Below are 142619 nucleotides of genomic sequence, written 5' to 3'. Positions count from 1 at the left end.
TATTATTATTTATATTATAAATATTACAATTAATATTATAAATATTAGTTTTGCATAAGATATTGCAGTCATCCAGCCTCTAACTTTCCAGATATATTTAACACTATTAAATATTAGCATTTTTTTATATTTTTTATGCTAAAAAAAAAATTAGTCGCTGCGTAGCCAGGCGACCCCCATTAGGACTTTGTAAAAAAAGCAGTGGAGCAAAGAAGGAAAGGAAGAAGAAAGAAAAGAAAATTGGAAACCAGAAAAGACATTGAAATATTGCAATTCCCTCTCTTTCTATCTATTTAATAGCAATAACAATCCTCTCTTCCGCGTTCTAAAGCGGTAGCAACGTCAGCAGCGCTTCATTTTATCTCATGAAATCAAATCATTCAGTTAGGTACTTGGTTTGTAAACGAAGCAAGGCCTCCGTCAGTCAGATCTCCTCTCCTCCCCCTCTCCCTAACTAATATCCTCGTAAGCCGGCGGTTTCATTTCTATCATCGCAATATTCATCGATTAATACTACCACTTTTACATTTATTTATTTATAGCAAGAGGAGTTAATTCATGCCTTTTTTTATTTTTTCATTTTTCTCCTCTCTCTTACTGACAGTAATGATTCAGTTAGGGTTTGCAATTTTCGAAGCTCTCTTCCTCCTCCAATCTTACGAAGATTATTAACTCATTGTTTCTCCTGAGGTTTGTTTGTATCTACTTCTTACGCTCGTTATTTTTAGAAGAATTAATGCTTTCTTATTCTCTGTTTTCGTCATACAACAGGTATATATATACAACCTTACACTTTCCTAACAGAATAAGGAAAGACTAATTACTTTCTAAACTAGGAAACCAAATATTGTAGGAATCCCGCAAATTGTAGGAATCCTAATACAAGTTAACATTCCCCCTCGAGTTGGTGCATAGATGTCGCACATGCCCAACTTGTCAAGAAACCTGGAGAACTTGTTACTAGAAACCGCCTTAGTGAGGATATCTGCTACTTGGTCATCCGTTCCTATGGGAGGAACCTCAATTACTTTGTTATCTAGCTTTTCTTTAATAAAGAACCGATCAACCTCTACATGTTTGGTCTTATCATGTTGCACTGGGTTATGAGCAATATCACGAGCAGCTTTATTGTCACAAAATAACTTCATCGGTTGGCTATGGTTGACCCCCACATCTTGTAATAGAAACTTAAGCCACAAGATTTCACAGATACCGAGTGCCATGCCTTTAAATTCAGCTTCTGCGCTTGATCTTGACACAACATTTTCTTCTTACTTCTCCACGTTACTAGATTTCCTCCAACAAAGGTAAAATACCCGGATGTCGAACGCCTATCATCCGTGGATCCGGCCCAATCAGCATTCGTATAGCACTCAATTTTGAAATGCCTGTTTTTTCAAAATAGAACTCCTTTACCAGGGCTTCCTTTCAAGTAACTCAATATTCTCATGACTGCACTCATTTGTTGTTCTCCTGGATTGTGCATATATTGACTAATTACGCTCAAGGCATGAGACAGATCCGGTCTAGTGTGACTCAAGTACATCAATCTTCCTACTAACCGTTGATACCTCCCTTTATCAATCGATCCTTGGGTCCGATCAATACCCAACTTCATTCCTTCAGCCAACGGAGTGGATACCAGCTTGCACGTTGTCATACCGGTTTCTTTTAATAGGTCAAGAACATACTTTCTTTGCTATAGAAATATCCCGGACTTGCACCTCGACACTTCAATTCCAAGAAAATATTTTAAAGAACCAAGATCTTTCATTTCAAATTCTGTGGACAAATAGTTTTTCAAGACTGCTTGCTCAGCAGGATCGTTACCAGTAACTACCATATCATCCACATATACAATGAGAGTTGTAACCTTTCCATCCCGGTGTTTCAGGAATAACGTGTGATCCCAATTACTTTGTCTATACCTGAATGCTCTCATTGATTTGGTAAACCTACCAAACCAGGCTCGTGGAGACTGCTTCAACCCATATAATGATTTCTTAAGTCTACATACCTTGGGTTTCCGTATGTCCGGATCACTCCATCCGGGTGGAAGGTCTATGTAAATCTCCTCAGTTAAATCTCCATGGAGGAATGCATTTTTTTACATCAAATTGTTGCAAAGGCCAATCTAGATTTGCTGCTAAGGACAGTAGAACACGAACTGTGTTGATTTTTGCCACTGGTGCAAATGTATCAGTGTAGTTGATGCCATATTTCTGTGTATATCCCTTTGCCACCAATCTTGCCTTAAAGCGATCTATTGTTCCATCTGCTTTGTATTTCACTATATAGACCCATTTGCATCCCACAGATTTCTTCCCAGCTGGTAAGTCAGTTATTTCCCAGGTAGCATTCTTCTTCAACGATCTCAATTCTTCATTCATTGCATCTTTCCAACAGGAATCTGCTAAGGCCTCCTGCACACTGTTAGGAATAGATACAGTAGATAATTGATATACAAATGACTTATTTGATTCTGACAGGTGACCGGTAGACACATAATTGTTTAATGGGTATCTCACTCTTGAATCAGAATTTGGCTCACTCATGGAATACTTGTGTTTACACTTAAGATCTGCCTCGTAAATAGGTTTGGGAATACCTCGATTAATACGCTCTGGAAGGTGACGGGGTGGAATTGCATCCGGTGTGGGAGACGATTGGTTATGAGAATTAACAAAGGATGAGTTCATACTTGGATCATGTATACCATCAGAAGAAAAATCTTGTGACAATTGCTGCAGTTGTTGCTCGGTTCTATTATAAGTAGTAGGCTGCAGCTCATTATCAAGCCCCAACCTCGTGGGACCAGTGGGCTGTTCTTCCTCCTGCAATGTTTGTTGCTCCTTAAAATCATTGTTTTTAGTAGCCTGATCACCATAACATAGGGATTGCTGCTCTTATCCAGGTGATGTGTACTCTGGGCGTGATGACTGCACTGGTTGCTCTTCGTGTAGCTCGTTTCTAGCCATAGAAGAGTAATCAAATGTCAAAACTTCAGTATTATCTCAGGTCAGAACTTCACTGCTTCGATACTCCTCCTGAAGTGAGGACGTGGAAGGTCCAAAAAACATTTCATTCTCATGAAAATTCATATCCTGTGTAATAAACATTCTTTTACTCGAAGGATGATAACAACGATACCCTTTCTGGGTAGTAGCATAGCCCAAAAAAACACAACGAATGGCGCGAGGTTCCAGTTTATTATGCCGTTGAGGAGGATGCAGGTGAACAAAAGCTACACACCCCACGACCCGAGGGGGAAGATTAGGAGTCGGTGGACTGCTAATCTGAGATGTGAGAGCCTGAAATGGTGTATGGAAGTTGATAGTATGAGAAGGAAGACGATTAATAAGATAAGCTGCGGATGTAAGCGCCTCTCCCCAATACTGTAGAGGCAGATGTGCTGCAATGAGTGAAGCACGAACCATTTCTAACAGGTGTCTATTTTTTCGTTCAGCAACCCTATTCTGTTGAGGAGTATACGGACACGTGGTCTGATGAACAATCCCATGCAGTTCCAGGAAGGAACGAAGTTCTAAATTAACATATTCACCCCTATTGTCACTTCTAAGAACTTGGATCTTGCTGTTGTATTGCACCGTAATCATTTTATGAAACCTCTGAAAGGCTGAACTGACTTCGCTTTTTGATTTCAACAAAGCAACCCAAGTCATTCTGGTACAATCATCAATAAAAGTAACAAACCAGTGAGCACCACCAAGAGTAGCTATTTTCGACGGTCCCTATATATCAGAATGCACAATCATAAAAGGAATGGTACTTTTATTGAAACTTGGAGGAAAAGAGGTTCGATGGCTCTTATCCATTTCACAAACATCACACTTAAATTGGGAAACATCACTCCTGACAAACAAACTAGGAAATAACTTATGTAGATAGCTGAAGGAAGCATGCCCAAGACGTCTGTGCCACATCCAGATATCCGACACTTTATTAGTATTCCTTTGAGACCCATAACTGGAAAGCGCTTGAGTCAGCAAGCTAGAACTTCTGGTGGTCAGTTCCAAGTAATAAAGTTTTCCTCTTCTAATACCATAACCAATCGTCTTCCGCGTCCGGATATCCTTAAAAACACAAAAATAGGGCCAAAAAATAACCAAACAATGTAAGGTAAGGGTTATTTGAGCAACAGACAACAAATTATAGTTTAAAGAAGGAACCACAAGAACAGTGTCAAGTTCCATGGTATCAGTAAGGGAAACAGTGCCTTCCCTAATAACAGGGATGAAATTACCATTAGCAACATTGACCTCGGTTTGGGCTTATATTTTTAGTGATGGAACCTGTCTAGAATCGCAAGTCATATGTTCAGTAACTCCGGAATCAATTATCCATGTATTATTCATAACAGAAGTAGAAGTACTTAGTGCCTTACCATCTCTACCTGTTGCAGCAACCATGGCAGATGCCTTGTCTGCTATCTGGTCTGAATTCGTCCTGGTTTCTGCAATCGAGGCTCGTGACTTGTTGCACCGAGGATCACGGGTTTTATCCCAATTCTCAGGATATCCAATCAGCTCAAAACAACGACTCTTGGAGTGTCCTGGCAGGCCACAGTGTGGGCATTTTCCTTGGGAACGATCCCAGCTTGGCTGGCTAGGCCGAGTTTGCCCATTTTCCACATCTACAGGCACCTTTTGAATTATACTAAACCTATGTATCAGAGATACATTGTCCGCATCATCTTTATGGTCCCGGTTTGTGCTTCTCTTCTTTCTCACTTGCTACTATTATATTTATAATAGTTCAATTAAGAAACATGAAGGCAAAAAGGGTAAGTTGCTTGTATTGTGTGTGTGTGAGTGAGAGAGAGAGAGATTTTATTAAATAACCAAGATAGTAAATAATGAAAAAACATGTGCATATAATCTAACGGACTTTGTGTTCTATTTTTTTTAAAGAATGGAAAAAGAGTGAGTAGAAAAAGGTTTTATTAATAATTAAGATGTTGTATAACGAAACATGCATAATTTGTGTGTTAAAGGAAAAAAAGTGAAGAGGTTATTTGTTATGGAATTTCTAATTGTCGTTAATACAAAGACCGCATTAGTTACTAAAGTTACTGGAAGAGTGAGGTTTATTATTGTATGAATAACCCGCTAACTGGACAGGTAATAGAAATAGGTTGGTTATTGGTCTACGTATTCAGACTTTCTTGTAGTGGAGTGAACAATAAATGAAGAAAAAAATGCTCCTTTTCACAGGGACTTGCTAAGAGCAACAATCTGTTTTCTTCTACCACCCTTTCCAGGTTATTTTAGAGTTGTTTGGCTGGCTTTCATTAAATAAAAATCCTTCACCCTCAGCAGCTAGTTAAACATATTCAAATACATATTTGTGAACGGATGGTCTCAAAATTCAAAGAAAGCATACTTTGTGCTTGTTAGTTGATTCACAAATTGTGTGGAACAATCTGTTTGTCTTGTTCCTTTAACTGCTTTAGAAAGGTGTAACTGAGAAATTTTCTATTGGTTAAACATTCACAGGTTTATGCATTGCTGTCTTTCTTGTCCCTGATTTTTCCAGAGAGTTCTATCTATTTCAATTCCATATGTGAAGTGTAAGCGTACATGTATTTCATTTCATTAAAAAAATTGCAGTAGCTCTATCTATTTATATACAATGTATAAAGATCTGTATTTATATCCAAATGTCACAACATATTTTCTATCAAAATAGCAAGCATCTGCAAACATTCCCATTTGATCTTGGAATTATTGATTACTTGTCATCGTCAATTGTTTGTTTATCTTTTTCTTTTTTGCTTCAAAATACATATGCATAGTTGAAGTACTCCTTCGGACATACAGATTATATCAGTAAGACATATAGTGTACATCATTGCAATTGTAGATCGAATCAGCAGGGCATTTAAGGTCTATAAACACTAAGATTTTCTGGGAAAGAATGGTTGGTTACAAATATTGCCTGGTGATGGTGGTTGTTATAGTAGTGTTATTATCATGTTGGATGGCTTAGTTCCACTAGGAATCAACCCAAGGGTTCTTCTGTGGCCCACAAGTGGTCTGTCCTGGGTTAGATCCACATATCTAGCTGTTGTGTCATTTGACAAGCTCTTGAGGTGCCACTTTGGGTCAGGAAGTCTTTTATATGTTCTGCAGCAGCATAGATTGCCTATCTTCCCCTTTCTAACATTGTCTAACCAAATTGTGACGGTAACCAGCTCAATGTTTTTCTACTTTCATTGTGTTATCGATCCTTTCACTTGACACCACTATTATTCCTTGTCGTTCTACCATATGCACCTGGGAATGAATAAGCGACCTTCTCCAGCATCCCACTATAACCCAAAAAATTTACTTGGACAAGTGGCTCACATACTAATAATAGTTACATGGGTTAAGCTTTATCTGTGTATATACTGTATGAACCATATATGCTAATGATTGGTTTACTGTTTCAGTTATGAAGCTTGGGTCATTTATAACTTTATATCCTTATGTCTGGCTTGGGTTGGTGGCCCCGGAGCAGTTGTGCTAAGTTTAAGTGGTCGGGCTATGAAGCCATCATGGTGTCTGATGACTTGTTGCTTTCCTCTCATACCGCTGAATGGGTGAGTTTCTCTTCTTCTATGGCTTTTGGCATGCTCAAATCTCATTTTCTCTTTTTGGTTAGAAAATATGGATTGGATAGTCTACAGTCCTATTTTCTGTGAAGGCTTTTATCATTAATTTATGTCTGAGTTTGAGTTTGGATTCAATGCAGCCGTTTTATTCGAAAGGTGCAAGCAGGGTTGTTTGCAATTTGTGATTCTGAAGCCCTTCTTAGTTGCTGTTACATATACTTTATGCAAAAGGGAAATACATGGATGAAAATTTCAGTCCTAAACAATCATATTTGTATCTCACCATTATATACATAATCTCCTATACTCTGGCGTTGTATGCTTTGGCATTGTTTTATGTGGCATGCAAAGATCTACTTCAGCCTTTCAATCCAGTTCCAAAGTTTATCATCATCAAATCTGTTGTTTTCTTGACATACTGGCAGGTAAAATTTTATCCACAGTTTGTTATCATTGCAAAGCTTTACAGACTGATTGTAAAGTTTTGTTTGCACACAATGTGCTAATAGTTTCATGCTATGTGATGTCCATGAAGAGCAAAGACAACACATGATTCTCTTGTGTGTTGAGGAACATTTTCAAGGGTATGCATATTGGATTTAAAAATGGCTTGACCTGTACGCAACCTCTTGCCTGGCTTCTTATCTGTTAAACTTGCTACAAGTTTTAGTTTGATATAACATATTTTGTACCCTATATGTCCAAGGGCACATGTAATCAGCCTTTTTTGACTGCTAAAAGTTGTGCTGCTAGTTTTAGACAATTATATTTTTTAGAACTTTTGGTGGCTTTTACCTTTCCTATTCACTGTTTGTGCACAAGTTGCAGAGTTTTAGCATTTCTTTGATGCAAAAATAAAGTTATGCGTAGTCACTGTAGAACAATTCTGGTGCAACATAATAAAGAACAAAACCAAAACAAGATAATAGAGTATATTAATGAAAACTTTAATTGAAGTCCTCAAGAAATCAAGTAGTTTAAATAGCAATATAACTTTAGTACTTTGGCAACTCTCAAACCTTATTTCTCGAAAGCTCTCAATTGAAATCCCCCCACCCTAAAACACAGTTAACCATAAAGAAGACATTTAAATACTCAATAAGTATCTCAATTAAAAAAAATATCTAGAACAGGATTGTCTAGACTCAATAGGACTAATTTACTAGATAGGATCTTTTCTGCTAGGAAAGAAAATAAATTTCTTAGAAAATTTTCATTTTATTGTTATTCTGACTTTCTTCCTGCATCAAATTCCTAAGTATAACATGCATTCCTTTTTCTAAGAGAGGTATAATGTTGTTTGAGCTGTGTACTTTCTCTTAGAACTGGAAGGGGATATACTTGTACATGATAGTTGTGTCTTCTGTTTGTTGTTTTTCTTCTTTGCAGTGTTTAGGTTTAGTGTGTTAAATTTATCAACTGAGAATAAAAAAAAAGGAATAAAAAAATATGAGCTTGGGGATCTTCTAGTCATGTTTCTTTTCTTTCTTCTTTAGGGAGTTCTGGTTTTTCTGGCTGCAAAGTCTGGATTCATTAAGGATGCAGAAAAAGCTGCTCAGTTTCAAGATTTTATTATATGCGTTGAGATGCTTATAGCTGTTGTTGGTCATCTTTATACATTTCCATACAAAGAGTATGTTGGTGCAAATATTGCTGGTTCATGTGATCTGACACGTAGTCTTGCACATGCCTTGAAGTTGAATGACTTATACCATGACACTGTTCACTAGGTATGCCTACAAGTTTTTGTTTCTTCCCATGGGTTCTTTCAAAAACTGCCTATGGCAATTCTAATGATTATTAAGTTATTTGCAGTTTGCACCAACTTATCATGATTATGTGCTATACAACCATACTGAGGGTGATGATGGAACAAAAAAGTATCGCTCGCGCACCTTTGTGCCAACTGGCCAGGAGATGGATGATGTGAGAAAAAACAAACTCATGTTTGGAAACAAGATGGATGAGCTATCCAGTCACTCTTCCTCTGCCACAAGCACCCCCAAAAATGATTCCTCAGTGCCCCATCCTGCACATTCTGATGTAATGAAATCTTCCCACCTTTTAGGTGCTTCTGATTCTTTATCCTCGCCATATGATATGTCGCTTATTGACAAGGACTTCTCCAACTACCCTGCAAAAGTTGTTGCTGCAAATGAAACTAGGATTAGGTGACAAGAATGGGGGAACTGCAACAAATGGGTAAGAAAAGTTTCCTTCAAAAAGGGAGTTGAGGAATATGAGGTCATCTTTTTGCTCCAGGAAAGCTAATCTCAAGAGTGTTTTGTAGTCCTCGATCCTCTACTTTCGTTTGGTTTAAGCATTCCAGTTGTTGAAGTCAGGACCCTTTGATTGCGATTTAATTGCCCCATCTAGGGTTATCTGCCTTTGTTACCCATTATTCTTTGTCGATACATAACTTTTAGATGTCATACTTAAGACATTATAGGTTCATCGTGAAAATGGTTGGATTGTTTTTTACCCTTAGAATATCAGTGATTGTCCACCCTGCTTCCACTTGCGTTCTAGAAAAGAAAGTTTTAGATATTACATTTGCAATATGAAATTGGGTTGTGAACTTGTTTCTGCTGTTCCATAAGTGCTAACCCAAGGCCATTATTTGAGTTGTGGATTTAACTCATCATGGCTACTTACACTTTGGTTTGCCATTGTTGTCATAACCATTTTTATTGTGTCATACTATAGAGGATAGGGTACTTATAGCTTTTCTTGGTGGTTATGTGATTGGAAGTTTGATGCTGGATCTGCATATATATAGCATAGTTTATGCCCATAAGTTTGATATTGTGACAAATAAAAAAGGTTTCCACAATTCTACTTTGACAGGAAATCTTTCTTAATTGCGTGGGATGCTCTGTTATTGTAGTCATATCTTTCGTGAATGTTTTAATTTTGTCTTTTAAATTAGATAAATTGATGATTCTAATTGTTGCCCTTGATGATTGTACCAGGTAGAACAAATTAATCACCCACCCACGAATAATCTTTTTGATTTTTATGTTTTGAATCTATTACAGAATAAGGTAAAGCATTTTTGACTTTTGTGCTCGTTAAAGCTGAATTAGTTATTTGGCATGGTAGAAATTTCTTTAATTAGATTTTTTTTCACAATTGGATGATTTATTTTACTTAGTTTGTTGGAATAAGACTCCTGTAAGTACTGCTATTTTAGATTTGTGTGTATGGCTGGATTTGATACAAGTCTTGGTGTGAAAGGCAACTCACTCATGGTAAGCCCAGAAGTACATGTTTCTTGATTGTAGGTATCTAATAATGTTGACGACTAATTTTTTTTCATACTGAATGTTTAGACTTGAAAGGCAGGTTTTGTGTGCTAATGTTAGTAGTCATTTTCTATACCTTATTTGATAATTTGATCAATAATTCAGAGTCAAAGCTAAGCATTCTGACAAGAGCGTTTTTTTCCCTTTGTCACAGTTATTTTCTCGCAGACATGAACTGAACTGAATGCTTCTACTTGACACATGTTATGATTATTTGAGGATCATTATCGGGACCTGATGATCTTGAAAGAAAGTTGTCTAGGAAACACTAAACACTACTTACAATATTGTTTGAATTTCAATGGGGATGGATGGATGGATTGCATTGATCCAAAAAATGGTAGAGAAAAGAGAATGTACTTGGCTAATAGAACTTGGTTAGGGAAACAATTACTAGTGAGATGGTGATGGTCGATGACGATTAGGTCGGACAAGATTAATCCAAACCAATCTATCCCCGGAAATTGTTTTCATACCCAACCAGCCATCTGCATTCATCACACATCATGACCCTATATGTATCCATGGGATAGGGGAGAGAAGAAAAGGGAGAGAACAACACAGCACAAAAGGCACGTGACCACCCATCCAGCCCAGCTCAACGTGTTAAGACTATAAAATAAGTAAGGAAAAGTCTGGCTTAGGTAAAAACAGCTCCTACTGCTTGCTGCGGCGGCGCCCCCTGCTCGTTTAATACTAAAGAACAAGAAATGTTTATTTATTTATTTATTTATTTATTTATATTCCCTTGGAACGTAAACCAAATACTCCCTTCTCCCCTACTTAATTTAATTTAATTAAATTAAGTTGCTAGCACTGGCTTATTCCTTCTTTTAAAAACCCTCGCCTGTTTTATTTTATTCTAGATCATAGATAATATCTTCTTTCTTTCTTTCTTCCTTTCCTTTCTTTTCATGCACACATATATAACCTGCAGGTAGCAGGATATTCATATCATATCATATCATGACTCTAGTAATGAATCGCAACTACAGTTACAGTACTATTCAGCATATGGGGCCAACTCCATTGTTGAGGAGCGGCAGCAGCGGTGCTTGGAATGAGTTATTAGAAGGACATAGTAACGCTACTACTTCAAAGCATTACAGTAGCAGCTCGATGATGATGATGGAGAAGAGACAGTTATTTCTTAGAAGCTACCAATTCTGTAGGAAAAGAACCGTAACAGAAAGGATCAAGGGTTCATTTATTAGAGTGAAGAGAGTGATGTGACTCAAACTAAGATCTGTTCGGAAACTTAGAAGGTTGGTTTGGTCTAGACTCCGTAATGCATTCTGCTATCGCCGCAGAATTAGATTTCTCCCCCTTAAATTATAAACCATAATCATCACAATTCTCTCACTTGTACTTTGTGGTAGGAAGGCTATAATATTAGTTTATAATTTAATTATTTTCTTTTGTTCCAGTAAATTTTTTGTCCTATTTTTTTGTGTTTTTAAAATAATTTTTTATTTAAAAATATATTAAAATAAAAAAATTGAATTTTTTTTATTTTTAATATTACACCAAACTTATTAGAAAATATTTTAAAAAATATTAATTTAATATTTTTTCAATTTAAAAATACTTAAAAAAGAAGAAGAAAAAGCTCTTTCATTCCCAAAATATGTATGCCTATGGGAATGTTGAAGGGCCCAAACCTCGAAACCCGAACCCCCAACCCTCGAACCCCGAAAACCCGAAACCCAAACCCCCTAATCCCGAACCCAAAACCCTAAAACCCGAAACCTGAAATCCCAAACCCTAAAACTTAAACCCAAAACCTAAAACCCTAAACTTGAAAACCACAAAACCTAAAAATCCCAAACCCCAAACCCGAAACAAACTTAAACCCAAACTCTAAACCCGAAAACCCGAACCCGTGAAACCGAAACCTGTAACCCGAACCCCCAACCCCCAAACTCCTAACCGCAACCCTCAACTCCCAACCCCTAAACGCTAAAGCCTAAAGAATTCTGGCATGGAAGTCTTGAATCTTGATCATTGTTAATGCCTTGCTTTACAAAAGCACATGTTTACATTAGTCTTTGTGTGTCTATTTGGAAGAGATCACCTATTGGTCTCCTTTAACCTCGTAGCGTGGAATGTGATGGAGACATTAGAACAATGTCATAGATAACGTGTATGTATATATAAGGATGAAATTATCACTTTTTGATCTCGAGAGATTTAGAATGTCCAAGCGCGTGTACTTGTATTTTTAATTTGTATTTATTAATTAGGATTGTTTTTATTATTTTATTGAACAATTTTATTTAATAGGTCATGATTTGGCTTTTACTATTTATATATAATTTTTCACGTTATAGATAGTTTTAATGAATTAATAAAAGTTGCAGGGTTGTTGACTCCTCCCCCGTCTCCTCTTCTTTGGCTCCTCCTTCTTCCAAACTTTTCTTTTATTTACTTCTTTTTCTCACATCTCTCTTGTCCACTTTAATATTTTTGGTCACGTTATATTTTTTGCAATCCAATTTTGTTTTTAGTCTTTTTAATTTTTTCTTGTTGTATTGAATAAAAAAAATTAGAATTAGCTTTTATTTTTATAATGTTTTTACTTGCAAAATTTTTTGTGATCTCAAAGCTAGTGTAGATACTAGATACATTTACATAGTAGTAGTTGTATCCAATCTTGAATTTACAACTTATTCAAACCCGATGGAACTTACATGTTACACCATTATAGCTACAAGCAAAGTTACCCCAACAATAATACCAAAGTAGCGACAAAGTTGAGACCCCCACTTTTAACTATCATGCCCTTGGCATTTTTAATAGGTGAAATTGTGATATGAATCACTTTTTTAATTGATCTAACTTGTCTAAAAATAAAAAATTATTTGCTAAAATAAAACTCATTGGTACTACCTACTAGGAAAGTATTGAAGATTATCTCCTCACTAATTGAAATGAAATGAAACAAAAACTACAAAAACAAATACCTATTTCAATCTCATAGAATGAAAAATACATATTTGTTAGCAAATATGCAGTATATTTTAACTAGTATAAGATAAAATGTGCCATTAGCAAGCATGAGAGCATGGTTGTACGTAAGTTTTGTAAGTTTTGTAAAGGTTAGTTTTATAAAGGTTTGAATGATAATCTTAGAAAAGAATTGTTCGATCAAAGCAGAAAATAAAATATCAAATCCACCACACATGAGTGAACCAATTTCAAATTGAATCCCCTCCTTTTCATGGGAATGTTATCAGGCCTACAATTGCAAACAAAATAGAAAACAATTCCCAGCATCCCCAACGGCAGCAGTCTCCAACTTCTTCACAATGCCAAAAATCCACAAGTCTTCACAATGCCAAAAATCCACAAGACAACTAAAAATCTTTCTTGTTAGGGCATTCTGATGCTCTGTGCCCTGACCGCCCACAATTAAAACAAGAGCCTCCAAAGCTTCTATTATGCACAATAAAAATGTCATGTCAATTTCAACGTATCTATATATAATAGATGACTGAAACTTGTATGATCAAATATGTCCAAACCCTCAATCACACAAAACAGCAAAAGATAACAAACACAACAGTGGCAAAAAAGGAAACAAACAGCAAAAGATAACAAACACAACAGTGGAAAAAAAGGAAACAAAAAAAACAGGAGAAAAACAAAAAAGAAATCCACCAGTTGCCAACATCATGCATGTACCCAAATCTCATCCTATTGGGGTCACCAAAGATCTGATCGAGTGCATGATTACTGGATTCAACCAACGCAAGCAAGTCTTGGCCAAGAGATGAGCCCACTAAAGCTGTCATTGCTATTGATATTGTGGCTTATGCTTTAAGGTTAATCATACTAGCAATATTGACTGGAAAAATGAACCCAAGTTTGCTATGACAAAAGAATATACCTATCCCGAGATAGTGGCCTGCTTGATCTTCTACCACCTATCAGCCAATCATCTCCACTGCTTCTCGACATCTGGGACCAACTATTCTCATTACTGTTACTTCGACCACCACGCCTGTACGTTCCACCATCATCAGAATCTCTACCACTTCCCCGACCACGGGAAGATCTAAAGCCACCTCTCTGGCCCCTAGGACCCCCTCTAGCAGGACGATCCCTACTAGAAAACCTTCCATAAAAATCACCTGGAGGACCATCATCTTGCAATGCAGGCAACTGCAAACAAAGTTAATAAAAAGATTTTACTACTCTGCCAGAGACATAATCTACGGATTTTAGGCTGTATACTATCAGTGCAGCTAATTCAAGCAGCCTAAGTGGTCATGTAGAAACAATGATAATGAGTGGCCAAAATCTAAAAAGAACCTTGGTGATCTTTGCAATAGTGTTTCCAGGTGGTATTTGCTTATTCAACAATTCTTTTGCAATCTCCTCTGGAAGATCAAAAACTGCTCCCTGAACCTGATATAAACTTATTATATTTAACTTGTTTTAAAGAATGAAATGCATCAAGAAGAAAAGAATCCACTGAACATGTTCAAAACATTTTGCAGAAACACACCCTTTCATCTGCAATAACATGTATTTTTCCAACTTCATCAGCTGCTGCAGGATAAACATCAGAAAGAAATCCAGTAACAGATCTAGCAGATAGAAACCCTCTAGAATATGTTGGATCCCGAGTCAACTGTAACGTTGCCCATCCCTGCAGATACAGAGGTCCAGTTCAAGTTAACAGCAAGATGCTAAAATAGCTATAAAGGTTGTAGTCCACCTATAATAGTAAAGGAAACAAATATACAGCAATTATCTAAAGAAAAAATTAAAAATAGCAAATAGATAAGTTGTCAAGCACAGAAAACGAATAAACAAAATACCAGACCACATCCTACTCATAATACCTGATGGGTTGCATATTTACTACATTTCTGGAGTAGAAAAAGGATATCATCTACATGTTAATCAGAAAAGGAAATGCTTCTAGAAGTTTGCTACAGAAAATAACAGACTCAGGAATGTGCCAAGGCTGCATGTACAATTAAGTAAACATGGTTTCTGAGAAATCAGGGAATTTAGTTGACAGCAATACTAGCATCCATGGAACATGATCACAGGTGTTATGGCAAGTTGTCTTCAGCATGATTGAGTGAAAATGTGAGAGAAAAGCAAGCAGTCCTACCAACCACTTGCATTGCAAATAATGCACTTTTTGCGAGCGATTTCTTAATATTATTTAAACAGAAGCAGTAAGTTACTAAATTACTGTCCAGCTAGAGACTAGCCTGATTAAAAAAGGAAACAAGCAATCATTGCACATTAGATCACATCAAATCTGCAAATTTCATGAGGAGCAATGCCTAAAAGAAAAATCAAGCACTTCGTTAAAATTTGAAATCTGATTGCTAGTTATTTACTTGTTCATGGCTAATGAGAGACCGAGATGAAGGAGGCTGAGAAAATCCACTCAAATGTGCTAGTGCAGCAGCAAGAGCATTTGTTCCTTGTTCTTCAATCAATTTCTGGGCAGTTGGGGTGAAAAACTCTACAGACTCAGGATGAACTCCACTTAGAGTGGCAACGACTTGCTCAGCTGATGACTCCAAAACCTCTTCAATTGCTGGTGGACTAACAAACTCAAACTTGCACCCTGCATCACGCTCAAGGGATCTGACAGTCCTCCTTTGACTGCTAGTGAACATCAAAATGGCTGTACCTTCCTTCCCTGCACGTCCAGTACGACCAGAGCGATGCACAAAAGTTTCTGCATCATTGGGAAGTTCATAGTGGATAATCTGGAGAAAAGGGCCAGCACAAGTTTCTTAGCTATTGAAAAAACAACCTGGGTGCTTGGGATAAAAAAAAAAGGAATGGAAAAAATTCAATTGAAAGATCTTGTGTGAAAAGTCATCTAGGCATTGAATATCATATATCTACATTCATGCTTTTCATAATGATTGAAGCACTTTTCTCACATCATTATAATAACAACTTAACCTGTCTCACTCAGAGTTACTGGGATAAATTCCATACTCTGAGTTCCAAAACACACAAAATCTAATCTTCAATATTAACTGTGGTAAGAGAGCCTATATCAGCTTGTTTTTTAGAGAAAAAAAGCCCCCCCCCCCTCCCAATTCTTGCAGCTTTTAGAACACACAAAACTGACTAACATAAAAATAAATCAGAAAGTTACGAAAAGAACAGAGCTGTCTTATGTAATCATTACAAAAAGAGTGATATAAATTTCTTATGTAATCATAACAATAGCAATTCCGTGACTTTACCAAATCAACGTTTGGGATATCAAGCCCACGAGATGCAACGTCAGTGGCAACAAGCACAGTGAACTTTCCCTGTCGAAAACCATTCAAAGTTCTCTCCCTCTGATGCTGAGATATATCTCCATGCAATGCCTCCGAAGCTATAGTGTTTGTTAGCGCCATAGAGACTTCATCAGCATCTCGTTTGGTCTGAGTAAAGATAATAGTCTTCCCACCCTTTGCATAGACCTAAATATAATGGAAATGTTCTCTGCTTTAGTAACAACAGTTACCTCTGGTTCTGAAATCACTTCAATCAATAATGAGTCCCATTATCATGACAGTAATTGATAATGTATGAAACAAATAATGCATTCAACAGTAAAAAATTACTAACAACGTAAATGTTTTATTATAAAAGACAAAAGTTTGTCACTGCAAGTACCGATTTTCACTCAGATAGATGTAAGTGACACATATAAAAGTGTATAACAAAATCTTTGTAGGGTTTTCTAAATGAAAAGTATTCAAGTGTGTGCCTACAGAATTCTAGCATGGTCTTTGTTGCTTATCATGGAAGTGCTTCCCCAAGTTCAGTTTTCCAAAGTTTGCTTGCACAGATTCTGTGACAATCCTCTAAAATATAGCAAACTAACAGTGTTTATTTAAGAAGTCCTGGAATCTTTAAATACAGTGTATACATATTCTTTGGGGCAAAAAAGTTAAGATCCTACAATGCCTTTTTTTTTTTTCAATTAAGATATGATGGGATGTTGACACCTCATACTACAAGGACAAAATTGATATATTTTTAGTTTTATTTTCTTGAAAGTAAGCTAATGCAGCATTTTATTTTATTTTATTTTTTGTTCTGAATGAGCAATGCTTGCACAAACCATCTGGAACACGAACAAAGCTCTCTTCAGAACTTATGCAGGCTCAGGCACCTGTAGAAACTCCAATAATAAAGACATATACAGATTTTGAATGACAGGACTGCCAACTCATACCGTTACAAGATCACTAAGAATGGTACGCTTCGAAGCTGCTGTGGCTGATAGCGCATAAAGTTTGATTCCTTCTGCCAGCTTTTCCTCTTGATCACCAACCTGTGAAAGAGGAAAGGATAACAAACATATTTTTAGGTTTAAATCCATCACAAAGGTAAATAAGACAAATTTATTAATCTTCTTGTTTACTGTCAAGGTGCACGCAGTAACTTATTCATTTTGTTTATTTTTTTCTTTTCTTTTCCACACCCAACTCCAAAAAATACTGTGCTAGTAAAGTTCTCTAATTATCCAGTACCAGCAGAAACTTGCATAACAAGAATCAAAGAACACACAGACATGATAAAAGAAAGGGGATTATACCAAGTCAATTTGCAAAGGATTATCCAAATATTTCCTTGCCAATTTTTTAACCCAGGTAGGCATAGTTGCAGAGAAAAGCATGCTCTGTCGCTTTGATGGTAGATTTTCTAAAATAACTTCCACATCCTCCTCAAATCCAAATGAAAGCATTTGATCAGCCTCGTCAAGGACCAAATATTCAACCTCTCCCAATTTGAGGCTGTTACCTTTCAATAGGTCAATGATTCGACCAGGAGTTCCAACCACAACGTCAACTCCACGAGAAAGAGCACTTTGTTGTGTGACATACGAAACCCCTCCATAGACACAAACACTGCTCAAATAAGGTGCAGACTCTTTAATTTCTTTCTCTACTTGCTTTGCTAGCTCCCGAGTAGGTGCTAGGACCAAAACTTTAGGAAGCCTACCAGTTCGCCTGTTAAGAAGCAAAAGAAAAACATTAATGAAGCACATGAATCCACATTAACAAAGGGTAGAAGACATGTGAGGCAGGTATAGTGAGCACCCACCTTTGCGAACCTCTTAGCTCAGCATCTTCAGTAAGGCGTTTGATGATCGGAATGCCAAAGGCTAATGTCTTGCCAGTCCCAGTCTTTGCACGAGCAATGAGATCTCGACCTTCCAGAGCCGGAATTAAAACAGCTCTCTAAATCATTGAAAATCAAAAGGATAACTTAAGTGGTTAGAAAAGGGATAATAACATTGTACAAGAAAGTAAACTAACTAAATATCCCAAACAAGTGATGTCCTAGGAAAATTAGGGACGAGACATTGATGATATCTCAAATAACAGCATGTATTATTAATGCAGTAAAAAGCAAAGAAAAAGAGTAAACTAAGAAATGTGGAGCGCAATGTAATGGAACGTGACAAAAATAATGATAGTGATAATAAAAACCAGAGGATAGAAATAGCAGTAACAAACAAGAACAAGATAAAAGGAAAAGAGGGAAGTACAGACTTGAATGGGAAAAAGGTGAGTGATTCCTCGATTCTGGAGGGTTTGGACAAGGCGGTGAGGCAAACCCAATTTAGAAACGTCAAGTTCGTCCTCACTAGTATTGCTACTTGGCTCAGTTTCAGAAGAAGCGTAATCGACATCAGCACCGCCGGCATCGACATCAGCTTCGAAATCAGAAAACCCATCTAGCCCCTTGAAGGCCTCTTCGCTGAGGATGGAATTTGGGGAAGCGATAGCACTAGGAGGAGAGAAGCTGCTGCTGCTATTATTAATAATAAGGCTGTGTTTAAAGCTAAGTTGCGTTTTGGCTATTAAAGAATTGAAATGAGGAGGCCTTTCAGACAAAAAAGGAGCAGACGACGAAGAAGGATATGGTATAGCTGGTGACGAATGTGTCGTCGTCGTTGCTCTTCTGCAACTATTAGTAGTAGTAGAAGGGAAAAGAGAAGAAACCCCAATTACAGTACAAGTAGAAGCCATTTTTTTTTTATTCTTCTTCTTCTTAATTTCACCCTCTGCTAAAGGGAAGGGAAGGGAGAGTTGGAAGTATAGAGAGAATGTGATGTTTAAGGGGTGTAGCCGGCGAGCGACTTTGTAGTGTAAGTGCAAAGTAAGAGTGGGAAGGGGAAGAAGGAAGATAAGGGCGCGCCTTCTCAAAAACTTGTGGCCTTGGAAACCTCCACCTCTTCCTTTGCTCTTTAACCTTTACTTGTCGATAAATAATATAGAACGATAGATATCTGTATTTAACCATGCTTGCTGCCCTGAACAAAGGCCAAAATACAATGAGCATTCTGATCTGATGATTCATATGAGATATTTTATCTCCTGGACTTCATTTTGTGGGCTCGCTCACTGGCCCATTAACCCACCTCTCTTTCTTTTCTTTTCTTTTTTTTACTTTAGAAAAAAAAACAAAAAAAAGAAATGTCCCCGTAGTTTTTTTTCTTTCGAAAAACAAATATGTTTGATAACTCCAAATGTAATTTTATTGTTGAATCATGCTATATTCTCATCCTATTTACTAGTAAATCTCAATGCCAGTATATTATCATAATTTGGTTTATTTTGATACTACGAATAAAATCACTTGACGAACCTATCTTCAGAGGGTGATATTAGCAAAATTAATAGCATTAAGAGATTATTATTTCTTATGACCTCCATCTTGTCCAGTTCATTGGCCAGTTGGCATTAATGCTTTATTATTTTTTTAATTTAATTTTCTAATTAAAAAAAAAAGTAGCCATACTTACATCAGGTAAGGTATATTAAAAGATTATTATTATTTTGATTTCTTTATATTTAAAATTAGAAAATATTTTTTATTTAGAAATATATTAAAATAATAATTTTTTATTTTTTTAAAATTATTTTTAATATAACATATTAAAATGATTTAAAAATCAAAATTTTAAAAACATACCCGTAATTTCCTGCAGTTAAATTAATTATTAAACCTTTTTTTGTTCAAGGGAGAAAAAAAAAAGCTGGCAAAGAAAAATAATGAAATAAAGGAAGAGAGAAAGAAATTGGAGAACAGATATACTGAAATTGCAATCCCCTCCCTCCGTCTGTCTAACAGCGATATCAATCCTCTCCTCCGCCATAATTGCGTGCTAGTTGTTTGAGTAAACGGAGGAGCAACGCCTCCTTATCTTTCCCTTTTACTTCCTTAACACTCCGACTCCGTCAGTCAGATCTCGTCACCTCTCCCTAATTAATATTCTGTAAGTTGGTGGTTTCATTTCTATCATCTCCATATTCATCAATTAACACTACCACTTTTACATTTATTTATTTGTAGCTACAGGATGTTTTTTTTATTTGTCAATCTTTCTCCTCTTTCTGACAGTAATGATTCGGTTTAGGGTTCGCGATTTCCAAAGCTCCTGCCCCTCCAATTGTATGAAGAAAATGATTACAATACATTATTATTAATTAACTCACTCATCAAGGTTCCTTCCTATTTACTTCTTATGCTCATTATTCATCTGCTTTCTCCAATTTTATTTTTTATTTTCAGTCGTTAACTATTTGTTCATTTATTTGGATGATTGTAGGCACAATTTTTTCCTTCTGGTTGATTAGTTATTTTCCTTGCTTGCTCACGATGGCTGAATTACTGCCAATTTACTTTAGCATTATTGCTTTCTTTTGCGCCTTGGGAGCGATGGCTTTGGCTATTTTCCACATCTACAGGCATCTTCTGAATTACACTGAACCTACTTATCAGAGATACATTGTCCGCATCATCTTTATGGTCCCGGTTTGTGCTTCTCTTCTTTGTCACTTGCTGCTATTTTATCTATACTAGTTCAATCAAGAAACATGAAGGAAAATGAAGAAGAAAAGAGAGAGATTTTACCAAATCACCAAGATAGTAAATAAGGAAAAAATGTGCGCTTATAATCTAGCAGAACCTTCTTTTTTTTTTTAATAAACATCGGAAAAAAAAAGTGAGTAGAAAGATGTTTTATTTAATAATCATGATGAGAGTTTTTTGTCTAGTTTTCATTAAGAAAAAAAAATCTTCAACTTTAACAGTCAGTTAAGCATGTTCAAACAAGTATTTGTGAACAAATGGTCTAAAATGCGCAGAAGCTATACTTTGTGCATGATTGCATGTTAATCTATTCACAAAGCATGCGGAACAATCTGTTTGTCCTGTTGCTTTTGCTGTTTCTGGAAGGTGTAACTGAGAAAGATCTTTTGGTCAAATGCTCACAGGTTTATGCATTGATGTCCTTCTTGTCCCTAATTTTTCCAGAGAGTTCAATCTATTTCAATTCCATTCGTGAAGTGTAAGTGTATTTCGTTGTTTTATAAAATTGCAGTAGCCTCTATCTATTTATATACTGTGTATCTAAATTTGTATTGATATCCAAATGTCACAATATTTCCTAACAAAGTGGATTACAATAGCAAGCATCTATGTATCATTCCTACATGAGCTTGGAGTTATTGATTACCAACAATCATTAATTGTTAGCTTAAATTTTCCTTCCTTTTCCTTTCCTTGTATCTCGCTTCAAAATACAAATGGACAGTTGAATTACTCTTGTGGGCATACAGATTGTATCATCCAGACATTTAGTGTTGATAAATGCAATTGTACATCGAATCAGTAGGGCATTTAAGCTCAAAACACAAAGATTTCCTATGAAAGAATGGTTGATTGCAAACATTGTCTGGTGATGGTATTGTTTTGAAATGGTCATGGTGATTATGTGATGGCACAGTGGTTGTGATGGTAGTGTTACTATTAATCTGGATGGCTTTGTGTCACCAGGTATCAATCCAAGGGTTCTTCTGAGGCCCGCTAGTGGTCTGATCTGGGTTAGATCCACATATTTAGCTGGTGTGTCATTTGATAAGCTCTTGAGATGTCACTCTGGGACATGGGGTCTTCCCTGTGTTCTGCAGTAGCATAGATTGACCACCTTCCCCTTTCTACCATTGTCGAACCAAGGGGTGACAGTAACTGGCTCAATGTTTTTCACCTTCCTTTGTGTTATCATTCCGTAAATTTGACACTATTACTGTTAAATGTTATTCTACTTCATGCACCTTGGAATGAATAAGCCAACCTTATCCTGCATCCTACAATATCCAAAAAAAATTTATGCAGACAACTAGGATCTTGTAATAATAATATTCCCGTTGCAGGGGCTAAGAAGCTTTCTTTGTGTAGTATATACTGCATGAACCATTTATGCTAATGATTTATCAACTGTTTCAGTTATGAAGCTTGGGTCATTTATAACTTTCTGTCCTTATGCCTGGCTTGGGTTGGCGGCCCTGGAGCAGTTGTGCTAAGTTTAAGTGGGCGGGCTATGAAGCCATCATGGTGTCTGATGACTTGTTGCTTTCCTCCCGTTCCATTGGATGGGTGAGTTCCTCTTTTTTTATGGCTTTGGGGCATGCACAAATCTCATTTACCTGTTTTGTTCAGAAAATATGTACTCCATAACCTGCAGTTGTATATTCACTGAAGTTCGTTATCATTAATTTCTGTCTGAGTTTTGAGTTTTGATTCAATGCAGGCGTTTTATCCGGAGGTGCAAGCAGGGCTGTTTGCAGTTTGTGATTCTGAAGCCTTTTTTAGTTGCTGTTACACTCATACTTTATGCAAAAGGAAAATACAAGGATGGGAATTTCAGTCCTAACCAATCGTATCTGTATCTCACCATTATATACACAATCTCGTATACAATGGCATTGTATGCTTTGGCATTGTTTTATGTGGCATGCAAAGATCTGCTTCAGCCTTTCAACCCAGTTCCGAAGTTTATCATCATCAAATCTGTTGTTTTCTTGACTTACTGGCAGGTAAAACTTTATCCGCAGTTTGTTCTCATTATGAAGCTTTACAGACTGATTGTTCAAAGTTTTGTTTGCATGCAATGTGCTCGTAGTTGAAGTCTTTGTGCTATCCCTGAAGAGCAGAGAAAGCACATGATTCTCGAGTGACTTTTCAAGTTTATGCCTATTGGATTCAAAATGACTTGATCTGTATGCAAGCCTTTGCATGATTTCCTATCTGGTAACGTTGCTGCAAGTTTTAGTCTGATAAGTCATATTTTGTGCCCCACATGTATGAGGACACATGTAACAAGCCTTTTCAGCTGCCTAAGTTGTGCTGCTATTGCTTCTTAGAACTCTTGGTGCCTTTTAGCTTTCCCTATTCACCGTCTGTGCACAAGTTGCAGAGAGTTAAGAACGATTAAAACATTAACTGAAATTCATCAAGAAATCAAGTAGAGTAAATAGCAATTTCAGGTAGTACCTTGACTGACTCCCGAACCTTAATTCTCAAGAGCTCTCCAATGATACCCCTTGCCCCCTTACAATCACAGTTAATCCTCGGGGTTCTCTGGAGTCTGTAGAACTAGTCTACTTGATAGGAAATTCCAAAGGATCTTTTATGCTAAGAACGAAAATAAATCTCCTAGGAAAAATTCATATTCTTCTTATTCTGACATTCTTCCTGCATCAATTCGTAACATCTAACTACAGCATGCTTTACCTTCAGTATTTTATTTACAAATCGCAGGATATGAAAAAAGAAAAAAAAAAAGAGACATTTACCAATGTAAGAGAAGCGTAATGTTGTTTAGAACTTATTACTTTCTCTTAGAATTGTGAGATATATACTTGCAGACTATTATTATCTTCTCTTTGTTGTTTTTCTTCTTCGCAATATTGGTGTAGTGATTCCAGTCTGCAATTGGAGCTTCAGTTTGTAAAAATTCTTGATATGGCACCAACAATGTTGCTTTTTGATAGGATCCCTTCATTATTAGGTCCTAGCATCCATCTGCTAAAAGGAATCATCTGCCTCTGTGCCTCATTATTAGTTATTAGATTTGGGAGTAATTACCTTTTGAAACTCTCATTCTCCTAATACACTGGCCAACTGCCTCCCCTTCTGAGCCTAAAAAGCGGGGGGAAATTCAATTGTTCTTACTTCTTCAATGTAGAATGCATCTACTTTATTCTTTGAGTGTCCTAGTCTCATGTTAAATTTATCTGTGGACAATTAAAAGATGGGAGCAAAAGAAGTGTGAGCTTGGTGATGATCTAGTTATGTTTCTATTTTTCTTCTTTAGGGAGTTCTGGTTTTTCTTGCTGCAAAGTCTGGATTTATAAAGGATGCAGAGGAAGCTGCTCAGTTTCAAGATTTTATTATATGTGTGGAGATGCTTATAGCTGCTGTTGGTCATCTTTATGCATTTCCATACAAAGAGTATGCTGGTGCGAATATTGCTGGGTCTTGTGATCTGACACGCAGTCTTGCACATGCCCTGAAGTTGAATGACTTATACCATGACACTGTTCACCAGGTATGCCTGACAAATTTTTGTTTCCTCCCATGGGTCCTTTCAAAACCATGCCTATTTATATGCCAATGATTATTAAAATATTTGCAGTTTGCACCTACATATCATGATTATGTGCTCTACAACCATACTGAGGGTGATGAGGGAACAAGAAAGTATCGCTCGCGAACCTTTGTGCCAACTGGCCACGAGATGGATGCTGTGAGGAAAAACAAACTCGTATTTGGAAACAAGATAGACGAGATTCAGCTATCCAGTCAGTCTTCCTCCGCCACAAGCACACCCAAAAATGATACCTCAGTGCTCAATTCTGCACATTCTGATGCAATGAAATCTTCCCTTCTTGTGGATTCTTCTAATTCTGTATCTGCACCATATGACATGTCACTTATTGACATGGACTTCTCCAATTACCCTGCAAAAGTTGCTGCTGCAAATGAAACTAGTAGGTGACAAGAATGGAGGGACTGAAACAAAAGGGTAAGATAAGTACCCTTAAAGCAAAGAGTTGAGGAATATGAGGTTGTCTTTCTGCTTCAGGAAAGAAATGTGTGCTATCATTGGTGTCAATTTCCTTGAGAGTGTTTCATAGCCCTCAGTCCTCTATTTTCATTTGGTTTAAGCATTTCACTGCTTCAGGCTTCTCTATTGTTGCCTGTTTGTCCATGGTTATCTACCTTTGTTGCCTATTCTGCTTTGTAGATACAGAACTTTTAGACGTCATACTTGAGACATTAGAGGTCACCATAAAATTGGCTGAATTGTTTGTTTACCCTTCAAATATCAATGATTGTCCACCCTGCTTCCACTTGTGTTCAAGATATGGAAATTTTAGATTTCACGTTTGCAATTTCCCATTTGCAACGTGAAATTGCGTTTTGATTCTTGTGAACTTGTTTTTGCTGTTGCATGTGTGCTAAACCAGGGCCATTATGTGAGTTGTGGATTTAACTCATCATTGCTATTTTACATTTCGGTTTGCCATCCTCGTCATAACTATTTGCATCATGGCATACTAAGAAAGGGTACTTTTAGCTTTTCTTGCTGTTGTCAACTAATTGGAAAAGGTTGTAGGATTTGAAGTTTGATGCTGGAATCTACATATTTTGGTTACCATGGCAGGGTTTTGTGTCACATAAATTTGACCTTGTCACAAGAAACAGGTTTCCACAATTCTACTTTGACAGGAAGTCTTTCCTAATTGCGTGGGATGTCATTATAATCTTAGTAATAATATAGTTATTTCTTTCATGGATGTTTAAATTGTGTTATTCAAAGGAAGTAAATTGATGATTCTAATTGTTGCACTTGATGATGTTACTGGGTGAAGCAAAACCACCTCACCCCCTAATGATCTTTTAGCAGGTGCAAGGTTTTTTTTTCTGTAAAAAATAATATTTAGATGGTTTTATTTTAATTAGATAACAATCGGATCAAATTTTTTAAAAAAAATGTTATTGATAACCTAGAAAAATATTTAAAAAAAAAACAGATAAAGTTGTTAAGTTCACAACCAACAGATAAAAAAATTTGGCTGTCACTAGCTATAAATTATGTCATCACATACCACACATGTCATCCAAAAAAAACAAGACACCAAGGTGCTTTCAATGTTTGGCTGTCAAGAAGTGTGGCGCATGCTAGAGCGTGTGTTGCTCATATCAGTTATTTTTTGTTTTTGATATAATTATTTAAATATCAAATTACATTTTAGATGACTGCATAATAAAAAAAATTATTGTAAAAATACAAAAAAAAAATACTTACACTAGTTTTAAAATTTTTGCTTTTAATAATATTTTATTTGTTTTCATCCTGATAATAACTCGTATACCTTATGAAAATATCTAAATATTCTCAGTAACTCATGACAAAACTATCATTACACTATTGTTTTCACTCTATATCAACAGTGTTTTTCCACAGTTCCAATTAGGTATTATTAATGTTTTGACTCTACCATAGAATAGGAGAAAGCACATTTGACTTTTGAGTCCGTTGAATTCTCTGTGCTGAATTATTTATTTGCCATGGTTAAAAGTTGAAAGTCTCTGATTATATTGTTTTCGCAAGTTAGATGATTTATTTTACGAATTTATTTACTTATTTTGTTGGAATCTCTCTCTCTTTTCAAGTATTATTTTAGATTTGCTACACAAGTAGTCTTGGTGTGAAAGGCACTTCATCCATGCATGGTAAACTCAGAAGTACATATGCTTAAGGTCTTGATTGTAGGTATCAAATGTTGACAACAGGTGATTTCCAGAGAATCAAGATAAGACAATTTCCTACTGAATGTTTAGACTTGCAAGGCAGGTTTTGTGCGCTAATGTTTGTAGCCATTTGTTACAACTGTCCTGATTATTTGATCTGTAATATTTCAGAGTCAAAGTTTAGAAAGCTAAGCATTCTGACTAAAGCTTTCTTTTTTTTTCCCTTTTCACGGAAATTGCCTTGCATGCATGAACTGAACGCTTCTACTTGACACATCTTGTGATTATTTGAGGCTCATTATCATGGCATGATGATCTTGGCACTGGACTTGAAAGAAAGCCATGTGCTACCAAGGGCTGAGAAAAGAGAACGCAACTGGCTAATGGAAAGAAGTACTACTAGTAATTAATACTAATTAACAGAAACACACTGTGTGTATTATAATTAATAGAATTTGTTTAGCGTGGGAAAACACTGTACAGCAGGCATGATTCATTGTAAGATTATAATATTGGAATTATATTTTTTTCCCCTCAAGAACTACGTGAACTGGTCAGCAGGAATAGATGGACCCAAACCGATCCACAAAAAACTTTTCAAACCTAACCAGCCATCTAAATTCATCATGCATCATCAACCCAACCTTTTAATTTGGGAGAGAAAAGAAAAAGGAAAGAACAACACAAAAGGTACGTGACCGCCCATCTTTATCCTTCCATTTCCTGCCCAACGTACGTGTCAAGAGTATAATAGAAGGAAGGAAAAGTCCGGCCTGGGTCCAGCTCCTTCCTCCTGCGGCGGCGCACTGCTCGCACAATACTCCACAACAGGGAGAAGCAACATCAACTTAGTTATTATATTCCCTTATAACGCAAGCCAAACAGACCCCTTGGCCTCTTCCCCTTCCGCCTCCTCCCTCCCTCCCTTCTTATGTTGTACGTATTGGCTTATTTATCTCTGCTTTAAAATCTCTCTCACCTGTTTCATTTTAGATCAGATCATAGATAGCCAGCTACCTTTTTCTTCCTTTCTTTCTTTCCTTTGTTTTTTTTTTTTTGAAAAGTTCTTTCTTTCTATCCATCAATTTCCATTTCATGCACACATAACCAGGTAGCTAGCTAGCTAGCAGGAGTGATCATCATGGCTCTGGTAATGAACCGCAACTACAGCTACAACACTAGCCATCATCTGGGGCCAACTCCGCTGTCGAGGAGCAGCAGTAGCGGTACTTGGAATGAGTTATTAGGAGGATATAGCAATAGTTCAGAGCATTACAGCAGCAGCAGCTCAGTGGTGATGATGGAGAAGAGACAGTTATTTCTTAGAAGCTACCAGTTCTGCAGGAAACGAACCCTAACAGAAAGGATCAAGGGTTCTTTGATAAGAGCGAAGAAAGTGATGTGGCTGAGACTAAGATCTGCTCGTAAAATTAGAAGGTTGGTTTGGTCCAGACTCCGTTATGCATTCTACTGTCGCCGCAGAAGAAGATTTCTTCGCCTCATCAACCATAATCATCACAACTCATCCACCTGCACTTTCTGGTAGGAGGACTATAAATATATATTGGGCTGTTTCTTTCTTTCTTTCTTTCTTTCTTTTCTTTTTCTAGTATTTATTCTTCAGGGGAAAAAACTGTTTCTTCCTAGTTTCTCTAGTCTGTGGGAATTAGTTTTCATGCCTGGTTCTAGCTAGCCTGGGAATATTGAAGGGCTAAAATCCTTCTTTACAATATTGATGTTCAATTAAGTTGATTTTTGGTAATATATATATATATATGATCATGGTGCTGTTGTTAATTAATTTCGCTTTTCTGCGCCTGCTAGATGCTAAAACTAAAAGCAGTCCTTTTTCCTGTGTAAGATAAGATTGATGTATTAAGTTCCGCAACTTGAAATATAATCGATCGAGGAACACTTTACTGTATATATTTGCGTGTGTGTGGAAAATGGTGTTCATCTTGTTACCGAAACCTCTGCTGCGCGCATAGAGAATTATGCCTGGATTCTTTCATGTCTTAATTATAGAGTAATATTGTAATGAATTCGTCTTCTTCTCTTGAGATCGAAGACTACTGAACATAGAGATGTATATTATGTAATGAAGGTGTGTAATCCTAGATTAACTAGGCTGACTTTTAGATGCATCACACAATTCCATATAAATATTTAATTACTAATATTTTAGCTTTGGGAAAGCAGCATCTAATTAATATTATCGCAAGCAAGTTTGAATTCTAACAGAAGGAGAAGCATCTATTCTATTGCAGTGGCTTTGCCTTTTTTTTTAAAAAAAAAAAAAAGGTCAAATATTCCACACAAAGTGGAAAGAAAGCCAACGTGTGGAAAGCCATTGATTCCTTGCTTTTACTTTTATCATTCACACAAGCTAGCCAGCCATGGAGCGAGCTAGCTGTTCAACTTTGGAAACAAATTAAAACCATGATTTAGTAATTGCACTTTAATACTATCACGCTGCAGTTTGCATTAGTTTTATATATATATATATATATATATATATATATATATATATATATATATATATATATAAAAAAAAATTGGGTCTCCATTTGCCCTTTTATATATCTATCTGGACCGTATTATGTGACATAGGACTCAACGACTTGTCCCAGTTGCTAGCCGTTGCAGTCTTAAATATTAAATTAATCTAGATACCCTTCTCTTGTTCTTTCACATATCACGGGAATTCCCATCGTGTTAGTTCCGATCCTCTTTGGCTGCTGCTACCACTTGACTACTTTTTGTAACAATGGCTGCAAACGACAACACTACCAGATAAGCTTCTTTCTTCAAGCTTACAACTTATAAATTCATGCATGAAATTCTTCAAAAAATTTTGAATTCATTCTCTTTTTGAAATACATTCAATTCAACATTTATAATTAATCTGTGTCAAAGGTTTTGACTTCTCCCAACCGGAATTTTCTGTTTTTTTTTCCCCTCTATCTACTGATTTATTATCAAACAGTTTAATGGGTAGCCTGACAGGATAATTCATACTTAAGCATGGTTTGTTAGTTTTAATATTATTTTTTTAATATTTTTTTATAGTTTTGATGTGATGATTTTAAAAATAAAAAAAATTAATTTTAATATATTTTCAAGCAAGCTATAATTTTAAAAACATATTTAAATAGATTTGAATTGTTACTTTTTTATATATATAAATGCACAAAACAATCACTACCATAAATTTATATTTTCTAGACGAAATATTCTGTCGATAATTAGACTCGGCATGATTTTTATTGACGGGCTTATAGACGGTTATTGTTCTTTGAAAAAACTTTCCTCAATGATTCATGTTCTCGTCGGTAAATATGACATTTCATCAAACAAAGAAGATCGTTTTTAATTCTATCGATGATTTTTTTTAATATAATTGATAGTTTAATTCTGCCGGTAATTAAACAATGACAATGATATTTTTAATAATTATTTTCCAACCCTTTGAAAAATATCAATAGACTTGATTCATCAATAAAACTGTTAGTAATTTTAGTAAAATATTTTTAAAAAATAATATTTAATATTCATTTTCTCTCAAAATTATTTTTTATTGTATCCTTGTACCCATAACTAATTTATTATCAACCCACAAAATTAACACTATATTTGAAGAAATTTTGTATTGCTCCAAAAGTATATGGTAACAGTCACATATATGTGTATATATATATATATATATATATATATATATATATATATATATATAAAAGATAACACGAAAGAGTAAAAGGAATTAATGATAGTTACTTCGAAATATATTATTATCTCATAAAATAATTTCTCCCTTGCTTGCATTTATATAAATAACCATGACAACAATATTCTAGCTGGTTGATCAACCCTCAAATTCATTATTTATGGAAGGTCCACATCATTATTTATAGTCGGGTAGCTCGACGGTCAGTTCTTGAATCAAAATTAAGAAGAAGAAGAAGAAGAAGAAGAAGAAGAATTCATTAAGAGGTAGCAAGCACGCAAGGTATCTTCGACAGTAGATCCCAACATATGATCGTTAATATACGTTTAAATAAATGCATTGCTTGCATTACACACCGATCTACCTCTTGCACTTAATTATTATTTGACCTTAAAAGGAAAACATATATAATCAAATGGCTGCAAGCTGCTTGCATGTCAGAATTTTATGAATTAATGTGTTTGAGATCTCGAATTTGTGCACATGTGGCCTCACGTACTGTTTAATACTAATTAACTATCAAATCAAGCAAAGTAGTATGCTTAATTTGCTCCTAATAGTCAAGCAAATTTAGTTTATCACTGACTGAACAGAATGGAAGACACATGCATAAGGTATCTTATATATCTTAATTATTAATTTGTTAGTATTTCTTTATTGTTAAATAAATCTAAAACCCCATGTAAAAAAAGAGCGTGTGACGTTGTTGGGCTACCGTTTCATGTGGTGTGATGGGCTCCGTATTGAAAGGGAACCTCCTCCAATATTGGACTATGACTTTACAAATATGGATGGGCTACCAAGCCTTACTAAGGTGGGCTGTAACTCTGAAGAATGCATTAGTTGGGCTATTTTATTCTTATGCAACATTAATTAAACGGGCCTCATCTATACAATCTCTCAGGGCCTACAAGTCCAAACTCGATACAGTATGAGATTATTGTATAAATAAGCAATTCCACTGTGGATGTCTAACAAACAATAATTCTTTGTACAATGGCATAACAAATGTAATAATATTTGTTAGGAAATTGGTAAGGTTTATTATGTTAATCATATAACATGAAATTCTTCAATATTTAATATGTTTGTTTTTGCTTTTTTAATTTACGATTTCATATTTTTGTGTGATTTTTCTTTTAAGGTATTTTTATATGTATTGAAATAACTCACACACACTAATTACTTACTATGATAAATCCATTTCTCTTAATATTTTTGGTAAACTTATGTGGATATATAATATGTGAACTATTTTTCTTTTTCCTTTTAATTTTACCATTAACACAATATAAATCTTATCAAGAATGATGAAAATGCCATAAAAATGAGCACCCAAAAACATAAAATAATAAATTTAAATTTTTTAATATATATATATATATATATATATATTAAAAAAAAAGATGTGTGTTAAACATATAAAAATACCTTAAAAGAAAAATCACACGAAAAGATGAAATCATAAACTAAAAACGTAAAAAAAACAAAAACAAACGTATTATATAATTATTGAAGAGTTTCATGCTATATGATTAACATAATAAACCTTACCAATTTCTTAACAAATATTATTAGATTTGTTTTAGAAGATGTTATGCCATTGTACAAAGAATTATTGTTTGTTAGATTTTCAGTAAGTGTATTATTTTCTAAAATAACAGGGAAAAAAAAAACCAACCCACATAACAACCGTCCATTAGCTATTTAATTTTTTAAAAACTAGTTGGAGCAAATGAATGTCCAAAAGGAAAAGGATAAAAAAAAAAAAGGAAGCAACAGCACGCCGCTGTTTTGTTCGACAAGGTACAAATTAGACCGACAGTTGATATTGTTGACTTGATTGATGGTGGAATGTGGACTCTGATCTCTGTCAAAGTGAAGAACAAACAACCTTGTAGATTTGCTTTAAATTCCTTTGCTTTTAATAAAATGATTGGATTTGATTTGTATCCTGGCAAGTAACATGGGCTTGCATCAATCATTGCACATGCATGCCTGCTAGTGCCTGCCTCAGATCTCATCAACCACTGACTAGTTAATCAAAGAAAGTTGCAGTGTGTGTGTGTTTCTAACAGTCACTCAACTAGTTTATGTCCCTCTTGTTGTCCGTTTCTTAAGATGAGGAGCTAGTGCTAGCCATGTGTCTTGAAGAATCAAAAAGCTAGGCAAGCAGTCTTTACCTTTCTGCATTTGCATTCTAGTGCTATGTATCTGAAGCAACATTATAATTAAATTGATCAGATTCCGCATGTATCTAACTACTCTTAGATACATTCAATGCACACTTCCCTCCAATTCGCCCTCTAAATGCTCTGCCTCCTTACACACACATGCAAGTATTAATTTGTTGCTTGAACAAGGCACCAGCTCCTGTTATTCCAGTCCTTTAACCTGGAGTTCTTGTTAATGCTGCAGATGGGTTTCCAAGCTAATGCTGTAATCCCCTCGAGGTTCCGCTACGAGAAGCTTATTAATGGCGGTGATCAATATCATGAAAAACTAATGGCAAGGCCTAGACGATGGCGTTTTTGGGTGAAGAAAATGAATGGAGGGGTAAAGGGTCTTCGATTATCCCGCTCCAGGAAGCTCACTTTCAAGGCATTGTCTGTGATCCTAATGCCAAGCCCAAACAGCAGGATTGCAAAAGTGTATGCCCATGTTATTGATAGAATCAAGATGATGGATGATCTGACTCTGTATCCCAACATTATCTTTTCCACTCATTGGGGACTTCCAGTTATATCCCATCCCCATCCATCTGCTAAAACCACTACAAGGCTGAGTTCTCTTCATACAAACTTAACTTGCATTTAGGAGATTGCATATTTATGTTTCGGCAGATAAATTTAGTATAAAGAAATAAACTTGCTTTAAATACACAATGATTCTTTGTCTCTTCTTGTTCTCTTCCTTAGCACTACTGAATGAAGTACTCTAATAAGTATGGAAATGTTTTGATATGCCAAGGCATATATCTGGTTAATTTCTATTAATCCACCATGTTACTAATTGATTGTAGACTTCAAACATCTTAATTAAGCACTGCAGCACATATAGCCTATGCCATAATTAACTCTTCTCACCTCTTTGATTGCCCAAATCAAGTCGTCTTGACGATGAAGCGAATTAAAAAACCAACAGACCATGGAACGTCAAGGTTGACTACTTTCACAACCTAACCCTTTTCGGGTACATACGCACTCGCACTGCTTCTTTGATTGCAGAAAACTTCCCTGCACTAAAGCCTTTGATGATTCCATCGTGTGTTTTGTCAGCCAATGCATTGCCGACTATTTTGGATGGCCCAAATAAGCTTGAATACACACAAGACATTGTTTTCGTGTTGATGAGGAAGAGGTGTATAGGACACGGGTAATCCCTGATGCACGGCAGCACGGGTGAGGGCAAAGGCATGGAAAATTGTCCTCCTTGTTTCAAGTACAGACTGCCTGGTGAATTAGCAAATCTCCCTTCCATTCCACAATTCATACAATCCGAAATAGGAGCTCGGTATCTCCAGCATATTTTGGAACTTTGAGCCAAAGCTTCCCCCAAGAAACTTCCATTGCATTGATATGATGATCAGCTACATTTATTTTGGCCCACTTCGCTAGCTCTTCCTTTCCTCCCTAGTCCCTACCTTACCTAGCATGAAAGCCGCTCCGATGTTCCACGCATAAGCATCTTGATCCGTGGAAGATATTTTGAAGCTAAGTACATACTTCTTCCCTTTATACAAGGGGTTCTTTATAGAAGTGTCTTTTTTCAAGCCCAAATACTTGTCTTAGCTTCCATCCTGAAATTGATGTTACGAGTTCATGCATCAAATGCAATTCATGTGGGCAAAAACTTGTTTATTTTTCTGCTAAAACAAAAGCATCAAATTACAAGCCGCGTGACAGATTTTATAAAACGTGCAACATATGTTTAGTAGAGAATAATTTGGTCACAACCTTCTATGGTCGTTTCCAACATAAGTGATCATATTCCAAGATCTAACATGTTTGGGAATGCTGTTATTTAATATTTAGATAGTGGTTAATCACACATAAGTCAATATCCTTTTCTCTAAAGCTCAATAAATAAATAGTTGGCGGTAAAACACCCAATACCTGCAAAACAATCACTTTAGTGGAGTTTAAAGATCCTCATATAATATCAAAGACTTTTTAGTAGAGAATTGCAATAAATAAGATAAAAAACTTTAAATTCCGAGAATATGAGTGTTTGTTCTTATTTTTGTATGATAAATGCTCTGAGAATTAAAGTATACATACTTAAAGGAGAGTAATTATGAATGTCTTTACCTAAGTGGTTTAGAGAGTATTTATAATGTAAACCCCCAAGTAAACGTAAGATCAAAGATAATAAGATTTCAACGAGGAAAGGAAAAAAATCTGAAATAAAAAAAGATGGGAAAATAAGGGGGGAGCTAGTATAAGGTCTAAATCAAAGAGGATCAAAGAAGAAGTTAATGGGCTAAGTTCAGAGGTTCAGGTTAAAAAGAGACAAATTTGTCACACTAGACCTTTGGCTACTATTCAGTCTATATCTTGAGCTCAAAGCGAGTTTCATTTTGGTTATACTTGGGATAAAAATTAGATATATGTACCTTTTCAATGATATATGGTAAGCTTGCTAATTCATTCAGAAGAGAGAGAACAACGTATTCGAAGTTGGGTTTAGAATTAGATTCGGGTTGTAATTCTACTTCCGTTCAATTTTACACAATCAAGCAAAACTCTCAATCCAACCATTGGATTAGGATGAACTTTTATAAGTAACATCCTAACATGTGGATCTAGCTTGGGTCACAATTTCAAATCAATCAGAGTTTAGAAATGTCTTACAAAGACATCGACAATCAAGTGAAATACCTGAAAAATGACCCATGGACTCATTAAGGGTATTATTATTATTTTGGCTAAATTTATTATTCTTCCACCTATATAAACAGTAGTGCAGACGAAAGGAAGGGGGAAGGCCAACTATCATCATCTTCTTGTTCTCTTGTTGATATATTTTCATAGAAATTGATGTTTTTATGATGAGAATGAGAGATTAAAACCCTAAACACCCAATATTAAACCTAAGAAATCATCTAAAGAGGGGAGGAGTGAAGAATTGGAAGAAAATAAAGATTGGAGGTGCAAAATTTGGTTTTGGAGGAGTGTAATTGACATCAACATAACATGAAAAAGTTGTTGAAGCCACTTAATTTACTTTGATTTTATTTTAGTAAGTTTTAATATTGAATTTTCAAAGATTATAAATTAGGGTTCTCGAAGGATTTTGGGGGAATTAAGAAATTGTATTTAAATGATATAATTGAAGTGTAATAGGGTAAAAAAGGTGGCTTGAATTATGAATGATTGAAGAAAAAAAAATGGGTGTTCATGCTTATAGGGGTTTCAGCCAAATTACATATATTTAATTTATATGAAAGTGTTGAAAATAATTTAATAGGAATGCATTTTTGTATTTAAAATTGATTAAGTTGAACACGCTAGTATGTAAATGAAATGGTTATGTGTAATGTCTATATGTGATTGTGTGAAAATAAATGATAATAATGTAGATGTTCATGAATTCAAAAGATTATGAAAAGAAAAAAATATTTTTTTTAGGTTGGTAGAGCCTGCCATAAGAGAAAAGAAGTGAAAACTTGTGAGATTATATAATTATTGTCTAATGGCAATGGATTAGTAAGTATTAAGTGATGATGATGAATTGAGATAATGAAATCTTATGTTAGTTGCAATAGGATTCTTGATATATTGTGATTTTGACATGAATGTGGGTAATGATAAGCTTTATGTTTAAAGCTATAAAAGTAATCTTTGATGATATTTCAATGTATGAAGACACTTGGTTTACATGTCAAACTTGTTTTAAACACGTTGGAATTATAGTAGTTTGGATCATTCAACTTCTAACTGAATTTAGAACTTGATAATGATGGAATTTGAAATACGTTTCTTCATGGTTGTAGATATAAATATTAAATTTCAAGTGAAACTAGTCTGATTAATTTTGAGTTATATAACTTTATATATAAACTACAAACCGAGGAAAGATCTTGACTAAACTAAATTTGAACAGATTTCAAGTGTTATTATGATGATTGATTCTGGGATTGAAAACAGAAGAATTAGGTGTTTCTTTCTTATAAAAGTTGTATATTAGTGTCTTAACTTTACATCAAGACAAATCACGTTTAAAATCGAGTTCTATAGTTTCAGTTATGATTAAAATACTGAACAGTATTTTGGTTTGGTTAAACCAAACCAACCAAGATTTGTCATTTATAATCATTTGCTTGAAATTGTTCTAAAAAGATAGAATAAAATGAGTATAGAAATGAGCCTAGAAAATAAAAGAAGAATTGCTTAAGATATTCAATTTAATTGTTTATAATTATTTATTTGGAAGGCTAATTACCATGTGAACAAACATGATAAATAGATTTTTTTAAACAAATGAATAAAATTAACTCATGAATGTATATCCATGTAATCCGGCCAAATAAAAAATTGTTGTAAATTATACAAAATGATGATATGTGTGTCATAATGTGATGTATAAAAAAAATCATGATAAAATAAGAGAATCATATATAGAAATTGTGTTTTTGGAATATTTGTGGCCTTGGATATAAATGTGAGTTATTAAATCTAATGGCTCTGTTAGATAAAAGGCATGTTGAGATTATATATAAAACATATTGTGATGAATGTAAAATTATATGTATGAGTGATGAGGTAGTTATTGGAATGGATATGTATAGAGGATTAAGGAATTATGTACAAATGCATAATGTAATTTGGTTGTGAATTTGTGTTTGGGGTGTGTTGTATGGAATGATGATATAGAAAAAATCCAAATTAGAATGTGTGAGTAATAGTAATTGTTATGTGGAGTTTGTAAAAGAAGGGTACGAGGTGAGATACGACTTCTTAAGAACTTAGATGGTAAGAGTTAAAGTGGGAGATTGATCTTCCCTTCCCTTTTAGTTATTTATACATTATTATAATGGTAATGAAATTGTACCATGTATTATTATTGTTATTGTTAATTGAAGGCTTGTACCTTCGAGGTAAAAATTTATATGTAATTTGTAATTAATCGCATATACAAGAATTTATAGTATGTTATGATATGTGATTTACCGCAACAACGAGAAAAACTTGTATGTATTAATTTTGATCGTAACGATGGAATTTGTGTGAGAATTGTTATTGATCGCAATAACATAAATTTTTATCGGGAAAATATAGATGATGAGAACCCTAAAATAATTGACATGTAAGATAGTCGGCCAGTGAATGGATACTGTTGTGGGGTAGGTGTTTGATACCTTGATACTTTTAGTTAACAAACTTATTAAGTCAATTAAATGTATTTTTAAAAAAATATGGTATGTTTCTATTTCAATATTATTATGTATGGAACTAGTTTTCTAGTAAAGAGGTTAGAGTCTGGTAATGGACAGTGAAACTAGTTACTCAACAATGAGGCTAGTGCTCGGTAATGGCTATTAACATTAGTTGTTTAATTGCCAAGATGTTAATCCTAACTTATAAGATAAAGTATATGCATGAATAAATTTTATTTCTCAAATGGTTGTACTACGTTCTAATATAACAAAATGATTTAATTATCAGATTCCTCTCACATCAGAGTCTACAAACTGATTTATATAGTAATACATTTTGATGTAGATATAATTTTGTAAATTATATATGTTAAACTAATTGTATGCCATTCTTGAGCCGTGTTGATATAAAACAATGTTTAGAATGATTAGATCATGATTGTGGTATTGGATTATGATGTAAATGAAGATGTCAATAATTTGGTACAATCCAAGAATAATTAAGTTGAAAAGTATTATACCTCAAATGAGTATAAGGAATAATTAGGTTAAAAGAAACAATTGAGAAAATTAATTGGGTGTAAGGTACATGGGAATAAAAGGGATATGTATACAAACCATTAATGGATTGGAAGTATTAATGAGTTGAAAAATGATATAGTTATGCTCTAATAAGTATAATAGATCTTGGCTTAGAATTTTATTTGATAAGTAAAACACAACATAATGGACATAGAGATGAATTAACATTATTATTTGGATGAAATAAATAATATGATTGGAAATGAAATTAATTTATAATATTTGTTGAGTATGTAATGAATGTTCGGGAAGCTAAATGGCTTGTAACAATATTATATAAGTTATAGGAGTTTAAGAAAACAAATTGTGAAATAAATTAAATGTATTGTGAATGAAACAACGATACGACTTATATGTGCTTGGGAAGTGAAATGAGACATGAAATGAGTTAGATGTGTAAGGAACACATAATGGAAGTATTAGTATATTCAATTAAATTACAAGATCTAAAGATTAAATCACACCGGATGACTTAAATTAGTTTGTGCGTGTAAAAAGTAATATGATGATGATGATGATGATGAAAAGAGAAGTCATCAGTAACAAATAAGAAAGTTCAATATCAGAAGTTGATATAGATTTGATATGCTAAATAAAAGATATATGAAATTGATTTTATTTGGTAGTATTAAATTGTTAATAATCACCATGATGCATGAATTCATTAAGATTTACATGATTTGATTTGTGTTCCAAGTAAAAATTTGTGAAGATTGCTTCTCGTTACTAAAGAGTCACCAAGCTACTTCACCTTCCATGTTAAAAGATTTTTTTTTTTTAATTTTCAAAAGAATATTTTAAGATAAATTCATGTTTATGTAAATTGAGAAATTTGGTAGTTTCATTGATTTGTGAATGATAAATCATATATTATAGTATTTAATAAAAAGTTGTAAATCAAGTGTAGCAATTGTTCTAAAAAAAATTACCTGAATTTTTACGTACTCGATCATTGAAATAAGTATAAACACATGAGAAAGTACATGGTGTTACATATCCTTGAACATTGATGTTTTGATGGAGTGGAGAGGTTAGAGAGTCATTTTCTCTTGATTATAATAATGAGAGATGCATATTTCTTATACAACATTAATAAGAGATAAATATTTTAGATATCATTAATAAGACGAAAATATAAACAAATATTTCTTATATGAACATTTCTTGTTAAAAGTCTTAAGAATAAATAAATGGAGCCTCATAACCATAACATGAGCTTAGACCACCAAACTAATTGGGCTTAGCTCACAATTACGCCTAGAGGTAGTGGGTTTATTAGCTTGCCAGATCCATATCCACTTGAACTCAACATGTGGCTGACCAAAGGATATTGGATATGGCAGCTCACTGGACCCATACCCATTTGAACTTAGCATATGACTGACTCAATGATATTTGATTTAGCAACGTGTCGGATCCACATTAACTTAGACTCAATACATGGATGATTCAAGGATGTTGAGTTAAGCAACTTACTAATGACTAGACCCATGTTCGTTTATTCTCAGTTGGTAGCTAAACCAAGAATGTTGGATCAAATACCTAGCCAATCTTATATTTGTTTAAGCTCAACATGTGATTAAACCCAAATATACTTGGTCCGGAAACCAGCAGACATGTGTTATTCAGGCTTAACAGAGGGATATTGAATATAAACACGAATTTCACCTATCTGTGAATGGATTACCACCTTGTTATTGGAAATTTTGTAGACAGGAACTTATGCTCTTTAACAAAGCGTTAAAAAAAAATTGATTTCGTTAGTAAAGTTGCAAAACAAGGTTGGAGAATTTCAGAATCACTTCTTAATTCCGGAAGTTGACCTTGGGGACAAGGAAGTTATTGAAGGGGAGGGAAAGATGAGAATCAGGCTGTGAAGGCAGCGGCAGAATTTGCAGCAGCAGAGTCAGGGGAACAATCCTTGCGGGAAAGGGGATTCTAAGCTGCAGTAGGTCGGCTACAAGAGACCTAATTCCGCCAGGTTGAGTCGCTGCCTTCAACACTGTTTCTGCCGCTTCTTTCTCTTCCTTTTTCTGGACCTTCTTTCTCCTTTCCCTTGTAGAGCACTTCCTCTCTCTTCCTCTCCAGTTTCCGCAAGGATATAGCCTTCTTGGCCGACCTATAGCAGCTATTTCCCGCAAAGGACTGTTCTTCCAACCTCCTGACTTTGCTGCTGTTTCCTTGCTTCTGCCTTCTGCCGCAGCTTTTCCAGCCTGGTTCTCATGAGAATCATCCAGCTCTTTCTTTCCAACGCATCTACATATTTTGATTCAAGGTAATGTGATTTTCATCATGTCATGTGGCAATTTTTATTTGTTCTTAATTAATTTTGATGGTTGACTATACCATCTTTCCATCATATAATTTATACAGTTACGAATTAATATTTCTTTGGATTTGAGGATTGTGACAATTCACTATATGTCAGGATAAGCAGTTTGGTATTTTTTTTTCCCTCATTTCCACTAACGCAAACACAAATCTTATCAATATTTTTTTAAAATTTAAAATAAAATCAGGATGTAAAGTCTTGCTGCAATCAAACCACATTATGCTGTGATGAAATGGATCGACAAATGCTCCATCAAGGAAAAGCAAGTGAACTTAGTTAATGAGCAATTGAATAAACTTGGAGGTGGTGGTGGCAAGAGTTGTTAAACTGAAAGTATAATTGAACCACCACTGTAAAGGAAGGAACATATACACCTTTACAACCAAAACTGCAGCTCCAATCCCCTCAATTTATAGCTTGGAAGTAGCAGAGGTGGCCCATGGTCACATACTTGTGAATGCAGAAAAGTATCCGGCCCCACACAAATATAAATACAATTGAGATGAAGCATTCATATTTGGATACATTCATAGATGTTCAAGGAGATCAGAAGAGTCATAATTTTTAAAGCAAGAAAATGAGGAGAGCATATCGCAAAATGTGGCGGGTGGTGCCGGACTGCACAAGCAAGAGAATCTTGCGAACGGAATCGATGAGAGACATAGAAGAAATACTCAAGAGTAAGCTGGCAACCATCAAGGAAGATGAGTCAGAAAGGGATGAGGTGGAGAAGAGTGCTGTAACACCAGCAATATTGACCAGGAGTAAGAAGAGATCAGAAATAAGAAAGAAGGGGCGGTGTTTTGTGGCTCACTTGAGCTTTAAAAACCGTATGCTATTCATGACTGCTGGGTTGCAGGTTTGCCTCCATAGATAGCTTGCTTAAATATTAATGGAATTTTAAGCCATGCAAGCACGTATATCAGTATATGCATGTTGGATTCAGAATAAGTGAGCAAGCAATCAGGCAGATTGATTTCTTTTGTTTGGTCAAATTAGACAGAGTAATTGGTGTGATTTATTTGACATCTTTTCTATATATATCGCTTTGTGTTTTACGTTTGATTTTTACGGGATGATTATTGTGGGTGGGCGTGTGTTTAAAGAATTAGATGTAAATTGTAATAAAAATTGAAATATTTTACAGCTCACTGACATTAATGTTTCCAAATTTCAAATTTAAGTTTTATAATTAAAAAAAAAACATCTTCTTTTCCAGCGAAGCTATGATTGCACATTATTGGCTTTCATTGCTTCATTATTCATACGTGCCATGGCTCTCTTGGGCTATTCTCTGGTCACGGCCTCTTTTCACTCAGATGAAGAAGCAGATGACTATGAAGGAAGATTTATAGCCATGAGGATGATCAGTTTTGGGCCCTAGGGTCCCGGGGGGAGAAGCCACGCTTTGCTCTTGATGGTCATATCGAAAATGGGCCTAATAACTTATCTTGGAAGGCTTTGTCCCCTGTCTTCTTCTCCCAGATAAGATTCCATTATTTGAAAGTTGAAACAGAAAGCCGGCTAGTATCATAAATATTTTCAGGGTGGGTTTGGTATTGTTGTTGTTGTGGTTGTAACTTGAAAAAAATTATTTTATAAAAGTTAATTTTAGTTAAGGTTGGTTTGAAAAAATATATGTTTGGTAAAACTGTGGTTGAAATTGAGATTAAAAAAAAGTAGTTTAATGTGTTTGGTTAATAATACTTTTGAAATTGAGGTTATAAAATAATTTTAAAAATTTTATATTAATATTGATGATTTTTAATTTAAATATTATAGATTTAACTATTGTTATTATATCATGAAATAAATAATATTTTTTATAAAATATTTTTTATTGTTTCATTAAACTATTTACAATTCCATCACGTAAAAAATACATACGACAAGGGCTACAGTTTTTTTTTGTTTCTTAAGCACGCAACAATATCAGGTAAAATATAATCAGTAATAAAATTGGAATTGCGATCAAATTTTATAAATGTTTCGTCATCAAGCGATCTCTATATAATTTATACAGTGTCATTGAATAATGTTAAATACTAATTTTTTTTTAATAAAACACAATTAAAAAATAAAAAATAATTTTTATTTTTTATTTTACTGAGTCAGGCCTGGTTCAATGTATTTTTAAGTTTTGAACCGGAACCGATCCGATAGAAATCAGTACGACCAGAACACTGTAGCCATACACTATTTGTGCTAATTAATTAGCATGAAGGGCGCGGAAAACAGTATTTGTTTGTTTTTTTTTTTTCTCCTGTGTCTTGAACACTGAAATGCCATGAGTTCTATAAATAGTAAATTGTTTTTTTTTTAACTAAATAGGTTGTATCTGTGTTTTTAACCTTCCTAGTAGCATAAAGTAGCCATTATACCTATTTCGATGTATTTTATCATAACTTGTTCCTAACAAGATAAAAAGCACAGCCCTCACCAATCTACGGGATATTATTTGTAAAATGGCGCGTCGAGCCTAAGCTCAAAATGGCCTACTCCAGGTGAAAGCCGTAAGCTCACCATGCTACCATAATTATTACAATCCGTCATGGGTAAAATTTTAATATCTCAAATCACATAAAAATAATAATGTACATGGATTTAAATTATATATATTGTAAATAATAAAATTTAATAAAAAATATTATCTTATATTAAAAAATTTATATTCTCCAATAAAAAAATTTATACCACATTCGTTGTTGGCTGCCAGGGAAAGTTTGTTGGCTGCCATAGGTGGTTTTGAGCTGAGCTGAAAATCGTGTGGCGTGAGCTGAAGGTAGAAGATGAAAGAAAATTGCTGTTTTATTTTATTCAAAGTAAAATGGTCAAAGTTTTTATGGTCCAGGATTAACCTGTTGCCTCCTTTCCATTCCCTCTTTTGAACCATACGGTAATTCTTTTAAAACGGTCAAGGTTTCATGGTCCAGGAAAATATAAATGGATCGTTAGAATAGCATTTTTTCATTAGAGTGCACACCTTAAAAAAAAAACTATATTTTTACTATTTAAAAATTAATATATTAACCGTTTAGCTCTTTCATTAGTATTTGTTATTGGAGATGCTCTAAATGTGCTTCCAATTGTATATTAAAAAAATATATTTTTTTAATTTTTATATAGTAAAATTTGATGTGAATTAGTAATTAATAACAAAAAAACTAAAAAGCTTGCGTGTATAAAATTATACTGAACAATAGAAAATCTTCAATTGCCCCTCATGCATGAGTCAATATGTATACTTTCTAAACATTTTTATATTTTATAGTAATTTGTTTTTAACTCTTAAACTTAAATCATTATTTTATATCAGCCTAAAATTTTTATTGCAGCTCTAAAAAAATATACGAGGCTTGGTGTTTGTAGATTAATATTTTTGTTTGATAAAAAAAAATATGCATCTAGGTATTTGTAGTTTAATTTTTTTGGTTTTTTTTTATTAGAAAAAAAAGGTTTATGCTAGGTCACCTGGCAATCCAGCCAGGTCTTTCAAAATCAACCACCTGTCGGACCAGTCTAGTAACTATGCATGGTAGTGTTAGGCAAAGAAAGCACTCTATTTTATGACATCTGGACGCGGGAGGAAGCACTTTCCTTTTCTCTGTTTTTTTTTTTTGTTTTTTTCAATTGTAACAAATAAAAAAAAAATAAAATTAAGAGGACGAGTTGTCGTTGTTGTTTCTGAAGTGGTAAGAGAGTGAGGGTGAGTCGGTGAAAACGAAGTAAAAGGGCGGAAGATGTCATGTCAGGGGGCAATATCCTTTCGTTTCAAGTGATGGATAAGCCACAACTCAGCCGAACGATATTACCTCCACCTGCCTCCCACTCCCAACCACACATTCTCTCTCCTCTCCTCTCCTCTCCTGTGTCTCCCTGGCTCTCTCTCTCATTGTCATTTACATACACGCAACTGGAATAATCAACCAGTGTTGTCTTTCATTCCTCTCTCTCTCTCTCTCTCATTCTTAATCCTTCTATTTCTCCTCTTGCAATAACAATACAAGGTATAGTAGTATTCAAGACAAATAATATTGGAGTTACAACGTGGTCCGGTCCTCATCCTTTCTACTTTTTAAATTTATACACACTACCTAAGTCTATGTTTGTGTCAGATACTAGGCTGAATATTTCTAAAAAAGATGACGATATTCAAGATCAAGCAGAAAATAGACCGCACCTCACTTCCACCAGCAACCACTGCATCAAGAAGAAGAAGAAGAATAAGTTTATGGTGACCAATAAGAAGAAGAAGAAGAAGAAGAAAGATGTTTCTTTCAGAGAAAGTTACAGTACTAGTGATCATCGATCATCCGGTGGTGATGGTGGTGGTGGTGGAAACATTGATTTCAACAAGCCAACCAAAGTGCTCTTCTTTCCATTTAATAACCCCAACAAATTTTTCTATAAAAAAAGCTCCCCTTTTTCTCCATCTTCTTCTTCTTCAAGTACTGCCGCTGTTTCTGGCAATGCTTGTTTTCCAGGTAAGATTAGTAGACCTATTTTCTTTTGTTTTAAGCAGCCCCCTACTTTGGAATCTTCTTCAACATCAGCCACCCTCCAGTCTCAAACAAGCGACCCCAATAATCCTAACTTCACTTTCGACCGGTTGAAATCTTTGATTGAAAACAATGATTTCTTTTCCAAACAATGCAACCCCCACTCTTTATAACATACTTCTACTTTCTGATTCCACCTACCTCATCATTTTATGTTCATCCATCTTGTCACCCAACACCACCACCACTACTGTTACTACTACTGTTTTCATCTTCTTTACCCGCTAGCTTCTAAAAGACTGCAGATTGATCATATGGGTCCACCTCTTTTGTGACACTCTTTTAAAAGCTTTGCTCTTTGATTTCATTCACTGGCAATTCTGCTGTGCCTTAAGAATATATATTAATCTCCTTTCTTATTCTTGAGTTTTCCCTCAAAGGTCCAGAGTATACTCTGCTTGCCATCAACTTGAACAAATTACTATTGCTGAACTCGGTCTTGTCTGCTTCTTGCTGCTATGCTAACTGTTTACCTCTTGGATGGAGAATTGGAGTTGGAAGCAGCTCTATGATATAATATTAAGGTACTTTCTAGATTACTCACTCACACACACACACACATATACATACAGAGAGAGAGAGAGAGAGAGAGAGAGAGAGAGAGAGACAAAACTATATATTGGGAATCTTACACAATTCAATATCAATTGTTTCTCAGGATGCAAATTTCAGGCACAATTATTGGTGAAGGCTAGGGAGCTTCAGAAGGATATTGATATTTAGAGGGCGTGGCTTAGAGCATTCTGGTCCTCTGCAATACTGGAAGAGCTTTCCAACATCTTTGTTTTTTTTTTTTTTCAATCTCTTTATATACAGTGACTGAGTCAAGTAATTTGAGTATTACTTCTTGATTTTTACAGCACAGTTCCATGATCACTCCTGATCAATGCCTTTGAATTGTTAGGTTGAATGAGTGTTAAGGTCTTTGTACGAGCGATGGAATTTTTGACATGTTGAAATCATTGATTGAGAAGAATGATTTTTATTCCAAAGGATACATTATTTTCTAATGTATAGACATGATGTTTTTCTTATTTCTTTAAACACAACCGCTAAGTCAAGTAGTTTGAGGGTTATTCTTGTTTCTGTGCTGACAGCGCAGTACCCCGATAAGTCCATCTTTGCCATGTGCTTTTGGGTGCATCAGTGTTGAAGGTTTTTAGTATGATTGATGAACTTGAACATGAGTACGACTTTGCTATGTGCTTTTAGGTATGACTCTTAGGTTCATCTACTGTTTATTTGGATGTAGATTTCATGTACGATTATATGCATAGACTAGGTAAATTCAGAAGGATTCAAGCACATGGTAGATATGGAAAGAGTAATTGTGCTTCTCTTGGATTGTAGATTCTTGGTTTCTGTAATTAGATGCAATGCCGAAATTGCTTTTGTATATATCCTGATTGGTTACAGTAACGTGTTCAACTGGCAGCTCTTTTATCCAAGGTAACGAGTTTCTTTCTCGATGACGTTCAGCATGAAAGTTGCTGGCTAGCTACCTATACTTGAGCTTAAATACAAGCGGAAACGAGTAGCGAGGGCCGTGTCCTTAATTAAATGATCACATCCTCTTTAAGAATCAACATAAAGACGGAAAAATTTACAGGTAAGGTAATCAATAGATGTGGTCTTATATGCATCGATAGATTGTGGAATGTAGCTAATTCCTTTTAATATTCTGGATTTTGGCATATTTTATGCAATAATGTTTATATTAATGAGCTATTTAGATAAGTCAGCAATATTTTTCTTAAGATGGATTAATTGTTTCCAATGCCTGAGGCTTTCGCGATTCTCTGCTTGTATTCTTGGTCTTCTCAGGGGAGCTACCATCAATAATCTAGTGAGGGGGGAATTCAGTAGGATTTAAGCATATGGAAGAAACGGCAAGAGTAATTGTGCTTCATCTGAATTGTAAATTTTTGTTTCAAATGGATTTTGGTGCATACTTATTGTGTGGTAAATTATGTTCCCCTCGATGTCTTCTGAATCTAGTAAAGCTTGTTTAGTAGTTTGAATGATACTTGATGATGTTCCAAAAATTCAATATATTTAGTTTTTTTAGTGTTTGAATAGTGAGTAATCATACGTTCACTTTAATATTCTCTTCTCCAAAGTTTATGAAGTTGATGGTTAAAAATAAAAGACCTGACATTTGCAAAATAATCTCTTTTTCATGGGGTTTAGAGACCCTCTAATGATAAAGTTAATGGCTTTTGATAAGAGATTGTAATAAAAGAGAGAATAAACTTTTGATTCTAAGAACAAGAGTATTTGTTCTTAGTTGTGTATGATAAATGCTTTGAAAATAAAAGCATGAATATATTAGAGAATAAAAAAGGTGTGAATCTTTTACGTGGGTAGTTCAAATGGTATATATAGTTTTTGAACCTTATCATGTTGTTTGAATGAAGCGTCATTTTTTTCTTATAACATTAATGAGAGATAAATATCTCTTGCATAATATATTAATGAGGGATAGACATCCCTTACGCAATATTTATATTGATAAAAATATGATAGGCTATTTGAAGACTTTTATGCATTTAAGGATATAAGAAAATAACCATTCTTAACTTCTTATATTTTATGTTAAAATACATGAGAATAACCAAATAAATTCTCGTGACCCAACATGAGAACTAAAAAGATTATCAACTTCATTTGTAAAACCCTAGATAAATCCATAAGGATTATGAAGTAAATAGTATGTTAAGCAAGTAAATTAAGTATTTACACTAAGAGGAAGATAATAGATTTTGGGAATTTGAAATAAAATGCTTATGTGTTAAGTTAAAAATGTAAATATAAAAATGATTGAAAAATAAAAAAAGTACAAAAACACAAATAAAAACTAAATGAAAGTAACATATCAGAAAAAAAAAATGTTGTTGTATAAAGTTTAATGATTTTTAATATTGTCCAGGTAATATCTAGTATAAATAGGTATTGAGATCCAAGGAATATTACCTAGAAAACATAAGAGGTATAAAGAAAAAAATGTAGTGAGAATTCACAAATTATATATATAACCATTAAAAAAGAAGAAATGGAAAGAAAAATCTTCATTTTTCTTAGCTTGATTAGAGATAAAACTTGAGGGAAACCAAGGATTAAGAGAAAACTTATGAGATTTTTTTAATTTAAACATTTAGACACTAGAATTAAAAGAGGCTGGTAAGAGATTCAAGGAAGTAAAGAAAGAAGAAGAAAGTTTGAGGAATTTTTATTTGGTTAGCATTTGGAGTTTTTATTATTGTTTGATGAAAGTTTAAATCAATTTTGAAACAAATTTTGTGTTATGGTGAATTGGGGTTCTTCATTTGAAAATTTAGGTTCATGTTAGATTAGTTGTTAAAAGTGTTAATACATGTGAAAAAGATTATTATGAATGTAAAAGTTGACATTCTAAAAAAAGAAACATAGAGAATAAATTAAAGAAGTTGTCGGCTAAGTATAGAAACAAAAGGAGGGGGGAATTCTTATTTTGTTGTATATGTGTAAAAATTGTAAGAAGTTAAAGTAAAGTGTTATATATTTATATGTGTTGGTTGAAAAGAATTAGATTATATTATCAACTTTGCTTGGCAAGATAGAATTTTGTGAGTTATAGTGTTGGAATGAATTGTTAGTGATGAGGAATAAAATCTTCTGAGTTATAGTGTTGGAATGAATTGGTAGCGATGAGGAATAAATTACTGCACTTCGTTTACATGATATATGTAATGAATGATTTTAAACTTAAAATTATGATAGAAAAGTATTAGAAAGGAAAACAAAAAAAGAAAGGTTATGGTCGATTATGAAAGCTATCAAGAACAAAAAATGGTTAAGTTTTTTGAGAAACGACTAGATCGATTTGAGAACCGGTCGGACCGCTTCTCAAAATAGTTAGATCTTTTTGGCCATTGTCTAGTTTAGACTTGATTTTATGTTGTGGTCTTTTCTTAGTTTTCTTTAGTTTTTTTGGATTTGTTTAAGGGAGATGAAAATTGTTTGATTGAATTTAACATAATATATATGATGAGAAATTAAAATTAATACAATGTATTTGCTAGTAAATGTGAGATTGTAGATACCATACAACAGTAAAGGACATCTAGCAGAGCACAAGCTCCATGTTGGTGTTAGACACCTTAAAACAATTAATTAATTATTTTAATTTAAGTATGTAATTGAAATTCCATTTGATTTATATCTTGAGATATCAAATAATGTGTTGAGCTAAATGCTCTACTTTAAGCATTAGTGCCTGATTTAGGTAAGTGCCATGGTTTAGAGATTAACATCTAATTTAGTCATGTTGAGCTAGATGCCCTGGTTAAGGGACTAATGCCCGGTTTGGGCATGTTGAGCTAAGTGCTCTAGTTAAGGCACTAACACCCTATTTAGGGCAATGAGATTAGTTACTTTGGATTATGGTTTATTCCCGATGTTATAACTCATTTCTAGGTTATACCCCAAATTTACTTTTTTTTTCAAAAATAAAAAAAATAAAATAAAGGCTACCAACATGAAAAAAACAGGCCGAGGAGGATTTCAAACATATAGGAAAATCAAGCTGCAATTTTGGATGAACTTCAAAGCCTAATTATACCCCATTATACCCAAGACTAAAAAAACAATGTAGATTCAAGATCAAATTAAATGATTATTTGATAAATCCGTATAAAAAATAAGTCTAAGAACAAGATTAAATTTTTCATAGGCCAATTTGATTTAATCATGAGCCAAAATAAAGTTTAATTATGTTTTAAGAATTGATTTGGGTTCAATTAAAGGATTTAATTAGATGCAATAACTTAATTATACTTTAAAAATGGTCAAATTAATTTTATTAGGGGCTTAAGTGGTGAAACATTAAGTTTGGAAGCCCAATTTAAGCTTAATTGAGAATATTGGAATTTTAAGAGACCAAATTTAATTTTTGTCAAGTCAATTAATTGAAATCAGGGGCAAAATCGCAAGCAAGTTAAAGTTTTGGGGTCAATTAGGGGTTAAATTGAATAAATTCGCAGCCAATGATGTATTTACAAAAGGCGATGAACTATGAGGACCGAATTGATTGAAATAAAGGGTGAAATTGAAGGAAATTAAAAGTTTAATGGTCAATCGAGGGTCAAATTGCATAAATCCAAGATCAATGACCAAACTGAAAAATACGTTGCAATTAGAGGCTGATTTTAAAATTTAGCAAAGGCAAAATTGCATTAAATCAGAAGTTTGAAAAAAATTGAAAGTTTAATGGTCAATCGAAGGTTAAATTGCATAAATTCAAGATTAAGGACCAAACTGAAAAATGCATTGTAATTAGAGGCTAATTTTGAAATTCAATATAGGCAAAATTGCATTAAATCAGAAGTTTGGAGTCAACCAGGAGTAAATTGAAGGAAATCAAAAGTCAAAGAACCAAATTGAACTTTGACCAAAATCCCTAATGTAAGGTTAAAACAACGCCATAATTTTTTATATAAAAAACTAGATGACATGTCGTCTGGTTACTGCTCATTGTCTTCTTTTTCCCCCTAAAAAAATTGTCCATGTGACTACTTTTCAAGGGCATTTAATGTTTCATATCTCCATTAAATGTGACAACACTTGAACCAAAATGATTACCTAACATTTCTCTACAACCTAATATGGTCCGTTCAAGCTGATTAACAACACAAAGGTCACGATGCTGACCTAAAAATTTCAACTCAAAAGTCTTTAACTATCGAATTTGATAGTTCATGATGCCTATTTAAAACCAAATATTGAGATCCTTTTCAGCCGAATCAAGGGTTAGAATTTTTTCCTAATGAAGACAAGATTGTCATTTTCCATCCCCTATAAATAAGAGTGAATTTCATGGCCTAAACATCAAAAAAATCGGGTCTAAAGTTGGCCGAGATAAGCCCTCTTCAGTTTTTGCCTTCCCAAGATAGTTCTCTCTCTTCTTTCTTCTTTCCTCATTGTTCCAACCACCACCAGTTTGTCTGCCACCATCTCCACCACGCGTCGCCAACGCAACCACCACCCACCCACCCACCCCCGTATCCGAGATAGCCATCGTGAACTACTCTCTCTCTCCTCTACAAGTTTCTTCTCCCTCCTTCCATAGCTGACGTCGACCGCCATTTTTTCCGCTAACACCTCTTGAGCCCCCGGTCAAATCTCCTTATCACAGTGACGACCACCATGCTAGGTTGCTTTTCTATCCCTCTCCTTCTTCTTCTCCTTCCCCTGTCTTCATCACCTTTAATTCATTCTACATACAGGTGCAAAATAATTAACTCATGTGTTGAACCAGACCAGTTCTAGCCTAGCCCAGATGGTTGGGTTGGGTCAAACCCGACCAAAAAAAAGAAGAAGTCATACATGTTGGGTCGTTAGTTTGCCCAACCTAATTGGGTCCAGCCCAGTTTATTGGGCTGGACCCAACCCATATAACAATAATAATAATAATAACAATAATAATAATATATTAAAAAATAAAAAATAAAAAAATCCTTTTAAAAAATCATGATTTTCTCACATGTTTTCCTATCAATTTTACATAATATGAGATTATATATTTACACTATAAGATACAAATCGGATATTAAATACCTAGTTTTTTTCGAAATATTTCTAAAAAATTTCAAAAAAAAATCTCAAAATTTTTAAATTAATTTTCCTTTTCAAAAAACAAAAAAAGTATTCATGCATATGGTCAAATTCTAAAAAGTTTTCCAAGCATATTTTTATAAAAAAACAAAAAATTGCATCTTTCTCATGTTTTTTTTTTAAAAAAGAAAAAAACAAATATTGTAACCAGTTTATGATTATCCTTTAGGATTTGACTAAAATGTCAAAAACTTTTTATCAATCATTTTTTTAGGGTTTAGATGTTGACTTTAATATCCGTGGGATGTAAAACTGCACAATAGAGTACACCTTTAGGTATTAAAGATATAAGATATAAAATAAATGCAATGCTAAAATTTAGACTTTATAATGGTAAGGGTTAAACCCGATGAGATAGAGACTCTCTCACAAAAGAAAATATGCTATACACTTTAGAAAAAGACCAACAAATAGAAACCTAACCTAGAAAAACAATTAAACAAAAATGCAACTTACCTTAAATAAGATGCATTGGAGGTAATGTGTCTTTCCATTGCATAACAAGTCTCTTACTCAGACTCTCGCAGACCATAAAGTTCCTAATAATCATAATACTAGTTAACAATTCCGGAATCTTAATCATAATTTTATAATTAAATCCATTTTTTTTTCCTTCCCAACAATACCCCTCGGGACGCATAAAAGCTCGCCAACACCCGACATCGCCCCGCAACACCCAACTTTAGGCTAAAAGAAAAGTTTATCACGATAATAAGTCAGATGTCCGAGGGAGAACTAATATCATTAGTAACTTAGAACTGTGAACTTAATCAGAGGTTGACTTAGTTAAGTTGAATTAAAAAAAATTCACTTAATGCATTTTATACATCATGATATTTTTTAGCATGCTTAGTTTTGTGAGGAATAAATTTTCAAGATCTCGCAACACTACGTTGGCCCTTAGTTCATTAAGAATTTTATTTTTGTATAAAACTTGTAATGTAATTAGTTATTAGGTCGTTTTGAAATGTAAATATATTTAATTTATATTTTTCCATATGTTTACTTTAAATTTTTAAATATAATATGCCATGTATTGATTTGCCATTAAAATGTAAGGCTTTAAGTATATTCAAATGCATAAATTTTGGGTATATGTTTTAATTATATTGTGATTATTTTTATGTGTTTAATTTTTAAAGAGACAGGTATGATTCATCTATGATTTTTTTTTAATTTTATATAGATTAGATTTGGTTTTATTCTTAATTTTTTTTTAATAAAATTTTTCATATGTACAACCTTACATTGTTTTTTTAATTATTATTCAATAAATTTTATGTGTTTTTTTATTTTTATTATAAATTTTATGTGTTTTTCTATTACAAATTTATTTTGATAAAAGAATTTATTAAACTTAATTAATCAGGTAAATTACCCATATTGTGATACTAGATATTTTAATCTTTATTTTTCTCTTGGTTTTCTCATTTTTTTTTTATTGTTGATGAATTATTTTTTTCATTACTTTACACAATGGTTATTAATTTGTTTAATTAGATAAGTGTATAAGTTTTTCGATTTGTTTTTTTTAGTGTAAAAAACATGTTGAATAATTATGTATATATATATATATATTTTAATCATGTTTGATGTTTAAGATTTGATGCTTATTTTTATATTTGTTTTTCCTTGAGTCTTTTATGAAAGTTTCATTTTTTTTTTAGTTTCATTCTTTAATCCAAGTTTATAGTGTGTTTTTTTTTGTTTTTGTTTTTTTTATTTTTTTATTAATGTTTTCGTTCTTTTCAATTTAACTCTCAAATTTAAAATTTATTGTTGCCTTCTGATTTTTTTAATTGAAATTTTAACACTTATTATTTTTATTGTATTTTTAATTTTTAATTTTTTATGTTTTTTTTTATTTTAACCCTCATGATTTTTTCATGCATAGCATTGTCAGTTTTATAACACAGGTCACAATTTAAAAAGTTAATAGTAATTTTATTTTGTTTTTTTATTCATTTGTTTTTTATTTTTCTTTCTATATAATTATCTTATTCTTATTTAATTTTTAATTTATTAACAAATAAGATCATTGAGAAGTTTTAAAAATATTATAAAGATATATTTCTATAATATTAGAAAGCGTTCATATTTTGTATTGAATTGTTTTATTTATATATTATTGATATCATTATTTTTTAATGATATTATTAAATTAACCAACTTTATTAAACTTATTAAAGTCAATTACCTGAATATTTTTATTTAAAAAAAATATAATTACTTCTTTTTATATTTTTATACCCAAAAAAATGGCCACCTAATATATATATATATATATATATATATATATATATATATATATATTAAGGAAAGGGAGATGTTGGGTTGGGCTGGAAGAGCCCAAAACGAGAAGTGGTGAAGAAAGGCTGGGCCCAAAAGTCAATAAACAGCAATAAGGTTCATTCTTATACGCGTTAGCGTTTGGACCCTTTACTGGCTGCTCCCTCTGCTCTGCTGCATCTTTTTTCCTCCTCTCTCTTTCCTCCTCCTCATTTCCATTGCTCTCTCTCTCTCTGCCTGTCGCTCGCTGCAGTTTGTATATTTGATTTGAAATTAGGGTTTATTATTGAAGATGGAGATAAAAGACTTTTGTTTTGGAGCCGATAGCACTCCTCCATTGTCTGTCATCGCAGCCGCCAAGGTTGCGTCTCTCACTCTTCCTCCTCCCTCCACTGTTACAAATGCTTCTGCTTCTGCTTCTCTTCCTACTTTCCTCTTCTCTAATGGGTACCCTTCTCTTTTTTCCATCTTTTCTTAATTTTTTCCTTTGATATATATATATATATATGTATAGGGCTTAGCTCTGTTTCTGTTCACCTGACATTCTCAACTTCTCATGTATGTATGCATGTATGGTAGGCTGAAATTGCAAGGAACCTATGTGCTTCTCCGATACATTGGCCGCGTTGCCAATCTATATGGTCAGGACCCATTTGAATCTAGCCAGGTTTTTCATTCTCTTCCCCACTCTTGCTTTTTCTTATCTAGTTTTGCTTCTTAAAGTTTTCACAACGAAGTTTGCCTTTCTATTTTTCAGATTGATCAGTGGCTCGAATACACCCCTGTCTTGTCTGTAGGCTCTGAATTCGAGAATGCCTGCAACTATATTGACAATTATCTGCAAACTCGTACTTTTCTCGTGGGCTACTGTTTGTCTATTGCAGACATTGCGATCTGGTCCGGTCTTGCAGGTAAAGCTTCCGATTCCTTTCTATTATTTAATTTACTGCATTTATTCACTAGTGGGTGTCAAATTTCAACGAAAAGAAAATCCCTTAATTGTTGGCCTTATTATTATTGTTTTATTGTTTAGGGTTTAACAATCTCGTTGTTGAGCTGAATTTTTTACCTGGTCTGTTTTATTACTGCATTTATGCTTAGAGTCCCAGAATATTAAAATAAAGGGCTTGGCTGCTATTTTTCTTGATTGCATGACTTACCATCAACTACAGCATTTCATTTAGCAAAATAGACTGGTAGTATTATGTGCATTGAGAGATTGTTCCTATCTTTTCATTTTGTTTTTAAAGCATCATTTTTTTTTCTTAAATCCTTCTCGATATGCATATGACATGTCATGCTTTGCAGGAACTGGGCTGAGATGGGAGAGTTGTAGGAAGTCTAAGAAGTTCCCAAACATGGTACGCTGGTTCAATTCAATATTTGATGAGTATAGCGAAGCTTTGAATGAAGTCACGTCAACATATGTTGGCAAAAAGGGCTCAGTAAAGCCTGCAGCAGCTAAACCAAAAGGGCAACAGGTTGTCAGTGGGGATAACCCAGAAAAGGGAAAAGCAAGCAGCAAACCTTCATCTGAAGTAGATCTTCCAGAAGCTGAAATTGGAAAGGTGTGTCTGCGATTTGCTCCTGAACCTAGTGGCTATCTTCACATTGGGCACTCAAAAGCAGCTCTACTCAACCAGTATTTTGCTCAAAGGTACCAAGGTCGAATGATAGTTCGCTTCGATGATACAAATCCATCAAAGGAAAGCAATGAATTTGTTGACAATCTTTTAAAAGATATCGAGACATTGGGTATCAAATATGAAACAATCACACATACATCTGATTACTTTCCCCAGCTGATGGAAATGGCTGAAAATTTGATCCGCCAGGGTAAAGCTTATGTTGACGATACACCACGCGAGCAAATGCAGAAAGAAAGAATGGATGGCATTGAATCAAAATGTAGGAGCAACAGTGTAGTGGAGAATCTGAAACTGTGGAAGGAAATGATTGCAGGATCAGATAGAGGATTACAGTGCTGTGTCCGTGGAAAGTTAGACATGCAAGACCCAAACAAGTCTCTTCGAGATCCAGTCTACTATCGTTGCAATCCTGTTCCTCACCATCGGATTGGGTCCAAATACAAGATATACCCTACATATGATTTTGCATGTCCATTTGTTGATTCTGTAGAAGGTATAACTCATGCACTCCGATCGAGTGAGTATCATGATCGAAATGCTCAATATGATAGGATTCAAGCAGACATGGGACTGCGAAAGGTTCACCTTTATGAATTTAGCCGGTTGAATATGGTCTACACAATTCTCAGCAAGCGTCATCTTCGTTGGTTTGTTGAAAATGGAAAGGTGGATGGATGGGATGATGCTCGATTTCCAACTGTACAGGGAATTGTTCGCAGAGGTTTGAAAGTAGAGGCATTGGTGCAATTCATCCTTGAACAGGTAAGCTAACATGCATCCATGTCTTTACATCTTTCTATTCTGATGTTAATTGGATAGTCCATATGAGATGCTGTATACAGATTTGATGAAAAACTTGCATTCTACTCGAAGAATAGACAGTGAAAACATGCTCGAGGACCTTGAAGAACTTTGTGTTGTTCCCGTAACATGTGAATTCTTTCGTTCTTTTCCCAATTATACCAAAGAACTTAATTTCATTCATGTGACATTTGTTTGAATTCTTTGGTTAAAAGGCAGCTTAGGATGGCAAGTTCAGGCTCGTCACTTTTGTGCATCACAATATTCCTTATTTACTTCTACATATGCAAGCATATGTCCATTGATTTATACTCTTAGGTTATTTTGTGCATTCACCCTTTATCTTCTTAAAGTTTTAATTCTAATTCTAATTCTATTTCGTTTCAGGGGGCATCCAAAAATCTTAATCTCATGGAATGGGACAAACTCTGGACAATTAATAAGAAGATTATCGATCCTGTGTGTCCCAGGCATACTGCTGTCATTGAAGAACATAGGGTGCCATTAACCTTGACTGATGGTCCCAAGCAACCATTTGTTCGAATCATTCCAAGGCACAAGAAACATGAGGGTGCTGGAGAGAAGGCCACAACATACACAAATAGGATATGGATAGACCATGCAGATGCAGAGTTGATCTCTGTAAATGAAGAAATAACCTTAATGGATTGGGGAAATGCCATAGTGAAGGAAATTGAGAAGGACCAGATTGGAAACGTCACATGCTTGAGTGGGGTCTTGCATCTCGAAGGATCTGTCAAGACCACAAAGTTGAAGCTCACCTGGCTACCAGATACAAGTGAATTAGTTAGCCTCACTCTTGTAGACTTTGACTATCTAATCACAAAGAAAAAGGTAATTCTTCATTTATGGACTTTGGAAGTTTTTGTTTTGTTCCTTTTTAAAAGAATACAATTGTGTGTCTGTTTAAAACTTGTCTACTTTGAGAACCTTAGTTGTTGAGGCTGGGTGGTTTTTTATTCTCTGCTTTCTATTGATTTCTGAGTGAGTTTGTTCTTTTTTTATCCTCCTAACTTTTTTGTTACTTTTTTGGCCACTGAAATACTGTACTTCTAATGGCTAATTATATTTTTCCCTATAGATGGGGTGATCATTTCATAAGCCTTGAGTTATTTTTTCTCATGTCACTGTAGTTTTGACTGAATGACTTCTCGATGTGTACTTGGGATCAAATTCTTTTTCAAACCAGCTTGGAGAATGTTGACCATTTACTTTTCAAATTTATTTTACAGTTTTTTGTAAAAACTTTTTGGCATTATTGTTTATTTGAGCTGTTTTTTTCTCTAATTGTCTGAATGTAGAGTTTCAGTGGTTGATTTATTCCAGTACCTATAATGCATTTAAAATGTCAAGTTTTGAAAGTGGCCTTGTAGTGTTTTCACCTTTGTGGGCGTGTGTGAAAAGAGAGTAGAATGAATACATAAGAAACTTTGAAATGGGTAACTCCATTTGATGCATCTATTTAATTGAACATTTTGTTTATGGTTGAATGTACAAGTAGCACACAAAATGAATATAATGGGGGATGGACCCTTGTAATGGACTCTTTCACATTGAAATCAGTTTATATTCAATCTAAATTAGACATTATAGTTGCGTGGGGGGCTTTTGGTGGTGATGAAGCTGGGTAGGAATAGATGGTAAAAGAATCTAGTTAGACATTATAGTTGTGTGGCATGATGTTTTGCATAATACATTATACTTGTCATAGATTTTGAGAGCAGAATTGTAACCATACTGAGTGGCTGCTATGTAAAATTTTAATTGCTGGTTGGCGCTTGTATTTGTTGATGCAGCTGGAGGAGGGAGAAAGTTTCCAAGATGTGCTTAACCCATTTACCAAGAAGGAGACTGCAGCTCTTGGGGATTCAAACATGCGAAATTTGAAGCGTGGAGAGATATTGCAGTTGGAGAGGAAGGGCTACTTTAGATGTGATGTTCCTTTTGTCAGACCTTCGAAGCCCATAGTTCTGTTTGCAATTCCAGATGGCCGACAAGCAACCTCATTGAAGTAGACCTTCATATTTGATTACTCTGGTGTTTTGGAGTTGAACATTTTTCCTAAAACTATGTAAGATGAGATTTGGAGTCTTTGACTCTCTTCCTTTTACATACAAACATGAATTTGTTCTGTGGTTTTTGATGTGATACTTCACTAATTTACCTTGCTATAGATGTTGTACGAATTGAATGGTGCCTTTTCAACCAGTTAATGTGGTTTTGGTAAATTTCCAAGTTTCAGATATAGATGTTCTTGTTGAATCCAGTAGCAGTATAGATCCCGATGGGATTTGGCTTTTTTAACTAGGTGAATGTCGCTATGATAAACTACATTTTCCTGTGGTTCCTTGTATTGAATTTAGCTTCCTTGGTCATTTTAACTGTTCCTCGTATACAGATGCGATTAGGTCTCTAATGAGCACCAACTTTCCAGACTTGAAAGTTTTAGTTCTTGATTCCTTGCCCTGGGGATCGAGTAAAACCAGCGACAAGATGGATTGTGCCCTCTTTCCTTGCGTGAAATTGGAACTTCATGATAGCATTGATCAAGTGACAAGCATTTGTATAGTGGATTCAAATTAAGTCACAATTATTATTGCCTTGATTGTCTGTCCTGTTATTCCAAAATTACCCACTTTGGCGTGATGATGGCTATCACATGTGCAACTTCTTTTCTTTAATAAGATGAGTACACCTACCACAATCACCTCTTGTTGTCATTTTCAGGTAAGATAAACAAGACAAGAAACTTACTAGTGCATTGAAAGATGATGAGATGAGACAGGAAGGTTTTTCTTATGGATTAAGCCATTGCATTAACTCGGGGAGTTCTGTTAATCCATGATTAATTGTACTTTTAGAAGCAGCACGCAAGAGTGCCATGAACATGGAAGGAGAGGATGGTCCAATTTTTTTTTTTCCCGACTAGAACTTGAACTCTGCGTTGCTAAATAATAATATAAAAAGAATTAGGTGAAATTCATGATTTGTTAATAAATGGACCATACTCAATTGTTGTTTCTGATTGTCATCAACATTTTTTATTAGTTACGCATTATCATGATCTGCACTTACTAGTATGGTAACGAGTGATTATTTTATATTGGGTAAATGTAAAGCGAATGGTGGGATTTAATTAAAAATAGTAAGCCATTAACCACCCCAATTACTTGATTGTGTTTTGACTTTCTCGAGCAAGGGCAGGTTCCTTTTCCCTTCCCTGCTTATGGCATGTCCTCAGCGCACATCCACATGTAGATGGCTAATGCGATGACAAAATACATTTATTAGAAGGGTAATGTGAGGAGGAGGTGAAGATGGAGAGAACTTGTTTTTCAAACATATAATCGTGTGTTCTTACGGCATCTATCCAGTCTAGAACACTAATAAAAAGACAAGTCTTCAAACTTGATGGAACTATTCTCGAAATGTAAGCACTGGACAAACAAAATCAAGTGATTGAATTATTGTCAAGTGAATTGGTGGGTTAGCTGGCTAAGGCATTGAGGTGGAAAGTCTTCCTCCGTAAACTGACTTCATAAAACATGCTGCTTGTCTAATCTAATACATTTCATACATCTATCTGAGAAATACATATAGTCTCTGTCAAGCATGGTTTTATTATATATATATATATATATATATATATATATATATATATAATTGGCTAAAACAACAAATTGATGCTTTGATATTTTATTCAGTGGAAGAACGGTCTGTAGAAGATTACATGTCGATTAATCATTTAATCTCCTAGATGATCCATCAAACACAAATTTCTCCCTTTAAAAAACTGTTACAGGAAGAATAACAATCAAAAAACACCAGCTAGGCACAGCTGTAAGATTTATTAATTTATAATCAAAACCTAGCGTACGTACTTGTGTTTTTATACAGTCAACCAATCATCTACTTCTTAGGTGCAAACCTGGACTTGATCTTTCGGACCTCCTTGGTACCAACCTGGAAAGCCTTGGTCAAGACATGGTCAGGCACGGGTGGTTGGGCTGCAAACAATGTGGCTGCAATTGACTGAGTTCCTGGCAACTGGCTATTGAATGCAGCAATCACTGCAGCTGAGACTTGACCGTTGTTCTTCTGGAAATGAACCAAGCCTTTGGGGAAAACAAATGTCTCGCCCACCTTGATGGTCTTTGATATCAAAACGTTAGCAGTGGTAATGAACCCCACGTCCAGTTGGCCTTCAAGGACAAAGACCATCTCAGTGGCACGTGGATGTGTGTGGGGTGGATTTAAGCCACCAGGGGCGTAGTCAATGCGGGACATGGATAACCCCAAGGTGTTGAGTCCTGGGATCTTTTGAACATTGGCAGCAGTGACCAAGGAGCCGAATGTATTGTTGGTGAGACCTGGTTTAGCCAAACCGGCAAAGAAGAAGTCCTCTGCCGATATGTTTTCCCTGCAGGTGAATCCATTCACCTTCACACCTGTTTAATTATATAAGCATCTCATGTCACAAATTATCAAACTAGTAACATTAGCACATAAGCAAGAAAATGAATTGAAAATAAAACAGAATCAAAGACAAAAAGGTGAGATCCAAGAGAGATGAAGAAATTGTGGTGGGAAGGAACAGAGGAAAAGGCTGGACAAGTCAACTCTCCTACCCTATACCAATCATGTATATAATTAACTAAGATCAAAAGGAAATTAAAAACAATAGTGGAAGAAGAAATACCAGAAGAAAGATCAGCAACGCAAACATCTTGAAGCAGGTCAGGATCAGCAGAAACGGTGGCCACTAGTACCAAACCAAGAGTCATATAAAGAAGGGAGAGGTAGGCCACCTTATTAGCTGCCATGGCTGCTGCTGCAGATGCTAAGCGCTAGCTTTCTAGGTTCCTAGGTTCTGGCGAAAACTATCAAAGGAAAACAACTAGTTTTTTTTTTTGGGTTGAAAAAACAACTAGTTAATATAAGAGAAAAGCAGGGAGGGTGTCTGAATTAGGGAAAAGATGGATGAATAGGACTACAGGAGAGAAAGGTGGACAAACGTACTTAGAGTGGCTGCTGCATGATTGGTAGGTAAAGTTGCCTTAAATATTCTATTCGGTAAAGATGTGGTATGATATATTTTTATATTGAATATAATTACAAAAATTATTTATTATTTATTTTAAATTGTAATAAAAAATTGATTTTGAGAGAAAAAAAAACCTATAATTTATAGTATTTTTTAAACATAATTAATTACAACCGCAAAAACTAGCTAAACATACACCGAAACAAGGCAATAAATTTTGTAGCTGTATTAAAACTAGTTGATAATTAATGGGCTATCGTCATCTCTCCCGCCCCTACAGTTTGCCTACTTCCGGGTCAATTTTCAATGTTCATGTATGGAACTGGTCTCTTATATTATCCTAATATAATTTAATGATAGTTACATCGAATAATAACTCAGAACCCAAGTCAGGATCAAATTTGTCTAGTTTGAGTTGTTGTCCTCAGCAGTGTTCTTGCATTACACCAATGATAAATTTATTTTTAACGAGTTCTAGTTCTTAAGGGCCTCTCTTCGGCCCCTTTTCCTTCAATCTTGGACCATTTCCCCTTTTATTCGTACTCATAAGCCCCCCTTCAACCCTCCTCCCTTTTATATTTGGGCCATCAACCCTTTTTCTGTACTTTTAGGCTTCCCTTCGACCTACATTCCTTTAATCTTAGGGCCACTTTTCCCTTTATCCGTTCCTATAGGCCTAACGTAGGTCCATTTACCTTCCTCGTTTTCTTATGGCCCTATCTTAGGCTCTGGCCCTTAATATTAGGGCCATTTTGATGTAATGTCGGCCTCTTGTTGGCCCAATTACCTTCAATCTTACGGGCCTATTTTCTGGCCCATGTTCCTTTAATCTTTGGGCAACTCTTCGCCCCATTTACCTTTAGTAGAACGGGTCTCTTTTAGCCCGATTTCTGTCAATCTTATGGGTCTCTTTTCGACCTAATTTACTTTAATATGGAGGGCCTCCATTCAGCCCAATTAGCTTATCTTACGGATCTAATTGCGGCCTAAACCTTTAATCTTTCTGGCCTACCTTCGGCTCAATTTCCTTTAATAGTATGTGTTTCTTTTTTGCCTAATCACTAACGGGCCTATCTTCAGCCCAGCTATCTTTAATTTTACTGGCCTGTTTTATACCAATTTCCTTTAATCTTCCACGCTTTTTTTCCGCTCAACTCATTTAGTTTTCAGGCCTCGCTTCGGCCTTATTACCGTTTTTCTGTACTTATGGGCCTCCCCTGGGCTCACTTTACTTTAATCTTCGATCAATTTTACCTTAAATCATCTAATAATTTAAGCTATTAGGTTAAATTAATTATTTAATAAGGTATTAAAACCTTGATGACCAAGCGGTCACGAGTTTGAATCTCAGCATCCCTATTTATTTGATAAAAATTAAACACAAGGTAATGTGAGTCTATGCAAGTTTCAAGTCCAAAAAACTTTACTTAAGAGGGTGTGTTAAAGATTTATATAAATGATATCTTGTAACCTCAACCTAAATCATTCTTTAGACCTTTCCTAACTAAAGGCCATTGCCCAGGATAAAAAGAAAAGGTTAGAAATGCTAAAGTAAAAAATTATCATTAAAGACTACTTTAATTATCTATAATGTATAATCAGTTCAATTTATTATAGGATTTTGAGCAAACTACAACTTCATTAAAAGACAACTGTACGTGAAGGACATTCGACAGCTAGAGCTAAAATGATATGAAGAATGGAGTAGAAAATGATGGGGTAATCAACATAGCACCCAGATTTTTGTGTTTCTAGGCCAGAGAACAATTTACATAGCAATTGTCTATACCAAAGGTAGAAATTAATGCAGAAATGTTTTACATCGTTGTTAGATTATAGTGAGGATACCAATGCGAAAATCTAACTCTTCTTAATCTTTCGCTCAAACTGTACATAACTAGTCTGTTCACTAACTTGTGCATAGAAGAAGACATATATAGGAACTAATTGGTTCGATAACTTGTACGTGGAAGAAGACAATTAATACAAGGATAGGCAACTCATGGAACTCTGTCAACAACTTGGAGATGGTATCTCTGATACTCCCAAGTGAGCCTTTGTTCCCTTCGTCGACCAACCAAGATTCGTTCCTGAGCAAGCTTTCAAGACCATCAAACGGTAATTGTCTCAATCTCAAGAGATTAATTAGCATTCCAAGAGGATGTGGTTTGATGCTTGTGGAAAGAATTAATTACAATGCTGCCATGTTGAATCAGGAGATAAATTTGGAAAGTGTCACTTTCTTGATCAGCTAGCAGCTGGTAATTATAATATTTTTTGATGGAGGGGTGATAAATGACCTTGCAGAAAATGCAACTCGCTTTCTAGTTCCCTACACTCAGAAGAAACAACAAAGGTATAGAATGAGAGAATCATAAGGCGGGTAATCTTATGCCATAAAACGTTATAAACTAGGCCTGTCATGTGCTCTATTTATAAGGTGCCTGCACTTTCTAATTGTCTCAAGCTGCATTCTTGATCAAGTCTTCACTTCGCCATGGTGAGTCTCAGGCCAAAGCCAATCATGAATCAATACACTCATTGAGTCTTTAACATGCCTAAATTAAGTGGGTGAATGCAGGGAGATGTGGAGGGTAGCAAGGAAGATCACGTGCCCCTCGGCCTTGCAGGGAAGAAAGGGAGAGGTGGATTCAGGGCTACCATGTTTGTGTATGGTATGCAAGAAAATTAATCGTATTAGCATCATTAGCCATTCAGGAAATTAAGAATTTTAATGTCTATGCCTGTGTTGACTTCTCATGTCTCTTGTTTTACTACAGGCTTGGTGGCATTGGACAGCATGGGTTTCGTAGCAAACATGGTTAGCTTGGTTCTTTACTTCATGGGAGTGATGCACTTTGACATACCAACCTCAGCCAACACTCTAACAAATTTAATGGGCTCAACATTCTTGCTCACCGTTCTTGGTGGCTTCATCTCGGATGCCTACTTGAACAGACTTCATACTGTTCTACTTTTCGGCTTTCTTGAGATTATGGTATGAATTTAATTAGTTTTCCATCAGTTTCTTTGATGCAAATCTATAACTTAGCTTTCATCTCCTCCACGATGAATACTGCTTACTTGAACAGGCTTTGGTGTTGATAACAATTCAAGCTCATGCAAAAAACATGCACCCTCCAGCATGTGGCAAGGCAAGTTGTGTGGAGGGTGGTATAGAATACATGTTGTACTTCTCGCTGGGTTTGCTAGCATTGGGTTCTGGTGGAGTTAGAGGAGCTCTACCAGCTCTTGGTGCTGACCAATTCAATGAGAAGGACCCAGAAGAAGCCAGGGCACTTGCAAGTTACTTCAATTGGATGACACTTAGCACGGTGGTCGGAGCTGTTGTTGGAGTCACGGGCATTGTTAATCTTAGCATGTTTCATGGTTGGTGGAAGGGGTTTCTGGTATCAACTGTGGGGACCTTCATTGGTTTTGTTATTCTCGCCGCCGGGAAGCCTTTCTACCACCTCCGACAACCAGGAGACAGTCCCCTTATCAGGATTGCACAGGTATTCCCTAATATTCATTCTATTGCTCTCTCCATGTATTTAATTATAGGGTCTGTATGCACAACCGCCTAACATTCGTTCATTGATTAATCTTCCTATTTAGGTTTTTGCTTTGGCCATTAGAAACCGACGATTGCCATTGCCGCCAAAGGTTGAGGAATTGTATGAGATCAGTGACAAAGAAACCATCGCTTATGAGGAAAAACTTGAGCACACTGAACAATTCAGGTAGCATAAGTCATGACTACCAGTCTACCTACCATAGATGTAGTGAAGCAACATGTTCCTTAATTAGTTATGCAGCCTGCAGACAGGACAGGTAGCGTTTGTTTTCTGATGAAGTTTCAATTTATTGAACAGATTCCTAGATAAGGCTGCAATTCTTCCTGAAGGCATGCAACCAGCACCATGGAAAGTTTGCTCTGTGACACAAGTCGAAGAAGTGAAGATCCTAACAAGAATGTTACCTATATTAGGCAGCACCATCATAATGAACACATGTTTAGCACAGCTCCAAACCTTCTCAGTACAACAAGGAAACGATATGTATCGCAAAATTGGCAAACATGATTTTCCTGCCCCATCAGTTCCAGTAATTCCACTCGTATTTATGGTCATACTCATACCTGCCTATGAGTTCTTCTTCGTTCCTTTTGCTCGGAAGTTCACTGGCCATCCGGCAGGCATCACGCAACTTCAGCGTGTGGGAGTTGGTCTAGTTCTCTCTGCCGTTTCAATGGCCGTAGCTGGTATAGTTGAAGTAAAAAGAAGGGACCAGGCACTTAAAGGTCATCTCATAAGTCTTTTCTGGCTTTCCTTCCAATATGGAATATTCGGAATAGCAGACATGTTCACCCTCGTAGGACTATTGGATTTTTTCTACAAGGAGGCACCTTCAAGCATGAAATCACTGTCTACTTCATTCACTTGGCTTTCGTTGTCTTTCGGCTACTTCTTGAGTACTGTTTTTGTGAATCTGATAAATGCCGTCACCAAAAGAATTACACCAAGCAGACAAGGATGGTTACATGGGCAATTGTTGGACTACAACAATTTGAATCTGTTCTACTGGTTCTTAGCCATCCTCAGCTGTCTCAACTTTTTACTCTATCTCTACTCGGCCTCATGGTACAAATATAAACCGGATGACACAGAGTCTAATAACAAGCCAAAAGCGAAGGATTCGGATGAGGGATTGCTTCTTGCCAAGGAAAGTAGTGGGGCTAAGACAGATGAAGAGGAAAGTGAGCAGAATGCAGCAAAGAGGAATGAAGAAGAAAGCGCACAGGAGACGGATGATGCTGAAGCAAAAGCTCCCTCTTCTGAGCAATCCAATGGAACAAAATAAAACAAAAAAGAAATTAACAATTTTAATGAAGCCCCGGCCTCCCCCCAAAACATCAAAAAGTAGAAGAAGAATTGAAGATGCTCATTGCAGCAACTGAATGGAGCTATTGGCAGAAATTGTCCTAGTTTTGGGGTGATCAGTTTGATGTTCCTTTTAACATTTTCACTTGTTCTTTGTTTGATGATGAGAAAAATAATGAAGAACGGGCCTTCTTGCATGTTGGAGAAATTAATAAATTGAGTTCAGTAGGTCAAGTACAGAAGTTGGAAGTTTATAAGATTGTTGCTCTTGTGTATTTATAACGCCCCGATTTTGTTCCTCTCCAAATATAGCTAGGGCTTGAGAAATTGAGGTGCATGCTTCCGAAGAAATCAAGAACAGCGAGTCAAGTCCATGGGCCAATTAAGCTCAAGTGAAGGCCTAGTGATCCTTCAAGTCCATGGGCCAATTAAGCTCACGTGAAGGCCCAGTGATCCTTGTATTGCCCAGCCCAACCTGACCCGGACCTTTGTGTTATTGACGAGCAAGAAGGTAGACACCATTCGCATGGCGTCTGCTTCTTGTTTGCATCATTACAAGTAACTTAACCATGCACAAACCAAAGTACTAGTGATCAAACACTCAGGAAATTTAAACTTAGTTTAAGTATAAATTTATTTGAATATATCTATATGCATAAGCTACCAGGAGGAGTTTGGTTAATATTTAAGAATAGAAAAAACAGGTGCTCGATTGAAGAAATATGTTTTTTTAATAAATTTAGCATGAACTATGAGAGATATACTACTCTTTATAGAAAACGAATATATATTTAAAATATGGATCTAATTAAGATCGATTATCATCCCGTGGCAACTTGCGAGAAATCTGGCATAATAAAAAGCAATCATGGCAAAAAGGGCACCGACAGATGAAGTGAAGATGGGTGGCCCACCATCAAAGAAGAGAGGGACAAGGAGAGAGCATGCTCAAAGCACATGGAACCAACCTTCCAGGTTGATGCTGGACCAGATGGTGCAGCAGCATGCAAAATATCCCCTTGCTGGAGCACATGATCTCCCGTATATCTTAAGTGCATCTCTTAGGTTAAATGGATATATAGCTCTTAAATTAAGATTAATTAGTGTTTGACTTGAATATACTTATATACACACACGCTTGGTTAATGGGTCCCTCCTCCATTCACATCACCTGCTTCTTCTTCTTTACTTTGCCGGTACATCGAGGCGGCGGTCCGTCCATGTGCTTCACCGTTAACTATTTATTTTCTTCGATTTTAACTCGTCTGATAGGCATTGATCTTTCATTTTTAATTTTAGATTTCATCCCCTAAATTATATTTTAGCTGTGTAGGTTTTTTTTCTTAGAATGGTTGATTAAGGAGCTGTACTTTATTGTAGATGATGCAATTAAAAAGTTAACAACTTCTATCCTTTGATGGATGTGGAGTCATTTTGCGGTGTTTATGGATTAACTAATTGTATTTTTTTTATATTTATTATTTATTAAGTCATTAATTTGATTAGGACCACATTAGGAAGCTGAAAAATGCGTACAAGAGGAGGTTGCGGAAGAAGCAAGCAGCAGAATCCAGCCGCAAGGGCACGACAGAAGCAAAAATCCTCGTGAAAGGATTTGCAGCCACAGTACGTTGTTGTTGTTGTTTTTTTTATTCTGCGGTAGTTTTTAATTATTAAAATGTTCTTTACCGAAAAGATATCAATTTAAAATAAAAGAAAAATTATTTTTATATACTTTGAATTAAAAATATAGTTTAAAAACATTTTATACCACATTATTAAATATATGGATTTCCAGTAGGAAGTTGGCCAAAGTAGACACAAGAATCCTCGTGGTAAGTGGTAACAGGTGAGGAAAAAAAGGAACTAAAGGGGAAAGGAAAGGAAAGTTAAAAAATAAAAAGAGAAATGTGCGGCGGAAACAATGAAGAGCGGCAAAACTAGCTTTGAGAAGTTTTGAGAGGGAGCTCGGTATTGTGTACAAATAATTGTTTATTTAAAATTAATAAAAAAATATTAAAAAATAATTTAGATTGTTTTAATGTATGGGTGTAAAAGATAAATTTAAAAAAATAATAAAAAATAATTTAAAAAAACAATCATCACTAATATCAAACAGATTCTTTTATTGAATTTTGAGTTTTATAGCACAGCTGCTTTATATTACATTATTATAATTATTAGTTATTTTCAGCCATTAAAACTCGTGATAGCTCAATTGGCAATATTCACATGGTATATTTTTAAACCGACATATAAACATGCAATCTCCAGTTAACCAAATCTCCTCTGCACACTCGTGTCGCGGGTCACGTAGTGAAGCTTTACTAAAATCCTGTAAACAACCAAGATGTATTTAAGGGTATAAGAAATAAAATATCAAAAACTTTCATGAACCACCAAGATTGAATTTTGAGTCCTGCTTTGATACAGTGTTTTTCAGCAATTATAACTTTTGTCAGGCTTGCTACAAATAGCAGGGATGTATTGAAATTCCAACAGGTAAAAAATTGAAATATCAAACATCCTCTATAGTTAGATGCTTACCTTGCGAGGAGGGCAAGTCAGGAAAGAAAGGGTCAGGCCGGCTAGCTAGGGTTTTGTTCATCATCCTGTTTCCATACGTGAGCTAACTCATGTTTTTAAAAGTTTAATTATTTTTATTAAATATTATTTTTTAATTATTTTGACGCGCTGATTTTAAAAAAAATTAAAAAACTTTTTTTTAATACATTTTTAAATAAAAATTATTTTAAATCACGATGATAACTATATTTTCAATTGGTTAATTAATCTTTAATGGAAAGCAGCCAGCAGGCGGAAGAGTGGCTGGAACTCACAGCCTAGCTGATTACCGGCGAATTGCATGGGCCCGGACCGTAATACCAGGACAAGCCTGTTCATGTAGAAAGGGAGTCAAGAAAGACAGGCCACCTTCCACACCCCACCCACCCTGGTCCCCAGCTAGCTCTTGGCTAAATAAACCATCGCTAGCTGGTCACCATCCATCATTTTTATCAGAACGAAACGACCCACCATATAAAGCCTTTCTATTCCTATTTTGTAACCATCTCCATGGCCGCCTCTTCTTCTTCTTCTTCTTTAACTGTATTCTTTTTTAATGGATGCAAGCCTATATATATTTCATAAATCAGGAAAACTACAACCGTTTAGTTTTTATTTATCTACAGCTGGCAATGCTGTGGTTGAGATTATGATTGAAATGAAAAAGACATAAATTTTTATTTTTATTTTTTCATTTCAGCCACGGCTTGACTCGAATATCATCACGTAGATGAATGTATGACTGGTTCGATTGGTGAAGTGCAGGGTGGATTTGGATATAGATATTATATATTTTCAAGTGATATCTCTATTAATTATTAATTAAAGTATTAGCTATCTAAGGCATTGCCTGACAAAAAACCTAATCATGAAAACTCTTTCCTGAAAATAATATTTGCATCTGTGATTTAATTGACTCAATTACGCTCCATCACGAGATAAAAATTTGAATGATACCTTCTGGATTTATAGGATTCACGTGTAAAATACAATTATTCAAGCCATGCGAATTAGTATTTCTCTTTGAATATTGAAAGAGTCGTTGGGAGAGAAATTGATTAGAGGGGGACGGGATGTCCCTCGATGAAGAGGACTAAACACATAGCTTGCCAGGGTCCGATCCCTCTAAGATGCCATGCCATTAATCAGGGTGCGTTGTGATTTAAAGTACCATTAAAGAATATAAAGAAATATTTATTTAATTTTTTCAAATTAAATATATTTTTAAAATACACAGTTTTAGAAGGTAAAACAAACGGTGCGATTAACAGCAAATATTAATGTTAATTTATCAATCCCCACGCATATATATACGTGGAAATAGTAATTATTAGATATATTGCTCGCTTGTTGATACAGACCGGACATTTAAAAAACAAAATGTAAAAGAAGTCATAGGTTAATAAAATTCAGACCTCTAAGTCATTAATTAAATTGATAATTTAAATATCTATTAAAAAACAAAAACAAAACCACATCCAAGTCTATTCAAATTATCAAATAATCCAATACTAATCTAACTAAAGGAAAACTAGGGGAAAAAAAGTCAAACTTCAAAAAAAAAATATCAACTTCAAAAAATAGGGAAAAAAACCCAAGATAAACTAGGCAAACCTCAAGCAAAATCTTAAAAATCTTGCAACCTATAAAACCCTGGATTCAAGTCCCATCAAAAAGTTTATTATAAGCTAGTTAAAAAATATAAATTAAAAAAAATAACAAAAAAATCTTAAGCAAACGCGACAGCCAACTCGGGTCAATAAATCAAACATGTGACATTCGACATGAAATTGGGATGCCCCTATAAATAGGAAAGCAAAAAAACACTGACAAAAAATATTTTTTTTAAAAAAAGGAGTCAACTCGAGATAATCCTTCAGATTTGTTACCCAAACCATGAGACTATGATGAACTTGTTAAAAACAAACCTGAAAAAACAAAGAAACATGATTATTAATCAAACAAACATTAAGGGATGAAATTTAGAGAAAAAACTCAATGAAAAAAACAACGCAAAACAAAAAAAATAGCAATTAAAAGAATTATGACTAAATTCGACACAAAAATTAAATGAAATTAAATATTTAGAGAAAAATCAAACGAAATTAAATGTTCATGGATGGACTTGTACAAAAATAAATCCATTAAGAAAATAATTAAAAAAATAGCAATTAGAAGAATTAGGATCAAATTTGACATAAAAATTAAATTAAAATAAATGCTTAGGGGTCAAATTGAAAAAAAAACAAGAAAGAAAATGATTTAAAACATAACAAATAGAAATTAAAAAAATAAGAACTTGATTTGAAAATAAATTTAAAAAATCAAATGATCATGAATGAAATTAAAAATAAAATCCAATTAGAAACAATCAATGTAAATAAAACAATTGCATATAAGAGAAGAGGGACTGAAACAAAAAAATAAATAAATTGAAAGGATGATGTGATTTTTTGTATGGTGAGCATGCAATTCAAGGAATAAAGAGAAGGAAAAGTATGCATAACCTAGTAATTCAATGTTAAAAAAGTCAAATATCAGGGGTAATGTAGTAATTCAATCATTATATAAAAATTAAAAGTATAAAAACATCATTGGGGATAGGTATTAAATTATTTTATTAAAGGATTATATTAGTATTTTCACCATGCATTTAAAATTTTAATTACCAAAAATAACCCCGAACAATTCTTAAAAAATATTTATGACACATTAAAAAAACTATTTTACTCCTAAAACAAAGATAAAAAAATCATGACACTATTATAATATTATATAGCTTGGGTTATAGTCAGGGGACGGAGCCTGAAAATAAAATTGAAAAAAGTTAAATTAAAAAAATTATTTTAAAAAAATCAAGACTTCAGCTGTTTTATTTAAACTGAAATTATATACATTATTAAAGGAGGTGTTGAAACAAATATTTTCTTGCAGGGGCCGGGCCTCTACCAGCCCCGGACCGTCTCCGCCACTGTTCATAGTAAAACCTAGAAGAACTAGTTTTCTGAATAATATCTGTTGAATGCTATATAGTTCCGCGTAATCAAGACAGCAGTACTCCACTAGATTGGTTAATTAACTTTTAATAATTTTGTTCGGGATAGATCTAAATCTCAACACTTTATGCTTCCTCATTTCAATCGATGGATGGAGAGAGAGAGAGAGAGAGAGAGAGAGAGAGAGAGTAACCTTTCACGGATCTTACATGATGGATGGGGCAGCATGATTTTTTTTAAACAACAAGTGTTAGATCTCTTCAAGTGCACCAACCCCCATTTTTTTGTTGGAATTAGCTAAGAGGATTTAACAGTGATGAATATTAAAAAAAAATAAAAATTCAGAAGATAATAAAGACATATTTATTGAATTAGCTAAGAGGATTTAACAGTGATGAATATTAAAAAAAAAAACATCTTCATCTCGTCCTTTGTTTGAATTTTGTAGTTTGGAATCAATACCCTGTAAGGTTTCTGTTTAGTGTTATTTTTATATTATGTTTGTGGTATAATTAATTTTTATATTTAGATTATTTTAATGTGTTAATGTTAAAAATAAATTTTAAAAAATAAAAAATATTATTTTCATATATTATTTTTTAAAAAATAAAAAATAAATCCCATCACAATCTCCAGCATTCTCATAGTACTGTTTGTAACTTAATTGCATGAGGCACCCCATTGTTAAACGGTATCTCTATAGGATTAATCAAATAATTCAAGAAGAAGCATAAAAATTAGAAAGAAGAGAGAAAGAGAAGGATACACACGAGTCGAAGCCACGAGATCACGAGTTATTCACAATAATATTATTTTATTATAAGAAAAAAGAGAAGAATACAGCTGTATGTATGCATCTCAATATCTCTCATGCACTGGTCACATCAACCGAGAAGAGAAGAGAAGAGAAGAGCAGACAACACGGTCGACAACACAGAAAAACAAAAATAAATAAAGAAAAATAAAACCAACTCAAAATTCCCACAATTCCCACTCTGAAATTTGAACCGTATGCATTGACTGCATAGCATTTTTACAATGTCAGTGCCAGTCTCGCAAATTTCATAGTTATTAAGATTTATATAATTATTAATTTTAAAATTTATAAAATTAATTAAAATATGCATAATCTAACCTGAAATATTAATAGTAAAAAAAAAAGTTATGTTAAACCATACCCCCCCCCCCCTCATTCCGTCCAAATCCTTCTTATTAAACCCCATCCGACTTATCTCAAATTTAAACTTGATTAGATTTTACAAAAAAATAAAAAAATAATAATTAAACTATATAACCTGATAAAAAACATGAGTTGAATTACAACTAGTTAACTTGAATAAAATTAAATTCAAAACTATTACTTTTTTTTGGTCAAGATTGCGTGGTTTTGATTTTTTTTATTAATCTGTAAACACAGATAATAAATAAACATTAAAATCTGTTGCTAGATTCCTAAAGTGCTTGCTTTGCTTGCAGTTGCAGTCATGAACCTTAAAGAAGCCCCGGCAAACAAACAAACAAAACAACCAAAGTATTAAGAGATTCTGTTGATTAAGAGTGTGTTTTTTGAGATTTTTTTTAATTTTTTCCCGACTAATAGATTTTTATACATATACACATATATATATTTGAATTATTTTAATATATTGATAAAAAAATAATTTTTATATTTTTAAATATTTTTTTTTTAAATCAGCTACTACTATTATAAATCCTACCTAAACTTTAAAAAGAATAAGCTAATATCTCTTCTCAGTAATTTAAATAAATAAAAATGCTCTTAATGAAATTGACAGATTATCCATTTTAAGCACTCCTTACTATCTAGTATAAGACTAGCACCTCATTATCCTATAGCAAGCTATCCCTTCCCAAAGTTTTCACCACCACCTTTCCTCTTTCCTCCTTCCTTCCTTCTGTTTTTTGGGTTTTCAGGATTTGTTCAGGTGAAAAGAGCCCAGAAAAACAGGAAGAAAAATGAAGTTTTTCAGCTTCTGGACTGCGGCTGTTGCTGTTTGTCTTTTTGGGGTATGGGTGGTGGATGGGTTCTTGGAGATGAATGAAGAAGAGATATTTTACACTGAAGCTAATGCTTCTTATTACATTGAATCTAAAGCTTATAATCCCAATAATGCTTTGTTGGTTGGCCTTACTCTTATCAAATCAGCTGCTGCTAAAGGAGCAGGTAATTTTTTACTCGTAAAGATCCCTTCTTTTCCTTTTGAGAATGCCATTAAGATTCCTTTCTTCTTCTTCTCCTTCTTCTTATCATTTCCTTCAAAACCAAGAGAAAGTGTTAAATGCTGCTCTTTATTTTCCCACGTCTTATTACTGATATTGCTTTGACTGAACTCTCTGTAGATTGTCAGATTCCATTTTATTGATTTCTTGCTTTTGGTTCCTGTGTTCTTCAATTATTTGGATTTGTTTCTTTCTTCCTTGCACACACACACATAACAGAGAGGCATCTATTATGTTTTCTTTGTTATTCTCAGTTTCTGTGGGCAGAAGGAGACGTTTTTTTTCCATCCTCTGTTGTTTTATTCCATTTTTTAACTTATTTTCACAACAATAGCAAGGAAATAATCAGTTTATTTTTTCAAACTTTTAATTGATTCATTTAATTTTTTTATCAGCTTACTTGTCTGCCTCAATTACTGTATATCTGTTTGTTTTTTCAAACTTTTAATTGATTCAATTAATTTTGTATCAGTTTATTTGACTCAATTAATGTGTCTCAATTTTATTTTATTTTTCATTTTTGTTTGGTCTTTTTTGTTGATATTCCCTCAATCTTGCATTCAAATTTATTCAAGAAAAGTTGCTGTCAGTTTTTAATAGCTGTGACTCTTTTTTTGTTGGTATTGTTGTTGTTTCAATGTATCTTGCAATGATGTTTTGTCTCATATCCTGTCCTAATTAGCATTTGTCAATCTTGCAGTCTGTTTGGATGGAACATTGCCTGGATACCATTGGCATCGTGGGTATGGTTCAGGAGCAAATAGTTGGCTTATTCAATTGGAGGTTTGTGATTTTTATTTTTTTTGAAATTATGTAACTTCGTAGTCTCTAGCTTTTGCCTGATTTTTCTTGCATAAGCTAAAAGTCATAATTTGTGGTCTATATTGTCAACTGTCTGGTTACTTGTTTTGGCTCTGAGCTAATTCTCATCATATGTGTCAATGGATAATTATGTCTCTTGTTACTGGACGTTGGACATTTTGAAAAACTATGGATTTACAGGATGACAGCGAGGTTAATGGATATTGCTTGGAAAAGTAGAATAAAATAGTTACCTACATGAAAGAGCATAAATGATTTTTGCTGCATTTGGTACTTGGATTAAGCATATCTATCTGAAGCTCTTGATATAGGACTGTGGGACACAAATATATAGAATTTTACGAGGTTTAGTTTTACAACGATTGGCTTAAATTTTCTGTGCGCGCGCGCTGCCTTAGGCTACTTGGTCAGCTGGTTATGCAAGTTTCACTGCCCAGTTGACATTGTTCTGGATTGAGATCTTGACTTTGTTGAACATCTTGTATAGGGAGGAGGATGGTGTAATTCTGTTAGAGCTTGTGTTTACCGAAAAACAACTCGGCGAGGCTCATCTAACTATATGGAAAAGCAGTTGGCATTCACTGGAATACTGAGCAATAAAGCTGTAGAAAATCCTGGTTTAGTCTTAAATCCTAAATACTTTCAAATACCTCTCTTTATTTGTCTCCTTTGGCCTTGGATATCTTGAATACTATTGACAAGGGGTTTTGCAGATTTTTTCAACTGGAACAGAGTAAAACTTCGATACTGTGATGGTGCCTCTTTTACAGGGGACAGTGAACACAAGGTTGGAATCTTGCCATTCACTATTGTAATTTGGATCCTAATTATTATTTGAATTTAACACCTTTTCCATCTTTATGATTTGATTGAAAACTTTTGAACTAGCATCATGAAATTTATGACTAGTTATATGCGAGCTCACATGTTAAAACCAAATGATTTTGTTTTAGGCTGCACAACTTCAATTTAGAGGACAACGTATATGGTCAGCTGCAATGGAAGATTTAATGTCTAAGGGGATGCGCTATGCCAATCAGGTTTTATATCTTGTCAGCTTTCAATTTCCTTATCTCTATCTTTTCTTCTTGATTCTTGGTGCAATAATTTTGCTACTTGCACTTCAGGCTCTTCTTTCTGGCTGCTCTGCTGGGGGTCTAGCTTCCATTTTACACTGTGATGAGTTTAGAAACTTCTTTCCGAGAAAAACTAGAGTGAAATGCCTGAGTGATGCTGGTTTATTCCTTGATGCGTAATTGCTTGATATCTTGATCCTCTCTTGTTTCCCTCCCTTTCTAAGAATTGATGCCTCTTGGCTTAGAACCTCACTTATCAATTCTCCTCTTGTTTTGGAAATTGCAGAGTTGATGTTTCTGGTGGGCGAACGTTAAGAAACTTATATGGTGGTGTTGTGGGATTGCAGGTAGTATATTGATGTCAAAATTTAGTAATTTAGCCATATTAGTAGTTTGAAGGTTTTGAGTGATGCTTTTACTGCATGCTAATTGTGGTGTTTTTCATGCTTCTCACAGGGGGTGCAGAATAACCTTCCACGCATATGCATCAACCACCTTGATCCAACTTCGGTAATTATCTCTTTTACCATTCTCTTTTCTCCGGTATCCATCTAATTTGAATGTATAGCGTTAATCTGGAACTCATCTATCTTGCTGTGATTTCCTTGTTATTTCAGTGCTTCTTCCCTCAAAATGTAATTGGCAATGTTAAAACCCCACTTTTCATTCTCAACGCAGCTTATGATTCATGGCAGGTAACAATCCTTTCCTGTAAATGTAAGAATGCGTGAATCTTTTATTGTTGGTGGACTCCTCCCTGACTAGTAAACTAAACAAGTTTAACTTATTAAGGGGAGGGTTTTGTAATAAGATCACTGAAACTCTTATTTACCATGTGAATTCAGATCCAGTCCAGCTTAGCCCCACCATCTGCAGATCCTGCTGGCTATTGGAGTAATTGCAGAAAGGACCACTCAAAATGTTCTGCATCCCAAATCCAGTTTTTGCAAGGTAATTTTATTTTTATTAATATAGGGTGCAAAATATAACAGATTCAGTATGCTTATTTGGCCATTTTCATGTTTTTCTTTGGTACAGGATTCAGAAATCAAATGTTGAATGCGATAAAAGGCTTTTCAAGGTCTAGACAGAATGGCTTGTTTATAAATTCATGTTTTGCTCATTGCCAATCAGAGAGGCAAGATACATGGTTTGCCGATAATTCCCCCGTACTTGGGAACAAGGTATGTCTAATCAAACCTCATAATTACTCATTAAGGTTGCTTTAATTGTCAAAAGAGAAATCAAACTCTGGTTGTGTAGCTCTTTTCTTGGGGTTTCTGGTTGAATTTCAAATTTCATTATTTCCAGTCCAGTTAAATTCATTTCTCACATCATCTTAGTTTTGAAATATCTAACTTATCTGGTTGACAATGTGCAGCCAATTGCACTTGCTGTTGGAGATTGGTATTTCGACCGGTCGGGCGAGAAGGCTATTGACTGCCCCTACCCCTGTGACAGCAGTTGCCACAATCTGGTTTTCAGATGAGCCAAACTTTTTATCAATTTGCTCATCTTTACATAGAGTCTTCTTACTAGATTCAACTTTATATATCCTCATTGTTACTGTGATAGAACTATGCAATTCAATGAAATTTGGTAGAGAAGACAATAAGAAGGAAGGTTGCTGAGAAATGCAAATTTATCTGGAAGCCCTTTGTATTGCTGGAGCACATCTTGTGCATCCAAATTACTAGATATTCAATTTAAATTGTAATCTATTAATTTTTATTATCAATCAGTAAGTCCATATTTTGGTGCTGATGCTTTTGACAATGTGTTTGAAAGGGGACGGCCAACATCTCCCTTTCCTCTTTCGACTAAAATAAAATTCAGCTGCTCCATCTTCATATATGCTAGTTGTCTTATTATGCACTTATTTATTTATATGTTTTCTGTTCTATTTTTTTTTCTGGGAATAGTTCAATATTTAATAGTTTGTCTCGATGGAATGCATAGAACTCGTGTATTTGTGATCAGAAATTTACAATTAAAACATAGTTAAAAATTAGAAATCAAAGAGAAATCTCATTCAATCTACTCTATAAAGGCAACAAACAAAATGCTTCTGAAACTAAAAGGAAAAAGGTGGGTTCTGAAAGGTGTTTGATATTTTGTTTCTAACCTTTTGCTTGCTGAAACCTCAATGCATCTTGGCTGTTCATACTCTTTTGGAAGAACTTAATAAGGTGTCTAATCGCTGTAAAATAATTAATAAAGAATCAAATCAGAACTCCTTGAGTCAGAGAATGAGATGCTAATACTCCAAGCTTCTATTTCTGACTTTCAATCGGACTCTGCTGTAACTTTGAAAATCTTTGATTCTCATCAGGAAGTATCAATTACTTTATAAAAAGATAAATATAAGGAAAATAGAGAATTTTTAGCTTTGATAGAGACATTTTTATGAGATATTTTCTCTTTAATGCTTGTCTATCTCTCTCCTTTTTCTTTTTTCTTTTTTAATTACGTTGATTAACTAATAATATTTACACCGGAAATAATATAAAATTTATAGTATAGACTAAACCTAATACTTTTGATTATTAGGATGAGGCGTTTTCTGATGACATGCGAAGGAGTTCTGTCAATGAGTTCTTTTCTTTCTCTTTCTTTTTCCTTTTTCTCCCCCCGGAAAACTGTGTTTGTCATTGTAATAATAATAATAATAATAATTAGCTATTTGTTTGGCAAGTTCAATTAGGTTTTCATATTTTTTATTGTAATGTATTAGCTCTTAAATTATTTATTAAGGTAATTTGTTTTTTTAATTTCATCTCTTAATATTTTATTTTTATATTAGACTTGATCCTCACTTTTTTAATTGCAATGTATTTAGTTTTGAATCATTTATTAAGTTAATTAATTTTTTGATTTTATCCCTTTACACTTTGTTTTTATATTAGATTCAGTCCTCATTTTTTAATTATGTTGTTTTTTGTCTTAAATCTTTTATTGAATTGATTTGTCTTCGGATTTCATCATTTGATATTTTATTTTTATATCAAATATGATCCTTATTTTATTTTTATTATTTTTAGTTGTTCTTATCTTTTTTTTAATCGGAATTATTTTCCAATGTCACCCCTTATGAATTGGTTTTATTTTCTTTTTGTGTCAAATTTGGTTATCTTTCTTTTCAAATCTATATTTTTTTAAATCATTTTTTTAATTTGTTTTTTCAAGTTTATTCCTAATTATTTTTGTTGGTTTAGAATTTTAAATTGTTATCCTTTTAGGTTTGTCTTTTACGTTGTGATACGACCTTATAATCCATGTCGCAAGTTCTGAAGGTTGGACTTGGTTGGTTTCAATCATTTTTAATTACTTTTAAAAAGTTCATCATTTTAAAAATTTCATCCATTATCATTGAGTTCTTTGGAAATGAGGTTTTTTTTTTTGTTTTGGATTCTTTTATGAGTTTGATTTCGCTTTTCAATTCAATATTTTTTAATATTTAAGGTTTAATGCTCAATGTTTTAATTTTTAATTTTGATTTTTAGTCTTTTTATTATTTTTAATTTGTTTTCAATTTCATCCTTAGATTCATAATCTTGATTTTCTATTTTAAAAAAATTCAGCTCTCATTCTCTCTCTTTCTCTTGATATTTATTTTTTGTTTTCAATTCATTTGTTAATTTGATTTTTTTTTCAATTTTGTCCTTCAATTCAAAATTTTAGTTTATCCTTTTCATTTTTTTTTCAAATGAGATTCTTATTCTCTTAATTGCTATTTATTTATTTTTTATTTCATCATTCAACATTTCATTTATTAGGATTTGGTCTCCTTGTTTTTTCCCATTGTTTCTAGGCCTCATCCAAGAGTCAATCCGAGATAATTATCAAGTCACGGGTCGAATGAGTTGGTTCGAGTTAACCCAAACCAATCAAAATCTTTTTGTATTATAAAAAAGTCAAAATGATACCATTTTTTTAGAAAGAAAAATAGTAAATGGGTTTTGACTCTGTTTTGGTTGGATTGTCCTTGAGTTAATCAAAACATTGGTTAACCCAGGTTTCTAATCGTATTACACTTGATCAATTCTCCCCCGATTTCTTTTGAAACTTAGATAGGTCTAAACCAAGGGTCAACTGAGACATGGGTTAATTCGTCAGGTCGAGCCAAATTTTTAAATAGTTGCTTTTCAAATACGATGCTTCCAGTTTAGTCACTGCCTGAGGTCATGAGTTTGAAAAGTTAACACGGGTTAATGTCATTTTCTTTTCCAATTACATCCTTCGAAGTTGTTCATTTTAAAAAATGAACTTCGTTATTGTTTTCAGTTTTTTTTAAATCAGGTTATCGCTATCTCATGATCCAAGTGAGAGGTTTATCTTAGTGATCCGTATTTTTTTAGAAGTCATTTTTTTATATCTTTTTTTATTTTGTTCTTCAAAATTCAAGTCTTTTTAAAATTAAATCTTTTTTCATGTTTTTTCTTCTATTGGATTATCCTAACTGCATGATACTACTTGCGGCTTTTGACAACCTTACTTGGTTTTCTGGTGCTTTATTTTTTAATACCCCTTTTCATTGATTTTCTCCTGATTTTATTCTTTTATAGTTTGATTCCTAGGGTTTGACAATTTTTTTTAGTCTTCTTTTTATCATGTCGAGTTGTTAGTTTTTTTTTTCTTTAAAATACAATAACAATACTTTAACATTGTTTTTTCACATTGCAAAGAAATTGACCCGGCCCACGAGTAAGTGCGGGACATCAATCTATAGATGAACCACATCAAAAACCCATTAAAAAAGAGCAATCCTATATTCCTAATCAATTTGTAGTGTAAAGCCGTGGAGAAGGAAAGCAGGCTATTGCACACGGCTTGTCTACAATTGCTCACCTAACGCGACGGCTTATTTCCGATTTTAGTTTCTTGTAAAGAGACTGTGTACTATTATTTAATATAACTGAAAAGGAAATATTTTGGTCAGAGTAATGTTTTGACAGGGTTAGTGCTTAAAGAATAGTCGAGGAGATAGAGAGAGAAATTGAGCTGAGTTTAATCTTAGCATTCTTTGAATATACTGGATCAAGTATGCTGATGCTTTTTGGCCATTGAGGGGGATTTCGAGACATACCCTTTTTCTTAGAGGCTGTTGGGCTTTAATTTCTACAGCTTCCAGGTTCTTGAAAAAAGCAGCCCTCGTATCATTGGAATACATTTTCAGACCTTAGCAATACCACGCCTGTTGTTTTTTCTTTAATTTCCAGCAACCAAATTGATGCCATTTGCTTCTGCTTTTGTATTCTAGCAGAGAAAAATGTTCTATTTTTTAATTTTTCTATTAATCATGCTGATATCATGTTCCCCATTGACAATTTCAGTAATAATTCCTGTGTATCAGGTCCATATCAGATTCTCAGCTCAAACATAGCAGATTTGAGGATCAGCAGGCATGATTGTGATAGGATCCCTAATCATTAATCTTTTGACCATGAAGGTGATGAATAATGTGGGGCTTAAATCAACAGATTACTTGGTAATACCAGAACAACATGAATAGAAGTTGAAGGACCAACAACGTAAATATTATGGAACCAACAACCTCAAAAAAACATCAGCAGAATGGAGCAAACTAGCCCCAAATTGATACTTGCTAAGCTAAATAAGATCGTTAAATCCTAGACTAACAGCTTCCATTGTGGGCTATCAACCATGTTCATACCATTCTCTCGTAAGATTTGATTTCAGGCCTCTATGTTCGTTTCATTGCAAATGCTACAACATTCATCTACACCACATCTTCTACTTGTTTCTCTGTCGAAATATTTTCCCTGTTTCGTGCAAGTATATCTTTCATGTGTAAGAAAAATCCCATATGATATTAATTTGATAAGATAAAACTATTTTATGTAGAATCATCATTGTCATAATCATCAACATCGTCACAGCATCATCATTTGTGTTCATTTTCGCCTACAAGTCATTAAAAAATCGATTCTTCTTCTTATTATATATATAGATTATATTTCAATAAAAAGCAAGATTCCACAGCATTATGATTTTCTATTGCTGGACATTATAAACAAACTAAACAAGTTGGTGAAACCTTTCTGCCTTGCCATTCTCTCCGTCTGGCATTGCATCACAAGACTTTCTTGTGTGTTCTTTCTGCACCCATGATTGTAGGGCCCTAACAAAAGAACCAATAATTTGGCTCACATGCGTTTGAGGTGAATATATATTCACACAATATATAAGTGGCGATTTCTTGCAATGAAAGAAGAGATTTCGAACATAGTTTATTGAAGGAAACTATTTGTTTAGGATGTCTGCACATGGACAGACATGAACCTTCTTGTCGCACGCATGAGAGAAATGAATGGTAACCCACTATTCCTTCATTTTTATATCAGGCAGAGACCAGAAGGGCAGAAGCTTAATCTATATGGGACAAGTTTATAATCAATTTTAATGTCTTTTTCTAATGGTAAGAGACGTTCAAGTGGAAAAATAAATATATTTTTTTAGTTATTTTTTTTCTTATTCAATTTAAGAATTTGATGCAGCCGAACCTATCAAGAAAAAAGGAAGCACAAAGAAAGATAGGTTTTTTTTAAAAAAAAGAGTCGACAACTAGAGTGATATTTCTTTCTAATATAGTTCATCTCTAAAAGGTTGATAATACTTTAAATAGGTCAATCATTAGCCTTCATAAGGGAAAAAAATCATAAATTCTAAATTCTAAATCAAATATGAAAAATAATATAAAATTCAATATTAAACTGGAAATCCAAAAATAAAAAGAAAAATAATGTGAAATTTGTTGAAACAACATCTTTCTAAACCTAATTTGCAGTACTTCCCAACCTCAATTGATTACAATAAATTGACCATTTAGAAAACCGAACTTATAAAATCTTTTAACTGAATTGAATTTGAGTTTGATTCAACAATCAAATCAAAAGTTATATATTTTTATTAGACTAATTGTTTAATGCGACTAGATATCTTTTTGAACTTATCTCTATCTCATTAATCTACATGTAAGTATACTAGACTTCCTACATGATCCATTGATAGCAGATCCATAATTGATTATTCATAACCATCAAATTCTTTAGACATGCCTACATTAGAATCAAATTCTTTAGACATGCCTACATTAGAATCCTAATGTTAATAAGATTCTATGTTAATAATTATTTATTAAGGTTTTTTTTGTTAGAAATGTCAATTGATGCGATCAAATATTTTTTTGTTTAATTTTGTTCTAGCAATCCATTAATGAGTTTCCTAAACTTTTTATGCGATCTAACTAAATCTATAACTGACTGTTCAGAATCATCAAATCCATTAGATCCAACGAGTACATGGGAATCCTATATTAATAAGATCTTACATTAAACTTATAATTATTTACTAGGATTTTTTTTCATTAGATCTAGTACAAACTAGCCCATGGGCTCGCGGTGGAGAAATTTTTTAAAATATAAAAAAAGTTAAGAGCACGAAGAATTTTTTATTTGTTTATTCAATCTGACTTAATGAGTTAATTTTGAAACCTCATAACCTAACTATTTGCTTAACTCAAGTTTCAAACTAAATCGCACAGGAGTTAGCCCCAATTAAATTGCTTGATTTCATGGATTAAAATGCAATCTTGATAATTAGTAAAAATATACTTTAACTTTTGACAAAATTTTAAGATGATAACTTTTTTAACAAAAATTATTGAGACAATGATATATTGAATCGATCTCAGTTTCCCAACGAACCATATTATGGACTCCATTGAGTTTACTAATATGTTTTTTATAAAATATTTTTTAATTATATGATAAAAATATATGGTAACAAAATTGAGCATCAATCTAAAAATAAAAACTTATTTGAGACAATGATAACCTTGTAAAAAATAAAAAATAAAAATAAATCATGCAGTTTATTTTTTAACCAATCCAATATTAAAGGATAAAATTGAGAAAAAACAATTAACGAATAAAACACTAACCTAACACCATAGTTATCATATCCGACCTGGAGGTTGACCCGATAAATCTTGGTCAGCCTGGAAAAATTAAAAATAAACGGGGTTTTAATTTATCACAATAAAAATTTAAGAAATAATTCATGTGAATGTAGATTATAAGTTTTGTAAATAACAAAATTTAAAAGATTATTTTATTTCATATTGAAAAGATATTATCTTCTTCTTTTAAGTTAAAGTATTTAAACCAAATTGGTTTTTTATTCCATATTGAAAAAACACAACGTTTTCTTATAAACATAGACTATACGTATTAATAGGCTTGCAATCTCACATTGAAAAAATAAAAATTTCTTCTAGTATTTATATAGTAAACTTTGATAAGGGTTGGTAACCAACAAAAAAAAAGAAAAAGATGGTAGGCTTATGCACATAAGGTTGGGTTGAGCTTGTAAAAAACTATTGATTCTCCCATCCTACGCGCGTTAGGCAACACCTATACTATATGTACATTACCTTTTATCTTCCTTGATAATCTATTATATTTCGCATGCATCCCCTCTTAGCTATTCATTGATCATTTTCCTGTTAATTGATTTATTCAACATATAAATTTGAACACGTCGTCCATGTTACTCTTATTTTACATTTCAATCCTTTATCTTTTAATTCAATCCTCACAAAATAAAACATCGAATTAGACTCTAATATGAGTTCAATTATGCTAAAACAAAATTTGAGGATCAAATTAAAAATTTTTAAGAATTACATTATTGTAATTCACAGTAAAATATGAGAGAGTGAACAATAATTTATGTACAGTAAAAACACCACGTCATTTAGCTTAATGGAGCATAGTATTATTAGTTTTATTTTTCAGGAGATTTTCAATATTTTAATAAATTAATAAAGAGATTGGTTTTTTTTTGAGACATCTAGATTGTTCTCAAGTTTTTTTTTCATACAACCCCTTCCTGATTTTCTTTTCAATCCTAATTAATCTAGTTTCTGGCTTCGTTACTTAATCTAGTTTCCAGCTGCGTCACTTTCTCTATGCATTCAATTGTAATTTTGTTAGAGCTAGCTAGCTAGATAACACTTGCATGGTAAAAATCAGGGGCAAGCACACATATAACATTCATTCCCCGCAGGCTGCAGCTGAATTAAAAACGGTGGGAACTCAAACTTTGTTGATGATGATGACAAGCACTAAGAGTAACATGGCAGTTCAATTCACTTGGGCACTGGTTTTCATTCTTATTACTGTTAATCCTACGTATCATAACTCCACATCTTTACACTGTTAATTTCATCCTAGGAAACAAAAATCATAAAGCTACTTTTTGCTTTTTAATCTCTTCTATGCCCCATGCGTAATTTACCACACACAGATATAATACATATGCAGTGCATGCTGTCATTCAATTGGTGAATTTGTCACCAGCTGACTTTGTAATCCTTCGTTTTCTTACCTCTTACTCCTCTTTTAGCCACAGAACACCTTTTTTTTTTCCCCTTGGTCCAACAGGGTGTGCCAGAAAAGGCTAAAGGAAATTCCTATTCATTCTCTCTTAAAATTTCAGCATCAGTACTACTAGATTCCCATAGAGGGACCCCTTTTACTATTCATCACGGAAGAAGTAAGAGTATAGGCCCACACCGATCGAGGACATTGAAGACTGGGCGTCCTAATGTGATCAATGGTGTAGATTTTGTCACCTCACCTTTCACTGTTCATTTAAATATCCACTTTGCTTTGAAACTGAATTGGAAGATTCTTGCTCAGCCATTTCCTCCTGTTATATATATATATATATATATATATATATATGCCTTCATTACTTACTTGGGTTGTAATATTTAAGCATGTCGAGGCCCTTTTTGATGAGGTAATTCAGTTTGTTGTCTTCAACGATTGTCTTCAACTTGAAGGCTGTCAAAAAAGTGAAAACCATCCCCATCTGTTGGAGACAGTGATAGACAACCATTTAAGATAAATGGCCCCTTGAATTTTGCATTAGAAAAGCACAGATGTGAAAAGGCGAGGTAAAGGTAGTACTGATTATTGTCAAAAAGCAAAAAAAAAAAAAGATTCATTTTGAAATAAAGCTATGGAATGCTTACAGATACAAACACAAGAGTTGAAGATTGAAAATCTCACCAAGCCTTATTAAGAAAATTTCTACAGTATTTTATCAAAGACAATGACACCATGAGCTTGGTTCCTTCCCAGATATTTCTACAGTAAACCAGAGGCTGAAGAATCTTGTATCAGACACATTTACAAAAAATCAAAAGATGTCACTCTATAGCACACACCTGTAGCCAGAAGATAATCTATTTCCAATATTCCATCTCAAACTGAAAACTTCTGTAATAATAATTGAACTAAATAGACTCTGCACATGCTGAAAAAAATATATAGTCTAAAGGGATTGTCCAAAAGCCACAGCAAGTCTTTGCAGATCCTTGGTATAGATGTCTGCTGGCTGTGAAGCTTGTTGATGCTGGTTCGGTAACCAACTAGCACTTGACCCTTCTGCTATGAAGTGTGTTTCTGGTTTCACTTCACTGTACACATGTTGAGATGTTTGGTTTTGTATTGTGCTTCCAAGAAAGAATGTGGTGTTAAGATATTCAGACCATTTGATGTCTTCAGCTGTGTCGTTTTCGAGTGACCGAAGGTGAGATTCCTCGCCGGATTTCCCACAATCAGCTAACCCCCATGAGAAGGCGCTGCTCTCGTAGAAATTGGTGTTGCTTTGCAATTCAATACTGCTACTGCTTCCATTGCTTCCACTTCCATTGTTGCTGAAGCTACTTGCTTCCCAGTTCTGAACCCCATTGACATCACAAGAGCCTACAGAAGGATTATGATCAGATGGAAGACTAACAGAAGGCTTTACACGTATTGGAGTTTGGAACATAGAGGTTGACACAGATGGGAGAATAGTCAGTGGTGTCATACAAGAATTGAACTCATGAGAAATCATCGCAGAAGAGGAATTTGGATTGAAGCAGAGAGTGGTATTTGGATTCATTGAGAGGCCTATACTAGGTTTGTAATCCAACTTCTGGAAAGGAAAATACCCCATCAAATCAGAAGGCCTGCAACTGGCAGGGGAGCTTTCATGGGAGGTACCAAACCTATCCAGGAAGAATTCCTTTGTCGGTGGTGTATTTGTCATGTTGCTGCTACTGCTATTCCTGTCTTTACTGTTGTTGATCTTTGGGCTGGAAGAAATTGCAGGTGGTTGTAAAGTAGCTGCCTCAATGAGGTTCAGTTCATTTGATACATTAGAAACTTTCTCATTGCTCTTGTCAGCTGTAGGCTGCTGTCTCTCTTTACAATTCTCAACTTCAGAGAGAGGTTTGTGAGTGTTGGGGTCAATGCCTCTCTGCCTCAGCTTCTTCTTAATGCAGGAGTTCCATAAATTCTTTATCTCATTATCAGTTCTTCCAGGTAACTGGGCTGCAATCTGAGACCATCTGATCAAGTAGGTAGCAATAAGCAGTCAATATATGATTAAAACACTTAAGTTTGAAACGAAGTCTAATTAAGAGTGAATTTATAAAGTTAATATAAATATAAACTACCTATTGCCAAGAACTGCATGGAGTTCAATTATCAAGTTTTCTTCCTGCTGTGAAAATGCTCCTCTCTTCAAATCAGGCCTCAAGTAGTTAATCCATCTTAACCTGCAGCTCTTTCCACACCTCTGCAAATCTACCAATATATACATGTACATAAATCATTCATGTAAATTGGAAGATGTTTACAGGAGTGATAAAACTAGCATTCTGACACCATTTACCCTGCATTATAATTAACAAAAAAAGGGTACCTGCTTGTTTAGGGACAGAGCTCCAACAGCCATGTCCATGCTTAGTAATATAATTCAGAAGTTTCTCATCTTCCTCAGGAGACCACAGGCCTTTTCTTAACTTCTGCTTGTAACAGCAAGAATGCCTCCCCATGTGGAGTGCAACAAAACCTGCAATGCAGTGCTGGCAAATGAACTTTTTAAAAGTGGCAAAGTATTGTGTCAGCAACAGGAGGAGAGCTGGGGCTTTGAAATGGATTCTAGGAAGTGGGGAAGTGATTGGAATATGGGATGAAAGAGAGAGATAGAGAATAGAGAGATGAGAAGAAAATGAAGTGGCAGCCTGGTAGGGAATCAAAATTAATAGGAGGAGGCTCTAAGAGAAAAGTCACATTCAAGAGGTTGATTGAAGATCGTGGCTTCAGATTTATACATGGTTTTCCTGAGTTATATGCTGTCCTCTTGGACGGTCCATGTCAGGATGTGGGACCACTATAGGGCATGGACGGTCCTGATCCTACTGCTGTCATTTAGCAGATGATGAAACAAGGGCATGGGAAAATGGGGTGCCAATGCAAATTTGAGTATTTAAGACTTGTGCTGAGGACTGGTGGGACTCTTCTCTTACCAGATACTTGTAAGAAACTGGCAAGCTCAGAAGCCCAAGTAAAAAGTTTTTGGTGATGCAGACATGTATATACACAACTGCTTTTATTTATTTACAATGGATTGGATATGATGTGATGGGAATGGATGAGATGTAACTAAACTAATCATGGTAACTCCTCTTTTTCTTTTTTTTTAATTTAATGTTACCATGTCTAGGAATATATATGAAAACTTGTTTTTTATTTATTTTGTAAGTTAAAATTTATCTTATAATAATTTTAATTAAATGTATATTTTTTAACATTTATTCTTTTTAAATTTATTTTTTAAAACCACAACTATAAATGCTAATACAATATCAAACATACATTTAATTTATGTTTGATATCATAGTAGTTTTAAGATTATAAATTGAAAAGGTAAGTTTTTAAAAAACTATAAATTATAGTTTTTTCATAACTAAAGTTTTAAAAAAGAGTTTTTAGTAGAGTTTATAATGTATTAATTAATCAAATACGTTTAAAATTATTTTTATTACAAAAACACATCTTCCATCGGAATATATACCAAACAGAACCAGTACTCCTTTTGTACAGGTTCTAAAGCAACATGTTATTTTAACCAAGTCCACTTGAACATTCCTTTTACAAAAAAAGAAAAAGAAAGAAGTTACAATAGATGAGAAAGGGAAGGTTTTTGTAAACAAGAAACGCCTAAAATCAGTGAGAAAAAGCAAATATAGTAGCCTCATTAAATTGATGAAATGATAGCAGCAGCTAAATGTACCTCTCTCTTGGAGACTTGTTCAATAGGAAGAAAATTGCTGGATTCACTCCTGTAATCAATTCTTTATTTGCCTATGTATCATCCTTGACTAGCTAGCTAGCGATATTTTCGCATTCAGCTAAATTCCCACCCTCCCCAGTTTTCCAGGCCTTTTGAGGCAGCTCCTCCGATCTCAAGAACCTTTTGAGAAATTAAATGACAGGAGAGACTCCTTGTCTCTTAGAAAACCCTTCGAATCCAATCAACTTTCCTCATTTACATCATTCAAAACATCTTAAAATCTGAATTGCCAACAGCCTGTTCTTCTCGTGATGGGAAAAACTGCTATCTAAACACATAGCATAGCAGTGAACGGAAATTACTGGGCATGCATGAAGTCCCTTTTCGCAGATAGGACAATCACAATAATGCAGTTGTCCTCTGTAGACCATCGGATAGGAGATGATGCGCATGGGAATTAATGTAATGTATTCTTTCAGATACTATAATAAGGACAAATCTTGATGAATTATTACAAGTTACATGGTACCCTCAATATGTCAATCATTATTTATTGCCTCCTAAATCATCTCTCTTTCTTTCGACACTATATATGAGACCATATATATATATATATATATATATATATATATATATATATATATATATATATATATATAAATGGATTAGTTGGACTGACACGATTCCATAATCTCTCTCACCATTCTTTATATTTTTTTTTTGAAGGAAAAAGGAAAAGGAAAGACGTCTAAATATTAATACTGGATTAATTACCCCGTGTATAATTTATATCAATTTAACCAAATTAAAGATAAGTTAATTGATTGGATGTATATGCCTGTCATGTCCAGAGTATCATAATGATACATGATACATACATGGAAGGGGGAGAAGAAGTGCGTTTCGCATTGCCGGTTTTTGTGGTCGTCGTTTGCTTGAAAAAACAAGTTTAAACAAAACTATAAATTATAATTTTCCTCGTATTTAACTTCTTACGAGATGAAATGTAGGTTTAAACAATGAAATTTAAACAATTTTTGAAACTATAATCAGTCTGAAAACATCTCCACCGCACCGCACCGCACCGCACCACAGTACAAGTTGATGATGATGATAATAAAAAAATAATTGACAAAAAAAAAAAACTTAATTATTGGCGGCTCAGTATTTCTTAATCTGATTACATATCTCAAGCAAGTTGCAGAACATTTTTTCCTGTGTTGTCAGGCAGGAAGACAAGATATTCTCTCCAAGGGATGCTGCATGACAATGGCTTGATTAAAAAACAAAAATAATAAACAAGAAAAGGGTGATTATTATTTTACTTAAATTTTTTAATTAAACACGTTTTAGACTTTGGGAAAGAAATAGAGAACCTTCATCACCACCATAATAATGGAGTAACATATAGCCTGTCTCTGTCTCCTTCGCTCTTCTGATTGCCCCATATATGAACCATGAAGCTTCTTTAATCTCCTTGACATCTGGCACTATTGTCCTTAATCTAGACATCCCAATTGGATATATATATTATGGACGTTAATTAATTAAAATAATATGTATGAAAAGATGCCTGTAATCTCCATGTATATACCTCATAATGCCCTCTTACGCTTATCTTGTTTAAGGAACCATATGAGCTGTTTTCTGAAGTCAACCACTGCTTCACCTTTTATTTTTCTATTTCTTCTTTGTGTTGTATATATTTGCTAATCATATATATGTTGGCTTTGCTGTCATTAATCCCTATTTAATCTGGTGGGTTTGTTCACATTCCCTGCAAATTAATAATGAAGTTGTTAAGTTAAACTATATATCATATTTTTTACTCTTACTTTTGATGCATGCCTCTTTATTTTATCCACTTGCTTCAGTTCTAGGGAATGAATCCTTGTCTTTGAATGATTAGCTAGCAGCATAAAGGAATAGGAATAGGAATAGGAACAGTACAAGCAATTAATTTAATAAGTTTTATCATGAGCTTACTTTCACAGCTGCATAACTGTTCCATTATCTTTGTTTTGTATAATAATTGAGTCTCTGTTTGTTTGCTTTACGTGGTCTGCATTTTTCTTTCAACTTCATATTTAAAAATAGTTGATTAATTTTATATGCATCCACTAAAAATTAAATATATTTTTTTAAACCACAACCATAAATAAAAATTTACATGGTAACAATCAGAGATATAACCAAGTTTCTGGCTTTCTGCTAGCTAGGCATGGTCAGGTAAAAAGTTTTTTTGTTTTTTTTGTTTTTCCTGTGTTAAGGGCTAGCTTGAGGTGAGTTGAGGTAAAGGGGTGATGATCCTGTTGATGTTACTGCAATCAATCGTCGGCCACCGACGACAAGAAGTAGAACAAAAGTATCAGACATGTTTTTTAATTACAGCCATACAATAGTCAAGGATGATCTAACCCAAAAATAAGCTCTTAAGCGTTGATGTGTATTCATGTCTCACAAGTTGCTGTTTCAAGATTCCTCTGAGCTCTTAAACCGACCCTAAATGGTGCCCTTTGGTCCCTAGAGGGTTATCTTTTGCATAAACACATTAATTAGGAATCTTGTAGGAAACAGCTGTGGGACTTCACAAATAAGTGCATGTGATGTCAACTTTTTTAGGACCCGTCCCCAGACGACTAGGGTTCAATTTCAGGTACGAAGCACAACACTTGAAAACTTCAGCAGAGTAAAAGGGTTAATTTGCTATTCCTGCTGGGAATTTACTGCAGAATTAGTTTATGTGGTTGAGCATTAAGCTACCATCTGATGTTCCTTGTTCCTGAAAATCATCAAAGATTAGCTAGTATCAATAGTTTTTTTTTTTTTGTAATCAAAACAAGATGAATTCATCTTACACAAATCTTCTCCTTGGTAAATTAGTCAAATTGTAGCTAACTTTAGGCCTGCAGAAAAGAAGTCAATCTCTTGTCAATAGATTACTCTGTTTGAACCTTTAGTTACTGAGTTCAAGGTATTGGCTTGAACAATTTTTTCATCATTTAAACAAGTGTAAATCATAATAACATTCTGGTAAAACAAAGCCATAATTAGTAAGCATAATGGCCTATTTCGATGTAGCATTGATGGGAAATAGGCCAATTAAAACCCATGAAGACAAAGATTTTGAAGATAATAATCGAATGGTTATTTGAAATGGAGGGGGACACCATCCATATGCCCTTGAAAATGGAGAGCTCTTTCCTCATTATCCTTAAAGTCATCTGTTTCTAAGCAGATTCTGAGACAGACAGCTAATTGACAAGAAAGAGCAACTGTTACTCTAATAATGGAATCACACTCATCACAGAGTCCTTGCTAATATGATTATCTTCATTAACTAAAAACTATTCTTGAAAAGAAAAAAATTCCAATATCAAAAGTAGAAAAATAGTTGCATCACATAATCATCTTTGAAAACAACTCCACTAGCATCTTTCTGAATTAACCAAGGATATATAGAGATCCATGCATCAGTCTATCCTAATTCAGCAATTCTTTATCCTCCATGCTTTCAAGTTATTGATAGAGGCTACCGTTGCTGAAGGAGTAGCAAAACTTCTGTAGTACCTGAGAGTAATGCTTATCTTTACTTGATTGCTGTAAAATTCTCCCATCTCGCACCTTCTTAACCTAATGAAGCAACCAAACTAGTGCTTTGGAGCATGCAGTGCCTTTTGACAAGAGATTGGTATTCAAAATATTACCATCAGATAAAAATAATAATAAAAAAATCTGCTGGAAGCATCACGCATTGATTTGCCTAAACATGTTGAAAGCTAAGAGGATTGAAAGAGAGAGGGAGGGGGGGGGGGTCCTTTTGAGATGACCTTAATAAATTATCATTATTATCGAGTATTATTCTTGATTGGCCCATTAACATTTAGTTGGAAACACAAGCACATGGATATCTAATAAGTTTGGCATTTAACTTAGCAACTAAACTTGATCAGCTTTAGTCTTATCACAGCAACAAATGATGATTAGAGAAACACGAAGGCTGCTATCATGAGGTTGCTTACCATAAATGGAAGCTTAAGATCTCATTAGCCATCATTATTGAGCAAAGCAGTGGTGTTCAAATGGCATTGACAGCATGTAATTAAGCATACTATGTAAGGAAAAGATCAGTGACAGTGATAGAATTTGATTTTCAAGTTAAAGCTGGGACGAAGGGCCAGCAAGATTATAGTGGAAATTGACTTTAATTAGAAGGCAACATCATCAATTATCAAAAGGCCTCAAGGCCTTTATTCCTATGGAAATTATATATATAAAAAAGCCTTGTCTGGTTGAGATTGTCCCATATAATCATAATTAGGTGTTTGCTTTTAGCTTTGTAGTGGGAAATTATGGTCAACTTTCTTGCCAAATTAGCATCATTACTTTTCATTCTAGGGCTGTTTCGCTTGATGTGGGATGTGTGTTGTGAATGTTTAATTGGAGCATGAATAACAGGTGTTGATTAGCCTTGTCTAATCAGTTCCACCAAAAACAAAACAACACAGAATCTAAGGTACCGCCAATATCATCAGATCCATGTTAATGTTTGGGCCAATTTCATGCTCACTTTCCTCCACATTACTCAAGTGCTCAGCAACCCTAACCAACCATTCAACACAGCACACAGCTTGATACTGGATTAGTCAAAAGCTGGACCTGTAATTCTTCGTATGGACTTTTCGCATACTTTACATTTTGAATGTTCAGTCCAAATAACCAGAGTTCAGGCCCAAAGGAAGGCATATCACCATCTATCTTATTCTTTAAGACTTTAGACAGTTAACAGCTAGCAAAAATGAAAAGCATTTTCCTGGGGAGGAAAGGTTCTGGTCCCTCTGGAACTTTGTCTGCTACCCTAAGGGAAAATGCCATTGCCTATTGCTCTCTCACTTTAATTATCCAATCAAACCCATTCTTTTTTGTTTCCTTTTGCTTTCAAGATATAAAATTTAATGGAATCCTAATCATCCATTTTGGATTGATCATGTGATATACAGTCTGTCACACACTACTGTTTTGCTGCTTCTGTTGTTGCTGTTACACTATTTTATTTTATTTTTTTGATCAGTTGCTACCAGCCACTGTCTTTCCTTTCCTTTTTTATTTACTACACATAATCTCTTAACTATCATCAACTTAATTCTGAAAGGATCTCTATTCTCTGCCTCTACCAATCCCCATGGCTACCGAGACTGCTCCATCACATCAAACTCCTTCTGATCACGAGGTATTTAGATCATCATCCTGACTATCTTTTCTCTTTTCAGTTCTGATCAAAGTATGATATACTTTTGCTTAGCTGATCATTCATATATACTTCTTGGGATTCTTTAATTCTTTCCAATAATTTTACTTTTCTAACTGATCATAATTATATATATGATCTCGGATGTTTCAGTAAGATCCATATAGGGTTTTGTTACTCCTGGTCTTGCATGAATGTTTTAATGATCATAGATTTGTTTATCTGACTGTATGGAAATCATAGAACTTGTAGTTTCTTTCGGATATCATCCATGAATGATCGGATAAGGTTAGGTCTTGATGCTTGTCTCTCACTCTATTCACTGTATCAGAAGCTCTGAGAAGTGTCTGCTGTTGACAGGAGAAAGATTTTTTTTATATATATATATATATTTTTTTTGGATGTGTCCCTTTCATAATTATCTGGAAAAATAAATGACACCTTTCTTTTGTATCTCCACTAATCATCAGTCTAAGCACATACGAAGTCAAGTTGGAACATACACCATTTTCTGATACATTTCGCTTTCTCAAATCTGTTGAAAGATACTGTCACTGTGAAATTGGTACGCTAGGAATAAGGTATTTCATTTCAAGAAAATACCAAATCCATAATGAAAGTTAGTCTTGCCACCTTTATTGCCTAAGCTTTTTTTTGTGGGATATGAATTATCAAACATGGTGGCGTCCTTCTGCAGTTATATCAGCTGTCACTTGGTTCTGATTCTGCCATAAAGATTCTCTTGTTAATCAACTAGGCATTATTTTTTCTTCCGGTTTGCGAGGGGTACGAGATATCCATACTCTTTAAGAATTTCAAGTTACAATATCAATATCCAGATGGGGAGATTAGAAATTGTTGTAGTATGTGGCTTATAGAATGATGCTGGAGTGAAGTGGAGCAGAGCAAGATTGTAAATTATTAATACATCTTGTATGGCTAGGGTTTCCTATAAATACATGTTATATGACTCTAATTTGACACATAGTAAAATAAAGCTCTCTGTCCCTGTGGATATAGATATATTGCCGAACCATGTTAAATCTATCTATGTGTTTTTTTGTTTTCTATCTTGTGCAATATTCATCATTATTGCAGCAAGTTTCATAACAGAAATATGATACTTGCAGTGCTTCATATTTGATTGCTGTTCTCCTCTTCTTTTATTTATGCACCTGCACAATAGTTTCCACTTGTTTTGCTTTTAAAATGTCAAAGGGTGTTCCCTGTTTAATTCTCTTTGTTCATTTCTTGCAGCCAATGGAGAAAGTGACCGAAGAAGTAAAGCCTGTGGAACCTGAAATTGTTTCTGTAGCCAAGAAAACTGAAGAAGAAGAAGACCTCAAACCTAATGAACTAGCAAGTCAATCAACCCCGTTAGCTAAATCAGAAGGAGAAGCCGAAGATGAGGCAGAGCCTCCAACAGTTGAGGTTAAGATGATTGATGATGCTTCAATTGTTGATGTTCCAGTCGATGATGAAAAAGAGTTGGAAAAAGATTCCATTCCTGACTCACATACATCCAGTGTTCTAGCTCCGGTGACCAGTGTTGTTGATGGTGAATCAGTTGCTCCAGCTATAGAGTTTGTTCCCAAAGAAGCAGAAGAGCAACCATTATCGTCATCCTTGGAGGAATTGCCATATGAAGAACCCAAGACAGTTGATGTTCCCGTATCATTAGAAGAAGCCATTGAGAAACCACATGAGCCATCAGAAGTTCTTATTATTAAAGAATCTGAACCAATTGTGGCAAAAAACACCGAAGATTCAGGGGTATTAAAAGAAGTCGACAAACAGGAATTAGTAATTCCAGAAGTTGAAGTGAAACTACAGGAGAAATCTGAAGTTGGTAAACAAGTTGAAAAGCCAAAAACAGAAGTGATTGAGAAACCAGAGGAGCCTTTGGAAGTTATTCCTATCAAATCAGAAGCATTAGTAGTAAAAGATGCGGAAGATTCAGAACCAGTGTTCAAAGAAAATGATAAACCAGAATCAGAATTAGTAATTCCTGAAATGGAGGTGAAATTGGAGGAACAATCCGAAGTCATTAAAAAAGTTGAACCAGAAGAGAAATCAGTTGAAGTAATCGCCAAAACACAGGAGCTGGAAGTTCTTCCTACCAAAGAATCAGAAGCAGTTCTTGTAAAAGATATTGATGGCTCACAAGAATTGTCTAAAGAAGCTGATAAAGTAGAAGCAGTAGCTCCTGAACCCAGGGAAGTGAAAATGGAGTCTGAAGTCACTGAACAAGTAGAAAAAACAGGGGAGAAATCTGTTGAAGCTATTGAGAAAACACAGGATTCATCGGAAGTTCATCCTATTAAAGAATCAGAAGCAGTTGCAGTAAAAGATATCAATGATTCAGTAGCAGTGCCTGAAGTTGATAAACCAGAATCAGCAGTTCCTGAAGTTGAGGTTAAACAAGAAAAGCAATCTGAAGTAATTGAACAAGTGGAAAAACCAGAATCAGCGGTTCCTCAGGTTGAGGTGAAATTGGTGGAACAACCTGAAGTAACTGAACAAGTTGAAAAACCAGAATCATTGGGTCCTGAGGTTGAGGTGAAACCAGAAGAACAACCTGAAGTCACTACACATACGGAAAAACAAAAGAAACATGAAGTAGAGTTGAAAACTGAGGCACGATCTGAAGTTAGTGAACAGGTTGAGATTAAGCCAACTAATGAAAAGCCAGAGGAAGTAGCTGGAATTACTCAGGAGGCTGAAGTTGATGTCAAAGAGGATATAGGAAAATCTTCTCTTCCTGAAGTTGTAGGAAAGGTTGGTCCAGAAGATGAAAAAAAAGAGGCCGAAGGAACTGATCCGGTTGAAGTGCCAGTAAAAGAGGTTGTGGTAGAAGCGGAAAAGGGTGGAGAAGAGAAAGAAGCTCAGACGACCAAAGATGAGGGCGAGAATATAGCAAGTGAAACACTAAAAGAGGAACTAGCTCATCCCATCAAAGTGGAAGATGTCAGCGATGCGGTTTCAAATGCCGAAGTTACTGAAAAATCATTTGAGGGAGAGAAGACAGTTGAAAATGTTGTGCCTGCTGTAGAAGACAAGAAAGAGGCGATACCAGCAGGAGAGGAAACCGAAAAAGATCAGAAAATAGAGGGAAAGCTGGATGAAGCCACCACAATTGGCAGTGAAACAGTCAAAGAATCCCAAGATTCTGGGTTAGAAGCAAAAGAAGAAGAAAGTGCAAAAAACAACAAAGAAAACTCCGAGCAGGAAAAGGTTGATGAGATAGCGAAATCTGATACACAGAATTTAGAGCCTTCCACCACCAAGGATTCTGACGACATAAAAGTATCACAGGATCTGCCAAGAGAAGTTCCAGCAAAGCCTACTCAAAAGCATTCAAACAACATTTTAACAAAGGTAAAGCAATCACTTGTGAAGGCAAAGAAAGCTATTATCGGGAAATCACCAACTCCAAAAACTGTCTCCTCTGATACCAAGGGGGATGTTAAAGTCAATAATTAAATGCATCAGAATGACAAAGTTTGCATATACTTATAAAGATTTGGATTCTTTCATTGCGAGGTATATAGGTGTGCATAAAGGCGTTTCTTCTTTTCCCCCCTTTCTGATCACCCGGTTGTATGTATTGATAGTGTGATGGTGGTTGGTGTGTTGTTGGGTTTGATTTGATCAGTAGCAGAAAAAATTATGTACTCGTTATTACACATCGATAATGTTGATTTGTGTATGAGATTGGATTCTTTTGTGTTCTTTATATCTGTCAACTAGTTGCACAGTAACATTTTATGAAGGGTGTAGGAACCTCCAGCTAGCTAGAAGAATACCAACGATTGTATGTCTACATTTATATAGGCTTTTCAGGATTTTGAGTAGAGAAGAACATAGAATTGGTTGAACCTCGCGGAAGAGCTAATGAGACTTCACTCTTTCCATGTATGGTGGCACGTGCCTCACCTGGTACTGAAGCAGACATTGAAACAACAGTCACAACGAATAGCAGAATAGCAGATATTGAAGTTAGATTTGTAAGAAGCTTCATGAGTCCACTATGATGTAGAGATTCTGGAAATATGGTAGATGGTTAACATGCTTGAGAGGTTGTATAACTACGGTATTGGAAAATAAGTGTTTTTTTCATTAATTCAAAGAACTTGTATTGAGAGACCTACTACAGAAAACACTCGAATACATGTCTGGTTGGTTCACTCCTAGACAGTGCATTTGGTTCACTCCTAGACAGTGCATTGTTTTCTCAGGTTGTGCAAATGAATGTACAGATGCTAGAAAAAACCTTCGAGTCTCCTCAACGTACAAAAAATCTGTGCAATTTGTAATTCTACTTCCCTGAAATTAGGACTCTGACGATTATCGTAAAAACTTGACTTCATTAAACTCTGGAACCTTTCTGCATAGTCATGTACCCAAAATCCCACAGATTTACTGCATACAAGGAAAGTTTAGATGTTGACATGAAGCAAAAGTGGTTCACCTCTCCCATGGCAAAGCATCAGAACTACCAATCAGTCACAACCTGCAGCACGTTGAAGTAGATAAAAAAAACTTTTACCTCTACAAACCATATCAAGTAGATCTAACATCAACGTTTGGCACATCCAACAGTTATTGCATATGCTCACCAGCCTCACTACTTGGTACATTGTCATTTCCACCAGCCGACTTCAATGCTCTGTTGTCAGCAACTCCTGAGTCTTGAGCATTATTTTGCACCAAAGCAGGTTGTTCAAAGCATTCATTTGTTGCCTGGCACTGGCATCATGAACAATGTAGCTAATTTTAGATTTGGGTTCAGTAATGGCACAAGGTAACTCAGTTGAAGTAGAGAACATAGTTTTCTGTGAGGTTACCCCAACTATCAAAGTCAACTTTGTACTTTTTTACGACTTCTTGGCTGCTAGGAGGTTATGAAAATGACACCCCAAATAACATCTATAATTGGATCTAGATTCTATGCTCCAATCGAAACATGCCCACGATCTTTGAACAGAAATTGGATAACGAACAATACAGTTTGATAAATTATAAAAAAAATGTTCTCCATGAAAATATCCTTTATGAGGAAAACATAAATGACACTGATTTAGTTTTCACTTTTACAGGATGATGGACAGCTTTAAAGACATAAATAGATAGATCAAAATTTAATAGTCGTGTGCTTATATGAAGGCCATACTTGCAATTTTCCATCATGCAACATTGAGATGGGATTAGAATGCGCCTAAAGCTACTAAATTCCTTCTATTGGGAGTGGAGAGGAGCCGTGAAGATGGTGATTACCAAGAACAACAGACATCAATCATCATCGTGAAATGAAAACCCATTTAGCCACATTCAATTTGAGCTTTTCATTCTCATAGAATATGCCACTTAGTTAAGAATCAACAAACCTGACTAGAGGTCTGATTCATTGAGCTATTGACAACATTATTCTGCATCACTTGCGAGTTGATTTTCTGAATTGCTTCATGTGAACTACAGGCCGTAGCAGAATCCAAATTATCCATAGCACCTACCACACCACAAGCATTTGGTTCCATGTTTGTTTTCAGAGGAGGCCCTCCAGACATTGGCACTAAGGGTGCACAGGGAAATGACATTGGAAATCCTTGACCTGAAAGGCCAAACATCTGAAGATTCGATCCTCCCATCCTATGCAAAGCACTTGGCCCAGACATTGGCTGGCCAGAGAAATGCGGTCCATGCATAGGAGGCACTTGATACATAGGGCAACCAGAAGATCCACCATTCACGTCTGGCATACTCATCCCAAAACCCATTCCCATTCCCATACGCATTCCCATTCCCACACCCATGGGTAAGAACTGCCCCATATGAGCTGCATGCATGTGAGGCATTCCAGGGGGTAACATCATTGATGGCATATACAATCCAGCTCCCATTGACATGATCTGCATAAAGGTGGTGAATGATCCCAAACAGCTATTTGATTTTCCAATTCATCAAGTGTCTTGAATGAACTTCGAGAGGAATCAGCAGAATTTACCTGTACTTGAAGCTGAAGCGTCTTTAAATACTCAATGGCCTCATCAAGCATTGAAGCTTTATCCACCTTATAATGCAAAAATGTCAAAGAAAATGGAAGCAAAGATGCATATGAAATCATCTACACTAAAATTACTTGGCTTTTCTCAAATTCCTTCAAATTTCCTGGAGATCAGCAATAACTTTAACCTAAGAAAACTGAGGGATGATTCGATTAACATAATGGTCAAGAACTTGGAATAGTTTAAACTTCAATAAACATGAATAAACTCAAATAATTAATTAAACTTCAATTAGGCCAAGGTTTGGTGCAGGTTTGATACTCCCAAGCCATTGTGATTTTATAGAAAACCTCATTTTCAAAAGATTATGGAGAAATTCACTGAGTAACATAAATACAGATATCCAACCTTGTTACAGTTTGGTATGAGTTCTTGTAGGGCCCGCATCTTTTCGTTGATCCTATCCCTTCGCCTCTGTTTGTTGAAGTCCAGATGAGAACCGATCAATATACTATAATTCATAACTACCAAGGATAACATCAAATGAACAAGCACATCTCTTCAGATGAGATATTGGAATGTTGTTGCTCACCCTTTCAGATAAATTATGAACTTCTGCAGCCCGGTTTCTCTTGGAGCCATTACCTGCTCGAGCAGGAGCTTGTTTTTTTGCACCTACAGATTCTTCTTCTACATCCTGCGCATTGCTTATTTCCTTAGTACATGGAAGAAAGACAGAGAGTATAGGAACAAAAGAAACATTGTAAAAATGTGAAACCTATGAATGAAACTCACTTCACTAGGACCTTCAGACTCCTCAGTATCTCGATGTTTTCTCTTCAGATTCTCAGTTGGATCATCCGAAGCTCTCTCCACACTATTGTCCGAGCCAACAGAAGAAGAAGCAACCACGGGCTCTTTAGTCTTCTCAACATCTGCTACTCCTTTAATTGCACTTTCACAAAAGTTTTGACGACAGTTTCTATCATTTGTTGAGTCACCTTCTGGAATTGTAGCCTCAGGTAGCTCAGCAGGAACAAATCCTTCTGCAGGCTTAGCCTCTGATGGTTTAGCGTCAACCTTGGGTGGCATCAGAACAGGAAGACAATGGGAGTTCGTTTCCTTTAGCAAACCACTACATGAATTAATGGGAGTGCATTCAGCCGGATTGCTACTACTTGCAATTGAGCCCTTATCTCTATTTTGCGTTCTTTCCATGTTTGAAATCCCTGTACCAGCTCTCATGCCAAAGTTCTGAAGATTAGCTTTCGCAAGAGCAGCAGGTCTTGCAAAATGAGAGAAATTCATCAAACTGGAGTTGGTTGTGGATTGTGCTGGAACTTGCTTCTGCATCTTTATGCTGGGAAAACCACCTCCTGATGTTGGAGCTCGAATAGAATCCACTGAAACGACATGGTGGGCAGCATTGCTTGTACTATCACCATTTTTAGCTGAAACTCTGGATCTAAAATATGGAAATGATGTTTGGCAATGCTCAGAAGATGATAGATATAACTGGCTAGCACTAGTTCTAGGCCTATTAGCTTCAGTATCCCCTGCTGAAGAATCCTTCGCCACATCTTCTTGCTCTAAACTCAAACCATTATGTACAGAAACAGTACGGGAGTCCCTAACTGACTGGCTAAAACTTTTTTTACCAAACGACGGAAAATTACTCGGGGAGGAGTGTCCATTTACAGTAACACCAGATAACTCGGGCAAAAATTCAGAACAATAATCATGTTGAGGAGATTCATCCAATGGATAATTCAACCAAGGCACCATGTCATCATCTTGATTCACCCCCATTTCAACAGCGGGAACTGACATCGGGAGTTCATTCAGTGTAGACTCCATCATCCCAAACTTTCCTGTTCTAATATCGGTGCCATTTCCTATGTCTTTATATCGAAACTTGGGGTTTTGACATGGTAAGGTGCTACAAGGTTGTATCTTTCTAGCTCTACTGGATTGAATCTGACCATTTTCCCATATTAGCTCACCAAAGTCATTCTCAGGTCTGCTTTGTAGGACACCAACAGACACAATAGAAGAAATGAAACCAGAAAGAAACAAATCAATATGGAGAAATGATTCACTAATCCAAGATAAAAGGAAGCTCAATAAAAAAAAGGGAAATTAAATTGAAACTTACACAAAAGACAGATCAGTTGAACAACTAGGATCCTTCTCTTGAGAAGAATCAATCTTTCCTTTAGCCATTCGATATAATAGCTCAGACAAAGGCATGGTGAAGGTGTTGGTTAGCAACACTTCCTCCTAGTAAGAAATCCTCTCTAGTTCAATTGCTTAGCCATTACTGGCACCTTTTGTAAACCACTCTTGAACTCTATCACAAGTTCAAAGAACCCAAAAACATATGTATATGGAGCCAACAAAGTTTCAAGACATGAAAAGCTTGACAATAACCCCACAAGTACAATACAATCCCAGTTTGTATCTAACTCGCAAAAGAAATAAAAGAGAAGAGTGCTTCTTATTTTACAGGACAGAATATTATCTTTCTTTCATTTATACTGATGTCCTTATCACCTGGAAGTGAGATATATAAATAAACTATAAATCAACACATAGTTTTACTTAAAGTAGCAGTCAAAAAACATATTCTTTAATGGCTCTCTCAAAGATTCAAAAACCCTCCAAATCAAGCTACTTTAAGCATTTTTTTTAAATTAAAGAAATGATCTTTTCCGCTTCTTTAATCATTAAACTTGAAGCCAACAAAAACCCAGATCAGATTTTGGAAACTAATTAACTTTATCAGTACAAATCAAAACTAAAAACCCCAAAAGGGAGTGATATGCTAGAAACTTGAAGAAGAACTCGAAACACTTCTTGCCTGGCAATCAACCAATAAACCGATAAAAAGGAAGAGAATTTTGAGAAAATCTGAGCTCCTCGAACTAGTCAAAAGTTACACTAATCCAAATGCATTAAAAATGAGAGAACTTAGCTGAGCAAATCATACTCTTAAGCTTAATAGAAGCTACCAAAAGTTTGTATCTTTAAAAGTTTGAGCTCCAAGAAAGAGAACTCAAAATCTCAAGAGACAGAGAGGCCAAGTGGACGTAGAAGACGGCGAAAGGCTTGCAGAGATTGCAGGGGACCAAGACACAGATAAAAAACAACCAACTTTACGTTTCTTTTAACTTTAACCCCTCCATTTTTTGGATCTTCTTTTACTTTTAGCTAGTGTTAGAATTCAATACGGTCTTTTCCTTGTTATCTTCTTCTTCTTTTTTCCTTGTTCTTTGTTTGGTGATGTGGGGCCATTTCTTCAGTGAGTGCTGTAGGGTCCCACAGAGGCAATTTAACTCTGCTATAACACTCCCACCACTCTCATTTCTTCAAGCATGAATCTTGAATCCATAATAAAATGAAGGTTTGTTTGCATAATATGGAAAATATAGAGAACGGTATGCTCCAGGTTTTCAAGTTTAGATTGTGTACATAAAAAATGATTGAGAATTCCAGTAGTTCCTCGTTGAAAGAAGAAGAAGCAACCATCGGTTTATTTGTTTTTGCATGCCAATCTATTTCAAAACTAATTTTTATTTAAAAGAGTATTAGATTAAAATATTTTTTTATAATTTTAGTATATTAATATTAAAATTTTTAAAGAATATTATTTTAATAAATTTTTAATTCAAAAAATACAAAAAATATTATGCATCACAGTACAAAAAAACAAAAACTTTTATATATTTTCTTCAAGGGGGTGCTTCCCCTTTTGAAGCTTGAATATTTTCATAAATCTGTTAGATTGGGAGTGAGTGATTCATTATAAACTGATGAATAATAGGAAAGGTAAAATCAGTCACATCACACAAAAAAGGAAGGAAGGAAGGAAAGGTTATGAGTTTAAGAGGGCAAGGTTCATCTTGCTAGAATTTGAGGGACAGTGTCCCTATTCCATGAATTTGAATACCAACATTTATATTCTTTAGATTTCTTATATATATATATATATATATATATATATATATATATATATACTGCAGGATAATATATATGTAAGAAATAATGGCATTTGGTTTTACTTGAAAGAGTACTGTGATCACAAGCCACTGATATGAAATCTAATCATGAGAAAATTGGCCCAAGGGGGGGAAAAAAGAGAGTCTAAAGGTGAACATCTCAATTGTGATCTCTGGTGATTTCATGATTAGTTCTCAGTGAACAAAATCTATGCATTTTTTTATATCATTTTTGCCCTTAATTTCCACGAGGTCATAACATGAATATCTCTCACGCATGAGGCCAAGAGTGGGATTTGACTAGAGTAAGTTAATTTACATCTTACTGTATAACAAGCAAGCAAGCTTAGAGTCAGGGGACATCAAGATCTCTAGTTTAATATATTAAATTGGATTTAGATAAACATGTTGGACCCATTAAACTAAAATATATATATAAAATGCTGTAGGGTTGAAGTGGGATAACTTATCAAGCAAAGAATATTAATTTAATACATTGATTATATATTTGTTTAATTATACCAAGTCTTGTATCTAAATGATTTTAAGCTTGCACTTTTCACATCCATCTTATTCGTTAAATAATTCCTTTTATTTAAATTGTTAATGATAAATAAATTGTTTTAGAACAACACTAACTTTTAGATTTAAATTCTGAAAGTCAAGGAAAAAAAAACCATAGTTAAGAATTATTATATCAATGTGGTGTTTGTGAATGGGGTTCAAACTATGTTTTTTATTAAAATTTATTTTATTTTATATTATTATATTATTTTTTTATATACTGATATTAAAAATAATTTTTAATAAAAAATTATATTATTTTAATGTATTTAAAAACAAGAATTATTTAAAAAAAACATATATCGCACACACGCAACAGTCTCTCTCTAACTAGAGTAGTTGGCAGGGGAAGCTCTAATGAAAGTAGATTTGCTTGAGCAGGGATCATTAGCGAGGGGATGCTTACGTGTCTTTAACGGTGAGGAAAGAAAGATTTGGTTCCATCCATCGTATTCCATGAACAAAAGTTAAAGGGTTTGGATAGATACAGATACAGATACATGAAGATGGAAAGAACCTAGCTGTTCATCTCATGTGCTATATGTTCCCAAGAAGTGAAATGATATTTGTCCACTTGGACCCTTGTAGAGCCGAGCCAGTAGGGGACTCGGCAGTGTTTCAGTGGACCCCCGGGTTGCGGCTAGCTGCCAGGGCATCTTTCTCTATATATCCCCTGTTTTGGTGCACTGCACAGGGTAACATGATGATGGATGGAGAAATTACGAGGTGGATGCGACTTGATTTTACACACCTTTGGATTTTGTTCACTGGAATTGACCCTTCTGAAGAAGAATTCAACAGGGTGATGGTGTGAATTTCACGTGTTTGCATTAATTTCACGTGACTCACTCTTTGGTTCATGTGTGTCGTCCGTCCATTGCCATTGGCGCCATTGGCACGTTGCTTTCCTGGAACCATCACCCACCATGCACCTGCTCTCTTCTCCGTTGAATGATTCCATCCACTGAGTTGTGGGTTCTATGAGCTCTAGTCAGGTATCCCAATCAGCAATGTTTTGTACCCCCCGGATTTGCTAGCATTAATGTGGTAATTGACAGCCAGTACACCTGAATAATCTTTTATGCCTGGTCTGGGTAGGCAGAATAAAGAGGCCATGTCCTTCGAAATGCTATTTTCTAGGTCCTGCTGCTGCTGCTGCTGCAATCCCAGTAATGGAAAAAACTACGCAGCCGTCACTGCACATTTCTCCCCGGCGCACTGCATCCGCATTCTGAATCATACATAGCTCAGCTGTGATGACTCCAATTCCAAGTATACTTTATTAATATTCCAAATTCTCATGTCATGGTATGTGATGAAACCTAAGCAAATGATATATAGTGGAAGCATTTTCTCAAGGAAAAACAATAAACAAAACAACTTAAACGAATATCAGTGTAAAGGACATCCCCAAGATAATGGGCACTCAAGAATTATATAATAGAGGGAATGCTGTGCCTATTACTGTTGCAGGAATGTGAGGACAGTAAACGATAATGTAAAAAAAAATACAAGTGACCCTTTCTAGAATGCTGACGCTAAGACTAAGAGGGGTCCAACACAAATTTAATAGTTTTCTCGGCTTTGGAGCCCTAATAAATAAATTGGACCTTAATTTAGACGAATCAAGCTCTCTCAATGCCCTAATAGCTCCTCCTGGCAGGACCACTCTCCTCCCATATCTAACATGCACATTGCACATGTATTTTTATTACTATAAACTATTATTTTCTTAATTACTTTTACCGTGTGATAACATAAAAAAATCCAGCTGTTTGGGTTTACAGATATTTGGAAATCGCTCAAATAGCTGGAATCCTAACCCAAATGGTTGGAATTTTCAGCACGACATCCAAACCAACTAGGTTTATCTAATCTTATCCCGGCACACCCTTCAATGTATTTTTTCAGGTTTCTAATAGCCACGTGCACACATTTCTTGCGCATAATTTTTTCTATACGTCCATTAATTTATCTTATTATTTTTTATATCAATAACACTGTACATCACTAACATTCCATGAATAACATACGTACATGACACAACAACTATAGCATAACACATCAATTTCTTCATCAATGAGAAGTCTCCTTTTTCTGTGAAATAATTCCAAGTTCTAGGTGTATAAACACTCTCAATCACCGTGCAAAATCTATATCGATAGTTTATCATGCAAAGCTCCTTCTAGCCATTGAAAGCTACACTTGAGAATATACTTTCACATTCTAGTTATAAAAGTCAAAGCTATCCATGTCATTTTAAGCCTAGTCTATAGATTCCTTTTCTCTATACATTTCTTTTCCTGCATTTTTTTCACACGTTATATTTCTTCTACACTTGCTGACTAAACAAGAAACTTATTTTGGAGGAAAGTTTGTGTACTCGTGATCAAGTTCAGTCACACTAACAGGCGCAGCCATGGAAAATCAAAAGTTTTTGAGTGACTTCATCTCTATATATGCATGTGGAGCTACTAGCAGAAGAAGCAGAGTTCCGGGTGCTATAAACAAAAACAACCAGCTACTTGTTACTACATCATATTCTCTCTTTAATTTCTAGTCACGTAGTTCCGCTGGTAGAAGCAAATTCCCAAATGCTACATATATATACATATACATATTTAGTCTTAGATTGATAAAACTAACAATCATCCTGCTATTCTTTGAATAAATCATATATAATATTAAGCTCCTATGTTTCACTGTGCTTAAGCGTGTGTGTCCATCATTTATATATACATGTACAAAAACTGTATATGCAGACACACATACACGGTAATTATACACCATGATTAACACCTAGCAAGCATATATTTGTACTTGTTCAAGCATGTTGGGGGAGAGGGCCCATGTTATTGCTGAATTAAAATAGCCATGCCCATAGTGTTTAATTCTGAAGCTAAGAATAATGAGGCAGTGCACTGATGGACTCAAATATTAACAGATCAGATACTGTTGAGTGCTTAGCTAGCACAAGTTCATAAACAGCTAGAAGCATGCGGAACTTAATACGTCATAAGGAATTTTATTTGATCAGCAACGAAAAGGATAAAGAGATTTACAAGCCTATTGGACTAGAAAAGAGTTGTCAAAAAACGATGGCTCTCGGCAGGTTTGCCCCTACAAATGCTCTTTCTTCAATTTCCATGTGGCGAATCATGGACGTGCAGATTAAGTTAGAGGATGACACCTGCTTAGCTAATCTAATCAATTGTCCAAGTCCTAGCTAAGAGATGCACGCACACAACTGTACGAGATTATAAAGGAAAAGCTGAACGGATGAGACAAGTTTGATGATGTAGATGATGATGATGTAGATGATGATTAAGGATATGTTCGTGCAAGTTGATCACATGATGCCGTTGCATGAAGGTCAGAAACAAGTCAAAACAGCCCCAAATCAATCACAAACTTATTCTATTCTATACAAAATACAATTAGCTCTCTCTCTCTCTCTGTATGCTCCACACGCGTTCTTATCCTTACATGTCTCCGTCCACCCATGATTCACAACGATACATGGTCCTCAAACAACATGGTCCTGTATGGACAGCTAATTTATTTGTCAATGATTTACCTTTCATGTTATCACCTTAAATGTGTTCTTCCAGATTCATCACATTCAGACCCAGTTGTTATTTTTGAATTATGTGAAATTATAAGGATTGCACAAGGAACTTAATTTCTCCTGAAAGAGACTCATGATGATGGAACTCATTCATACATGAAATATATATATCTATACATATTTCTTTCAATTTGGCTAGCTATCAATTTTTTACTCGGTCAACCAAGATACGAACTCATTCATACATGAAACTTTGTTGAACATATAAAGCCATCGACCTGATCAGAAGTTTATTCAACATTTTTTCATAATACCAATATTTTTTTAGTGTAAGATCAAGCATACAAATGCATAGTACTACAACATGATTTTCCATCTATATATAGGTAGGAGTGGGAATCAGTCAATAATTTCCGTCTTGGATCTTGCTTTCCTGTTTTCTGAACATCTTATCATGATCTACAACATTAATCACTCTATGTCATCAAGCTTAATTAACGTCATCCTCAATTATATCTAGCATGTCATTTTTGAGGAGAACATGCTTATTAGGATAATTTTTTTTTGTAACTAAATGTTGTTAACACAGCATGATATTGCTTGCAAAAGCTTGCCAAAAATGCAATTCCTTCCTTCTGAGGTACATCTATTTGCTTAGATATATAGTGCACTGACCTTATGATGAAAATTCAAGAAGGGAAAGATAGGTTAGAAAAATTCCTAAAAGGTGTTTGATATTTTTCTTATTGTTTATTCTTGTTGAAACTTCAATATATCTGGGCTATTTATAGCCTCTAGTATAGCTTAACCAGAGCTATGATCGCTGAAGAATATATAATGAAGAAAATCTTAATCTATATTAAAAAACAATCAGAACTCATATCCTCATCATCTTCAGTTCCTAATCCTGTCAGCCTCTGTCTCTACCGTAACTTTGAAAATCATTGGTTGTCATCACCTTACTACGACATTTTGCCAAAAGAAAAAATGTTTGCTGGTTAATAGTCACTGGACTCAAAACAATCCCTGATGGGGAAGACTCTGTGAATCCGGATTTTGAGGCCATGCTCTAATTTGTAAGATAATGGGCCTTGCCACTGCCAGAATCCTCAATCAACATACATGAAATATGAATAAGCCCAAACATGTCACAAAAATAAGCCCATAGAGGGAAAAACCCTAAGGGGCTTTCACTAAAGCGACCGACAGTATCCATGTGGGAAAGGTGAAAAGGAACTGCCAAAGCATTCCATGTTCATTGACTAAAAGGTTGAAATGAACGGCCAAGATCATTGTTTCCCCGAAGAGATGCCCTTGATCTGGCGGTGAACAACTAAAGTAGCTAGGGTTGGAAATTGGCAACACAATATAAAGGGATGGAAGGCCAGGATAAGTGTTCATAGCTGCTTCGGTAGCCGCTTGTAAGTTAACACATATGGGAGGAAATGGAGAGGGAGTAGGATTTTCGGAAGGTTATCGGGTGGGTGAGCGGGGAAGATAACTTTGGTTTTTGAGATATTACTTGTTATTTTCCCTACTCCACCCATCCCATAGGTTTCCGATCATTCCTCCCTCTCCTCATCACTCTGCTTCTCATGGCCTGGTTATCTGGTTTGTATACTTTTCCTGCATGTATACCCGCGCCCGCGCCCGCGGGTCTATCTGTCTATTGTGTCTAAGAATATATAGATGGATCTTGTGTGCAGGATTCTGGATGTAGTCTATCTCATCTGCTAGTGAATAGTCCTACCTTTTCTTGAAGCCCTCATCTACTATCTGAACGGTACTCTTTATGTAGTTTCTTTGCAAGTGAATATCTATGCAATTGTAAATAATACAAGCAAGTATAGTAAACTAAGCTATAAATAAGAACAAATACCTTCAAAGTGATTTCCTGTTCATACGATAATCCCAGTGGTTACTGCAAATCTAATCTTGATTCTTGAGTTCCCAGTTGAGCAGACCCCGGGCATAGAAGGTCTTCACTGACAAGCTGTGACTCGAATATAAGCATATTCGTTGACTGACACAGCACCCTGAACGCCGTCCTTTATTACAGCATCAAAATTAAGGCAGCCATGGTTTTAAATTTTCTAATTAAATCAGAACATCCCAGCCAAGGGAAAGCAAAGCAAATAAGTATGTGCAGGGGGGATGATTTCAACTACTCGGATGATGTTATAAGAGAGGCCTCCAAAGAGAGGTTTGCTTGACATGTTTTAACTCGGATTAAACTTCTCCATGTGAAGAGAAGTGTTGAGCAGCTGTATTATTGGTATATTTCAGAAGCTAGATTATATTCCTTTTGAGACTGAATTTCCAACATATTGTAAAACAATCGGTCACCAATAATCTATGCAGGAACACAAACCATTGCACAGTAACTTGTCATGAATCTCTGGAGCAAACTTCATAACTGTGTGGCCATCTCCACAAGTTCAGATTCTTCTTTATACGAATTGGTGCCCCAGCAGGAGGTGTGCTAGAAGCTAAAATGCAAGGGCGAGTTTCTCAGTGATCCCACATGCTCTGCTCCTAGTTTCAGCTACACAACAGTTTTTCTTCGCCAAGTCCTCCAACTTTCTCAGCGTATCATCAATCTCATCTGCCCTTAAACATGTTTGTTTTATTTCACTAATTTTTTTTATTGTTCTCCAGATAATGTTGACATCTTCTTATTAACATTTGTTCAAAAAACTCAAAAAACAATAGCTCGATTTGAATTTTTTTTTCCCAACTAAAACCCATTTAAGGAAAATTGAACATATCAGGAAACGGAAGAGTCGTAGGGCAGCACAGAGCACATGCCGAAAATGCTGCCTGCTTTGATAAAAGAAATGAGCCCGCAGAGCTGTTGCTGCAGTGTCGGTGGGTGCTGGTGCTGGGAAAATGCTCGACGAGGTCGTTTGGATGTGAAAATCTTATCGGTAATATCGCAGAGCACATCCTTATGGATCTTTATGTTCATTCAAGTCTGACTTTAATTATCTGCTTAAAACATGGACCCTCAAAAATGGTTTACCCATTGTTGTGGGCAGGAGGGGGTGTTAGACCACGACATCTGTAATATTTGAATTATTTAATCCATCTTAGCCGGTTAAAATTAGATCTTATTTAATCCATCTTAGCCAGTAAAAAAAAATAATATATAAATATTATAGGTTAGGGAAGCCATTATAAATAACTCCAGTCTTTAGGATAAATAATATATTTTACACTTAAAGTTGTTTCTTATTCTCTTAAATCATTTTCTTTTTTTTATTCTTTATTTTTACAGAAATTATAGTTATTCATTTTAAAGTTTGATTTGGTGAAGTAACAATGCATTTTTCAATTTCAATGTTTTCTAGTCGACAACCAGGATATCAAGAGAAAACAAATGGAAATTTTAAGAATTTAGATTAAACTTTTTTTTTTAATCAAATCACAAAACTAAAACCACTTAATAGATATTTTTTTCCTAATTCATCGTTGTATGATATTACATCCTAACTGTTTGATAAAGTATTTGATCTTTTATATATATATATATATATGAAAATAATGATAGTTTTTATATTGTCTCTTATATATATATTTTAAGTGTATTATCTAATTCCAATAGTTGGATTGGATTGCTCGTGTTTCTACATGACAAATTCTATTTCTTTTAGCTTTGGCATATAAGAATTTGTAACCAAATAAGTCCTTGTTTTAGCCACTGTGTGAATCGCATATATAATAACCAAATATACTATTTTCCATGATTCTTTCTAATTGAATTTTAAGCAGAGTTGTTCGCTTTCAAAAATAACAAATTATATGATATTATATCTTAATATAAGTAGTACAGTTAACGCAAAACAGCAAGATCACTATAAATAAATAAATAAAACAATAAAAGGAAAAAGAAGTGGATTTAATCGGGATTGTTGAAATGAAATAAAAACAGTTAAATTGATTTTTTTCATGAATCATTTAATCCTGATGTTAATGATTTGTTTTTTATCAAGTAAAAAATTAATCTAATTTGAACATGTAAAAAAAAAAAAACTAGTAGAGAATATTATCAGCCATGAAAAATAAAAATAAGAAAAACATGTCTGAGAAGGACGGTCGCTTCGCATCGATGATGACAATATTTATATCGATGCCCGTGGCCATGCACCTTTTCAGCCTACGTTGCCGCCGTTGTTCCTCCTCTCCGCGGCAACCTAGCAACCCTCTGATATTATTTCATTATTAGCTGTCAATAAGATGGTGAGGGTGGAGGAAATCATCACCAAAAGTCAATGGTTTTCAATGGCCTGTGTCTTGTCAAAACAGGCTTCGTTTCAATCCAACTCTTCTTCTTCTTCTTCTTCTATCAAGTAATTGATTTGATCATTTTATTGATAAATTAAAATCAAATTAAAACTAAGGTTTCCTTGCTCGATTATCTTGAAAACATGTCTATTACGCAAAGATTGCTAGCTATTGATGGTACTATAATTAGTTTTAACATTTTTCACTTTGAACTATTTGTACCATTCATTGTATCGGTGCAATTTTGATTTTTCCTCTCCGCTTGAAAGATTAATACAAATTTTTAATGGTATTAAAGTTTTTTTACATAGCTCATTAATTCTTATTAAATTAATTAAAAATAAATAATTTTTTTCTTGTTTCGTACATTAAAATAACTAAAATAAAATATTTAAAATTCATTTTGTATTTTACATAGAATGAGAAGAGAGGAGAAGTTTAAAGAGAAAAAGTAAACAAAATAATTCTTCTATTTAATGGCTTTAAAAATAAATATTAAGGAAGGACTTTTCATGTAAAGAAATTTGAACATCTCGAGTCAATATCTTTTTTAGAATATTATAAATTATATTCTAGGATCTTATATAAACATGTTCACGAGTTCGAATCTCATAATTTTTATTTATTTAATAAAAATTAAATATAAGATAACTTGAACATATACAAGTTTCAAGTTCAAATGACTTTCACTTAGGCATATTAAAAAATAATATAAATTATATCTTGTAACTTTACTTAAAAACTTAAATTATTAGATTGAAATGATTATTTACATCATCTCTTTTAAAACTTAAAATCAACTAATAAAAAATATTTTCGATATATATATACACTCCATATAGTTATTCCATTGAAGAAGCTTCTAATATCGACGCAGGGATACTCTTTATTCTTTACCAAGAAAAAAACAAAACAAAAAAAAACTACCGACATGCAGTGGAGGAGTTGAGTGCTAGTGGCCCGATCCAGCCAGCCAGCTGGTGGCAGAAGAAGGCAAAAATAGCATGGCAAAGCAACATGGATGTGCCACGTTAGAGTATCGTGAGACAAGCTATCTAGCTGTCCATAAATATCAAATATGAATATGATTCTTGCAACGCAAAACCGTCGCATCTACCCCTTCCTTTCCTTTTTGTCGTTTAATAAAGTGGTGTAGGGTGTTTTAATTATTATTTTTTAAAAATTATTTTTAATTAACATATTAAAATTATTTAAAAATAAAAAAATATAAATTTAAAATAAAAAAATTAATTTTAAAAAAAAATACTTTAAAAATACAAAAATTCTCATACAAAAACACATTAGTATTGATTTATCAACTTTCATAACGTGTTGACAATAATACTCTTAAAATTAGTAACAAAATTTTTAAGATAAAATATATTATTGGTAAATTAGTTGGAAAATGATGATGTGTAATTATATAAATGATGTAATATATATTTTAATTATTTTATTGTAATAATATTTCATCAATAATTCTAATAAGATATTTTCTATTAGTACATAATTATGTTGAAACTAAACGATAAAAATATATTATCACTGTTATAATCAGGCATTAATGGTGAAATAAGTTATTCCGTGGATAATTCTATTGTTATTTTATAAATTTTTGTGACGTTTTACCATTTAAATAGTGATTTAGTGGTAAAAACTTAGGACCAAAAAATTTGCTTTTTCTATGGTTTCAGGTTCGAGCCCATATAGTTGCTTATATGATAGTCACTGAGGCTTACATGGTTGTTAATTTCAAGGCCTGTAAAATTAGTCGAGGTGTGCACAAACTTCCCCGAGCATCTATATTAAAAAAAAAAAAAAGTGCACCGATCTTTATTTTTATATTAAGTGACCAATATTTAGCGTAGCTTCTCAGCCTAATAGTTTTGGGATAAAAAAACAAGTCGAAAGCCAAGACAAACCGAACCTAGAACATACGTGTGGGACACGTGTACACGTTGGTGGCGCCAGGCAGTGGGGTGGCTCTGGGGCTATATATAACTAACCAGCCTCAATCTTCGACTTAATTCATCTCACAGAGAAGAAAAGCAATACATTATTTTTCAGGAGACTACTTTAGTAGAGAATTAATAAGAAGATCATGGCAGGGGCAGTTAAATGCATAGACATCTTGATAGCCATCATCTTGCCTCCTCTTGGTGTCTTCCTCAGGTTTGGCTGCGGGGTACGTCCGTCCTTTTGCATACATTCATTCATTAATTTAGACACCGCACTGTTACTTAATCTCACTTATAATTAATTAAACAGCACTGATGATCGTGTGATTATTATGTATGCATGGTTCGATCGTTCAGGTGGAGTTTTGGATCTGTTTGCTCCTCACCATCTTAGGCTACATCCCTGGAATTATTTATGCTGTCTACGCCATCACCAAGTGAAGATCCTTAATCTCACCATCTAAATATCCCTGCTGCGAGCACCTGCACCTGCACCGCAGCCCCAAAAGCTGTTTCTTTCTCCTTGTTCCTGTAAAGGGTTGTAAAGTATTTGCGAAAATAAAGGATATATATTATATATTATGACGGTTAATTTTTTTAAAATAAATTTAATTTGTTGAAAAAAATGACGTGTTGAGAAAGATATCTAGGTGTTGATAATTGGAGCACACTACAAGATATGATCTATTCATGTGATAGCTACATGTGCATGATGTATATACATGGAAGCATGCATCAGAAATTGTGGTAGCTAGCCACCGTTCTTATCATCTTAGGCTACATCCCTGGAATTATTTATGCTGTCTACGCCATCACCAAGTGAAGATCCTTAATCTCACCATCTAAATATCCCTGCTGCGAGCACCTGCACCTGCACCGCAGCCCCAAAAGCTGTTTCTTTCTCCTTGTTCCTGTAAAGGGTTGTAAAGTATTTGCGAAAATAAAGGATATATATTATATATTATGACGGTTAATTTTTTTAAAATAAATTTAATTTGTTGAAAAAAATGACGTGTTGAGAAAGATATCTAGGTGTTGATAATTGGAGCACACTACAAGATATGATCTATTCATGTGATAGCTACATGTGCATGATGTATATACATGGAAGCATGCATCAGAAATTGTGGTAGCTAGCCACCGTTCTTGCTTAATTAATTTGTTCCACTACGAGCCAGTACTCAAGACTCATGGGGTATTATTATTATTATTGTTAACATAGATGTTCAAGTTGAGAAATGAGTAACGCAACATGCACTTACTTTTATATATGCTGTTAAAAGCATGCATGATGAAAGTTTAATGCATGGGGTCTCCGGTGATATGAGTACCTGCCTTGCCTTTAAATATGTGTTACTTTATTTTAATATATATACATGGGTCCCTATTTCAAGCCCTTAACTAGATTTAAAATTCATTTTAACTCATTACTTTATTTAATATATATACACGGGTCCCTAATTCAGCTCCTTAATTAGATTGAAAGTTCATTTTAACTGATTTGATTAGCATTATTTTGGGTGTTTTTCTAAAATAAAATGTTTTCTAGTATGTAGCATCAATAAAAAAAGATTTTTAAAAATATCACAGCTAGCCGAAAAAAAAAAAAAAACACCATAAACGTAGCTGTCACCTGCGGTATTAAAATAAGCAGCAACAAATAGAAATTACTGGGCTTTGGATTAAATTATTTTTTTAAAATCTTAAAAATTATTAAGAATATATAGATAGTTTGGATAGTATCAACCCTAAACTTGTTTCTTATTCATCTGAGTTTTTCTTGTTCCACTTGAGTTTTCAACTTGAATTTGTTTTTAAAATGAATTATTTAAAATAAAATGAATTATTTAATTTAATAAATTTAAAAACTATTTAGATAATGGATAAAAATATAACAATAATTTTATTAACATTAAAATGATATAAGATTGGATTAATCTAATTACTTATCTTATATATGAACTTTAATAGTTTTTTATGTTTGGTGTTTTTATAAATTATTTTTGTTTAATTTTATAATAACATTAATTTTTAAAAGATATTTATTTAAAATCATGATAATATATAAAATAAAAGAAATAATTAGAAAAATTAAATGAGAAACTAGAAAAAAATATCAGGAATTGAGTAATCTAATCAACACGGGTGTTTTTTTTAAAAAAACTCAATATCTAGATTTAATTAAAAAAAAATACCGATTTGAAAAAACCGTAGGGCCTGTTATAGAACAGCTCACGCCTCGGCCGAAGGCAGGCCATGTGCCTAGGGATTTATTTCTTTTTAAAAGTTTTTGACAAACATGATGTTTTCTCACATAACATGAAATATTAGTGAGCTCGCGACCTTTACAAGCCAGCGACATGCTTTAACTAATTGAGCCACTAAACAAGTTTGATAACAAATGATTAAAATAATATATGAACTTAATCCATCCCGTGTTTTTAGTTTTATTTATAATATAATATGCTTTTCATTTCTGTTTTTAAAGAACAAAAACTCATTTTAAAATGTTTTAAGAATTTATTTTATATTTTTAATCTGGAACCTCCCATTAAAAAGGGTTTTTTTAATGGGTATAAGTAAATGTTTTCCTTGACCCTTCACCATGTAATAGTATTTAAATAAGGTGCCGAAAATGCTGCCTGGTTTGATATGAGACTGCAGTGGCAGAGGGAGGGTCATTTGCCGGGTGAGGAAAATGCTCGATCGATGTGGGTCCTGTAGACTGACAAGCTTACCTGTAATATCAAAGGACAAATTTCTTTAATTACCTGCTCACACACACCCCATCTTATTATCACAAACAGCTGTCCCATTGATAAAAAGGGTCCCACCACGAAAAGAACAAAAGTGAGATGATTTACACATACAGCAAGCCCATTTCTGTGGGTGGGTTCAAGGGGAGAAATACCTTTCTAAACACTAATTCGGTTTCAAGCCCATGTGTAATTGTAAATCTTTATAACCTTTTTAATAACACAAATTAAAATAAATATACACATTTTACTTTTCATGTATTCAAATTTTTTTGATAAAAGGTAAAAAAAAATAGTTTTGTTCACATGTATTCAAATTATTAAAATAAGATAATAATTAAGTGAAAAAGATTAGCCACTTCACCTGACCTGGGGACAAGAAAAAACAAAGGGAAAATAAAACTTTGGTTGGTCCATAGGACCTTGAGGCTCAAGCATTAGAGTACATGTTAGACCAAAATACTCGATAGGATGCGCACCATTAAATATTTATGGTCATGCTTCTTAATGATGAGGTTAAATAGAGGTCAATTGATTAATGATTATTTCAAGAAATAAAAAGAAATGATGCATGATGATACCGTAAATTGATCCTTTAAAAACCCTTTTCAATCGGATTCTAAGCAAAATTATTCATTTTTAAAATGATAAATGACACAATATTATATCACAATATATATATATATATATATATATATATGTATGTATAATACAATATACAGCTAACTGGATTAGCAAATTTACAAAAAAATATATATAAAAAAAGCATTAAAAGTAAAAGGAAGTGAATTTAATTGGGGATTGTTGAAATGAGATTCCACCAACTAAAAACACGCGAAAGTTTAAATTAAGCTTATCTTCTAAGTTACTATAACGTAGAATCAATATTGATGGCAGACTGACCTAGCCAGCTGCCACGTGTGGGGCTGCTATGCAGGGTTACGTGTGTGATCTGTAAAGGGTATTTTTTTTAAAAAATATCTTTTAATTAAAAATATTTTAAAGTCGTTTATATATTTAAAATTATGGAAAACACCTAAAACAATATTAATTTAATATTTTTAAAATAAAAAATAATTTAAAAATCACTTTTAATAAAAAAAGCTAAACAACATTATCAAAAAGCTTCATCAACATGTTTTAGAAAAAAACTACTGAAGAAAAAGATTAAGATAGTTAAAAGATAATTTTTTTTCACTCTAAATTTAAGTTTAAATTTAAAATAAAACGATACATAAATTTATTTTTTATGAATCATTTAATTCTGATGTGAATAATCTTCTCATCAAGAAAAAAAATTTAAACATGTAAAAAGAAAACTAGTAGAGAACATCATCAGCCTTGAAAAATAAAAACAAGAATTGGGAAGGACGGCTGCTTCACATGGATAATAACAATATTTATATCGATGCCTGTCGCCATGCATGCACCTTTTCAGCCTCCATCGCCGCCGCTGTTCGTCCTCTACGCGGCAACCTAAAAACCCTCTGATTTTTTTTCATTATTGACTGTCAATAATAAGACGAGGTTGGAGGAAATTATCACCATAAGTCAATGGCTTTCACGTGGTCAAACAATGGCCGGTGCCTTGACAAACCAGACTTCGTTTCAATCCAGCTCTCTTCCTCTTCTTGTTATTATTATTTTTTTTTAAAAAAAATTATAATATAAAGGGAAAATCTAAAGGCTATCACTAAGAGACATCCGCTAAATGTATTTAATGGACTTCATTTATGTTAAATTGTGTAGAAAAAAGAGAGATAAAGAGCGATAATATTAATTTTATATATATATATATATATATATATATATATATAACTAAATTTGTTTTTGTATGGGAATGTTTTTATGTATTTACAATAAACTCTAAGGGAAAAAAAAAAGAAATATATGATTTGAATAAAAAAAACTAAATGATTCATAATTACATTTAATTACGTACGTAAGTTAAAAGCATGTTCAATCTCACCAATAACAGTGTGCTAATAATGATTTATAATTAAGCATGTTAAATATGTTTGTCGACCATCTTCCTAAACAAATTCTAATACACATAAAAAAAAATATAGTGACAAATTCAAAAAATCAATTCAAGATAGAAATTAAGATCTTGAATCTCAAGATAGATTAACGGCTAAGCTAGCTAGTCACGCATTGATCCACGTGTTGCATCATGAATGGATGAATGAATTAACTCCATAGATAAATATATAGTATAAGATACATATCTCACACATGCAGAACTATCAATGATGTGTAGAGCACACTATATATGTCACTTGTTATGAATACCTGTGCTAAGTAATTATACGAAGATATTCATTATAACTATAAATAAACTTTTTAAAAATATCAATTACAGGATTTGAGTATATTTGATATTATGGTATTTTTTATTATTATAATTTGAGAAATCATGTCTAGAAAAGTTATAAATTATAGTTTTTTTAATATGTAATTTTCTAAAAGAATTTTAATTAGTACGAAACTGTGAGATGTATAAACTAATTAAAGTTAAATGGAATGCAGAATCACAAAAACAAACAAACATAGCAGCGTGGGAAGGAAGGAGTGCTTGCGGCCCGATACAGCTAAGTGCCTGCCCAGTGGTAGAAGAAGCAAGATCACATGGCTGGGAAAGCAGCATGCATGTGAGGAAACTTAGCTATCTACCTGTACATAATTAAATATCAAATATGAATACGATTCTGACAACCCAAAAGCGTGCCATCCACCCCTTCCCCTTCCCTTCCCTTCCCCTCCCCTCCCTTTGTCGTCTAATTAACGACTCCTACACGAAGGAAGGAAGTGCATATGATCCTCGTTTTTTATACAACGTAGGTATTACTAGACCACGTACGTGTGGGACACGTGTACACCGGAAGTTTGTGTTAGTGGGCAGTGGGTACGTGGCTCTGGGGCGCCTATATATAACCAACCTCAATCTTCAACTCTCTGTACATCGCAGAATATATTAGCACCACAAAGAAGAAAAACAGTTTCTCAAGAGCAGTATATATAGATCTTTCAGAAGAATTAAGGAGATGGCAGACGAGGGAACAGCCACTTGCGTAGACATCTTGTTGGCCATCATCTTGCCTCCTCTTGGTGTCTTCCTCAAGTTTGGCTGCGGGGTACGTCCGTCCATATTCTCTCATTAATTTACACACACACACACACAGTTAGTTTTACTTATAATTAAACACAGATCGATCATGTGATTATATATACACATATATTTATGCATGCTTCAGGTGGAGTTTTGGATCTGCTTGCTTCTCACCTTCTTTGGCTACCTCCCTGGAATTATTTATGCTGTCTACGCCATCACCAAGTGAAGATCCTGATCTTATCTGTTGTAAGCACTCGCACCCCATAAAGCTGTTTCTTTCTCTTTGTTTCTGTAAATTTAAAGGGTTATGAAGTATTTTTATTTGTGAAAATAGACGATTTGTAATATATACATTATTATGACCGTTACCTCTTCTTTTTTTTTTCAATTTTGTTGAGAAAATGATGTGTTGATCAAGAATTTGTGTGTTAATAGTTGGAGAGCTACAAGATATATATGATTTATGTATGTGATAGTTACATTTGCATGTGTGTATATGTATGTGTGTGTGTATATATATATATATATATATATATATATATATATATATATATATATATATGGAAGCATCAGAAATTGTGGTAAAACTAAATACAATTAATATTAGCCAACGGCTTTGCTTAATTTCTTCCACACTTTAACCAGCACTCAAGACTCATGGGGTACGTATATTAACTGTTGATTGACTGGGTGAAAGCGATGCATTGCCAAACCTACTTTTATATATGTTATTAAAAGCATGGCAATAGTTCAATGCATGGGGTCCCTAGTGCTGATCAATATGACCTGCCTTTAATTAATAATTAACATGTATTAGTTAGTTAGTTAATTAATTAATATATAACATCTTTGTTGGGTTTTTTTTTTTTATTGGACAGGTGGAGAGGCACATAACCGTTTGATTCAATGAAAAGTCCCTTGTTGGTGTACATCGCGATCAATACTTGGATTTATTCTTCTTTCTTCATAATTGTTCGTCTTTTTTTTTTTTAATTAAGTAAGAAATGATTTGTTGTGAAGGAGGTAATTAGCAATTGTTGTTGAGTGACATTTGTTAGAATGGGTACTTAAGACCGTAATGGATGATTTAATTTTCTTGTTAAGTAGTATCTCTCCCTCTTAACTTCTCTATATATAGTTGTGAGCTCCATGCATGTATGTTTGTCTACCTAATTCCTTGTGGATTCAATGACTGTTAGGCGATGTATAGCTGTTCTCCTTTTTCTTGGATATTGACTGTCGGATACAATTCAAGAGTGAAAAGACAGCTTTATATATTTCCTGACTCAAAAGCAGAGCAAAACGAGAAAAGGAAGATGCATTTTCATCTTTTACCCTAACAAGCTTTTAAGAGTACTGTATAGTGGGACTCTCTTACAAAGCATTGACAAAGACCAGTCTTGTCTTGGCCATGAAGCTATCCTCTCAGATTGCCCCACCACAATAATGCACCAGCCTGTATAGGGCTGCGTTAGCCATGAGCTCAACATCACACAACTGTTTCTCATCAACAAGGGCAGCACCGTTCGTTCAACCTGCAGGCAATTTAAATATCAAACTTAAGGTGGCCACTGGCTTATCAAAGCAAAGAAAAAACGAGTCAACACTGACTATTTGGCTCATGAAATCAAGGGATTAATGTTATGTTTGCAGTGCTTTAGAATTGCTGTTCTTCAAACGAAACTATTTTTAAATTTTCCGAGCACAAAGGGACAAAGAAACAACACTTGGTGATTAATCAAGATGGTTGTGGCTCGACCTCAAAGACAAGGCTCTAGCTAGCCTGAAGACCATATCCAATTATCTAATATATATCCCATATCGATAAAGAATAACCTCACATGATAAACAAGAATTATCCAAGACGTTAGCGCTAAGAAATGACATAATCTTCCATTATCGAATATTAAATGTGAAAAAGAAGCAATCTTCAAATGAAAACAAAAGGGGCTATATAAAGCTACAAGTTGATCTTTCTTTGCATGATTGACAATCAAAAGATTACAAAAAATGAAAGACTTCAAATTAACCCCTATCATATTATTTAATTCTTAATATTTTACAAGGATAGAAATAATACAAGAAAGATAATAAATACAATTAACATAAACTTTAACTCAACTAGAGATTTAAGGTGTATTTGGGATTATGGTAATGGTAACGGTTCAAAGCGTTTTTTAATTAAAAATACATTAAAATAAAGTTTTTTTATTTTTAAAAAAATATTTTTGATATCAGCACATCAAAACGATTCGAAAATATTAAAAAAAAATTCATTTTAAGTAAATTGTTTTTCTAAAATTTAAGGGAACGCGGTTTGTACGGCGTTTCCAAATACACCCTTAGACTATGTTTGCCGGTGTTCCCTAAAAATTTAATTTTTTTTTGCTAAACATTATTTTTTTGTGTTTTCGATTGTTTTGATGCGCTGATTTCAAAAATAATTTTTAAAAATTAAAAAATATCATTTTGATGCATTTTGACACGAAAAACACTTTAAAAAGCAACCGCAACCACACTCTCAAACAAATATTTAAAATTATAAGGACTAAACAATTTTTTCGTTATATCTTTTATATTGACTTTGAATTTGTAATCACTCTCCTCACAGTTCTTCAGCTCTCCCTTTTTTTATCTTTTTCAATTGACTAGATAATTCTTCAACTTATTTATGCAAGTTTATCTCCTCCGATTGATGAGTTAATTATGTCATTTATCTCTTCATGTTTTCTATTATTGGTTCCTGAATGTTTCTTTACCAAGAGGGAGGTGCATCGTCATCCTCGCTTACAAGATCATGTTTTATTTTGCAATCCTTTTAATCATAGTTATTCCAGTACAAAACACTAAGCATTGAGAATTGTCAAGCTATGATACTAATTAATGTAAACAAAAATGAACATGAAGCATAAACAACATAAAATTTTACCAAATAAGACAACCATATAGAAACTCTCATTTGAAATTTTATTACTAAACATTTCTCTTGAGTTATTTTATTGAATTATAAATTAAATATCTCTATCTATACTAGATCAACTTTAAAAAGAAAAAAAAATCATAATAAATAACTATACAATTATTATAGGGATTTCTAAAATAAATTGGAAAAAAATATATTAGAAAGGAAAATATTTTTCTAAACTGGAAACAAATATTTTCCCCAAAAAAATCCTCTGCATCAATTTCATTCCAAATCACAGCATCTATGAATCTGATTATTCATACTTCCATGTATTTCTCATTCGGGTTCTTAATTTTTTAGTATTTCCTAGCTATCCAAAATGCCGGAGCATTGATTCTCGAATTCTAAACATTTGAATAAACCCTGATCATCAAATTTAAATAAATAACACTTTATATTATTATTTCATTAAAACACGTAAAATGAACGTGAGACCACCCTGGCACCTTGCCGACAGGAAGCCATCAAAAAAATTTGAACCTATGTCATATCCACATTCTTGCCTGCGTGCCTCCCCTGATCTGTCATTACCTCCCGATATATCCCGTACGTTTATATATGGAAAACCATGTTGGCCATTTCGTATGGATAAGATCAACGGTTACATGCAAGGAGAACCAAAGCAGGATTCTCTAATATGAATAATTAAGGAAACAGATAGGCAATTCTCAGAAATAAAATAATTCGTAGATTACACTCATTAATCAAAGATATTGTTTTGACTGTGATTGAACTCCTACCAGCTCGCAAAATTTAAAATCAGATCTCAGGCTATAATTATCCTCATTAGGGCACCCCTTTCTTAATATATAGACCAAATTGCTCTTCGAATCACTAATTGTTTTCTCATGATTAAGCCTAAAAGTTGTTGAGAAATAATCATTTTGCATGCCCATTTAGGTATCCAAATATCATCCTTGCTAATATAGGTGTATATGCCACCTTTTGTGCAGTTGGTACTTGCCAAATTTATCAACATCTACACCTAGGAATTCATAAAAGGCACCATAATCATCCTGTATGGTGGAATACGATCATCTCTCCTGCCCTATATATATATGGCATAGAATGTTTGAGGCAAGATGCACCCAAACCATATCAGGCTGTAAAAATTCTAAAATCCTTCATAGCCCAGCAGCCATGACTAGAAGGAAGGTGAAGCTTGCATTTATAGTTAATGATTCTGCAAGAAAAGCCACCTTCAAGAAAAGGAAGAAGGGCCTAATGAAGAAGGTGAGTGAGCTAAGCACCCTTTGTGGGATTGATTCTTGTGCTATCATTTATAGTCCGTATGATTCTCAACCTCAGGTTTGGCCCTCTCCTTTAGGAGTCCAAAGAGTGTTGTCTAAGTTCAAAACCATGCCAGAAATGGAGCAAAGTAAGAAAATGGTGAATCAAGAGAGTTTCCTTAGGCAAAGGATCACAAAAGCCAGCGAACAACTCAGGAAACAGCGGAAGGAAAACCGTGAGAAGGAGGTCACTCAAGCCATGTTCCAATGCTTGACTGGAAAAATTAACTTGGCTAACCTAAACATGATTGACTTGAATGACCTTGGATGGATGATCGACCGTAACCTGAAGGACGTTGAAAAGAGGGTTGAAACCCTAAACAAAAGGAGTAGGAGTAGTACTGGGGGTGCTAGTCATACTTCCCAATTGGCAGTAGTTGCAGCTACTGGGGCAGGACCTAGCAATGCTGGACAGCAAGCACCAGAGTCATCACAGAAAGCAGACGTGTTGGCTGCTACTAATCTTGGGGTTGATGTGGATTCCATGCTGAGACAACAATGGTTCATGGACATGGTGACCCCTCAAGAGACTGCAATGGGGTTTGGCGAGGATGACAATATGATGCTGCCTTTTGGGGATACCAACCATAATGCTCTCTTCTCTAATACCTTTTTCCCCTTGAATTGATGTTTTAAATTAACTTGGTATCTTAATTAATCGTGAAATATCTTTTAATTTCCTGATTTCATTCGTCTGGACACAGACACAATGCATCATCGCGCATTATTCCTATGAATAAATCCTCGTTTATCATCTCTACATGTATTATATCAAGTTTCTCAATCACCCTTTTTTTAATGTATTCTCTAATTTTTATTTATATTATCATTTCTATATTCCATACCAAGCTCGATCGAGGCCATTAATCATGATTAGTTGACAAATATAGAGTAATAATCAATTAAATTAAAGCATTTCTAACCACAGTATCACCATATACTAAAAGCAAGAAGTGCGAAACATGTATGATATATAGGAACAGAACAGGCAAATTTCATATATTTTAACACTGCATTTTCCCATCTGAAACAAATATATAATTTCTCTCGAAAAAGGGCAGTAATTTTATGTGTAGCCAAATGCATTATGCATATATTTGGGGTAAAATGCATCATCTTGTTGTTATATATAGGACCCTAATTCATTCCTCTTTTTGGAACACCTTGCAAATTGTCTTAATTAGCAATTCACTAACTAGACAAATAGTGGAGATCAGAGAAATTAGGAAGAAAATATTATATATCCAAACGAACCTCTTCACTGAGCTGCAGGATCGGTAGAGAAATAGTAAAACTTCTCTTTTACAACATGAAAACAAAAAGGGAAGAAGAAGGAGCACATCAACTCATATATGGTAATTATGGTTGAGATTTAGATTGTGTTTGTTTTTGTGTAAAAAAAATATTTTAAAATTTTTTTACTTCAAATTATTACTTTTTCTTATGATTTTCAATTGTTTTGATGTAAAAAAAATTAAAAAATTAAAAAATTAAAAATATATTATTATTTTGATATATTTTCAAGAAAAAAATAATAATTTAAAAAACAACAACTATCATAATTTCAAAAACTATCTTAGAATATTTTGGCAATCATGTAAGGGAAAATCATTCATATCTTGTTATTAATGATATTTGAGTTTCAATTCAATTTACATAGCTGAAGGATTATATATATGCCAATAAATATGATCCTTATAATCAATTTAGATTATTAGAGAACGATACTTAAATACTCTATTTTCACTTTATAATTAAAACAATGATTCTTTATAGATATCTTTATATGTTAATTTTGATAATTAATTTAGCCAAATTAATTTTAAAATGTAAAAAGAATAAATATTTGACATCTTGTTTTTAGAGAAAAAATATCTAGTTTAAAGAATCGTTATCTAATATTGTAATGACTAAAAACATTAACTGATCAATAGAGATTTTATGGTACAAGACTGATTACATAAAATGAAAAATACTATCATCCCTTAAGCATCACATCTGAGACAGACTGCATTGCTGAAGTTGTCTTAAATTGGTAAAAGTTTGTTTTGTTTCATTCTTATGGTTTTCCTATATTATTCTTGACTCTGATATCAATGAATATTCACTTATGAATATTTTCAATTCTAACATTGGTAAATATTATATAGAAGAAAAGGTGCATATTGTTGACTTTGATATTAATGAATAAATCCGTAAAATTTAGATTAAAAGAAAAGAAAACTAATATTTTTTTATATTTTTTTTAAAGAAAAGAAAAAAAATATATTTAATATCATATTCACATTCTATAGTCAAAGTCCACAAATCAAATATACTGCAAAAGCTAACAAAACAACACAAAAAAATATGAGGGACTCGTAAATAAATCAATAAAATCCCTAAAATTTTCTGATATAAAAAATGAGATCATTTAGCCCTGTAACAAAACAAAGGGGCGTAAAATAAAAAGGTAAGACATAAGGATATACACCCTTAGCTTAAAGGAAATTGAGCCAGCTGGGTCTTAGACCTAGACCCGGCCCAGTCTCAATTGTTTTTTTATGGTTTGAATTTAGCCCGGCCGTATAGGCTGGGGTAGATCCAGAGGGCCTGTACCTGTCACTGGCCCGAGCCAGTGATCAGCCCGGGCACTGTTGCCTGCCATGCGTGAATTACTCACGCATGCCAGAGTGCCTGTGTAATTAAAAAGCAAAAGCAGGGGAAGAAGAATTGTAAACTTACCTGCAGCTGAAGACCGAAGTTGAAGACGATGGCGCTCTCTGGACAATGCTCCTTCTGCTCTTCCTTTCGTTATTCTTCTCTCTGATTCTTTCTTTCCTTTCATGTTCCTTTTCTGTCTGTTTTCTCGGCCCACGTCTCCTCTCCTGATAAGCATGGGGAGTTGGTTTCCTGCAAGGACTCGGGCACCAACAGTCCCGCCATGGCTGGACTGTTGGTGATGGATTTTGACCCGGACTCCAGCTGCGTGTTGCGATTTGAGGGAGATTAGATTGGGCCTGTGTTTTCAGTAGACCAAATGGTCTACATTTACCTGGGCAGCATTTCTTCTTCCTCGTTTTTCGCAGGTGGAGGAAGGAACAAGAAATGAAAAACGGCGCCGTTTCTGGGCTGGGTCGGCCATTTTTCAATTTGGTAACTGGACTTATGACATTGTGCAATCCTCCAGGGTAATTTTGTCCCCCAGGGTCAATTGATTTCAGAGCCATTTACAAAAGCGTCTTTAGTTCCGATTTAATTAGTTTAGTTATTGATTGAGTCTTTAGTTTTTAATTTTTTTAAAATTATTACTAGAAAAATCAATTAAACTTCTTACAGTACCTCGTGCAGTTTCATTTTCGTCATTAAACTTTAATATATTGTAATTTTAACAATAATCAGTCCTAAATTTTAATATTTTTTTAATTAAGCTCCTGATTTTATTAATTAAATTAATTTAAAACTTAATTAAGTTCTCAAACTTATTAATTTTTTAATTAAACTCTTGATTTTATTAATTAAACTAATTAAAAACTTAATTAAGCTCCAAAACTTATCAAGTTTTCAACTTCTATTAAAATTGATTTCTAATTTTATAATTCACCTTAATTAATTCTCAAAAATTTTAAATTTTATTATCGTGACCCAAATCTTAATTTTTATTCATTCATTTTATTTGTTTCATTTCCTTCATTTTTTTATATAAAAATAAAAATAAAAATTTAAAAATTAAGTTATAACATTACCAATAGAGGAATAAGATTAGAACCTTATTTTTTTGATGTTCATTGGCCTAGGTGATTAGTCGCCTTCATTGCCCTTGGGCCAGCACTTTGTTTCTTCTTCTTCTTTTTTGGTTTGATGAATATAAATCCATAAGCATTGATGGTATAATTTTATTTATTCTATAACTAGCTAGTCGTGTTCTTGCATTCTGTATCTAGGATAATCTTGTAATTTTAATACGCTTTTAATTTTAATTTTATTAAAATAATAATATTCAATCATGTGTTGTATTATTGTAGATATAATGATTTTTTTTAATAATGAATATATATTAAATACATAATACAGTATTTTGAATCAATTTAAATCTCTTATTTATTTGTATTAAAAAGATATTATTGAAATTTCATATCTTTCCATCACACCCATGTAAAGAAATGTGCTTTTAATGACATTCATTAAATTAATTACGTTTATGAATCATACCTCTCTGATGAATGATTATGTGTATTATATTAAAAATCATATATTTTTTCATTAGTCACCGCTATAAAATGTTTTTGTATATTTACAAAGATTGTGTTTTTCATTCATTTTATTTAAATTAATAACATTTATAGATCATATATTTTCAAGTTTTGTTATCAACAACATGTTTTATTTTATTAAATTAAAGGATATAGATCATACCTTTTTTGTATTTTGAAAGGATTGCAATTATTTTAAAAAATTATAACTATATCCAATCAGCAACGTTATAACTTTTTAATTGCATATTTATAAAACATTGTGTTTTATAATCGTAGTTTTAAATTAAATTTTTATAAATCATATCTTTTCATTTATTTGACGAACAATCACTTCTTATCACGCTAAAAAGTGATGTATCATTTCATTGATTTTCATGATAACTTTAATTTAGTCCTACAATTAATTTTGAGCTTTCATAGGTTTCTCAATTACAATATCATATAGATTTGATTTCATGAGAACTTGAATGATATTGGAGATTTTGGATTTAAATTTAACAATTCTATGCGTTAAACAATCCAAATCAAACAAAGAAAAATATGAACATAAGAGAGGGGGAGACTAGGGTTTCATGAAACACTTTATTTTGAAGTTCTTGTTTTAACCTAAAAATAAAAGGATTATATATAAGCTAAACTAAAAATATTATTCCACCTTTAATGAATAAATATATTTCTTAACATCTCCCCTCAAACTCATGATACGACAGCTACAAGCATCGAGAGCTTGCCAACTAGAAAATCAAACCGGGAAATGGAAAGCAACTTAGTAAGGAAATTTAATATCAAAGAAGAAGAAACAAAAGGAAAAGTAATGGTGTCATGCTTGAGATGATGATGAGTAAGATGACAATTGATCTCAATGTGCTTAGTTCGTTCATGAAAAATCGAGTTGCGAACAATCCAAATAGAATTTTGGTTGTCACAATACACAAGAGTATGATGAGAAAGAGAGACTTTTATATATGGAAGTAATCAACGTAACTAAACAATCTCTTTGGGTAGTAGATGTTGTAGCACGATATTCTACCTCAGTTGAAGATTGAAAAATAATAGATTGTTTCTTACTCTTCCAAGAAATAAGAGAATCACCTATAAAGATACAAAAATAAATAACAGTCTGTGATCTATAGGATCATTGTCATGATCAACATTAGAGTATGCTTGCAGCTCCAAGGAAGAGATGGATAGAAGTAAAAGACTCTGAAATACTATACCTCGAAGATATCGCAAAATACAAAGAACAATTGCCCAAAGACAGATACCAATCATATAACTCGAGAAGATATTTGTTAGTTCTTGCAGTATTTGTTCAATTTCTACAATTTGATATTTTGTTTTTCGCTTCCTTTACATTCTGGTTTTCTTTGTTTGTTGATTATGACTACTGAAAAAGATGATTTATTTCAGTTTTTAAGTGTTGTTACCCCAATTTGACCCACCTTTTTGATAAAATTTTTAGAAAATCCAAAAATAGTGAAAAACAACGAAAATCCAAAAATTATGTTTTAAATATATTTGCATCGTTTTTAGCATTTTCGACGTCGTCTAAAAAAGAATTTAAATTTTCAAATGTCTTTTGAACACGTTTGACTGTTCACACGTCATTTTTAAAAGCATTGATTTTCCTCATTGTGTCGACGTTGATATTACTCGTTTTTAAAAAATACAAGAAAAATCAAAATTTACAAAAAAAAGAAAGTTGAGGGACCAATTTTGAGGCTCAAGCAACATTTTACCTATAAATATGGGTTCAAAACTCTCACAAAAGGGGGCAATTTTACAAAATAAGGAGAAACCATAAAAAATCCAAAACCACAAAAAAAACCCTAAAAAAACTTAACTCTTTCTCCCCACTCACCCAAACCAGCCGCCTTCCTCACCAGGCTCCCCTCTCCCAGCCAACAGAAAAGTTGTCGTTCCCGGGGTCTTTGGTTGTTGTTTTCAGAACAGAGCCAATGACCCCATGCCATTTCAACTCCACCTTTTTCCCAGCCCCAGAGACTAGCGGTCGGACCCTTCCCTCTAAAAACCAAGCCGCCGCCTTAAGTTTTCCCTTTCCCTAGGCCAAAGCAGGTACCACGCCAACACCCACCGGTTCATAACCCCCTTCCTCACTAGACTTGCCCTCTCACAGCATATAGCAGCAGCCGATCCCCTCCACCACCAGCTGGGGAGACGCTATCCTCACCTTCCCAGCAGGAGTCCCCTTCACAGCCTCCTCCCACTGAAGAACCCAGCGGCGGAACAGCAGCGCCCATAGACACCGTCCCCATCATCTCCTCAGCAGTGATGACCTTCACAGAAGCAAGCCACCGCCTCCCAGCTTCTTCACCGGCCAACGACAATCCTTCCTCCAGCGGCACCACAGAAGCAGCCCCATTTCCAACCGAGAATCAACGGGTGGAGCTGCAACTAGCAGAGAACAACGAAGCAGAGAAGAAGGCGAAACCAAGAACAAAATAGATCCAAAACGAAAACAAACAGATCCGTGAACCAGAAAAAAAAAACTAAAACCAACTGCCTTGTGTATTTTTGGGTTTTTATAGGTGACGGTGACTCTCTCCGCCGACGTAGTAAGCCAAAGGGGAAGAAGACATTCCAGATCCCCTAGTTTTTTTAGAGTTTCCAGCGGTGGCGCGTGAACCCACACGCCGCCAGTGGTGAGGGCGCATGGAGGAGACATGCCACCACTACTCCAGCTGTCCTTTGGCTTCACAGAACTGGTCCTAACACTGTTATGGATTTTTGAATGGTTGTTTTGTAATTTTAGAATTGTTTAATGTAATTTTTTTAATGTAATATTTATTTAGTTTTGAATTTTATAATTTGTATTGTGGATGTAACAAAAAAGAAAAGAAAAGAAAAAAAGAAAAGTATAGTGAAAAGGAAATGTGTGATTTGAATTTTGTTTATGAATGTTTTTTATATGATAAAATTGCAAGAATAAAGAAGAATTTAATATTTTGATTTGCTCACGGATAAAGAATTTTGAACTTACTCGTAAGGCATATTTCTAAAATTCGATGAGAGAACAAAATTTTTAAAACTTCTTTAACACATCAAGTTCACGAAGTAGCTTACCTCAGGTATGGTGCGTTAGGGGTGCTAATACCTTTCCTAACCACAACCAGTTTGTTACCCATGAATCTCTGAAAAGACCAGTACACCCGGGTTTCCTAGTAACCCTAAATTAAATACTAGGTGGTGACTCCCAACAAACTAATCAAATCATAACAAAACGAAAAATCACCAGCCGATGCCGCGCGGATTTTGATGTGCGACATTAAGTGTGAGGCTACATGGAAAGAACTATTCAACTTAAGGTATTCTTTCCTCAATGGAATCACCGACATCATAAGTATTCCAAGGTGATGGTAATTAATACTCTTTTTTTACTATTGACTAGTTATTCTTTTACTGATAGACTCACTGATAGATTGAAAAACCGTTGGTAATATTTAGAGGGTATCTGAGAATTTCCATGTGAATTGAAAATTTCAACTTGACTTCACTGACAAAAGCGCCGATAAATTTTTTTAAAGATATTAATAATTAATATTTCATTGGCATAACCTTTAAATAAAATACCATGGGCATAACAAACAGGGCTATATCTTTTTTGTTATCTCCTTTCTTGCTCTCTCTTTCTATCTCTTATATTCCCTTATGTTCTATCTCTTAACTGTTCATGATTCGAAATCAAAGTAAAATATTCTCTTCTCATCCTAAGTTATATTGTCTTTCTTTATTTTTCTTCTTATTTTTCTTTTCTCTTCGGTTTTTTTAACAATCTCTTTTCATATATTTTCTTTTTCTTTTTTTGATTCTTAGTTGAAACTAAACATGCTATAAAAGTAAGAATTTTTCATTCCTTTTTCTTCTTTATTTATGTGTGTGTTTTTTTCATTATTTCCTTAAAAACAAGTTTATATAGGCTAAACTAAAAATATTATTCCACATATAGAATGTCACACTAGCAGGAATATCACACTAGCAGGAATCATCAAAACAATAAACAAATGTGCGTGCATATATTGTTGTAAATTATTTTTGAGTTTCCACAAACAAATAAAAAAATATATCAAAAATTTTTTCAAAGAAATCCAAAAATAATAAGAGTGAGAAAAGAATATTGAAATGCTAAAAAAAACAGAAATTGGTTGAAGAGGTTCAAAAATACAAGAATTAAAATTTTGATAGTATATTTTTGACTAATGAGAGCCATGGGGATAAGAAAAATTCAATTTGAGAATGCAAAATCCAAAATCAGATGTTTATGGACTCAATTAAATTTTATGCAAGGTTTAATTGAATTTATGGAGGGTTTGATTGAAAGAAAATTGATTTTTAAGTCAATTTAAGCTTTTATTAGAAGAAATTAAAGTTCTGAGATCTAATTATATTTTTGAAGAGTTAATTTGGTTAAATCAGGAGCTTAATTGCATAATTATTGAATTTTGATGACCAATTAGGGACTTAATTGAAATAATCTGAAACCAAGAAAGTGTTAAGATCAAGGGATCCAATTACAATTTATTTGGGGGCTTGATTACAAAATTGTCAAAACAACTAAGGACCGAATTGAAAATATTCATTTGAAATTTTGAAACGGTGCCGTTTCCTTAAAGAGCACTATTCATTGTCTCCTTCAAAGAAAGCCGTTTTCAACGGTAAAACAGGGATACGTTTTGCAACAAATTGCTCCAATTATGGGGCACGTTTTATGGCTGTTATCCCTCTACATGCAGATTACAAGCTGTCCGTTACCAGCACAAGGTTGTCTCTGGCCTATAAAAGAAGGAGAAGAAGACAGAAAAAGAGGGGACGGAAAGGAGAAAGACGAGAATGACAGAAGGAAGAAAAAAAGAGAACAAAAACAGAGGGAGAGGGGAGCATAAGGAAGAGAATACAGAGGGAGAGGGGAGCATAAGGAAGAGAAAACAGAAGAGCAAAAGGAAGGGAGAAGGAGAATATGCACGGCGAAGCAGAGGACGCAACACCACCGCCGTCTTCACCTCTCCATAACCAGGTATGGGCATTTCCCTTCTCAATCCCTGCAACAGAAATGATGTGCGTTAGTATGTAAGAAAAACAAAAATAAAACGTGAGGGAGCCAATACATGAAATCACTAGTTGCAACACTTTGTTTTTCTTTTGTTTCATTTTCGCATTACAAGGAAGGTGATGAACAGTGCGATGGTAATTAATTTAATTACTTCGCACTGTTCATGCATGCGTAAAATATTGCGCGTGCATGGGCAGAAGGGGGCTGGTCACTGGCGTGGGCCGGTGACCAGGCTGGGCTGGCTAGGCCCAGCGCAGTATACGCAGGCTAGCTGGGCAGCCCAGACGAATGGGCCGGGTTGGGTCCAGCCCGAAAAAAATTCCTAGAAAAAAATTTCTTTTAAAAATTATGTGGTTTTCCGCAAATATTTTATTGCATTTTGAAATATTGGTTTGTATTTTTATACTCTAAAGATACAAATCCAGTATTAAAAACACCTGGTTTCCGTAAAAATAAAAAATAAAAATAAAATAAAATATTTTGTTTTCATGCATACAGTCAAGTCTCTCAAAAATAAAAAATCATATTATATTTTCATACAACAAAGAAAATTTAAAAAAATATATATTAGCATGCATTTTTGCTTTAATAACCAGTTTATTAAAGTCACAAAAACTAGGTCAATATTTCAAAATTTTCAAAAAACTTATCTTGTTTTCATTTAATATCTAAGGTTATGACCTTATACATAAGACATATTTCAGATATTAAATTCTTTTGCTAACGTCAAAACAATTAGATTTTACCGATAAGATAAGGATCTCCTTACCGAGGAGGACTTTTCTTAAATCATAAACGGACCAACAACTAGAAAACACGACAAGACTTTAGATTTTTATTAGATAATAAAACAATGCAGCCTACTTTAGATAGGGCGTATTTGGGGTGCTAATACATTTTCTTTACGCAACCACTCTCCGTACCCGATCTTTGAGACCAGTTAGGGTTCCTATTGACCAAAATACTAGGTGGCGACTCCCATTCCATTTTACCACTAATAAAAGACAAGAATTCCTATTCTCCCCACATTTGCTGCATTAGATACATGATTTTGAGGATGAATGTTTTCACCGCGACGCTGCACACGTGCGACACACACACACACACACACACACACACACACACACATATATATATATATATATATATATATATAAACGTTGTCTCACACACACACACACACACATATTTCTCTAATTAATTTCCAATTATTCCAATAGATTTTGGATATTAATTTGCGTATCTCTTACGAAGTGTATGAATTACATCTTCCTAATTAATTAGATTTTGTAATACCCGTCTTTCTTTAGTGTACCCATTAGAAAGTGTATATATAATTGATCACTAGATACCACCTATGAATGTGACAGTAAATAAGATTAAAATTAAGACTAATTAATTACCAAGACACGTTTTATACTTTAACCCTTTTTAGAAAGAAGTTTCTTGCTTTCTTTTAGAAATTGCCTTAAAGGTATTTTGCTTTCTTATTGGTCTTTTCACGATGAGAATGCATGAGGAAGAAACATTTCTAACAGACTCTTGTTGTCAATTATGACAAAATTTTCTTTTCAACATTTTTTTTAAATACAAAAATAAACAGTTCTTCATTATTCTTGAGCAACACTTTGTTTCTTCTTCTTCTTCTTCTTATGTTTTTTGTTAGTGGTTTGATGAATATAAATCCATAAGCATTGATGGTATAATTTTATTTATTCTATAACTAGCTAGTCGTGTACTTGCATTCTGTATTTAGGATAATCTTGTAATTTTAATACACTTTTAATTTTAATTTTATTAAAATTGTCGCACGTGTGCGGCGTCACGGCGATCGTCCTCCCCACTTAATTGTGTGTGTTGTATCGGGTAAATGTGGGGAGACAAGGAATTCTTTGTCTCTTAGCGGTGAAAAAAATGAAATGGGAGTCGCCAGCTAGTATTCTGGTCACTAAGAACCCTAACTGGTCTCAGAGATCGAGTGCGGAGACTGGTTGCGTAAAGGGAAGGTATTAGCACCCCAAATACGCCCTACCTAAGGTAAGCTGCATTGTTTTATTGTCTGATCAAAATCTAAGGTTTGGTTGCGTTTTCTAATTGTTGGTCCTGTCTGTCTAAGATTCAAGAAAAGCTCTCCTAAAAAAGGAGGTTCTTATCATAATGGGGTAAAACCCAACCGTTCTATTGTCAAATAACAAAAACTACCTTTTTAATATCGGGAGTACGTTTTACGTATAAATTCATAATCCCTGATATTAAGAAAACAAAATAATTTTTTTGAAATTTTTGAAATATTGGCCAAGTTCTTGTGACTTTAATAAACTGGTTATTAAAGCCAAAATGCATGCTAAAGTATTTTTTTTTTGAAGTTTTCTTTGTTGTATGAAAATATGATGTAATTTTTTTCTTTGAGAGACTTGGCCGTATGCATGAAAACAAAACACTTTTTTTTTAAGACTTGACAAAAACCGAGTATTTTAATACCGGATTTGTATCTTTAGCAACATAAAAAAATATTGCTTGATATTAATCAAAATGACATAAAAAATACGCTGGAAACTTGTAAAATTACAAACAAATATTTTTGAATTTTTCTTTTAACAAAAAAATAAATTAAAAAAACTGGGCCGGATCTGGCCCAACCATCCTGGGCTGGGCCTGACCCGGCCCATATACTGTGGGCTGGACTCAGCCCAGCCGCGTGGGCTGGGCTGATGTGCCAGCCCGTAACAGATAAAAGGGGCTGGTTACTGTGCGCAGCACAGTAACCAGCAAAATATAATTAGCCAGTTACTGTGCACAGCACAGTAACTGGCTAATTAATCTTCATTTGCTGCAGAACGTAAACGTTCTGCATGCAAATGAAGCTGAAGCGAAAAAAGACAGGGGAGGGGAGAAAGTTACCTGGAGCGGTGGCAACGCTGGCTGGACGGCGGTTGGTGGCAGTTGTCGGTTTCTGTTTTCCCTTTCTTTTTCTTCTCCCTGCTGCTTTCGGTTCTCTGCCCCTTCCCACTGCTGTTCTTCTGTTTCTGTGGTAGCAACTGTTGTTGCTGACGGTGCTGGTGGTGACGGTGGTGGCCGAATGTGGCTGTAGATGGTGGTTCCAGGCGGCGGCTTCTCCTCCTTTCTCCTCTGTTTCTGCTTTTCCTCTGTCTGTCTCTGTTTTTGCTTCTTCTTCTGTTTCTCACGGTGCAGGGGCTGTTAACAATGACGGGGAGGACGGCAGCAGCTGGCAGTGGCTCTGGGGTGGCGCTGGTGGCGGCTATGCGGACAGCAGCCGGTGGTTCTTTCTCCTTTCTCTCCTTCTTCGTTTTCACTTCCAAGCCTTGACAATGGCGTTGGCGGTGCTGCTGCTGTTCTTCTTGTCTGTGCAGAGGCGAAGGCTTCTTCTTATTCAAGGGTATTGCAGCAGGGGGAGGAGGATGGTGAGAGGCTGTGCTGGTGGCGGTGGTGATGGAGAATGGTAGCGGTTCGCGTCTCCAGTTGTTTCTCAAATCTCTCCTTCCTTCTCTGTTTTCAAATGTTTTCCTCTTTTCTCTTTTCAAAACCTTCCGCCCTCCCCTGTTTCTGTTTCTTTCCTGCTTGCTTCCCTCTTTTCTCAAAAAATTCTCCTCCCTCTTCTTGTCTTTCTCTCTGCCCAAAAAATCACCCCCCCCCGGCTGTTTTCTGTTCTCTCCCCTGTATTTATAGGCGGCCGGGGGAGAGGTTCACCATACCCTGTCCAACTGCAGGGCATGGTGGCGTGGGAGTTGCAGGGTATGGTTGTGTAGGTGTGGATATGGGTTATGCGGGGGTTTTTGGGCAAGTGAAGTGGAGAGAGAGTGAGCTGGAAGAAGCTGCACCGTGCTGTTCAGTTTTTTTGTTTTAAAGAAAAGAAAAAAAATTTGGGAGTGACCTAAAAATAGATTATGACAAAAATAATAATATTCAATCATGTGTTGTATTATTGTAGATGTAATGAATTTTTTTAATAATGAATATATATTAAATACATAATACAGTATTTTGAATCAATTTAAATCTCTTATTTATTTATATTAAAAAGATATTATTGAAATTTCATATCTTTCCATCACACCCATGTAAAGAAATGTGCTTTTAATGACATTCATTAAATTAATTACGTTTATGAATCATACCTCTCTGATGAATGATTGTTTATGAATCATACCTCTGTGATGAATGATTATGTGTATTATATTAAAAATCATATATTTTTTCATTAGTCACCGCTATAAAATGTTTTTGTATATTTACAAAGATTGTGTTTTTCATTCATTTTATTTAAGTTAATAACATTTATAGATCATATATTTTCAAGTTTTGTTATCAACAACATGTCTTATTTTATTAAATTAAAGGATATAGATCATACCTTTTTTGTATTTTGAAAGGATTGCAATTATTCTAAAATATTATAACCATATCCAATTAGCAGCCGCTATAACTTTTTAATTGCATATTTATAAAACATTGTGTTTTATAATCGTAGTTTTAAATTAAATTTTTATAAATCATATCTTTTCATTTATTTTACGAACAATAACATCTTATCACTTTTTTTTTTGGATTTGAGGAAACTCTACCTCCCGGAAAGCGCACTTTGTGGGCCCAGGTGAGCAGGTAAAACCCTGGCTGTCCTAGGCTCCTACAATAGATGCACGCCCTGACTCGAATTTGAGACCTGCTGTGCAGATCTCAAGCCCTTTGCCATCACGCAACTTTAATTTAGTCCTATAATTAATTATGAGTTTCCATAGGTTTCTCAATTACAATATCATATAGATTTAATTTCACGAGAACTTGAATGATATTGGAGATTTTGGATTTAAATTTGATAGTTTTATGCGTTAAACAATCCAAATTAAACATAGAGAAATACAGACATAAAAGAGGAGGAGACTAGGGCTTGATAAAACACTTTATTTTGAAGTTCTTGTTTTAACTTAAAAACAAAAAGATTATATATAGGCTAAACTAAAAATATTATTCCACTTTTAATGAATAAATATATTTTTTAATATCTTCCCTCAAACTCACGATGCGACAACTACAAGCATTGAGAGTTTGCCAACTAGAAAATCAAACCAAGAAATGGAATGCGACTTCGTAAAGAAATTTGCTATTTGCAAAGAAGAAGAAACAAAATGAAAAGTAATGGTGTCATGCTTGAGATGATGATGAGTAAGATGATAATCAATTCCAATGTGCTTAGTTCGTTCATGAAAAATCGAGTTGTGAGCAATCCAAATAGAATTTTTGTTGTCACAATACATTGAAGTAGGATGAGAAAGAGAGACTCTCATATATGTAAGTAATGAACGTAACCAAACAATCTCTTTGGTAGTAGATGTCGTAGCACGATATTCTGCTTCGATTGATGATTGAAAAATAATAGATTGTTTCTTACTCTTTCAAGAAATAAGAGAATCACTTAAAAAGATACAAAAACCAGTAACAGACTTACGATCTATAGGATCCTTGTCATGATCAACATTAGAGTATACATGCAACTCCTTGAAAGAGGTGGATGGAAGTAAAAACTCTGAAAGATTGTACCTCGAAGATATCATAAAATACAAAGAACAACTGCCCATACATAGATACCAATCATATAACTTTGAGAAGATATTTGTTCAGTTCTTGCAATATTTATTCAGTTTCTGCAATTTGATATTTTGTTTTTCGCTTCCTTTGAGTTCTGGTTTTCTTTGTTTGTTGATTATAGCTACTGAAACTGGCATAACAAATAGGGCTATATTTTCTTTATTATCTCCTTTCTTGCTCTTTCTTTTTCTCTCTTATATTCTCTTATGTTCTTTTTTTTTTTAACTGTTCATGAGTCGAAATCAAAGTAAAATCTTCTCTTCTTATCCTGAGTTATGTTGTCTTTCTTTATTTTTATTTTTATTTTTATTTTTCTCTTTGGTTTTTTTAACAATCTCTTTTCATATATTTTCTTTTTCTTTTTTTGATTCTTAGTCGAAACTAAGCATGTCATAAAAGTAAGAATGTTTCATTCCTTTTTCTTCTTTATTTATGTGTGTGTGTTTTTTTTTTATTTCCTTTTTTAGGTCATTATTTTTGTTCAATTTTGTGTTCTTAATTGAAATCAGTAGTTGTGTTGAGTATTAGTTGTTATTGAAATATTTTTTGCAATATTTTATGGAATTTTATTTATTATCTTGTATTTATTTCATTTAGAATAATTTTTTTGTAAATTTAGGATCACAAATATTACCACTTATAAATAATTATGTTAAATTTTAGTTGTTATTGAAATATTTTCTTCATTATTTTATTGAATTTTAGTTATTTTTTTTCCAATTTTGTTGTTCAATTTTAATTAAATGTGTAGGATTAATTTTAATTATTATTTTGATTTTTTTTTATTTTTAGATTAAATCCATGTAAATTTAGAATTAAATATATTACCACTTAGATGATGTGAATTTTGTGCGAAATTGATTTATTCTAATTTGTTGGAAGAAATTGAATAAAATCAATTGGTTTGTGGCATATATGTTGTTTATTTACATGTTAAATTTTTTTTAGGTGGCCTCCTGTATAGAAGAGGTGCTACCGATTTTTTAAAAAATAATAGAAATTGTTTAATTTTTTTCATTAATTTGTGTAAATGCCTTAAAGAAAGTCTATTGCGCATTGTGTGCACAAGATCATGGTTAGTTCTTTTAGCAATGATGTTGACGACCACAATTCATTAGGTACTGACCAAGAACAGGCTCTTGAGGCATATGCATCGACATATGATGCAGGTTCGTCAAGTGCAATGCCACAACATCGAGTGAGGGTCCCATCACAACGAAATCTATTTACCCGCAAGAATGAGGCTTAATGGAAGGAAGACCTTTCAATGTAAGTTCGAATCACTTTCATAACGACATGCTTAATATTTTTTTTTAAAATAATTTTATTTAATGAATGTAATTTTAGGTTTACAAACATTAAGGCTATCAGAACAATAACATCGGTCTTTAAATTATCGATGAAAAATTTATTATTTCAATTGAGCCAGGTTTTCAGACATTCTAAATGGAAGCCACAAGTCATTGCATGATTTTCATGGTTTAATGTTAGTATTAATTTAAATATTTTTTATTATGTTAATATGGTCTCCTTATTGAAATTACTGAAATTTACCTTTTATAAATTTTTACTCCAAAGAAAAATTTGAATGAGAGAAAACAAATGATAATGTTGTGAGGAGGGTTTTAGAGAATCACATTGTAACTAAGTAAGATCAAAATCAAGATAATTTTTTTTTCAAATACCAAAATTTTATTTTTCATTTACTAACAGATAATTTATTATGCAAGAGAAAGCAAGCTTCCAACCTAAAATGACGTGGCAGTTTGGAAGGATTTCAGATTGCCATATATTTTGGCGGTTGCATGAGCGGAGTACATTCAACACGTGATGTTTATGCGATTCACGCGACGGTCACAGTCTAGTGTTTCGACCATTGGAGGCTTGCAATCGATCCCGAGCATTCAAACTCTAAAGTTTGAGGCGATGTTATACCAACGAGTACAGGATCGGATGACCCATCTCAATGAAAAATATGAACGCCTCACTACAGAATATGATGAACTCCACCGAGTGGTAATGATGATGAGATCACACATGAGTGGTCCATGTGCTTGTCCTTGTTGGCCCTACGGTCCCGGCGACGACTAGCCTCCTCTTTCTCCTCCTTCAGCACTGTCTCTGTTTTAGATTTATTGTATTTGAATGTATAAATATTTAAATTTATAATAAATATTTAATTTTTATATTATTTTAATTTCCTTTTAAATATTTTATTCTTATTATTTTACTACTTTCATTCAATATATTTTTAAAAAATATTTTAAAATATTATGGACAGGGTTGCCGCCGGACCACGTTCGTCGGTATATTCCAAAGAGTTGAAAAACAATCATAGCAAACATCACTGCTACCGTTAACTCTCCGATGGAATTACAGATGGTATTCTGTCAATGATATGTTATATTTACCAATGAATATATTGACGAACAAGTAAAAACAATCAATTTTTTTTAGCGTGTTTTGTTTGTTTGTAAATTCATCGGTAAATTTATTACCGATAGACTTATCGACATACCTGAAATTACTAACAAGAGTTTTTTCAATGGACCGGTTCTGTCTGTAAATCCATTCATAAAATACATACCAACAGATTACGGGTTTAAATACAGACATATTTTTTTTGATAAAATTATTAAATCTGGTAATGATTGCAAGCCAAGATTTAGACCAT

General features: G+C 34.1%; 13 protein-coding genes, 2 long non-coding RNA genes and 3 pseudogenes across 26 annotated transcripts; 13 read left to right on the top strand and 5 right to left on the bottom strand.

Moving 5' to 3' along the window:
* The first annotated feature begins 6490 nt into the window (after positions 1-6490).
* LOC133694930 (uncharacterized) lies at positions 6491-9196 on the top strand (annotated as a pseudogene).
* A 1703-nt stretch (positions 9197-10899) lies between these two features.
* On the top strand, positions 10900-11259 carry LOC133694929 (uncharacterized; annotated as a pseudogene).
* Positions 11260-13009: 1750 nt separating this feature from the next.
* Positions 13010-19203, bottom strand: LOC133694148 (DEAD-box ATP-dependent RNA helicase 3, chloroplastic-like). Of its 2 annotated transcripts, none has more exons than XM_062115602.1 (10): positions 18465-19203; positions 18013-18149; positions 17504-17918; positions 17141-17239; positions 16155-16379; positions 15285-15662; positions 14432-14575; positions 14236-14331; positions 13811-14085; positions 13010-13356 (listed from the first exon to the last, which is right to left on the bottom strand). In XM_062115602.1, the coding sequence occupies exons 1-10, from the start codon at positions 18942-18944 to the stop codon at positions 13278-13280; spliced, it is 2328 nt and encodes a 775-aa protein (XP_061971586.1). In that variant the 5' UTR covers positions 18945-19203; the 3' UTR covers positions 13010-13277. The 2 variants fall into 2 exon arrangements, with proteins under 2 accessions (XP_061971586.1, XP_061971587.1); XM_062115603.1 differs by having other exon boundaries at positions 14236-14325.
* Positions 19204-19949: 746 nt separating this feature from the next.
* On the top strand, positions 19950-25199 carry LOC133694795 (uncharacterized). Of its 2 annotated transcripts, none has more exons than XM_062116492.1 (8): positions 19950-20194; positions 20336-20422; positions 20528-20733; positions 21195-21268; positions 22207-22356; positions 22511-22796; positions 24077-24310; positions 24398-25199. In XM_062116492.1, exons 3-8 carry the CDS (start codon positions 20578-20580, stop codon positions 24758-24760), a joined length of 1263 nt encoding a protein of 420 aa, XP_061972476.1. In that variant the 5' UTR covers positions 19950-20194; positions 20336-20422; positions 20528-20577; the 3' UTR covers positions 24761-25199. The 2 variants fall into 2 exon arrangements, with proteins under 2 accessions (XP_061972476.1, XP_061972475.1); XM_062116491.1 differs by having other exon boundaries at positions 20320-20422.
* A 7176-nt stretch (positions 25200-32375) lies between these two features.
* On the top strand, positions 32376-33265 carry LOC133695379 (uncharacterized). The gene has a single exon (XM_062117354.1). The coding sequence runs from the start codon at positions 32654-32656 to the stop codon at positions 33059-33061; it is 408 nt and encodes a 135-aa protein (XP_061973338.1). The 5' UTR covers positions 32376-32653; the 3' UTR covers positions 33062-33265.
* Positions 33266-40736: 7471 nt separating this feature from the next.
* LOC133693226 (uncharacterized) lies at positions 40737-42173 on the top strand. The gene is made up of 2 exons (XM_062114402.1): positions 40737-41395; positions 41756-42173. The coding sequence occupies exons 1-2, from the start codon at positions 41114-41116 to the stop codon at positions 41918-41920; spliced, it is 447 nt and encodes a 148-aa protein (XP_061970386.1). The 5' UTR covers positions 40737-41113; the 3' UTR covers positions 41921-42173.
* Positions 42174-44351: 2178 nt separating this feature from the next.
* On the top strand, positions 44352-47167 carry LOC133694262 (uncharacterized). Of its 3 annotated transcripts, XR_009842258.1 has the most exons (4): positions 44352-45619; positions 45754-46307; positions 46531-46704; positions 46920-47167. It is a non-coding gene; the product is annotated as an uncharacterized LOC133694262 (long non-coding RNA). The 3 variants fall into 3 exon arrangements; XR_009842256.1 differs by having other exon boundaries at positions 45754-46704; XR_009842257.1 differs by having other exon boundaries at positions 45754-46704; positions 46854-47167.
* Positions 47168-54186: 7019 nt separating this feature from the next.
* Positions 54187-58747, top strand: LOC133694488 (glutamate--tRNA ligase, cytoplasmic-like). The gene is made up of 6 exons (XM_062116018.1): positions 54187-54482; positions 54615-54702; positions 54793-54946; positions 55344-56446; positions 56873-57340; positions 58303-58747. Exons 1-6 carry the CDS (start codon positions 54328-54330, stop codon positions 58519-58521), a joined length of 2187 nt encoding a protein of 728 aa, XP_061972002.1. The 5' UTR covers positions 54187-54327; the 3' UTR covers positions 58522-58747.
* A 1427-nt stretch (positions 58748-60174) lies between these two features.
* LOC133693147 (germin-like protein 5-1) lies at positions 60175-61540 on the bottom strand. The gene is made up of 2 exons (XM_062114288.1): positions 61206-61540; positions 60175-60954 (listed from the first exon to the last, which is right to left on the bottom strand). Exons 1-2 carry the CDS (start codon positions 61327-61329, stop codon positions 60416-60418), a joined length of 663 nt encoding a protein of 220 aa, XP_061970272.1. The 5' UTR covers positions 61330-61540; the 3' UTR covers positions 60175-60415.
* Positions 61541-64104: 2564 nt separating this feature from the next.
* On the top strand, positions 64105-66413 carry LOC133694536 (protein NRT1/ PTR FAMILY 4.5-like; annotated as a pseudogene).
* Positions 66414-73793: 7380 nt separating this feature from the next.
* Positions 73794-77987, top strand: LOC133695135 (pectin acetylesterase 12-like). Its single transcript, XM_062116973.1, has 12 exons — positions 73794-74179; positions 74936-75018; positions 75545-75674; positions 75771-75844; positions 76011-76097; positions 76185-76309; positions 76420-76480; positions 76590-76643; positions 76751-76828; positions 76979-77084; positions 77172-77317; positions 77515-77987. Exons 1-12 carry the CDS (start codon positions 73972-73974, stop codon positions 77620-77622), a joined length of 1260 nt encoding a protein of 419 aa, XP_061972957.1. The 5' UTR covers positions 73794-73971; the 3' UTR covers positions 77623-77987.
* An 8226-nt stretch (positions 77988-86213) lies between these two features.
* LOC133694771 (transcription factor MYB61-like) lies at positions 86214-88321 on the bottom strand. Of its 2 annotated transcripts, none has more exons than XM_062116461.1 (3): positions 87918-88321; positions 87670-87799; positions 86214-87561 (listed from the first exon to the last, which is right to left on the bottom strand). In XM_062116461.1, exons 1-3 carry the CDS (start codon positions 88048-88050, stop codon positions 86499-86501), a joined length of 1326 nt encoding a protein of 441 aa, XP_061972445.1. In that variant the 5' UTR covers positions 88051-88321; the 3' UTR covers positions 86214-86498. The 2 variants fall into 2 exon arrangements, with proteins under 2 accessions (XP_061972445.1, XP_061972446.1); XM_062116462.1 differs by having other exon boundaries at positions 87670-87791.
* Positions 88322-94086: 5765 nt separating this feature from the next.
* On the top strand, positions 94087-98271 carry LOC133694361 (uncharacterized). The gene is made up of 2 exons (XM_062115858.1): positions 94087-94521; positions 95797-98271. Exons 1-2 carry the CDS (start codon positions 94474-94476, stop codon positions 98020-98022), a joined length of 2274 nt encoding a protein of 757 aa, XP_061971842.1. The 5' UTR covers positions 94087-94473; the 3' UTR covers positions 98023-98271.
* A 364-nt stretch (positions 98272-98635) lies between these two features.
* LOC133694362 (transcription factor PIF3-like) lies at positions 98636-103753 on the bottom strand. Of its 3 annotated transcripts, XM_062115861.1 has the most exons (8): positions 102700-103752; positions 101340-102567; positions 101137-101241; positions 100953-101018; positions 100544-100609; positions 99927-100448; positions 99159-99288; positions 98636-99052 (listed from the first exon to the last, which is right to left on the bottom strand). In XM_062115861.1, exons 1-8 carry the CDS (start codon positions 102792-102794, stop codon positions 99042-99044), a joined length of 2223 nt encoding a protein of 740 aa, XP_061971845.1. In that variant the 5' UTR covers positions 102795-103752; the 3' UTR covers positions 98636-99041. The 3 variants fall into 3 exon arrangements, with proteins under 3 accessions (XP_061971845.1, XP_061971843.1, XP_061971844.1); XM_062115859.1 differs by having other exon boundaries at positions 98636-99288; positions 102700-103753; XM_062115860.1 differs by having other exon boundaries at positions 98636-99288; positions 101340-102564.
* A 6226-nt stretch (positions 103754-109979) lies between these two features.
* On the top strand, positions 109980-115880 carry LOC133694647 (hydrophobic protein LTI6B). 4 transcript variants are annotated; one of them, XR_009842321.1, is made up of 6 exons: positions 109980-110285; positions 110381-110457; positions 110629-110949; positions 111036-111263; positions 111446-115143; positions 115274-115880. XR_009842321.1 is itself a non-coding variant. In XM_062116267.1 (2 exons), the coding sequence occupies exons 1-2, from the start codon at positions 115060-115062 to the stop codon at positions 115355-115357; spliced, it is 168 nt and encodes a 55-aa protein (XP_061972251.1). In that variant the 5' UTR covers positions 114793-115059; the 3' UTR covers positions 115358-115880. The 4 variants fall into 4 exon arrangements, 1 of the variants encoding a protein (XP_061972251.1); XR_009842320.1 differs by having other exon boundaries at positions 109989-110285; positions 111036-111293; XR_009842319.1 differs by having other exon boundaries at positions 109988-110285; positions 111036-115143.
* Positions 115881-120168: 4288 nt separating this feature from the next.
* Positions 120169-121284, bottom strand: LOC133695006 (uncharacterized). Its single transcript, XR_009842348.1, has 2 exons — positions 121154-121284; positions 120169-121073 (listed from the first exon to the last, which is right to left on the bottom strand). It is a non-coding gene; the product is annotated as an uncharacterized LOC133695006 (long non-coding RNA).
* Positions 120430-121887, top strand: LOC133695005 (hydrophobic protein LTI6B-like). The gene is made up of 3 exons (XM_062116734.1): positions 120430-120806; positions 120927-121030; positions 121663-121887. Exons 1-2 carry the CDS (start codon positions 120717-120719, stop codon positions 121008-121010), a joined length of 174 nt encoding a protein of 57 aa, XP_061972718.1. The 5' UTR covers positions 120430-120716; the 3' UTR covers positions 121011-121030; positions 121663-121887.
* Positions 121888-124592: 2705 nt separating this feature from the next.
* Positions 124593-125859, top strand: LOC133693160 (agamous-like MADS-box protein AGL80). Of its 2 annotated transcripts, XM_062114316.1 has the most exons (2): positions 124593-124982; positions 125058-125859. In XM_062114316.1, exons 1-2 carry the CDS (start codon positions 124770-124772, stop codon positions 125664-125666), a joined length of 822 nt encoding a protein of 273 aa, XP_061970300.1. In that variant the 5' UTR covers positions 124593-124769; the 3' UTR covers positions 125667-125859. The 2 variants fall into 2 exon arrangements, with proteins under 2 accessions (XP_061970300.1, XP_061970299.1); XM_062114315.1 differs by having other exon boundaries at positions 124593-125859.
* Positions 125860-142619: the final 16760 nt, after the last annotated feature.

This window comes from Populus nigra, chromosome 5 (assembly GCF_951802175.1).
Source record: "Populus nigra chromosome 5, ddPopNigr1.1, whole genome shotgun sequence".
Lineage (NCBI taxonomy): Eukaryota > Viridiplantae > Streptophyta > Magnoliopsida > Malpighiales > Salicaceae > Populus > Populus nigra.
The sequence above is the reverse complement of the archived record's forward strand: the minus strand, read 5'-3'. Positions and strand labels throughout refer to the sequence as shown.

Bases quoted from the DNA above. Each gene is read 5' to 3' on its own strand.
- LOC133693147 (XM_062114288.1), bottom strand. From the start codon at position 61,329: ATGGCAGCTAATAAGGTGGCCTACCTCTCCCTTCTTTATATGACTCTT. The intron at 60,955-61,205 runs GTATTTCTTCTT...ATAATTAAACAG, and splicing joins CGTTGCTGATCTTTCTTCTG to GTGTGAAGGTGAATGGATTC.
- LOC133694488 (XM_062116018.1), top strand. From the start codon at position 54,328: ATGGAGATAAAAGACTTTTGTTTTGGAGCCGATAGCACTCCTCCATTG. The intron at 54,703-54,792 runs GTTTTTCATTCT...TCTATTTTTCAG, and splicing joins ACCCATTTGAATCTAGCCAG to ATTGATCAGTGGCTCGAATA. The intron at 56,447-56,872 runs GTAAGCTAACAT...ATTTCGTTTCAG, and splicing joins TGCAATTCATCCTTGAACAG to GGGGCATCCAAAAATCTTAA.
- LOC133694795 (XM_062116492.1), top strand. From the start codon at position 20,578: ATGGCTGAATTACTGCCAATTTACTTTAGCATTATTGCTTTCTTTTGC. The intron at 20,734-21,194 runs GTTTGTGCTTCT...AAATGCTCACAG, and splicing joins GCATCATCTTTATGGTCCCG to GTTTATGCATTGATGTCCTT. The intron at 22,357-22,510 runs GTGAGTTCCTCT...GATTCAATGCAG, and splicing joins CCTCCCGTTCCATTGGATGG to GCGTTTTATCCGGAGGTGCA.
- LOC133694362 (XM_062115859.1), bottom strand. From the start codon at position 102,794: ATGCCTTTGTCTGAGCTATTATATCGAATGGCTAAAGGAAAGATTGAT. The intron at 100,610-100,952 runs GTTGGATATCTG...TTGCATTATAAG, and splicing joins TCATACCAAACTGTAACAAG to GTGGATAAAGCTTCAATGCT. The intron at 99,289-99,926 runs GTTTGTTGATTC...TCATGATGCCAG, and splicing joins TGAATCAGACCTCTAGTCAG to TGCCAGGCAACAAATGAATG.
- LOC133693160 (XM_062114315.1), top strand. From the start codon at position 124,770: ATGGTGGAATACGATCATCTCTCCTGCCCTATATATATATGGCATAGA.
- LOC133694148 (XM_062115602.1), bottom strand. From the start codon at position 18,944: ATGGCTTCTACTTGTACTGTAATTGGGGTTTCTTCTCTTTTCCCTTCT. The intron at 14,332-14,431 runs GTGTGTTTCTGC...AGTTTATATCAG, and splicing joins ATGTTATTGCAGATGAAAGG to GTTCAGGGAGCAGTTTTTGA. The intron at 13,357-13,810 runs GTATATTCTTTT...TGTGCATAATAG, and splicing joins AGGCCACTATCTCGGGATAG to AAGCTTTGGAGGCTCTTGTT.
- LOC133694647 (XM_062116267.1), top strand. From the start codon at position 115,060: ATGGCAGGGGCAGTTAAATGCATAGACATCTTGATAGCCATCATCTTG. The intron at 115,144-115,273 runs GTACGTCCGTCC...TCGATCGTTCAG, and splicing joins TCCTCAGGTTTGGCTGCGGG to GTGGAGTTTTGGATCTGTTT.
- LOC133695379 (XM_062117354.1), top strand. From the start codon at position 32,654: ATGCTGCAGATGGGTTTCCAAGCTAATGCTGTAATCCCCTCGAGGTTC.
- LOC133694361 (XM_062115858.1), top strand. From the start codon at position 94,474: ATGGCTACCGAGACTGCTCCATCACATCAAACTCCTTCTGATCACGAG. The intron at 94,522-95,796 runs GTATTTAGATCA...CATTTCTTGCAG, and splicing joins AAACTCCTTCTGATCACGAG to CCAATGGAGAAAGTGACCGA.
- LOC133695135 (XM_062116973.1), top strand. From the start codon at position 73,972: ATGAAGTTTTTCAGCTTCTGGACTGCGGCTGTTGCTGTTTGTCTTTTT. The intron at 76,310-76,419 runs GTAATTGCTTGA...TGGAAATTGCAG, and splicing joins GCTGGTTTATTCCTTGATGC to AGTTGATGTTTCTGGTGGGC. The intron at 77,318-77,514 runs GTATGTCTAATC...GACAATGTGCAG, and splicing joins CCCCCGTACTTGGGAACAAG to CCAATTGCACTTGCTGTTGG.
- LOC133694771 (XM_062116461.1), bottom strand. From the start codon at position 88,050: ATGGGGAGGCATTCTTGCTGTTACAAGCAGAAGTTAAGAAAAGGCCTG. The intron at 87,800-87,917 runs GTACCCTTTTTT...ATATATTGGTAG, and splicing joins CTCTGTCCCTAAACAAGCAG to ATTTGCAGAGGTGTGGAAAG. The intron at 87,562-87,669 runs GTAGTTTATATT...CTACTTGATCAG, and splicing joins CATGCAGTTCTTGGCAATAG to ATGGTCTCAGATTGCAGCCC.
- LOC133693226 (XM_062114402.1), top strand. From the start codon at position 41,114: ATGAGGAGAGCATATCGCAAAATGTGGCGGGTGGTGCCGGACTGCACA. The intron at 41,396-41,755 runs GTTTGCCTCCAT...CTTCTTTTCCAG, and splicing joins TCATGACTGCTGGGTTGCAG to CGAAGCTATGATTGCACATT.
- LOC133695005 (XM_062116734.1), top strand. From the start codon at position 120,717: ATGGCAGACGAGGGAACAGCCACTTGCGTAGACATCTTGTTGGCCATC. The intron at 120,807-120,926 runs GTACGTCCGTCC...TGCATGCTTCAG, and splicing joins TCCTCAAGTTTGGCTGCGGG to GTGGAGTTTTGGATCTGCTT.